Source organism: Nothobranchius furzeri, chromosome 15 (genome assembly GCF_043380555.1).
Source record: "Nothobranchius furzeri strain GRZ-AD chromosome 15, NfurGRZ-RIMD1, whole genome shotgun sequence".
NCBI lineage: Eukaryota > Metazoa > Chordata > Actinopteri > Cyprinodontiformes > Nothobranchiidae > Nothobranchius > Nothobranchius furzeri.
Window position 1 is genome coordinate 36,649,920 of NC_091755.1, and position 143,649 is coordinate 36,793,568.

A 143,649-nucleotide genomic window follows, 5' to 3' on the forward strand; every position below is an offset into this window, starting at 1 on the left:
CAGACTATCCATCCATCCATCCATCCATCCATCCATCCATCCGTCCATCCATCCATCCAAAATCGGGTCGCTGGGACAACAGCCTAAATCGAGAGGTCCAGACTTCCCTCTCCCCAGCTACTTGTGCCAGCACTTCTGAGGGGATCCGGAGGTGTTCACTGGCCAGCGGAGTGACATAGTCCCTCCAGTGTGTCCTGGGTCTTCCTTCAGGTCTTCTACCAGTTGGACGTGCCCAGAAAACCACCAGGGTGGCATCCTAATCAGATGCCCAAGCCACCTCAACTGTCTCCTCTCGAGCTGGACCATATATTAATAAACATAGCCTGCCAGGCTAGGAAAATCATGTAATACAAAATTAATATTAGAGTACGGGTTTATGAACTATTGTGCACTTGCATGGTCACACAGAAAGTAGCACTGTTCTCTTGGAGAGATCCCCCACCACCATCACCACCGTCTCACACACACACACACACACACACACACACACACACACAACCATCACCACCATCACACACACACACACACACACACACACACACACACACACACAACCATCACCACCATCACACACACACACACACAACCATCACCACCGTCACAAACACACACACACACACACACACACAACCATCACCACCATCACACACACACACCAACATCACCACCGTCACACACACACACACACACAACCATCACCGCCGTCTCACACACACACACACACACACACACACACACACACAAAACCATCACCACCGTCTCACACACACACAAAACCATCACCACCGTCTCACACACACACACACACACACACACACACACCCATCGCCACCATCTCACTCACACACACACACACACACACACACACACACACACACACACACAACCATCACCACCATCACAAACACACACACACACACACACACACACACACACACACACAACCATCACCACCATCACACACACACACACACAACCATCACCGCCGTCTCACACACACACACACACACACACACACACAACCATCACCGCCGTCTCACACACACACACACACACACACACACACACACACACACACACACACACACACACACACACACACACAAAACCATCACCACCGTCTCACACACACACACACACACACAACCATCACCGCCGTCTCACACACACACACACACACACACACACACACACACACACACACACACACAAAACCATCACCACCGTCTCACACACACACACACACACACACACACACACACAAACACACCCATAGCCACCGTCTCACTCACACACACACACACACACACACACACACACACACACACACACACACACACACACACACACACACACACACACACACAGCCATCACCACCGTCACAAACACACACACACACACACACACACACACACACACACACACCAACATCACCACTGTCACACACACACACACACACAACCATCACCGCCGTCTCACACACACACACACACACACACACAAAACCATCACCACCGTCTCACACACACACAAAACCATCACCACCATCTCACACACACACACACACACACACACACACACACACACACACACACACACACACACACACACACACACACACACACAAAACCATCACCACCGTCTCACACACACACACACACAAACACACCCATAGCCACCGTCTCACTCACACACACACACACACACACACACACACACACCCATCGCCACCGTCTCACTCACACACACACACACACACACACACACGCGCGCGCACTCACACACACACACACACACACACACACACACACACACCCATCGCCACCGTCTCACTCACACACACACACACACACACACACCCATCGCCACCGTCTCACTCACACACACACACACACACACACACACACACACGCGCACTCACACACACACACACACACACACACACACCCATCGCCACCGTCTCACTCACACACACACACACACACACACACACCCATCGCCACCGTCTCACTCACACACACACACACACACACACACACACACACACACACACACACACACACACACACACACACACACACACACACACACACACACACACACAAACACACACACCAAAAATATGCATGTTAGGCTGACTGAAGATTGTGAGCGAGTGAGTGTGTGACAGCTGTTTGTCTAAATGTGGACCTTTGATGGACTGGCAGTCTGTCCAGGGTGTCCCCTGCATCGTAGCCGGTGAGTGCTGGAGTTAGGCACCAGCTCCCTGAGACCTTAGTGAGGTAAATTGCTGTTTAGAAGATTTCAGACAATAAAAATGTTTGCTAGTTCAGTCAGAGCTTTACTCCATTTCTCCAAACTTAGGTTGCAGCTTTCACTGTGGCTGTAGATCCCATGTGGTAAGAGATCGTGACATACAAGTGCTTGTAATGAATATCTGGGTGCTGAAAGTCATAATTATCTCAATGAAAACAAAGAAAGGGTTGAAATATCTCGCTTTGCATGGAATTAATCGATCTCCAGTAGTTTCACCTTTTAAGATGATTTACTGAAATTCTTAAATTTTTGCACAATATTTTAAATTAACCAGTTTCACCAGTATGTCCACTATTTTCCATAGGTTGCTAAGCCTGTAAATCCAACATTTTGCATGATTTTGCAGCAGACTGAGAGTACTAACCTTTTCGTTAATACATTTTGCAAAATAAAAGCAAATCGACCCATGAATGAAACTGCTTTGAACAATGTTTATTTGGAGAAACATTCAAATTTATCTTTGTCCAAATTCAAGTACAAATGTTCAAATGACCTCTAAAATAGTACAAAAACAGTGTAGGAATATAGGGTGCTGATTATGAAACCCTAAATAATACCAATTAGTTAAGTGTTGTTTAAAAAGTATAAAATCCATCCCAGGTCTGTTGCCTTCTACCAAAACAGGTTCAGCTCTGTTATATTATTATAATCTTTAGGGGCTGTGCACGTTTGGGGGCTCACAGCAGCCTGTCCTGCAGCAGAGGGCAGTCATCGAGGGCTCTTTTTTTATTCTGGGACTTCCAGAACTTTGGGGCTCCAGAGCAGCTGAGAACACCACTAAGCTGAGGGCCTTCAGATGCTGTGGTGTCCTCCTTCAAGGGCTGGTAGGACTTAAAGCGTCTGTTTAAATAAAAAACAAACACAAATGTAGACGTCTTTTAAAAAGGCTTGGTACGTCATAACTTTTGTTGCATGAAAAAAATATATAAGTGGCGAAATGTAAAGTAGCAGCACTTGTTGGAGGACCCATAACCTGTGACTGAAACCAAGTTGAGTGAATAAACTCGTAGGATGGAACCAATTAGCAAAACATCAACACGTTACATGGATGCTAGAAGGCTGGAGAGGTGAGTTTTGCAGACAAAGCTCTGATTCTGGAGCAAAAATGTGAGATTTTTTAGCTTGTAAAAATTAATAAGACTACAAATCAGATGTTGCATGTGGCTATGACATCACTGAGGGATCTCTTCTCCCCCAGTGTAGATGCTACTTACAACATGGCCAGATTTATAGTGGTTTTCTCCACATTTAATAATCCTCCTTTCATCCTGGAAGAAGGATACGATGCTCACTAAACTCACAGCCATTTTCTTCTCCTCTTCTCTGTTTCTTGTTTGATGATGTCAATTCGATGAGACGAGCATTTGTAGTCCACTACGTCTTTTCACCCAAAACCCATAATAACTTTTGCCTTCAACCTAAGTTAACCTTTGTGTCTATAAAATTAATTCACATCGTGTGACATCAGTGGCAGATATCAAACAAGTTAAAAATATATATATTTATTGGCCCAGAGACTCCCATTATTTTTTTTGGCAATGGGGGATCCATAGTCTGGAAGTAGATGGACATGTCCTAGGCTCTCTAATCCAAAAATCACCTGAGCACATTTTTATGGGTGTGATTTATGAAGGAAGAATTGTATACAGCTATGGTACACAGTGTTTTATAAACATTTCTTTTTTTGCTTAGCTTTAGTAGTATCCTGCTCATCTTTGAATAGATTAAGTGATTTTTTATAGCACCTCTCAAGATAAAAATCACAAGGTGAATATGAAGCCCTAGCTCTTTACCCTCTCAAGGAAATCCATGGTTGCATTGGAGCACCCTACCAGTTTCAGAGGGTTTTGTCGACTTAAAGTGAGTAGAGACCTAAATCGTTGCAAGCAAGTTTGTGTTATTGGAGTAAGACCTTACCAACGGATACCCTTTAGGGTCAAAAAGCCCTGGGGACTGCAAACTTTAGCAAAATAGTGAGCACACCAGACTCCCTTTTATCACTTGCAACAAGTGAAGAGGTAAATGTGTAGAACAACAACATTTAAGAATGACAAAAATTTTACAACCGTTTGTTAAAAATAAATAAATGCATTTTGTTTTCATGAGCCCCTGTAGAAGGAAACATGGGGTCTAATATGGTGTCGCCCAGAGATTTAGGGTGTTTCTCAATGCCAAGGAACCTCGCCTTGATGTCTTGGTCCCGCCCCGGTTGCCTAGGAGATACACCATCAGGAGCTGCCAAGGCATGCTCCAATGTTCATGTTCTACCGAGGTGTGTATGGGGTGCCATTTGTAAAGTCAAACAGTCATAATCTAACAGCAATATTTTTGGTTATTTAGCATATCATAAGAGAAAAAATTGGGAGTTCACTTTTTCGAAATCATATTTTCATCATGTTATTCATACTTTTATAAATGTTAAAGTTTCCAAATAAATATTTAGTTAGCAAGCTAAATATTTAATTTGTAGTTAAATATTTATTTTGCAAACTAAATATGTAGGTCTGATCTAAATATTTAGTTTGTAAAATAAATATTTAATTCACTAACCAAATATTTAATTTACTAATTACATATTTATTTTGGAACTAAATATTTAATTTGTAAATTAAATATTTATTTTCCCAAATAAATATTTAGATCCCAGCTAAATATTTATTTTGGAGCTAAACATTTAGTTTGCAAAATCAGTATTTTGGAAATAAATATTTAAGTCTGAATCAAAAAAATGTAAAATATAGTGTGGAGCTAAATAACGTCGTGGAAAATATATATTTAGCTGGTACTTAAACATTTAGCTAATATGCAAATTCGCTTGCCAATAAGCGGAAGTTGGTTACCAAAATAAAAGCTGGATCTCGCTAACTTCTTTATAAACTCTTGCTCTGAACCAGAACTTGTTTTATCTCCAGTTCAATTCTTCTGAACATGTCCGACAAATTGGCTGAAGAAGAATAGAACCGGAGATAAAACAAGTTCTGGTTCGGAGCAAGAGTTTATAAAGAGGTTAGCGAGATCCAGCTTTTATTTTGGTAACCAACTTCCGCTTATTGGCAAGCGAATTTGCATATTAGCTAAATGTTTAAGTACCAGCTAAATATTTATTTTCCACGATGTTATTTAGCTCCACACTATATTTTATATTTTTGGGTCAGACTTCAATATTTATTTCCCAAATACTGATTTTGCAAACTAAATGTTTAGCTAGGATATAAATATTTTTTTCGGAAAATAAATATTTAATTTACAAATTAAATATTTAGTTCCAAAATAAATATTTAATTAGTAAATTAAATATTTAGTTAGTGATTTAAATATTTATTTTACAAACTAAATATTTAGATCAGGACTAAATATTTAGTTTGCAAAATAAATATTTAACTAAAAATTAAATATTTAGCTTGCTAACTAAATATTTATTTGGAAACTTTAACATTTATAAATGTATGAATAACATGGTGAAAATATGACTTCGAAAAAGTGAACTCCCAATTTTTTCTCTTATGATATGCTAAATAACCAAAAATATTGCTATTAGATTATGACTGTTTGACTTTACAAATGGCACCCCATAGATGTGTGTTCTCCATTTTTTAGCCATTTAGCTAGCTGAGCAAGGATACACGGGAGGTGTCTTGTAGCCTAGCCTTCGTCAAAAATTTCCCAGAATACACAGAAGATTGTGTCCCACCTCTTTTAACAAAACACGGCCAACCTTATTACCGTGTTGGTACTGGTCAGCCTCGGAGCTTTTAAGACAGTTTATTGCCTCACTGTTGGATGCGACTGAGTTCAGAAAGTAGCTGCTACTGTACGTTAGCTTTGGCCAGACTTTAAGATCGCTCCCCCACGTCTCTGCTTCAGTAGGAAGAAGGAGTGTAACGGTGTCCTGTTTGAGCTGTAACAGCTGGTGTTCATGCATGTTTTAGTCTAAAAGCCATAAAAAGGGGATTTGTGCAAAGGAATCACATTGTCTCAATGTAAACAAACACGGGACCGGAGGTCGCTTGTATCTTTCGTGCAAAGCATGATGGGACACAGGAATAAGGTGGATAGCCATGACTGCTGGGGTACTTTGTGATCCTCCTACTTGTTCATTCAAGCTCTCCACATAATGAGTCTGAATTTGCTTCACTTACTTAGTTAGATTCATTTCCACTGAGCCAGAACTGTTCAATGTCACTGATTCTTTTCATACCTCAGATTGCATCACTGCTTTTTGCAGATTTTAGTTCAGCTGGCCTAGTTGAGGTCAGTTCTTCCTCACCAAATTCACTCGTCCATGTCTCTCCTGGAACACCTGAATTTGGTAGTTTGGCAACAAATTGTTTGAAATAAAAGTGAAGTGTTTAATCTTACTTGTAAGAATACGCAACTATTCCTACTGCCAGAGCAAGCACCAGAACACCCAGCAACATGACAACAGGGCCAGAAGATGGCAGACCAGAACCTAGAAGAAAAATCTCAACATCAGTAAGGAAGTTGATGTAGACTGGTTTTCTGCGTGTTGTGCAGTTACGTAGCATTGTACCCATGTTAACGTTGACTTTGGCACTGGTGGCAGCCAAACTGACATCATTGGCCATAGAAACATTGATGCAGTAGACACCGGAGTTGTTGAAGAAGTGACGGAGCACCATCTGGCACTCCTTGGAAGGCTCCACCATGTTGCATGAGGTGTGAAGTGGCTTCAGACATTCTGCATCCAGAATCACGCTGCAAACTTCTTTTGGAAAACTGTGAGAAGAATCATCCCCATAGAGATTACAACATGTCAGTGACACTTCCATTGCAACTGCCAAATCCTCAGTGCTTATCCTGCTCGACTTATCGGCTGCATTTGACACTGTCAACTATGACTTTCTTTTGTCCACACTCTCTAGCACGGGCATCACAGAGAAAGCACACACCTGGTTTGAATCGTACCTCACAGGACGATCATTCAGTGTATCTTGGCTTGGACAGTCCTCTACCGTGCACCATCTTGCCACAGGAGTCCCCCAAGACTCTGTACTAGGACCTCTTCTCTTTGCCATATACACCACTTCACTGGGTGAGATCATTCAATCACATGGCTTCTCCTACCACTGCTATGCAGACGATACCCAGCTCTATCTGTCATTTCCACCGGACGACCACACTGTCTCTGTACGAATATCAAACTGTCTCTCTGACATATCAAAATGGATGAAATCCCACCATCTCCAACTCAACCTCTCTAAAACTGAACTACTTGTCATCCCAGCAAAATCATCCATACAGCACAATATCTCAATCCAAAATGACTTCCTATCTCTGGCTCCTTCAAAGGCAGTTTGAAATCTGGGTGTTGTGATTGATGAACACTTGAGCTTTAAAGATCATGTTGCCTCTGTTGCTCGTTCATGCCGCTTTGCGCTGTATAACATACGAAAGATCCGACCATACCTAACACAACATGCCATCCAGCTCCTGGTGCAATCTACTGTCATCTCCCGCCTCGACTACTGCAATGCTCTTCTAACTGGTCTTCCAGTCTGTACTGTGAGACCTCTTCAAATGGTCCAGAACGCAGCGGCGCGTCTGGTCTTCAATCTGCCTAAAAGAGCACACGTCACCCCTCTGTTCATTGAGCTCCACTGGCTACCGCTAGCAGCACACATCAAATTCAAATTGCTAACACTAGCATACAAAGTCCGAGATGGTACGGCTCCCATCTACCTGAATCCTCTTGCAAAGGCTTACGTCTCGGCCCGGCCGCTCCGGTCATCACAGGATCGTCAGCTAGCAGTGCCTACACCACGCTCAGGACAATCCAGACTCTTCTCATGCATCGTTCCACAGATGTGGAATGACCTTCTAAGCACTACCAGAATAGGGGCTTCCTTTTCAATTTTCAAGAAACTCCTGAAGACCCTGCTCTTCAGAGAGCATCTTCTAAACTAGCACCTTCCCTGCACCTGTCCCCTCTCTCTACTGTCCACTCCTTTGTTCCCTACTCTCCATGATTGATGTCAAGTTGTTGTTGTTATTGTTGTTGTTAGCCTCAAGGGCAACATGCCGATTATCACTTGTAAGTCGCTTTGGACAAAAGCGTCTGCTAAATACATAAACATAAACATAAACATAACTTCCTTTGTTCTTTTGCTGATTTCAACACCTCACCTTCCTTGGCAAGTAACGGTGATGTCCAAAACATTTGAACTTGTTCCAGATGTCATCATTACATTGTTGTCCAATTGTAAAATTTCGACTTTCTCAATGCCCTCTGAAAAAAAATTTAATTAGAAAATTTGATTTTCACATGTTTGTATGAATAAATTAGTAATGGAACGTAAGTCACCAAAAACTTCGATGCCCGTGCAGAAGGAGCCATATCTGTATATGACACAGTCATCATCATCAGGCTGCTTGTCGCTGACGTCTCTCCTAGCAACAGCAACGGCTGCAGCGTGGCCCGTCAGCACCAAGGCTCTCTCTGGTGAGTACAAACCAGGATTTCAGATAAACTCATATCTTAGTAGTATTTCTAATTACCTGAGACCTTTACATCTTTTATAGAATGCTCCATAATAACCAGCAGTCTGCCCTCTGGTGGAGGATCTAAGTGTTGCTGTTGGCTAGTGCCAGTGTTCAAACCAATTTACTTTTGTTGTAGAAGAAGAAGAAAATATCATTTCTATAGCGCCTCTCAAGATTAAAATTACGAGGCACTTCACAAAAAAAATGTAAACATATAAAAAATCATTTAGAAAATGTTTAAAAATATATTTAATATCTGGCAGACGCTATAGATCACTGTACACAAAAACCACCAGACACAAGAACAGTTTCTTTCCTTCAGCCATTTCTCTCCTGAATCTGTAGATTATTTTACCATCCTTTTACTATAGTTTTAATACTTAATCAGTATGCTTATGGATATGTGTGTGTGTGTGTGTGTGTGTGTGTGTGTGTGTGTGTGTGTGTGTGTGTGTGTGTGCGCGTGCGTGCGTGCGTGTGTGTGTGGGTATGTATATATGTATATAGGTGTGTGCGTAAATGAACATGTGTATGGGTATACATGTTCTTATGTGTTTTTAGGTATTTTTATTCTCATTTATTATGGTTGTTGTATGTTTTAGAGAGCGAACATCTACCGAAGACAAATTCCTTGTAAATGTAATTTTACTTGGCCAATAAATCTGAAATCTGAAATCTGAAATCTTAAAATGAGCAAAAATGGGCAATTGGGATTTAAAAGAAAAATGTTAAGAAAGAGAGAGAGTGAATATGAACGAGGGAAATCAGTGGATCCTGAGGAAGGTGGAATAGGTGGGGAGAGCAGAATAAAGAGAGAGAGGTGAAGAAGGTCATACAAAAGCCAGCTTGAACAAGTGAGTCTTCAGCTGCTTTTTAAAGGAGACCACTGAGTCCACTGATCTCAGGCTCAGGGGGAGAGAGGTCCAGAGTCTGGGGGCCGCAGCAGCAAATAATCTGTCACCTTTGACCTTTAGCCTGGTGCTGCACAACCAGTAGGCTTTGATCACTGGACCTCAGGGACCTGCTGGGGGTGTAGGGACTAAGAAGATCACCAATGTAAGATGGTGCTTGTCCATGTAGGGCCCTATAGACCAGAACCAGGATCTTGAAATGAACCCTGAAGTTGACTGGCAGCCAGTGAAGCTGGAGGAGAAGCGGGGTGATGTGGGTGTGTTTGGAGGACTTGGTCACAAGCCGAGCACAGGCGTTCTGAACCACCTGCAGACGGTTCAGGTCCTGTAATGTTATGGATCAAAATAACAAAACAACACAGATAACTATGTAACTTTTGAACAACAGCTGAGAAATTCACGTATCACGCTGAATCAAAGAGAGGGGAATATTGCTCAGTAGCCTCCAGTCATCATGCAAATGCAGGTCTCAGTGAGAAAGTAGACAATGGTTCATGTTCGGCCTGGTTTTACATCATCTGTGACCAGAAGATTTGCATCTTTTTTACATTTTAGGAGATAGGTTGATTTCTATTTCTCATTCTCCCACCATACTTGTGAGCTGAGCATTTGACACTTCATCCAGAAACATCGCTGTTGCACTTTGTTACCTTTAGTGAAATTGAGTGAATGATTACTTACTTGCTGCCTGCTTGTTTGCTGCTTTACTTGCAGCAGGCAGCTGGTTGACAGGGTACAGAGTCTCTGAGACTGAAGCAGAGGAGGCCTCACCCTCGCTGTTGTCTTCTTCTGTGTCTGAGGGAACCACGTTGACGTTCAGATCAGCTGGTTTGGAGGAAACCAGTATGGTAGCAGCAGACACCAAAACAGGAGCTTTCGCTTTATAGAGAGATCACTGAATTAGTTTTGTTTTTAAATAAACTCTGAATCACTTTAACTGGTTCTGGTCTGTCTTAGCCAATCCTGTAATCAGCGTTTATTACACATCAAGTCCATTTCAATATATTAGTTTTCATGGTCTGCCAGAAATAGCAAATGACATATGTTCTTTACCTGTGGTGGCCTGGTCAACTGGTGCACCAGGAACAGTTGTTGGGTTATCAGATGAAGGGTCGCAGGCCTTATCTGAGATGACTGCCTGGATCACTACCTGGGGTTTGTAGGAGCCCGAGTCGATGTAGGTGTGAGTAACGGTCAGCTCTCTGGATATCAGGGCTCCGCTCTCATCACCGAAATCCCAGTTGAAGGTGATGTCTGCATCACTTAGGTACTCGCTGGGGTCATGGAGGGTGACCGTGAAGGCAATTGCCCTGTTCTGCACAAAGCGCATGTCTCCAGCCACAATGTCATTCACTTGGTCCAGGGAGACTGCAAAGGGGATCTGATCTGAGGAGAACCCAAATGAAATAATTACTTTGATGATGTTGCCCCTGTTGAGTGTGTGTGTGTGTGTGTGTGTGTGTGTGTGTGTGTGTGTGTGTGTGTGTGTGTGTGTGTGTGTGTGTGTGTGTTGCTTTAACCTCACCAGTGATAGAGAACTGTGTTGAGGCGTATCCCAAAGGAATGAACTTCTCCTTGCTTCGGTAGTGATAGATGACGATGTCCATGGTGTAGGAGCCCAGGGGGATGTCATGTGTATCAATGGTCAGGGATGAGGAAGGCCCATCTGCCACCTGCCAGTACTGACCTGCCAGAGACAACACGCTTCTAATCTTAGGTTGGAACTAGGAGAGTCACTTCTCTAAATGTTTTTCAATCACAGCCAGAGACCCCGCAGGAATCCCACACAGTTCCACTCACCCCACGTCTTCCAGACAAAGACATACGCTGGCTTCCTGTCCTTCTTCACGGGTGTTCCATCAGGAAATACAGCCTCCCAGTCCATGTCCTTTATCCGGTAAACTGGTTCAGACTTAAGAAACTTTGTTCCTGGACCCAAAGAGAGTGGCAGCAGAAAACCTCAAGCTCATTTCTGCTGATAGAACGGCCTTGAGATATGTTCTCACTAACGTATGGAATAACTTTTGGAACATTACCTTTTACAAAATAGGCCTTTTTAAACAGTAATGCGTCTGCTTGCATGTTTGTGTGTGTGTGTGTGTGCGTGTGTGTGTGTGTGTGTGTGTGTGTGTGTGTGTGTGTGTGTGTGTGTGTGTGTGTGTGTGTGTGTGTGTGTGTGTGTGTGTGTGTTACCATTGATAATGCAGTCTTCAGCCCAGACCACGTCCCCATCAGGCTGAACCTTTTGGGTGTGAGGGAACTCCAGGTCAATGGTGAAGGTGACTCTAGCTCCCGTCAGAGTCGGTGAATCATTCCCAACATTGAAGCTTACTCTTCCACCTGAAACCAAAATAAACAAAGACGCAGATGTTTTTACACGTGTGTCATCAGTTCAGTTACCAAATGCTGTGTCTCACACAACATCACACGAACCTTTCCAGGCATCTTTGTACCGCGAGTCGCCATCTTTCCAGACCGGGTACATCTTAGCATTCCATGACGGATAACGGGTAAAACGGGTTTTGTGTTCTGAAAATTTGTGAGAAAAATCATTTTCCTGTTTAATTTAGTGTACTCCTACTGACGTGCGCTCTTGTTTACCCTCACTTACTCAGTGCCACATCCCTCCCTGGTTTCTTTGTCAGATACCTCTTCACTCACTGTCGTGGCCACATGCTCAGCTCTGTTATACTCTTATAATCAGCTGCTTTGCCAGCTTTTTATTTGCATTATAAAATATTTTGTTTTCAGCTAGTTCTCATCTGCTTTTGCAGCCTTTATGAAGTCCTTATGAAACCCATCCATCTGAGGCGGACCTCCACTGTACAAACAAAGCTCTGGTACCGATCTCTCTCATGTGACGCTAAGCTGACGGAAGAGGACGGGATTACTACTCTGCAGGGTTACAGAGCACAATTTGGAACAAGCACATTAAAGGACGCTCGCTAAGTCACACACCTGAACAAGATTAGGAATTTAGCCTGAACTACTTTCTTTCTACCAGAAACCCTCCAGTTTCAGTCGGCACGTAAAGTTGATGCTTGATCTTCAGTTGGTGTTTCTGATCATGGACGTAATTTTGGGGGGGGACAGGGGGGACATGTCCCCCCCACTTTTTCCAAAGTCAAGTTTTGACCCCTGCACTTTTTACCATCCAAAAACAAAATTACGCTATATTAAAGTGACACTGGTTGAGCTCTAGAACCATGCGGAAAACAACCGTTTGTGTTGAAGCCTGTTTCCCATTAGAACATACTGTAAAGGTAATCCCCCCCCCCCCCCATCCCCCATCCCCCCACTTCTAAAGTAAAAATTACTTCCATGTGTCTGATCATATTTCAGGGGACCAAAGGTGCACATATAGTTTCAAGAACTATACGACCTAACATGCTATAAGAGCGTAAAAACCCTTAAACTGTTGTTCTTCTCGTGCATTTGGATTTTCTTTTCTTTTTGAAGACACATGTCAGAGAGGTCGTCGCAGAGACCCGTGCATGGCTTCCAGAAATGTCTCCATCAACAACGTAGAACATTGGTAAAACAGGTGAGCTAGCTCCACTTGAAGCTCTAAAACTCAGGTAAATGTCACATTTATTTGTTTATTTATTTGTTTGTTTGTTTGTTTGCTAACCCTAACCCTAAATCTGCAGGTGACTTGATCCAGTCCCTGGGAGTTTTGACATATGAGGCACATTTTCCTGCTTCCTCTTTTACACCGAGGGACCACAAAGGGGAGCTGGATAGTTATCCGAGTATTATACAAAGAAATTATGAGTACTAACAATGTTCTCATTGGAGGGTTCTGATGGAACAGCACAGAACCAAACCACATATATATTACACATGACCTTAACCCATCAGCACATGCAAAGTAGACTTCTGGTAATTATCTCTGCATAGTCTTAAATCGGTAACAAAAGCTGAGTTACAATGCGCCTTCTTTACTGTGAAGTGGTGTTTTTGTAGCTTGGCTTAGTTTGTTTTTTACACAAAAGGTTTAACTGATGATAGATGATGTCACTCTATTTCCCGTCAGAAGCTAGTTTCTAGTTTTCATCCAGCATCTGTTTGTCTAAGGTTCCCATTTAGTTCCTGTCTGCCTCTGTCCTATAGTCAGGGCATGAGAGGTACTGGTGTGGTCACCATGGAGATCTTAATGAGCCACTAGCAACAGCATTAACATTTCTGCCGTAGAGTTTAAACATCAAAATGTGAACACTTTGTCTTAACTTAGAATGCTATCAAGCTAATTGCAGCACCGGAATCCTCCAGAAACGTTAGCTAAGCGTAAAAATAAAAACTACTGATTAATTTAAAGGTGCTAAAAGTCTGAGCGTGTCTCAAGCAACTTCATGTAAAAGTGCAGTAAATCATCGATATGTTATGAACAAAAGGGATTTACTACTCACTTGCCACAGTTTGTGAAGCTGCAGCCAGCAGCAGAAGCAGCACTGCAGACGTCCACATCGTCACCTTTTCCTTGCGAAATGTCCCTTTAGCACGGAGCAGGCAGCAGAGGAGTGGCTTTATAAACTCTCTGGGGTTTAATCTCCAGATCCACCTCCCCCCTACTGCAGAAACTCCCCCATCTCCCCCGTGAGGTTTAAGGGCACTCAGACGGATTGTTTCACCTTGTTACAATACAAGCATGCCTTTGTTAAACTGTTGCTATGCGACAATTAGAAATCCTCAAAGCTGATCACGAGGTACGCTGTGAATAAAATCTAAAGTGTTTTTTAAATCTCAACGAGCAGGTTTACTTTAGACATCCTCTCAGAACTCGTGAACAAGACCCGGAGAAACCGGACCTCTCCCCTGACTCCTAGGTGGTAATTTACCTTTTTCTGGTCAAGACCCATGGCCACGGTGCTGATCCCCATCCCAGACACTTTACATTAGTCTGCAGACCTCTTCAGCAAAAGCTGAATGTCAAAGGTTGATGGAACCGAAAGGATGACATCATTCACAGGACAAGATCCTCCCGCCGCCAAACTAGACGCCCTGCACCCCACAGCTGCTCCAAGAAATTCTGTCCATAAAGTTAATGAGCAGAACTGGTGAGAAAGGACACCCCTGATGGAGTCCAAACCTCACCGGGAACAGGTCCGACTTATGACCAGTACAGAAGTTGGTACATGGACCAATGGCCATGAATAAAGTGCCATCCATACTCAGACATGGTCATACGTTTTGTTCAGATTCACAAAACACACGTGGACTGGATGGGTAGAGCCCCATGCCCCCTCCAGCAACCTAGCAAGGGTAAATATCTAATTCGTGGTTCCATGGCCAGGACAAAAACACACTCTCCTCCCTTATTCCAAGATTCAACCATAGACTGGACCCCCTCTCCATTACCTTGGACTAGACCTTTCCAGGGAGGCTGAGGACCTCTGGTACTCTTTCTTGAAAACGTGAACCACCACCCTACTACTCCACAGCCACCATCCCTAGTGGCTTCCTGTACATTATTGTGTACATTTCAAGATCCTGGTTCTGACTTGAGGAGTCCTGTGTGGACAAATTCCACGACATGTCAATGCATCTGTTTAAAGTCTGCTCGTGTTTGGTGTATTGTGCTTTTGCATCTGTGAAAAGCTTTGTGAATTCTATCTTAAAAGGTGCTGAACATCCGAAAATCTTCTCTGAACCACAACATCTGCTCCAGGCAGCCTTCAGCAGCAGAAGACCACACCAGGTGTGTCTTCTGAAAGGTAATAACAGGAAGCTGAGGCTACAATTCACACCGGATCACCAGAACTGGACCAGAAGAGACTGGAAACCCATTCCTGGTCTGATGAGTCTGGATTTCAGCTGCAGCTTTCAGATGGTTGGGTCAGAACTTGGGAGTCATCAACATGAAAGCACGGATCCAGCCTGCCTTGTACTGGCTGCTGCTGCTTGTGTAATGGTGGTGGTGGTCCTCTTGTCCCACTCAGCACCACCTGAGCCTGGTTTGAACACCACAACCAACCCGAATACTGTAGCTGACAATGTATGACCACATGGACCCATCTTCTGATGGCTACTTCCATCAGGATCATGCACCGTGTAGCAAAGCTCAGATCATCTCTAACTGGTTTCCAGAACATGGTCATGAGTTCAGTGGACTCCAGTGACCTCCACAGTCCAGTCCAGAACCTTTGGGCTGTGGTGGAACAAGAATATCTCATCGTGGATGGAGCTGACGGTCGTGTGTCCATATGGACCAGAATGTTTCCAACATCTTGTTGAATCTACAAGATGAAGAGCTACGGTGGTTCTGAAGGGAAAAAGTGGTCCAACCTGGGTTTAAACAGGTGTGCCTAATAAAGCTGCCAGAATGTCTGTTTTTCCACCTCTTGTCATAATTTTGCTCGTTTGAAAGCTCCAATTTTTTTTCACGTCACTGTTAAAGAGTAAGTGTGTGTGTGTGTGTGTGTGTGTGTGTGTGTGTGTGTGTGTTGGGGGCTGGGGTGGGGGGTACTTATTGCATGATCTCCAGCACAAAACAGAATCTTTCCTCAATGTCTACTGAAGTCAGCTGATCTACTATCAAAGCACAAAGATGACTCAAATGCAGAGCTCACACAGTTTTAATAAGCAGGAGGGATTCCTGGAGTACAACACAACTGAAAAGTCCAAATCTGACTGAATACACTTTTACCAAGTGTTTCTGAGAGCAGGTTCACATCACACAACAGGAGAAGACAAACTGGCAAAGGAAACTGTTGCAAAGACACTTAAATGGAGAAGCCAGGACCCAGGTGCAAGACATGAGGCAGATTAGTGAGGAGCTTCATGTTGTGAACCTGCCTGTAATGAGACAGGAAGTGAATGCACAAAATAAAACAGGAAGTACCAGAAATACAATAAAACCAGAAACAAGACTGCAAAGCACTCAATCTGCAGAATCACCCATGACATCTACTTTGTTACTCTGAGTTGTGCGAATACTTTTGTGAAGCTGCATCAACTCAAAGTCCAGTCAGCTGTGCTTCAGTGTACACCACTCTAATATTTGTTATACACATAAAGTCTGAAACGTTCAGGCACATGGACGGAGACTCGTTCGATTTTTGTCGTTAGAACAATAAGTCGCACACGCCCAGAGGGGGAAAGGGAAAGAATGCAAAGTTAACGAGGATTATTAAACAACTTGTGACATTCATCCGGCTTTGTCCCACAACTTTAAAGTCACACTATCAAGAGGGTTTTGTCTCCATATCATTGGTCCCACTGCTGCCCTGTTTAAACCTCTTTTTGAACAAAGTCAGCATTCACAGTAAATCCTGATTAGATGTCTTTCATCTGTCAGCATGCAGACCGTGAACCCTGTAAGTCCCTGGAATAAAATCCTGGGACCCTTAGCTTCATGTTTCATTCCTTAATCTTCTGAGTGATTTCTGTAACGCTCAGTGAGACTTCTCACCTGTCCACAGGTCTTCTGAGCAGCTCCTCGTGAGCCAGCTGCTCCAGCTGTCTCTGGATAATTTTGTCTAATATTGAAATTTGACAGTGATGACACTTTCATCTGCCTCCTGCATCGGGCCTTCTCACACCTGGGGAGCACCACATTCTTTTGCCTCTCCAGTAACTTTAAAACAGTCCAGTCCTGGGTATTGAGGGGAAACATGAAGGGACCATGAGGGAACCATCATTTGTCCGTGTAGATCATTGACTACCTAACCAGGAGACCCCAGTGTGTGAGGTTACTGGACTTTGTGTATGAGGTGGTAGCCTGCAACACGCAAGCTCTAGAAGGATCTAAACATTGGCGGTTTTAAACAGGGGCCCACAGGGGCCTGGGCCCCTATAGAACCGGCCCTGGACCCTGTTATGGCCCCTGTGCTGAAGAGATCGGATTTTTTCCCCCCGCGCTGCCTCGGAGACGGGAACTAATGCGCTGCAGTGTTTCACACGGAGCCTTTAGAGCGCAGCACACTCTGTGGACAGAACTGTTTACCTGGTGGATTTTTGAATAAAAGATTAAAAATAGTTTAAATGGGACCCGAAGAAATTCTTGAGGACGACTAACGGAAAAGACGCTAAGAGACGAAGGCAAGCAATACAGTTTATTTTCCTGACATCAATGAATTTCCTTTGGCAAAATTGTGCACAAGCTCAAAATTAGTAATATGGCGATGACAAAAAAGAATTTTGATATTGCCCTAATTTTTCCCTTTTTTTCTTGCGCCCCCATGAAAAAATACTGGCCCCACTGTGGCCCCCCTGGAAAATTTGGCCTGGAACCGCCCCTGGATCTAAACTCACCTTGTCCCTCTTTACCCTACACTGCAGACTTTGGTTAAAACACAGACACTCACAATCTCCAGAAGTTCATGGACAACACTGCCACTGTTGGTCATGTGTCAGAGAGGAGAAAACTGGAATACAGGGGGTCATCAACGGCTTTGTCAGATGGCTAGAGAAGACCCGCCACTGAGTTGGTAAGAGGTTACCCCCATGTTACACAAGCGAGCGTCCAGGGCGTGGACACTGAACGGTGAAGTGTAAATATCTGGGTGGCTGTTCACCTCAACAACAAACCAAACTGGTCCACATGTACGGATGCGCTCTAAGACAAGGGTCTAAGTCCTCACCTACAAAGACAGCTGAGATTTTTGGGGTTAACAGGACTCTTGCAAAAAACTTCTGGTAGCACATGCTGTGATCGGACAGTGATCTCCAGCTTTCGCTGGAGCGGTTCGCAGCCGAGTGTGAAGCGGCTGCAATGAGAATCAGCTCCTCTAAATCCGAGACCATGGTCTTAAACCGGAAAAGGGTAGAATGCCTTCTCCGGGTCAGGGGTGAGGTCCTGCCTCAAGTGGAGGAGTTTAAGTATCTCTGGGTCTTGTTCAAAAGTGAGGGAAAACTGGAGCGTGATAGGCGGTTTGGTGCTGCATCTGCAGCGATGCGGGCGTTGTACCGCTCTGTCGTGGTGTAGAGAGAGCTGAGTTGGAAGGCAAAGCTCTCGATTTACCCGTCGATCTACGTTCCTACCCTCACCTACGGTCACGAGGTTTGGGTAATGACCGAAAGATACAAACAAAGCAAAATTAGTTTTCTCCGCAGAGTGGCTGATAGGGTGAGAAGCTCGGTCATCCGGGATGGGCTCGGAGTAGACCTGCTGCTCCTCCACATTGAAAGGAACCAGTTGAGGTGGCTCAGGCATCTGGTGAGAAAGGCTCCTGGACGCCTCCCTGGTGAGGTTTTCCAGGCATGTCTAATTGGGAGGAGACCCAGGACACACTGGAGGGACTATGTCTCTCGGCTGTCCAGGGAATGTCTTAGGATTCACCCGGAAGAGCTGGCTCAAGTTGCTGGGGGGAGGGACGTCTGGGCTTAGGCTGCTGCCCCCGTTAGAAGAACAAGTACATGCAGATAGGCAGTAAGCTAGTATTGTAACCTTCAACCACTAAAATCCAAGAATAAAAAATGGAAAACTTGGGCTCCAGAATTACGCAGCATTCTATAAATGTAAATCTGGTGTTCCACAAGTATTGAACACTTGCTGAGTGTTGCATTGATGTTAATGTGAATTGTGAGGAGGTGCAAAGGTAAACTTAGCAGACTGGTCAGGAGGGCCAGTTCTGTCCTGGGCTTCCCGCTGAGGTCCATCAAGCAGGTTGGGGAGGAGAGGATGTTGTCCAAGCTGACATCCATCATGGACAACCCAACTGGCTGCATAATACAAGAGCACTGAGCAGCACATTCAGCAGTAGACTTTTATATCCCCTATGTAAAGAAGCATGACTGCAGGTCACACGTGTCAGGTTCTTCAGTACAGTTAAACATTATGAAGCGATTTAGCATATTTTTGACTGGCACACTGGCATCTGCTTGTGTGGCTTATGTGTAAATGGACATCTGTGTAAATAGAAAGGTGATTTGTTCTATATTCCTCGCTGTCATGAGAGCTCTGTAACACCAATGATTCTCATTCCTGTGATAAAAAAGCTTTAATCGTGTCAACTTGTTCTCTGACATAAATCATTTAAATGAGTCAAAGTGTTGTTGACCAAAGGGAAAGTGTACTCAAATACGTTTAAATAACAGTAAATGAAATGGCCTTAAACGTCACTTGTTTTAAAATCCCAGTAAATGTCCATCTTTCTCTCTTTGTCTCTTGTGAGCCATCAGAGGAACAAGAAAACGGTGTTGCCTAGCAACAAGAACATCTCTGTCTCCCGCTGTCAGCAGTGGTCCAGTAAGACAAAGGGAAAGATAATTTATTAATTTCATGCATGAATCATGATAACCAGTCAGTCTGGGCTTTACCTAAATCAACCTTCATCTAAGAAACACTTTGAACTTTAATTTTTTATAATGTTTTGTTCATTTTGTGTATTTCATCCAAAGAACTTACTTGGGTATTTTCTCCGAGGAAGATGGTAAATGGCCTGTAATTGATATAGCACATTCTAGAGTCCTGGAACCCCCCAAGGAGCTTTACAACACAATCAGTCACCCAATCACAGACACATTCACACTAACAACACTACAGTGTTTGTCAAAATGTCATCAACAAGGTAAAAACAACTGTTGCTGTGTTAAAAAAAAGAACCAAGTAATGTACATGAATCAACAACACTGAGCTGTATTTTTATTTTTTAGGAAAACAATGTTTACATTCTTATCTACAGAAATAACGTTCTATAGTCCATTGTCATGGCATAAGTCCAGCTACAACTTTAAATTCACTGTTCATCCCCTGTGTAAACGTATAAAGCTCGAAGAATTTTACCTGCAAAAGGTCAGTGTCCAGCAGGGGGCAGTGTGAGAAGACAGCGCGCAAGTGGTGGAGCTCAGAATGAGAGGAGCTAGTCTTTTGATTGGAGGAAGACTTACGTCAACAAAGAAAGATGGCGGAAGTGGTGGAACTGCATAAACTGAAGGTTGGTAGCGACCTAAAATTACGATTTTAGTTTGATTTCACACCTTTATAAGTGACGGATGGGTGTTGATTTCTGTTTATTACAGAATGACGTAGTGGGTTCAGGGTAAATGGGATTAGAGGTTAAATCGTCTCGTCTGTGTGTGAAGGCTGAAAGCCGGCGTCGTGTGTCCGAGGAGCTACCGCTGCTAGCGCGCCGAAACATGTAGCTTTGCAACATGGGACGGTCCAACATATGATTTTATCAAGATATGACTAGATTAACGAAAAATAAAATAAATGATGGCATGATTAAATCAACCAGTGTTCAGTAGGGTCAGGTAACTATCAAATATTTCTCACGCTGTTAGATTTTACAGATCATCTGGTGGAGCAAATTATCTAATAAAAACAAAAATCTTGATTTGGAAAAATAAAATCCAGTACTTTTATAGAATAAAATAGTCACTGAAATGATACATTTTAAAGCATTTCTGTTCTCATCATCCAGTAAAACCGCAAACCCTTCTGGCATATAAACAGGGTTAGCAGATCCAGAAGCTGCTCTGTTTTAAACCAGGTTCATCATTTGTTTTGTACAGCGTCCATTTCTACGCACACAAAACAAGCCTGTTTACAAACGGCTGCAACTCAAATGTTGACATTTGCCAATGATCCTAAAGAGGCTGCTGACTAGACTACTTTACTTACATTTTAAATGATTTAACATGTTTTCCTTCCCCTTCTTCTCATGACGCAGCTTGCTGAACTGAGGCAGGAGTGTGATGCTCGAGGTCTGGAGACCAAAGGGAACAAAGGAGAGCTCATCGCCCGACTCCAAGCATACCTAGATGAGCACGGTGAAGGTACTTTCAGTTCACTTCTCTTTATTCACACACACACACACACACACACACACACACACACACACACACACACACACACACACACACACACACACATCTTCCATTCATTTCTGTGACTGTATAACCATTACCAATGCTGATCTATTCCTAACCCTAACTAAAACTTAATTCACACCATACCTCTAAAACCAACTGGTAAGCTTCTAAAAAAAATTAGGACCAGAAAAATGTCCTCACTTTGTAGGGAAAATGGTACAAATGGTCCTCAGTAGGTGGTGTGTACAAGAGCACACACTCACACACACACTCACTCACACTCACTTACTCACACACACTCACTCACTCAGTCATTCACTCTCGCACACACACACACACATTTGCATTGCTACTCATGTGGAGATCTGACATTGACTACCATTCATTTTAGTGACTGCATTATTATGCTTGTCCCTAAAAGATGACATTAACAGTCTCTTGTTTTATTGACATTGTTGTGTGTATTTTAAGCAGGGTGGTTTTGTAAAGTCTGTAATAATTAGAAGCACATCTGCTTTAATTAGAAACACGTCTGTAATAATTAGAAACACGTCTGTAATAATTAGAAACACATCTGTAATAATTAGAAACACGTCTGTAATAATTAGAAACACGTCTGTAATAATTAGAAACACATCTGTAATAATTAGAAACACATCTGTAATAATTAGAAACACATCTGTAATAATTAGAAACACATCTGTAATAATTAGAAACACATCTGTTATAATTAGAAACACGTCTGTAATAATTAGAAACTCGTCTGTAATAATTAGAAACTCGTCTGTAATAATTAGAAACACATCTGTAATAATTAGAAACACATCTGTAATAATTAGAAACACGTCTGTAATAATTAGAAACACATCTGTAATAATTAGAAATACGTCTGTTATAATTAGAAACACGTCTGTAATAATTAGAAACACGTCTGTAATAATTAGAAACACGTCTGTAATAATTAGAAACACGTCTGTAATAATTAGAAACACGTCTGTAATAATTAGAAACACGTCTGTAATAATTAGAAACACGTCTGTAATAATTAGAAACACGTCTGTAATAATTAGAAACACATCTGTAATAATTAGAAACACGTCTGTAATAATTAGAAATACGTCTGTTATAATTAGAAACACGTCTGTTATAATTAGAAACACGTCTGTAATAATTAGAAACACATCTGTAATAATTAGAAATACGTCTGTTATAATTAGAAACACATCTGTAATAATTAGAAACACGTCTGTAATAATTAGAAATACGTCTGTTATAATTAGAAACACGTCTGTTATAATTAGAAATACGTCTGTTATAATTAGAAACACGTCTGTTATAATTAGAAACACGTCTGTAATAATTAGAAACACATCTGTAATAATTAGAAACACATCTGTAATAATTAGAAACACGTCTGTAATAATTAGAAATACGTCTGTTATAATTAGAAACACGTCTGTTATAATTAGAAACACGTCTGTAATAATTAGAAACACATCTGTAATAATTAGAAATACGTCTGTTATAATTAGAAACACATCTGTAATAATTAGAAACACGTCTGTAATAATTAGAAATACGTCTGTTATAATTAGAAACACGTCTGTTATAATTAGAAATACGTCTGTTATAATTAGAAACACGTCTGTTATAATTAGAAACACGTCTGTAATAATTAGAAACACGTCTGTAATAATTAGAAACACATCTGTAATAATTAGAAACACGTCTGTAATAATTAGAAATACGTCTGTTATAATTAGAAACACGTCTGTTATAATTAGAAACACGTCTGTAATAATTAGAAACACATCTGTAATAATTAGAAATACGTCTGTTATAATTAGAAACACGTCTGTAATAATTAGAAACACATCTGTAATAATTAAAAACACATCTGTAATAATTAGAAACACGTCTGTAATAATTAGAAACACATCAGTTGTCTGTATTATGTTCTTTACTATTGGAGTGAACACTGTGTTTGAGTCTTTTGGCTATTCCTGTGTTTGAAAGACTCCTGAACTTCTGGCTCCTTTGGTCTTTTTTTTACAGATTTGTGTCCCATTTACTTTCTGTCTTCGTCATTTACACAGAGCATAGTCTCAGCGTGGTGTCCCACAATAAAAACTATCCCTGTGAAACAAGTAACTACTCAGCCTTAGACTTCCCCTTGGTTTAAAAGCGCTGAGTCTAATACTTTAGTAATTTAATGAATTGTTTCAGCCCAATAAACCAGCAGCATGTCGTCCTCAGACTGAACTAGATCAGTCACAAACTGGACTTTTCCCACAGATGGATCATTTTAAAAACCCTAAAATCATCCAACTGAGTCATTTCTAAGTTCCATTCAGGCTAAACTCCAGTTGTGTTCAGTTACACAAATGTAGGTTGTTTTCTTATCTTGCTGGTTTCTTTGGGTTCGCGTCCAAATGTCCTTGTCTTGTGTTTTTATTTGCAGAGGAAGATGTGGACTTAGACGATGTGCTGGCAGAGGACACGGCGGTAAAATGATTGATTATATTCTGACTATATTCTGTAGTCTGTTCTCTTGTTGTCAAAGATGTAGATTTATATTTGCAAAGGAAGACTTAAAGTTTCTATTTTCCTTTTAGGACTTCACTAAAGTTGAGAGTTCCAACACGGTGAAAGTGGACGAAGACACTGAAACGACTGCGAGTGAGATGTAAGTCCTTTAAATTTCATTTATCAATTTAACAAAGACGACCGGCGGGTTTTAGAGGTCCTCATCTGTGCCCCAGACAAGCTGGTTCCCAAAGTCAGAGACTCTCTTGGTCAGCTTGCTTCTCACACCAAACCCTTTGTCAGGAATCTTGATGTGACCTTTGACCCACCCTCTCACCCTGGATTCTCATGTCAGTTTTTTGTACACCCTTCAATTAGGGCTGAACAATTAATTGCATGTGCAATTAAATCACGATGTGACAAAATTAGATTTTCTAATCGCAAAGGCGATTTGACTGGCAGTGAGTGTTTAGCACAATGCTAATAAACATGGAAAAACCCATAGGGATGCTAATGCTAATATTGCTGATTACATTCTTACAAATTACAAATTAGGAACATGCCAAATGATTACATTTGAAGTCTAATAAAAAGTAAAAACTGCCATCAATCAAATAAGTACAGACAGATATTTTAGGAAAGCTAGAAAACTGTAAGAGACTTTAACTCCACTGAGCTTTGGCTAGCAGCTATGGACTTAGCTGAACTATGGAAGCTCTGCATGGACAAAACGCCAAAAATTCTAAACACAAAAGACTTCAGTAAACGGGACACACTTCTTTCCTGCAAATACATTCTCACAGGTGTTGCTAATACCTATGCTCCTTCAGGGGATGTGCTCCTCGCTGCAAAGCATCGCAGCTTCAAATACAACATTTTGTCTTTACTTGTGCTTATGTAAACTTGTTTTTATTCATTACAAGTCACATAGATTTATTTTGCGTCCGTTGGTTGAAAAATATGAGAAAAGCCCCTTGAGAAAATAATCATGAATTAAATTGCAATATTGAAGAAAAAAATCGCAATTAGATTATTTTCCAGAATCGTTCAGCCCTGTTCTCCACACCTTCATCTCCTCACGCTTAGACTACAGCAACTCTCTTTTCACGTGTCTGAGCAGAACCTCCCTGAACCGTCTGCAGGTGGTTCAGGACGCCTGTGCTCGGCTTCTGACTAAAGCTGCTTTCACACTGCATGCAGAACACATGCGGTCTGGTTTCCGCACGGCTTCTGCGTGGACCAGAACTGCTCGAGTCCAATCAGAGCATTCAAACGTGCTGCAGTGTAGTGCAGATTTGGATGCGGAGCACCGGAAAATTTCCGTATGAAGTCTATTCTTTCAGCTAGCTGAAAGAGTAGATAGTGCTTGTTCATTGGTTCTTCCATGTGTCGACTCACAAGTCTCAGGGGTCAGATTTGTTGAGGTATCTGCTCACAGCTGCATCTCCTGATTTAGTTACACCCATTTCATAATATTTCCTCCTTTCAGACCTGCTGAGAAGAAGGTGGTGAAAATCGCTCCTCCATCATCTGCCAGCGACGTATGTATGGCATGTTCTCACACGGGGAAGCCTTTAATCCAATTTTAATCCAACTTTAGCATCAACAGGATTATTATGTCTGTTCTGAAGTAAAGTTTCTGCACAACAGTTACGAATATTCTCCATCTGAACAGCCTCTGTGTGGAGAAATGGTGTTTCTAATGGGAGTGATGACCTAACAGCTAGTCTGAGTGCAGCTAAGACCAAAGTGTTTTAAAGCGACAACGTGTAGTTGTTACCATTAATCTCAGCTGTTCTTACTTAATAAATCAACTTTTATTATCGTTAAGTTTAAACTAAATAATTATTTGGGCAGAAATATAAAGGAAGGACGCACCTGAAGTGCTGCTGTTGGTGATTTTTAGACTTGTGAATGACCACACACCCAGCTGAAAAACCGGAATGTAAAATCAATGTTTTATGACATAAATTCATGATTTGCTGCGATGTTTAGAAGATTAGAGATGGTTTTAGATAACGGTGGTTTGTTTAAACTAGCCCTTAGCCTATCAGTCCTGAGGGAGGAAAATGCCATTTCTCTGTATAGAGGCTGTTCAGGAAGCAAAAGCAGTTTTAAGTAACTTTTACACAGAATCACACGAGGTTACTTTAAGGTCTATGGCAAACTGCAGAGGGGTTGGTTTTATTTTTTAGGTATCGCTGGTCTAACTGTCCAGCTGCCAGCAGGTGTTTGTCTGTTTGTTTGTTTGTTTGTCAGCATCATCTGCTCTGATTTTAAACAACTGGATTTAAATCTAAAGTACTGAATTGTTTTCCACCAGCAGAGACTACAGAAGAGAGCTGAGCGCTTCAACATGCCAGCCTCAGCTGAGAGCAAGAAGGCCATCCGTGCTGCGAGGTGAGGCTGAACACACACACACACACCACACACACACACCCCACAGGAGGATGTGTGGGTTTAGATCTGTGGAGCGTCCATTTGCATCTATATTTATTTTCTGTTGTTTTTATCTACTTTTAACTAGCCTGATTCAATAGTAGATTTGGGCTGTTTTTCATTAGAAATATTAAAAGATGCTGAGTAAGGAAGACATAATGCATTCCTTGAATGAATGCAAAGCCTCTAATTTAAATATTATCCCTGATGTGACTGGGAACACTGAAGGATTTGTTCCCACACTTCCACTGCAGCGGGCATGTGTCATAACTCTTTATTAAATGTTATATTTATATTAATATGGATCTGATCTGCCTTGTGTGTGCAGGTTTGGTTTACCTACTGATGCTACCAGTCCCTCTCCAGGTACTGACCCGGCTGTGTTCATAAATGCTAGAAGCAGAGTTAATAACCAGTAAAAGAATAACGTGATCCTGCTGTAGGTGATGAGGTTTGCTGATGTTTTCTCTCCCTGCACTCCTACAGGGGCTGTTGCCAACAGTAAAGCTGCAGTAAGTCCTGACGAGCAGATGGATCTTTAGATCCCCGGCTGGTGGAGTCCTGATGGGTTTAACGATTAATTTATGTCCTCTTTAGGTGAACCTCGATCAGCTGAAGAAGAGAGCAGAAAGATTCGGCATGAACGTTTCATCTGTTTCACAAAAGGTTGGTGAGCCGCGCTGCTTTAGTGTTGCTCTACACCTGAGCTGGATCTCCATCGGTCTGGGGTTTGGTTTGTTGTCTGGTCTCTTCAGAAACACGTCAGCTGTTTGTCTTTTGATCTTGAGGTAGATCAAACGAATGTAGTTGCTTGGCCACCTTAAATGCCTGGTTCACTGAGAAAACGTGAAGTGTTTGTTTTTAAATACGGTCACTCACTTCACATGCAGGCTGAATAGAAAAAATGTTCTTCAGCCCGCATCGCCTGCATTAGCCGCAGACGGGGAAACAATCGGGTCAGAAAAGGACGTTCTCTTCTAGGTCACTGGGAAAATTAGCATTCATGGCCCCGCCTACCTTGGCTTGGAACCAGGGAGGGATTCTTATTTTTATGTGATTATTTTGCAGCCAGGAGAGAGAGCAGAGCACTTTTTGACTAAAGCTAACCATTAGCATTCGTAACTCTACAACATGGCAGAACACGTTCAGGCTTTTGTTATTTGTAAAGATAAAACATAAACGTTGCATTTTTTACCCAAGAAAGAAGAGCAAACAAATGCATCAGAAGGGTTGTGTTGCTCATGCAGGGGACTGTTCTGTTCTGGTCCTGCTGGACCTGACTGCAGCCTTTGACACTGTTGACCATCACCGGCTACTGGAGAGGCTGAGAGACTGGGGAGGCCTATCAGGATCTGCTCTGGAGTGGTTCTCCTCTTATCTCTCTGAGCGCTCCTTCTCTGTGGCCGTCTCCCAAGTTTAGGTCCTCCACCACCTCTCTTACTCATGGTGTCCCACAAGGTTTTGTGCTGGGGCCTTTACTCTTCCTCCTCTATCTACTTCCTCTTCAGCACATCCTGAGCTCCTTCAAAGGAATCTCCTACCATCTTTATGCAGATGGCATCCAACTGTACATCTCCTTTAAGCCCCGTGAGATGTCTAAGCTGCAGCTGTTACACACCTGCTTAGACTCTATCAAAGCCTGGATGGCTGGGAGCTTTCTTCAGCTGAATGAAGATAAGACTGAGATCCTCATCTGTGCCCCAGACAAGCTGGATCCCAAAGTCAGAGACTCTCTTGGTCAGCTTGCTTCCCACACCAAACCTTCTGTCAGGAATCTTGGCGTGACCTTTGACCCAGCTCTCACCCTGGATTCTCATGTCAGTTCTCTTGTTCGCTCTTCCTTCTTCCATCTCAGGAACGTTGCTAAGCTGAGTCCCATTCTGTCCCGCTCTGAACTTGAGACAGTTCTCCACACCTTCATCTCCTCACGCTTAGACTACTGTAACTCTCTTTTCACGTGTCTGAGCAGAACCTCCCTGAACCGTCTACAGGTGGTTCAGAACGCCTGTGCTCGGCTTCTGACCAAGTCCTCCAAACACACCCACATGACGAGCCGGCTCCCGTCGTTCACTTCTTAGAGCCGGTTCATTGGCGACCGACACATCACTAAAGCTGATAAATCTCAAAGTACGTGACAGGCGTGGTCGAAACACACATCGTTAGTTTTCATTTAAATTGCAGGACAACGTGTGATCCAGGGCTTAAGGCAAAGCGGATTAGAAAATAACGTTTTTAGCTCCTTTGACTTGCGTTCATTTTTTCGTTCTTTCGGGGACCCGTGAGCCGACCAGAACTTAGACTCCCTATCATGAATTCAACGAGTAAGACTTCAAATCCTGACAGAACCCTGGAACAGCTCATCTGGAAGGTACTGAAAGTGTCCAGAATAAAGCTGCTGAGAGGGTTTAGGTGCTTCCTGGACATGCCTTGTACGGACCGTAGACCTGCTAGACATCTTCCTTTTAACATCATGTTATATAAAATAAATTCAGATTACCACTTTTGTTGGAAAATAATCAAATTCATCTGCATTCAGGACAGAAACGACAGATTTACTGTAACAAACGTTTCTGCCTCTGATTTATTTGTGTGATAATTAACATTTGGGGCGTTGCAGCTACTTGATTCTCTTTCACTGTTGTAGATCTGCTGCTGATTTATGACCCAGTCAGCTGTCGGCTATGGTTGTAAAAAAGATCTGTGATTGGTAAAGAAAAAAAAACAACTTAAACACAAAGTTTGAAGATATCTGTTCCATTAGCTGTAATAGTTGCTGCACCAGAGTACTGGAGGGTCTGTTTAATGATGGGGTGGAAGCTGTTTTTGTTCTCTTCCTGTTAAATGTGAACCATTTTAATAAATAATGTTTTGACACGTTATGATGGATAAGAACGCTATAATGGAACGTTATAATAAGTTTGTTTTTCAGGTTGTAGAGGATGAAAAGCTGATGAAGAGGAAGGAGAGATTTGGGATCCTAACGGGAATGTCGGCTGTTGGAGCAGGAGATGTGGAGGTGATGTTTATTGTTTGATTAGTAGTCAAAACAAGAGTAAATATATAAAAGTGCTGATTAAAATCTCTCATTCTGTCTTTTTTTTTCTCTCTGCAGGCAAAAAAAATGAAGCGTGCTGAAAGATTTGGAAAAGTGTAAACGGTGTTTTGTTTTTTGAAGTTGTGTTCCAGGCTGTGCAGCGTAGATTTCTGAGGAATAAATGATTTGTTGGGTTGTTTCAAACCAAAAGTACACTTAAATACAAAGTTCGATGCGACGGACACTCCCAGCGTCTCAGTCGTGTCCTACGTCTCTGGATCTATGAACGAAAGCAGGTTCTCTGTCTGGTTGCTCATTTGTTTTTATCTTAATTGAAATTTGAGGAGCAGCGTTTGATTTGGATTAAAAGAAAATCTGTTTTAGTTTTATTTAGGTATTTCCAATATTAAAGCCATAGTGAGTTAACTGCAGAATAACCGATCTCTTGCTAACCCACCTGTGACTGTTCGGTACTTAGCTGTACTTTTGGTTCACCGGCTGCTTGTACTTCAGCTTATCTGTTCCATTTTCTAACACTTTGTGATTTAAAATAAATTTTCAATTTTTTGACAAATCTGTTTAGTTTTGCACAAGATTTACGCTCTCACACACCGCTGCAACACACTTCCCCCCAAATTCCACTACCTCCGCTCCGCCACGAACTCTGCAGCAAAATCGGTCCCGTTGTAGTCAATCAGAGCAATTCCACTACTGCGGCCGTGCTCCGGCAGTGCGCCGCCCTCTGTTCCGGCAAAAATAGAATCGATCCTATTTTTGCCGGACGCCGGAACACAACGGACAGGAATCACAACGGCCCAACAGGAAAAGGAGCAAGCACAACTTCCGTTTTTCACAATAAATCGATAAACAAAAGGCGTTTTTTGTTTCATATGCACGGGTTTAACAACTTTTAACAACTATCAATGGCGGCTGAACTTTAAATGCACAAAAGTAAGCCATAAATACAGTTTCCACTATCAAAGTAGTCACACTTTGTTGATCCAAACACTGCTAATCTCTCAACACAAGTGATGGGCAGATTAAACAGTTCATTTCGATGCTTCTCCCACACGACGGGTGTTTGGATCTAACTTCCGCGTTTATTGCTCGGACTGTATCGCAAGATCTCGAAAATCCCGCGCATGCCTGTTTGCGCACCTCAGGTCTCCGCACCGAAGGGGAGCCGTTGTAGAGCGGGTACCAGTTTAAATCATAGACTGTAATTTTTAAATTCAGTTCGGAAGCGAGCGGCTGCGGAAGGCGGGGGCGGGGCGGAGGTAGTGGAATTTGGGGGTTCATCTGCAGTGCATGTTTCTGTGGACCATTATGGCGTGTACAGTACACTTACTGTGGGTTCAAATCAGCTTCGACTCCAGATACACCAATTCACTCACCAAGTTCAGTGCTGGTTTCGCTGCACTCTGTGGTTCATGTAGCCATTTAATAGGGGTTGACCTCTGACCTTGAAACAGGTTACTTAGTTTGTTTTGACCACCTTCTCTAATCTTTGTAGAATTGTCATTTGTTTGTCCAGCCATCGACTCGGAGCTCCCACTCACAAACACTCCCACTAGCAGCTTCTGTGGGGTTTGATTCGGTGGTCAGATTGATGACGACAAACTAAACACAGATCAGAGAACAAACGAAAGCGTGATATAAAACCTAAGCTGATATTTATTACCGCTGAGCTCAGGATGAAGTACATTCCGACACTCGGAGCATCGTAGAAATGAAGTTATTTATCACAGTTCATAATCACAACTTTATCCTAATGCACAAAACACATGCGCACACCCCCCCCCCCCTCTTTTTCTAATTAGAGGAAGCTGCTGATCTTCTAGTCCTAACATGTTGACACAAACATAAATGAAGTGGTCAGGGCTGCATGCGGATGGCTCCGTCTAGTCTGATGACCTCCCCATTGATCATTGGGTTCTCCACCAGACATGTCACCAGGTGGGCGTACTCGGCAGGGTCTCCCAGGCGTGAAGGAAAGGGCACCTGGCGAGCGAGAAAGGAACGCACCTTCTCTGGAAGGCTGGTCAGGAGAGGAGTGGAGAACAGGCCTGCAGGAGGAGGAAAGACGGAACATCGCCAGAATGAGCAAGGAAGAGTGTAAAAGTAGACTTCAAGTTTTCTATTAGGTCGTTTAATCTAGAGTCTGCTTTTCTACTCTGATCTGACAGTAACCTACCGACTCAACACCTGAATCGTTCTGGTAGCACGAGTGTCCGCACTAACCTGGAGCTATGGTAACCACTCTGATGCCTATGGGTGCCAGGTCTCGAGCTATAGGGAGGGTCATTCCAACGATACCACCTTTAGAAGCAGAATAGGCCGCTTGTCCAACCTTGAGAATAAAAATAAACAAAGCTGTGAGCAGACTGAGCAGCGTTGTCTTACCTCGTCTTTCTAAAGTACCTGTCCATCGAACGCTGCCACGCTAGCGGTGTTGATAATGCAGCCTCTGTGTCCGTCTGCATCGGGCTCATTCTTCCTCATCTCCCCCACGGCAAGGCGGATCACATTAAAGGTTCCTGCAATATTCACCTGCAGGACAAGAAGACTCCAGAGTCAGCAGGGAAGCTCTCATTAGATGACTCGTTCTCTCTTCCGCTTACGTTGATAACGCGCTGGAAATCCTCCAGGCTGTGGGGGAGGTCCTTCTTAACGTTGTACGTTTTAGCAGCTACAGCAATGCCAGCACAGTTAACAGCTATGTCCAACTTCCCAAACTTCTCCCTGGCCAGAGACACAGCTGACCGAACATCTGCCTCTGATGTCACCTGGAAAAACGAGAAACATTTCACGTTGGTTTGAATACATCCATGGACGTAATTTTTTGGGGGGACAGGGGGGACATGTCCCCCCCACCACCCCACCACCTTTTCCAAAGTCAAGTTTTGACCCCTGCACTTTTTACCATTCAAAAACAATATTACGCTATATTAAACTGACACTGGTTGAGCTCTAGGACCAAGCGGAAAACAACCATTTGTGTTGAAGTCTGTTTCTCATTAGAACATACTGTAAAGATACCCCCCCCCCCCCCCTTCCCCAGTGTCCCCTCCACTTCTTAAGTGAAAATTACGTCCTTGAATACATCTGGCATAAAGAGTCAGAAAACAGGATAAGTCAGGGTGAGTCAAATATGTGACAGAAATTCATGTGAAGATGAGATTGAGAACAGCGCCACCTGCTGTCCTGAAGAGACAGTTACACCTCTCCTCTCAGGACTCAAAAATAATACTGACCAAAAAAATACAGTTTTTTTTGACAAGATATTCAGGAATCCTTAATCAGCACATCACAGAAATGTTTGTCTTCCCTTGAAAAGCCTCGTCAGAAAGATTCTGAATGAGAAACAGCCGGATTCATCAAATAAAGGAGCAAGAAAAGAAAAGAAGAAGGTATAAATCTAGCCCTTAGGTGTGTACTCACACACAAAGGTGTGTTGTTTAGCTTGATTCTGAATAAATTAAATAAACAAAGCTGAATTTGAGAGCTCTTCGTGTTTGATTTCTAACTTTGGACAAATTAAAATCAAACGTCATCGCCAATCTGACAAATCTTCCCTGGGGGCTCAAGATCCAGAATGTCTCTACGACATAAATGTCTAGAAAGAGAATAACTTCTTGAAATTGATGAGCCTTTTAAGTAAAAAATGGTGGCATTTCCCTCGACATTAGGAAATGAGTTACTCTGCTGACTACATTAGTCCTGTTGGACTCACATCTGCAGGAGCAAAGGAACAGCGGTCCCCAAGACTGGATGCCAGGGCCTGTCCATCAGAGGACGGCAGGTCCAAGATGATGGCTGATGCTCCCATCTGCACCAGACGCTCCACTGTGGCCCTACCCAAACCTGAAGCTCCACCCGTCACCAGGCCGACCATGCCCTGCCGCACACACACACACACACAGATATAAACATTTCATATATTAATTACATAAAATATTTTAGGATATTAAGCGTTTGAATTGACTTTTATGACACATTGGTTGATATTGTCACAAATGCCTCCAACTGGTCCCATTATTTATGTAACAGCGGATACTTAATGTTAATTTGTTCATAACGTCATAAAGGATTACCTTGAACATTGTTCTCAAACTAAAATCAAATGTAAGTACTTGCTGATTATTTGCACTTTGCTGTCTGGGCGGCACTGGCCCACTCTCGCCCACCCCTAGAACCGCTCCTGTGACCGTGATGGGTTACTATGTGATGTGTCTGAGCTTTTTACTGCTAAAACCATCGACATATAGCCTGGCAAAATGTAAATAATACATTTATTTAGTCTGGCCATGCTCCATTGACGGCTCTCAGTTGTGGGGCGGGTTCTACCGTTGTCTTTCAAATGATCTCTGCATTCCACTGGACAATGAATGTGACATACTCTTGTTTCACTCTGTTGCATCATCCCACCCACCAGGCATATAGAGTGCCCTGATTGGCCCACAAAGCAGATAAAGCTCTGTGATTTGTTCACTAAGCAGATAGAGCACTATGATTGGCCCACCATTATGGACCAATCACAGCTCTTTATGTGTTTGAAACCTCTCTAGAGAGCTGTGATTGGCTAGCCAGAGTCCTGGTAGGAGCTGCTGAGGTTCCAATGGAGCATGCCTAGACCATTCTTTGCAAAGCAAGAATTTGGTCTAGTTCACTAGGCTAATCGACATATATACTAAGGCTAAAACTGAGGCTATACTGAGGCTAAAACTCATTCATAACTAAAGTCTGACTAGTTAATGAGAACTTGAACTATGACCCCCCAATATGGCTGAACTAAGCCCACGGTGATAGCCTAACAATCAAACTACACGGAATGCAAACGGACCGCCATAAACAAATATCTATTGTAAACACGAGCGCTCAGATAAAACTTATATTTACTCATAATCACAAACTCAAGTCACGCAGCGCGACAAAGAGGCTGTTTTAACTATTTTCTCACCTTCACACATCGAATGTTCGCCATGTTTGCCCTAAACCGGAGATTGCGTCATACCAAAGATCGTGTATTTACAAGATGAATCACTGACGCGAAAAAAGACAAGCGAACCATTTCTGATGCTTAAAAAGTTGTGGACGTAATTAAGAAATTCTTGTTTTGTTAATAATATTTTTAGCTAAATTCCGATGTCATCAAAAAAAAAAATTCAAAACGACCCTTGAATCTTATGTTTAGGACAATCGGACATTCAAACTTTAAGATAATTAAATTGTTAAAATTTGCAACACCGCGCATATGCTTGCTCACATGATGTAACGTGTTTATTTCCTCTCCTCACTACGAAGTCAACCTTGAATGTAAACCTTTAATTTATTTATCAACCAGTGTGCCGGTTCATTTTTCTAGCTCTTCTCTTGTTCTGCATGTGCAGATCAAACACACACACAACTACTACCAATAATAAGTCTTAGAACATTGTCTCCTTTTAGAACAGTGTATTAAATTTACCTCTAAAGAGGAAAAAGCCTCAATATTTCAACACTGCATGAATCTGTATTGAAATAAATGCCTTATTGTAATAATTCAAGCATATTGCTTAAATACTTTTGAAAAACCTGTTTGTTTTTTTTATTAATTTGCTCGTAAATTATTCTACTCGGGTCCATCTTTGAGTCATGATTCAACCAATCAGAAGACGTGTTGGGGAACACCTCTACAGATCCAATCGGAACACCTGAAGGAGGTCAGCTCAGGAGAGAGAACACCTGCGACCTCCTGAGACTTCCGACCAGGTCAGACCAGCTCACCTTTATCCATGTTTGCATCATGAATCCAGACAATAGTGAAAGGTTGTCAAAAATGTTTTATTTTACTGACAAACGTACAACCAGAGGCATTAGTGTGATCAACATACTTCTTACATGTCCCAGTAAAATAAAAATAAATGTTTAAGGATTTCAAGCACCTGTTAGAAACCTCATTTATGAACATGAAATGTCACGAGTATTTTATTTTCATCATTTACTAAAAAAAATTTAAATCACCTCTTAAATGCTGAAATCCATGAAAATAAATAGAAATGAATCATTTCCAACAGTCACCAATTCTTGTCATGTGTCTATGTGTGTATGTATGTCTGATCTCAGAATTGTGTGTACTGAAACTCTAATTTCCCTCTGGGATTAAAGTATTTTTGAATTGAATTTCACAGAATTAAACCTAGAATTGCTCGCAAACTCCTTTTAAGTTTGAATGCCAGATTCACCATAACAAAATATCAAAATTAACAAAATCAAAGCAGAGTCTAGGCAGTAAAAGTGGAACGAAGTGCACTGTGCTGCCACATTGTGGAAGGCAGTCAGCTGTATAGTTGCATCTCCAAAGCAGGGGCAGTACTATCTCCAACCCCACAACAACACAACTAACTACCTCACCACAGCACAGCAATCCTCCACAGCCCCCAACCTGCTTCTTGTTTGTTCCACAAGTTCCTGGGTTGTCTTCAGCCTATTATTGAAACAGATGTGTCAGGTTTGCTTGGAGCAGCAAGATTCTCCTTCCATTACCAGAGAGTAGATTTTGATTTTCTGCCAGCCAGAAAAATATAAAACATCTCACATAAAAAAACAAGATAAGGACCAGTGTAGGAGAATGAAAGTTCTGGTCACCATGACAACAGAAGATGTAAACCAGCCAGATGTGGCCTGATGATGTTTGGCGTGGTTTGGTGGCTGTGAGAAAGACAGTAGGCTGTATAGTTATCTCCCAGATCTGGTATGATCCTAAAACTATACAAACTACTACCTCATCCCACAGCTCCCTCTCATCAGTCCAGAGTTCTTCTGTCTCCTGAGTCCTGATCAGACGGAAAACCAATGCGGGTGTCCAGGACCAGCGCTGAAAAACAAAAGTATATTAAAACAGACTTGCGACACCGCGGTCTGACTTCACCCTGAACGTCATCAGTCTCTGAAAGCCCGCTAACTCTTCAGCTCAGGTTTATTTTGGAACTGGATAATGTTTTAAGGTTGTTAACATCGTCTGGTATTTGTGAATAAAACAATAAAAATATAAAAATATGTAGCTGTCGGAGCAACCCTGGTTTTTACCGACTGTTCCCGAGAGGCAGGAAGCCAGCAGCGTTAGCTAACAGTTAGCTGGATTTGGCGGTACCCTCTGCCTCTTCACTCCCAACTCTCGCCTCCATAGGGTCACACACACGTCGCTGCTATCGCCGCGGTGCTGCGTGGTTGTGAGCTTGGCGTTTCTCCCTAGCAGTCGGCATTAATTCGGCTCTAGCAGAGGCGGTGTACCTTAAGCCTCGGTGTAGCCCAGGTGGCTGCCAACGTCTCCGCCATTTTTCCGAGCAGAGCAGCATAGAATCAAGCCTCTGACGTCCAAATATCGCGATACTTAAGTTGGGGCTCTTTAAGTGCGCCTGATTAAAAAAAATCTTTAGTGTAAAAACAAATCAAATCATTACAATAAAATGTGTCTGAACCACACATAGGTTCTGTCTGATTAAACAGCTTCTGTTGGGCTTTAGGCTACAAAAAATGTCTAAATCTTGAAAACACAATTTTACGTCTGGGTTTGCTAAACGTGATGTATAAAATAAATGTCAGCAACATTAAGGATTAACTTATCTTTTAGCCAGTGTTAATCTTTTCTCTATTATTCAGACTTCCTTGTTTCATTTTTACCTTTACCTTTTACTTTTTTTCTCTTTTTAATGTGATCATCTTCAGAGGAGCTATGTAAAAAACATGTTTTCATTATGTAGGACAAAAACAAAACAAAGTGTCATAAGTATAGCAAACACAAATGTCTACAGCACACTCATGTTTACAGATTTGACTAAAGTGCCTCAACTCCCATCATTTCTCAACTTAATTTTGGTTCAACACTGGCAGCAGCAGTCATAGGACTTTAGTGTTGTTTTGCCTCTCCAGAGAATGTAAGCATTGGAGTAAACCTTCACTATGGTTGTGGTGCAGACGTATCTTTGATCAGAGCTTTTACACACCATGTCTTTATGAGACTGTAGTAGTCCAGCTTAACCCCAAACAACCAAATCAAGACAGGACACAAAAATAACTTTTTTTTTTACTAAAAGAATAAATTTTATTTCAGCACTGTAAGTCATTTCCCAACCAGTACAAACATGACTGCCATCATTGTCTCTTCCTGAACCTTTTCTCCCCTCCCTCTGTGAGATCAGACCACCAACAGCCAGACAAATTAAAAACAAAACAAAACTTTCCTTTCTCACCTTTCTAAAGACTGTCTGGTGCTTCCATAATGCTAACGATGACAAATTATACCAACCATAATTATAACAGCAATAATGATGATAATATTTCTATAACAATTATATTATGGATACATCTGAACCCTTTTTTTTTTTTTTTTTTTTTTTTGCTGCACGGGTAGTTTTGGGTGTTAATTCATTAGGACACACGCTGCTGAAAACTGACCAAAGTGAGAGATTGGTCCACAATGATCATCGTGAATGGGACTCAAGTCACTGGGAGGAGGTACGGAGATGTTATTGGGGAGCTGGGACTGGGACTGAAAGGGGGCGGAGGGAGTTGACAGGAGGGTAGGAGGCAGCAGTATAGAGAGACAGACAGAAATGAGGGACCTTTAATCAAACCAGACAAGATGCAGAGAGAATCAACTGATCCGAACACCTGGGATGGTTCCGTCCTACAGGCAGTTAGACGCGCGATAATACTGCTTCACTTCTACAATACTACATAAACACTTGAGTCTCTGGGACCTGTTCCCCTCCTGCAGTGGAGCTTTCTCCCTATCCTGGAGGCAGGTCAGTTCTAACCAGACTGGTGCTGCTGATCAGTCACGCAGGGGCAATTTCCTCTCAACACCTGAGCTCTCGTGTTGCATCTTCCACCGATCAAATCACACGTCTGCTTTTAAAGGACAGAGAAGTAAACATAAATACTCTATAGTTTGCACTTACAGACCCAATTCATGATTCTGCATAAAATTCTAATGATCTTCCTTTAACATTTTACTATGTTCCTGGATGTGTTGAACAGAATCTCCAGGAAGGCTTCTCAGATTTGTGATTTAAGGAAATTTCACCCTTGGTGTCTGATAAGTGTGCGCGCCTCAGTCCAGGGAGAGAACGGGAAGATGAAAGAAAACTAATACAAAGACTCCAAAACCCTAGTGCGAACGAAGCGTGTGGACTTGTGATCGCACAACTTTATATTCAGTCGGCAAGCTGGAATGGTGAGTGGAGCTGTGGATTTACCCTAACGTCTCTCTCTTGGTTGGATTTACCCAATCCTGCCTTGCTCACTAATGGCCTCTGTCCGTCTGTGTCTCTGTGACTGCCGCCATCACCTCACAAACTCGTCAAATGAATCACACGTGCTGCAAGGTCTTATCTACTCATAAAAACATCAGTTAACCCATCACTTAGAGAAGGAGAGAGGGCACAGACTGCTGATGTTGGGTCGGTCACGGGGAGAGGGAATATTAGGGATTCGTAGGGAAAAGGGATACAAGGTGTACTTTGGTTCTCAGATGTTCACAAGAGATGTTTCGCTGCTTTGTGCAAGGGAGCAGAGGTCAGCCTAGACTGATCAGGAGATACATCGTTATCAGGGACATTATGAGAATCACACATAGTGCAGACGACAGTTTTCAATTAGAAGAAATGGGCGATATTTACTCATACAGAAAAACGGTGACGTGGTCTAAAGATGCCATTTAACATACAGGTAAGGAGAATGGCAATCATTACAGTTCAAATCTCTAGGTTGGCTAAGCATATTTCAGTACTAACTGAAGCGATGGTAGAAGGTTAAGATTAGAAGATGTAATAACATTAAAAATAGTAAGAAAACACATTTGCACAATTGAATAAAACTGTTTAGATTTTTTTGATTTTTTTATCACTCTGGCTAGATACATACAGAAACTGATTATCGACGTTTATATAACCTTTACTGTTAGTTGGGCTGATTAAGGGGCGGGGCAGCCCAGAGAAAAGGGAGAGAGAGAGAGAGAGAGAGAGAGAGAGAGAGAGAGAGAAAACGGCCAATGAAACGGTCCTAAAGGGCTAACGGAGAGGCAGAAAGAGAGAGAAGTACGAGGAGGGGGTCATCTTAGTGAGTTTGTGTGTGGCTGCTTTTAATGAGTGTGTGTGTGTGTGTGTTAATGTGTATGCACTCTATAAGGGACAAAAGAGAGGGTGAAGAAAACAAGAGTACGAACAGGGATGCAAGATGAGCATCAGAACAGGGAACTGTTAGAACAAGAAAATCACTGATCAATACCTAATGAACTAAAATAGATGAAAAAGGGTCACAACACTGAGTGTTGTGTTGAATATTTTTACTCCAAACTAGCTACTGTGTAACTGGACTCAACATCAATGTATCAGCATGTCTGTATTGGTGTGTGTGTGTGTGTGTTGGTGTTTGTGTGTGTGTGTGTGTGTGTGTGTTGTTCAATCTGACACCAAAAGAGTGACATGTTTGTTGTTTTTTAAACCGTCTGTGCAGACTAGTCGGTGTGGGATCTCACAGGTCAGTAGAAAGTGTTACCAAGTGATCTCTGACGAACCGACGGCCACTCGACTAAACTTAAAACTGCACAAAAAATATCACCTCAGCACAAAAGCAGAGAAAATGCTGCTGGTAACAAATGCAACTGATGTTCTGGATGTGGTGTTTTGCTCGAGTGTGTGTTTGTATGTGTGTGTGTGTTTTAACCGCCATCTGGCGAGCGAATCGAGAGAGGGCGTCGGATACCGGATCACGCTCTGGATCGCCGCTGAAAAAGCCATCTTTGTTTATTTTCTCACAATGTACTGTTGAAATACACGTTATTTGTAATAATGTCAAAATTGAAACAGCTGAGTGTATGAGTACTAGTTATCCTAGACTTAGTATTTCGGCCAGTAGAGCTATAATCTCTAGTCTAGTCTCGGTGTTTTACGGTCCTGTGTCAAGCCCCGACGCGGTTGCTCTTAACCTATAAACACCACTAGTCCCAACGTCACCGGCTAACAAGCCTGAACCTTTGATTTCATCTGGTGTTGGTGTAAGAGACGGCGATGCAACGCGGCGCCGCGGCGACGAGCGTAGGCCTACGCTCGCGGTAGGGGTTAACGTGTCACTGTAATGGCCGAGTTGGTAACAGAGGGAGATATCTGAAGTGACTACATTAACGCATACGGAGTCAGGGTTGTCGTCAATCCTTCAAAATGGCATTTCGGAGGAGCTTTGTTCGGTCAATTTTGTGGCACATGAATGAGCACAAGTCATCAACGTAGTAAGAAAATAAGGTGCTTCGAGCTGACTTGCCTTTTTTCATGTAAGCAGCTGACTGCAGTCTTTCTTAGTAAGTTTAGAGAGATCAAGATCATGGACAGCATCTCTCAGGCATCATCTGTCGCTTTACCGCTTTTAGACTCGCAGCTGAACCAGTTATTGGTAAGTAAATTTCTCTCGTCTGATAAGACCTACTGTGGAAAGGGCACAATTCATCGTCTACAAACACAAGTGCTCTAAAACATTTCAATATATTAGACGTCTCGGGTATTGAGCAGCACTTCCTGTGGAGCCTCTCGTGTCTGAAGGAAGTAGTTCAGGGCAGGTGAAAGGCTTCCTGCTGATCTAAAGAGACACCCAGAGTTCTGGGTATTGTGAGATCAGTTGTTTGATCACCACCGGAAGATGGTGGGACCTGTGGGGCTCCGCTGCCACACCCATTACCGGCAGTTTTTCTGACATATACTTTGGAAAGAACTTTTCTTAAACTCTGAAATGATTCCAAGGAGTCTCTGATCTAACCAGGACCCCTTTCAGCTTCTCTGTAAAGTTCATGACTGAATGCACGAGGCGTGTCGCCCGGCAGCAGTTGCTTGAAACTCTCAAAATCCACCTCCCTCTACTACTGGGCAGCGTCATTCTCATGTTTTTTTGGCCTCGAGTTAAAAAGGTGCCTCAGTTTATTTCTTTTCTTCCTTTTTTTACCTGGTAGAGGACTATCCAGTGTGGTTGATTTGTTTCTCTTTTTCAACAAAGTGCTTCTTTGTCAGAAACCACTCTGTTCACATTCTGACGTCTCTCAAATAGATCTCTACCTTTTAAACGTAATTCTACGTGTTATAAAGATTTACTCAGGAGCAGGGGGCGTCCCTGGCAGAATGTCGATTCAACCATATAGGGGCTTTTTCAAATTCATTATTTAAATACAACAATAAGTGCTTCTGCTGGGTAATACAATCAAAGCTTTAGGACAAAAGGACAAGGGGGAAAGGACGATCTTGCATACTTCAGGGCTTAAGGTGCATCAATTTACGGGGCTTCTTAGCACATCTAAGCACTAGGCTATGCTACATAGGTCAAAGTAAGATAGCACACTATAACCACGATGGTGCAGAAGTGCTCCAGTGATAAAAATCCAATCAATCCATAAAGTGGGGGGGTTTCCGCTAGCACACACGCTAACACTGTGTGTGTGTTGGGCTTGGGGGGCACAGAAGAATGGTACACCACTGTGTTGAAAACACTCCTACGTATCAAGAGTTAAACTCTCAATTTGTCTTAAACTTCTCACAGGATGGCTATGGCATCGAGCCGCATCATTCTACAGCTACTGACCACAGCGACCAGGCATGGCGACCGTAACCATGGAAACCACCTCCAATCAGTCACTGCTTTCCAAACATCAGTGTGCACATTCAGACAATGGGACCATTAAAAAAAAACTTAAAAACTTGAGCTGTACAGAAGCCCCTACAGCAGGGACTGGGGGCTCATATAGGTGGCGGGCCATGATGGGCGGGGGGGGGGGGGACTTCAAGCTTATTTCGCTCTGAGTGCAAGAAAGTGACATTTAGGATATTTTTTCTTTGAGAAGTAGTGGGGCGCTTACAGATTCATGGAGAAGACCTTTCTTCATAAAACGATGTAAAACCACATGAGTAAAATAAAGGGGAGCAACAGCTAACCGCTTCAGTCGATCAAATGGAGCGGGAAGAGAATCGAGGAGCGGCCCAGTTTCACTTCCTGCTCCATTCGATTTAGAGTGCAGCTAGCAGACAGGGCTACAAAAACAGGGAAAGGCAGTCGAACACAGATTACTCTCTGAGAGCAGTGCATCCTGGGTAGGATGCCATCACTCCTCCTTCTGTAGCGCTCCGTCTGACGGGCAGTCGTCAAGGCAACAGGGGGCCTCCACTTCCACCCCTTCTGATTGGTTGTCTCTGCTGGCTAAGGCACACGGGATTGGCTGGGCCAGGGGGGCCAGCTCCAGGGGCTGACCGATGGCGGAGGCTGCTGAGCTGCCATTCAGCTGCTGACTTGAGACCTCTGGCATGGAGCCGGCCTCCTCTGAGGGCTTTGTGGGACTGCTGGGTGGGGGAGGTGATGTCTGAGGGAGGACAGTAACGCCAACACGCGTTAGAATAACATACGAACCAAATAAACAGCTAGTATTCACTGTTTCGGCGCTGTACCTGTGTTCTGTTGACAGGTGCCTTTTTCCCTCCCTTTATTTTTGCTGGAATCTCTTTTCCCCTCCTAAAACACAAAATACATTAGAGTTCTTCACCAACTCACTCTCACTTCAGTATCATTACTAGACTCAAGAGCTGCTGCAGCCTAATATTGATCAGGGGTCTAAAGACATGTAAATGCTCCAAACGACCACCGTACAGACCCAAGGAACAGTGCTGAAAACATTAGTCCCACATTTTTATTCTCATTAGCCTCGTTTCCAGAACCGGGACTTCAGGGAGAGACGATGTCCCAGTCCGCTCAGCTGTTGTGTCTCCATTCAAATGTAGCTCTTTCAGGACATCACAGACTGTAACTATGTACATCCCTACCAGGTGGCATGGTTCTCTGGCAACTAGTTTAAAGGTCAACAGTTCAGCAGCAACAAGGTCAAACAAGAACACCAGAGTCCCCCTTCCTCTGAGCGTGTTAGCCAAGACCAGGTTTAAACTTCTCTAGCCAACTCTGCTCCACTGCTGCGGAGACTGAGGGACATATCCTTCAAAGGTCACATCTGAATGAATTAAACGGTCTTCCCCATTACATTAAAGGTCGCTTAATCAATGCATCTGCAGCGGTCTCTAGTAGGAATGAATGCCTTGTAGGTTGTGAGCTGATGCAGGAGTAGCGATGGGTACAGAATTCGGTACTTTTTAAGGTACCGACCGAATTCCATAGTACCGACCGAGCACCGATTCACGTCATTTGAAACGGAGCCTCGTTTCAGTACCCGCCCTTCATAACGAGAACTTGCCTAGACAGCTGCGTATGCGCAAGAGCGTTATGTCGTCGGTCGCTGCGAGCCAGTTGTAAACAGAGCAGCATGGTAGAAAGAACGCACGCTAAAGCTTGGGGCCACTTCACTAAATGTGATGGGTAACTGGGTGATGATGAAACCAGCGACAACGATCTAAGTGAGACATCCTCATCTTAATCTGCTCCGGTAGGTAAATAAAATGTTAAAGATAACATTAGCTTGATATATTAGCTCCCGTTACGCTAATGGTGCGTTCGCTTTCTCCTCGGAACTCCGAATTTCCGACTAGAAGAACATGAACGCGCTCTAAAGTTTGGCTTCTCTTTACTAAATGCGACGGGTGATTGGGTGAAGATGAAACCAGCGACAACGATCTAAGTGTGAGGCATCATCGTTTTAATCTGCTCCAGCAGCTAAATAAACTGTTTAAGATAACGTTAGCTTGATATGTTAGCTTCCGTTGCCACCGTTGTTATCAGCTAATGGTGCGTTCGCTTTCTCCTCGGAAATTCTAACTTCCCAGTGGGAAAAATCAAATGAAAAAGGACGGCAAAAGGAATGAAGATACACAGTAAATTTAGTTCACAGTAAAGATGTTTGCTTCAGTTTAATTATCAGCTTATAAAACTACAAGGACGATGTTAAAATACAAACAGTTGTATGTTATTTATCGTATTTATCAAATATTGTTATATATTGAGAAAAATATATATTTAATTATAAAAGAGAATAAAAATAATAAACACTCAAAAGTATCGAAAATTGGTACCGTTAAGTACCGGTATCGATTCCTAGGTACCCATCCCTATGCAGGAGATAGGTGTTGAGACTGTTTTCATGTTCAGCCTGCATAAAAACTCAAGAGTGACCATCAATAATGAGAAATAATCATTTTAAATGTTTTTTAAGCAGCACCGAGTAGCGAGGTGACACTCCTGCTCATCAACCAACGCACTGGCAATACTGGAGGTGTTCATTCAAACTCCTCTAAGAATACCAATGACTGTGATGGTATAAATGTTGAAACTCACCCTTTTCCTGATCCCACCGACACCACCTGCATGTTGAAGCCACCTCTGCCACGGACCGGTTTGTTTCCAGCCCACTGGCCGACTACCATCCCAGCGATCTCCAATTTTCCTCCTTGAGGAGGGATGGACTGAATGCCTGAAGAGGAAAAGACTTTACACACCTCTCTAGAGTATTTTTACCTAACTTGGTATTACTGACAGATGTTAAACATCTGTCAGCATCAAACAGTCTGAAGAATCTAAATGTTTCCATGAACCTGCAGACATGTTTAGTAAAATGGAAGCTAGTGTATACCTGGGAAGGCTCTGGGTCTGTGCTGGGCGGGGTGATGTGGATGGTGTGGGTGATGGTGTGTGGGCATGCCACCCATCGGGCGGGGTGGGTAGAGGGGCATTGGATAGAAGGGGGGCACCATGGCAGGGGGGAGGAAGGCTGGAGGTGGAAGAGGAGGGGGAGGAGGGGGAGGGCGGGAGAGATTAATGCCCTCCAGAATGGCCTGACGCATCTTCTCAACCTTTGACACCAACTCCTCCTGAGAAAATGAAACATTATTAAGGACCGTAAATAAATCAAATGCGTTGACAGTTAATTCCTTTATCTCCGTTTCCACTGACAACATCAGGATGGGAGGGGACACTTGCTTCATACCTGTCCCTCACACATGTCCAACAGGGCAGCGCGGTCTCGAGCGGCCCGTGCCAGTTTGCTCTGGAACAGCTTGCCATCAAAGAAGCCCCAGGGGCAGCAGTGTTCCCATGGCAACGGCTGGCCACAGACATCATTGATGAACAATGCCGTGTCAACGCCAGCCATGAAGAGAGCAGCTAGCTGCACGCCGCGGGCGTCCACCTTCTCCACCTGACAACGACACACAGAAACCGGCAGCATGGATGAGTAAAGACGTTGCAGAGATTTGGTAAATCCACTCACAGTGGAACCTGTTCAAAACCAAAAGCAGAGTTTCTGCAAAGTTCAATGAGATCGGAACTTCAGAAAAGGGAATTGCTGAGTCGACCACCTGATCTGAACGGCATTAAATTATTCTCTGAGAACAAGGTAAGGAACCTTGGTGTTATCTTTGACCAGGACATGCCATTCAAATCCCACGTTGAAGAAGTTTGTAGGACTTCCTTCTTCCACCTTTAGAATATTAATAAGATTAGAAGCATCTTTCCCAGGAGTGATGCTCTCTCCTGCTTCACTACATTGGCTGCCTGTTAAATTTAGAATAGATTAAGATTCTAACTCTATTTTTACTCCGTGTTTTTATCTTCAGAAGAAGCTACTATGGTGTTCTGCTGAGCTGATAACATTTCACCTTCTTTGACATGGAATGTGCTACTGCTAGTTCACCTGCTGAATAAATTATAGACTCACTAAGATAAAGACAATAAAATGTATCTCTTACTAAATAGAATACTTACTAAGAAATCACAATGTAAGTGTAACGTGTGTGTGTGTGTGTGTGTGTGTGTGTGTGTGTGTGTGTGTGTGTGTGTGTGTGTGTGTGTGTCTGCTCTGTCTTCTCCATCCCCAGTGAGTCGTGGAGGATGGCTGCTTATTCTGAGCCAGGATCCTCTGGAGGTTTCTTCCTGTTAAAAGGGAGTTTTCCTCTCCACTCTCGCTGCATGCTTGCTTAATATGAGGATTGCTGTAAAGACTGACACTAGTCAGTGACTCGATTTAATCTGCTCGGTTCCTTAAAATAGGAAACTTTTTACTGATTGGCTTAATGAACTGACCTGTATTCGAATGTTTTACTATGCAAAGTGCTTTGAGACGACTCTTGTCGTGATTTAGCGCTTTATAAATAAACTGAATTAAGACAAAAATGACTCAAATTTAGAAGCAAATCCCCCTTTTTCCTAAATGAATCAGGTAACTTAAAAATGTAAATGAGAGGCTATAACACAAACACACATACTGATGCAACGGATCATCATTGATCCGTGATCCAAATGCATCTCTCTCTACGATTCGGCACGCATGCGGTTCGCAGATCGGTCACGTGGAGGAGGGAGGCGCTAGCTGTTAAGTCCAAAGGAGGAACACAGCGGTGGTCATGGCGGAAGAGCTTGAAAAACCACTTGCATCGATTAGGTCACATGTATGACACAACGATGATACAAACACTGAAAATGTACACGCGCCTCCACTCTGATCGCTGTGGAAGAAGGGAGGGGGTGGTGCGTGAAACTTGCCTTGGGCAACAACATAAACATGACGGGACCTGTCTGTTGTTGGGGACAAATCTGTTAGAGGACAAAAAATAAATAAACCACGCATCAGAAAGGTGAGGAGACGAGTGAAAGCTGGACACGGATTGAGAGCGTGTCTTTATAGGGCAAGTCGTTCTAATATTTAATCAGCAACCAGACCTCTCTGTAACTCCTGCTTTTATAACAAGTTGCAAATTGAGCAAAAAATGTTGCAAAAAGTCTCTCGTCTTCCTCCGCTTATCCGGGTCCGGGTCGCGGGGGCAGCATCCCAACTAGGGAGCTCCAGGCCGTCCTCTCCCCGGCCTTGTCCACCAGCTCCTCCGGCAGGACCCCAAGGCGTTCCCGGACCAGATTGGAGATGTAACTTCTCCAACGTGTCCTGGGTCGACCCGGGGGCCTTCTGCCGGCAGGACATGCCCGAAACACCTCCCCAGGGAGGCGTCCAGGAGGCATCCTGACCAGATGCCCAAACCACCTCAACTGGCTCCTTTCGATCCGGAGGAGCAGCGGTTCTACTCCGAGTCCCTCCCGAATGTCCGAGCTCCTCACCCTATCTCTAAGGCTGAGCCCGGCCACCCTACGGAGGAAACTCATTTCGGCCGCTTGTATCCGCGATCTTGTTCTTTCGGTCATTACCCAAAGCTCATGACCATAGGTGAGGATTGGGACGTAGATCGACCGGTAAATCGAGAGCCTGGCTTTCTGGCTCAGCTCCCTCTTCCCCACGACAGATCGGCTCAGCGTCCGCATCACTGCAGACGCCGAACCAATCCGCCTGTCGATCTCCCGATCCCTCCTACCCTCACTCGTGAACAAGACCCCGAGATACTTAAACTCCTCCACTTGAGGTAGGACCTCTCCCCCGACCCGGAGGTGGCAAGCCACCCTTTTCCGGTCGAGAACCATGGTCTCAGATTTGGAGGTGCTGATCCTCATCCCAGCCGCTTCACATTCGGCCGCGAACCTACCCAGCAAGAGCTGAAGGTCAGAGCTGGATGAAGCTAGGAGGACCACATCATCCGCAAAAAGCAGAGACGAGATTCTCCTGCCACCAAACTCGACACACTCCACACCACGGCTGCGTCTAGAAATTCTGTCCATAAATGTGATGAACAGAACCGGTGACAAAGGGCAGCCCTGGCGGAGTCCAACCCTCACTGGGAACAGGTCCGACTTACTACCGGCTATGCGGACCAAACTCACGCTCCTCTGGTAAAGGGACTGAATGGCCCTTAACAGAAAGCCACCCACCCCATACTCCTGGAGCGTCCCCCACAGGGTGCCCCTGGGGACACGGTCATAAGCCTTCTCCAAATCCACAAAGCACATGTGGATTGGTTGGGCAAACTCCCATGCCCCCTCCATCACCCTTGCAAGGGTATAGAGCTGGTCCACAGTTCCACGGCCAGGACGAAAACCACATTGCTCCTCCTCTATTTGAGATTCAACTATCGATCGGACCCTCCTCTCCAGTACCTTGGAGTAGACCTTTCCAGGGAGGCTGAGGAGTGTGATCCCCCTATAGTTGGAACACACCCTCAGGTCACCCTTCTTAAAGATGGGGACCACCACCCCGGTCTGCCACTCCCTAGGAACTGCCCCCGATGACCACGCAATGTTGTAGAGACGTGTCAACCATGACAGCCCTACAACATCCATAGCCTTGAGATACCCAGGACGAACCTCATCCGCCCCCGGGGCTCCGCCGCTGTGTAGTTGTTTGACTACCTCAGCAACTTCTGCCCCCGAGATCGGACAGTCCATCCCCAGGCCTCCCAGCTCTGGTTCCTCCTCGGAATGCGCATTGGTGGGATTGAGGAGCTCCTCAAAGTATTCCTTCCACCGTCCGACTATAGCCTCAGTTGACGTCAGCAGCTCCCCATCCCCACTGTAAACAGTGTGAGCGAGTTGCTGCCTTCCTCTCCTGAGGCGCCGGACAGTTTGCCAGAACCTCTTTGGAGCCGATCGATAGTCTTTCTCCATGGCCTCACCAAACTCCTCCCACGCCCGAGATTTTGCCTCGGCAACTGCCACTGCTGCACCCCGCTTGGCTATCCGGTACCTGTCTGCTGCCTCCGGAGACCCACAGACCAGCCACGCCCTGTAGGCCTCCTTCTTCAGCCTGACGGCTCCCCGAACCTCTGGTGTCCACCAGCGGGTACGGGGGTTGCCACCATGACTGGCACCGGCCACCTTACGACCACAGCTAGCAACAGCCGCCTCGACAATCGCAGAGTGGAACAAGGCCCACTCGGACTCAATGTCCCCCACTGCTCTCGGGACGTGGTCAAAGCTCTGCCGGAGGTGGGAGTTGAAGACCGTCTTGACAGGTTCTTCTGCCAGGCGTTCCCAGCAGACCCTCACTATGCGTTTGGGTCTGCCAGGTCTACGCGGCATGTTCCCTTGCCATCTGATCCAACTCACCACCAGGTGGTGATCAGTTGACAGCTCCGCCCCTCTCTTCACTCGGGTGTCCAAAACATACGGTCGCAGGTCAGATGATACGACTACAAAATCTATCATCGACCTGTGACCTAGGCTGCCCTGGTACCAAGTGTACCGGTGGGCATCCTTATGTTCGAACATGGTGTTCGTTATGGCCAAACTGCGGCTTGCACAGAAGTCCAATAACAAAACACCGCTCGAGTTCTGATCAGGTGGGCCGTTCCTCCCAATCACACCCCTCCAGGTCAAGCTGTCATTGCCCACGTGAGCATTGAAGTCCCCCAGCAGGACAATGGAGTCCCCTGATGGAGCACTATCTAGCACTCGTCCCAGGGACTCCAAAAAGGGTGGGTACTTTGAACTGATATTTGGCCCATACGCACAAACAACAGTCAGGACCCGTTCCCCGACCCGAAGGCGCAAGGAAGCTACCCTCTTGTCCCCCGGGGTAAACCCCAACACACAGGCAGAGAGTCTCGGGGCTAACAAAAAGCCAACCCCAGCCCTCCGCCTCTCACCCGGAGCAACTCCAGCAAAGTAGAGTGTCCAACCCCTCTCCAGGTCTCGGGTTCCAGAGCCAATGCAATGTGTCGAGGTGAGTCCGACTATATCTAGCCGGTACCGCTCAACCTCTGCCACAAGCTCCGGCTCCTTCCCCGCCAGCGAGGTGACGTTCCATGTCCCAAAAACTAGTTTCCTTGTCCGGGGATTGGACCGCCAAGGCTCCCGCCTTGGTCTGCCACCCGATTCACATTGCACCGGACCCTTCATGTTCCTCCTGCGGGTGGTGGGTCCACAGTTGGACGAGCCCATGTATCCGGTTCGGGCTGGGCCCGGCCGGGCCCCATGGGCGAAAGCCCGGCCACCAGGCGCTCGCTCACGGGCCCCAACCCCAGGCCTGGCTCCAGGGTGGGACCCCGGTAACCCTCCGGGCCGGGTACTCCGACTCTTCATTTTCACCGCCATGAAAGATCCTTCGAACCGTTCTTTGTCTCACCCTTCACCTAAGACCAATTTGTCATGGGAGACCCTACCAGGGGCACTAAGTGCCCCAGGCAACATAGCTCCTAGGATCATTAGGGCACTCAAACTCCTCCACCACGATAAGGTGACGGTTCAAGGAGGATAAACCACGCATCAGAAAGGTGAGGAGACGAGTGAAAGCTGGACACGGATTGAGAGCGTGTCTTTATAGGGCAAGTCGTTCTAATATTTAATCAGCAACCAGACCTCTCTGTAACTCCTGCTTTTATAACAAGTTGCAAATTGAGCAAAAAATGTTGCAAAAAGTGTTCTACAAAATAAAGGGAGAGAGCAAAAGTATTTTTTCCTTTTTGCTGATGAACGTGACTGAAAATCGTGATATGATCCGAACCGTGAGATTTTTGAACCACCAATAGTATCTTAATGTAATTTTAAGACTTCATATGGAAAGTCTGGAGGTATTTAATATGGCTTCAGAGATTATTCAAACCTCTTGTGACTCTTTAAATAACTGCAAGCACCCTGAGAAAGACGCATTAATCTGTTCATGGATCAGCAAACCCAGATAACAGAACATTAAGCAAAAAAAAAACAGCATAGAAACTAATTAGAGAGAATATTTTCATCCGTTAGATCAGCAGAGTTCCAGCAAGCGGGCTGAAAGTCCTCAATGGCCACAAAAATGTTTTCAGTGCCAATAAAACAACTCACCAATGTTCTTATTATGATATTAAGCTGCTGACTAAAGGATATTTTAATGTACAGAACAATACTTGTTTTTGTAAAAAGCATCTTTAGAGTCGGACGTTTTCTGCTTCCCTGATCTTGAAATAATCTTATTCTATTATCAGCAAACAAAAGCCTGATTAGAGACAAATACATTGTACTCTACCTAACCTTTTCATTTAAAAACATAACTGATCTCATTTTTGTAAGACCTCAATGTTAAAAGAGTCCCGCTGGAGGGATCTGGTTCTATCGTCCTTAGCCTGAAACCCCCTGAATCCCTGGTGGCAGTAGACTGGACACCCCCGGAGCACTAAACAGATAAATGATGTTATTTAAACAGGGTATCTGCAGGTTTAAGGGAGCCAAATTTAAGACTTTTTAAGACCTTTTTTAAGGCCACTTTGACCAAATTTAAGCTATTTTTAAAATTTAATTTAAGCTATAATTTCCAGCTTTTGCCAGGAACCGGTGCTAACCACGTTACGAACGTGGGATTAATCATCCAGTTACCATTAAACTTGCACTTCCCCATGGCGCAAGCTCTCACTAGCTTAACCAGCTAATGTGCTCATCTAAAAATAGCCCCCTTTCACAACCAACTGAATGTGTACGGTTCCGCTTACGCCAACATCGTACACAAAAAAATGCTGAACACTAACTAGAAATTCATGAAAATTTTATAGAAATAAAAGAATCTTGTTTAGTGGGCCTTTGGTAATTTAAGACCTTTGGAAACTGTATTTAAGGATTATTTGTCATTTTTAAGGATTTTTAAGGCCTTAAATTTGGAAAAGCCAATTTAAGACTTTTTAAGGACACGCGGATACCCTGTTAAATGATTGTGATGAGTTCTCAGTTGTGTCATTCTGAAATGTTAAGATAACTCCTGCACGCGTTCCTGCTTCATTCATGAACATGATGACCTGACAAGTTTTCTATTTTAAAGCATCAAAAGTCTTGATACCATGACAGACCGGGCTGAAGTTGTAGCCCCATGACCTAACATCAGCGTCGGTCCCACAGGAACGAGCAAAGCCTTACCTTGAGCTCCTGCAGCTGGTCGGGCTCATAGAGCTGGCTGGAAACAGCTTGGGCTAGGAAGGCATCGAGCTCGTGTCTCTGGAGGATCCGTGCACCAGGCCACTGCATCATATACCTGAGAGTGACGGAGAACAGAGTCTCACTTAACACACACACACAGATGCTCATAGGGCACCAGGGGAACGTGGGAGTGATGCTACCTGAGCACACAGCACATGAGCAGGAGATGCTGTGGGACTTGTGCTGGGTTTAGGAGAGCTGGGCAGTCAGAACGGAGGCAGGCCAGGAAGGCTCTGGTTCTCCTGGAGCGGTCCTCACTGGCACGACCCAACCACAGGCGTCGCAGGTTGGGACAGGTCCACTCTCGGAAACACAGGGCCGGCACCAGCTCTGGAGTCAGGGCCGACTTGGCTTTACCACAGCTCCACTCTTTGACAATCACTGGAGGAACTGGAGCACAAGAACAAAGATTATCTGCTGAGCATTTAAAAAAGTTAGTGTCGGTCCCTAGCGTGTGTCTGGGTCTGAAGGCCTGATGCTGCTGAATGAGGAAGGGGTTTAGGGTGTCATTGGCCTCCAGTAAGAAGAATCAGTTAATCGATGTCCATGATTAATAGGCTCCAGGATCATTCAGAACTACTGTTATGGTGAATCTGAAAGGTCAGCGATGGTAAAGGTGATTTAGAGAAAAGAACCAAGAGCTGAAGGTTATTTAGGCAGTCGGCTCACCGGTCCTCACACATGAAATATTTACCAAGACAATCAAGAAAAAATCATGTTCCAAACAAACTGCAGCAAGGAAATCTGCTGGACATGTGTGTGTGTGTGTGTGTGTGTGTGTGTGTGTGTGTGTGTGTGTGTGTGTGTGTGTGTGTGTGTGTGTGTGTGTGTGTGTGTGTGCGTGCACATATTTTACCCATTTTATCCATGAACAGATGACTCTAAACATAACAAACTGAGCGTTTTAACAGAAATTGGACAAAATATTAAAGTTTTTCCATAATGAAAAGCTTCTTACTTAATTCCAGGATTTTTATAGGACTTGTGATTTTGTGTTGAGTTGTTTTAGTTAAAGGTGAGTTTATAACGAGACATTAACCTGCTACTGTTTTCTATCATCTTAATGTTTATTATTTTCATTAGGGATGCTCCGATCTGATCACCTGATTGGAAATCGGGTCAGATGGTGTGATTTTTCAGGAAATCGTAATTAATCATTTAAAACAACAAACATTACTATTTTAATTCGTTCTGGGAAAGATCTTTTCTAACAGAAAACAGTGGTTTAGTTTTAAATCCAACAAGTTCCTCCTCTACATCAGTATTCTTTGTTTCACAAACAATGCTGTAAGCTCCACAATTTAAGGTAGACCAGGAATTCACACACCATAAAATTAACACAAAGCATAGTTGTCACCTCAAGAGAGAAAATGTCTGTAATTTGGATGCATTTTTAAATGAACAGCAAAGGGAGTGTAATGAACACGTGTAATGTGTACAAACTGGGAATTTAACAAGCTAGAAAATGTAGAGCTGACGTGCCACCTTAAAATAAACTGACCCTGCTCAGTCCGCTGCAGCAAGTCAACACCAAAAGATACATCTAAGAAACCAAAAAATAGTCACGGACAGCAAAAATGCCAAGATAGCAGCGTATTTACCACACCGGATGAGCGTCTTCGAGGTTCTGCTCTCCATGAATCGCAGTATGATCTCATTTCTCTTCCTAGCTTTACAGACACGGCAGCTCTACGGGTGTTTTGTAGAAAAAAGTTACGCTGCTGCTGAGCTGACCGTCATGTGGCGTGCCATCCCTGTCGCTGAAGACAGCCGCACACTGACTAAAAGATCTGAGGTATGAGCAACAAGGCTACTTTTACATTTATTTTTAATATCGACATTTCTTATAGAAAGAAACATATTAATAATTAAAAATAACTTAACCCTCCCACTGTCCTCATGGGTGACCCCGTCAGGAAAGTTGACCATTGAGCAGGGTTGATGGTTTATCCCTTGTGTCCACGTGGCAGGGGTGAGGAGTGAGCACCACCTCACCCCTGCCACGTGGACCTCAAGGGATAAACCATCAACCCTGCTCAATGGTCAACTTTCCTGACGGGGTCACCCATGAGGACAGTGGGAGGGTTAAAGGACAACTCTAGTGGGTTCTCCTTTTTTCTTAATGCATTTCTAAAGTATCGGATCGGGACTCGATATCGGCAGATTCTTAAAATCAAATGACTCGGAATCGCATCGTGAGCAAAAAAAACCGTGATCAGAACATCCGTAATTTTCATCCATAAACATTCAAGACATCAAAAACCAGACATGTGTCCAGATGTTTGCTTTGTACCAATATTAAAACCTCCCAAATCAGAAAATAACTGCGTTTCCAGAAAACCCTTCAGCAGTTTGAAGCCAGCTTAACATGTTATGGCTGTGTGAATGCCACGTTTGTCAAACACAATCGTACTAACCACCAGCTCAGATGAGCCACGTGTGGTTGGTCGGGCGTCTGATCACAATGAACCCACCTTCCAGAGGAGTCCTCTTGCGGAGAGCGAGCCTCTCCAGGCGGCGTTGTGTTTCAGCCAGACTGAAGAGGACGCCGTACGCGTACTGCCTAGCAGCACGGAACAGCAGAGAGGCGGGTGGCAGCTCTGAGTTACACTCGTCCTCTATACACACTGGCATCTTCATCTCCCCCTGTGGGGCAGGGCGGACAAAGGATGAGTAACAGAAGAGACTGATGTCGGTCACTGACACACACAAAAACCCAAACTTTGTCACTGAGGAAACGATCAGCATGAAAACAGATGGTCTAAGGTTGTTTTGGTTTTGGAGACCATCTATCTCCAGATTTCTGCTGGAAGTGTTAGCAGCGCACAACATAATGTCGCGTTTAATCCGTGAGATCAGACACCGCAGATCACGTGTGATTTCGGCAGTTCGCACTGTAACTAGCAAGAAAAAATGATGGCAGCATATGTCCAAAAAGGTCTATTTTCTGTCCTGTTTACTTGGGTACGGAGGCGTCGACATCCCTAGTATTCATAGGTGGTGACAGCTACAGCTTATAAGCTTAACCCTCTCATATTCCAGCCAAAATTGACAAAGCTCCACGAATGAGAAGGAAAACGTCTTTAAAGAACAAAAGAAGTCCAGCTGCTTTCATTCTAACCCCTTTTGATTTTGTAGAGTTAAAAGAAAAAACAAAAAAATTATGAAGTGCTTCTTTCATTTGTCTACAAACGTCCACCAGAAACTCGTTTTGGACTGAAAGCAACGATTCGACCATCCGGTTGTTGGCACTGCCAAACCGCTGCACTTCCCTGAGTCCTCCACGCGTATTTTGCAACTAAATGGTGACTGGTGTTTAGCACCATCTTGTTTCCTCTGGTTTCAGGTTCAAGCAGCATACCCGAGAGGAGGGGTGAGTGTTCTGTGACCTTGTTTGCATTCAAACCTTGCTTTTTCTGTAGATTCGCTAAAGCAGCCTTAAGTATTACTGCTGATGACTCGGGTGTCACATTTACAGAAAAGGCTCTTGTACTGATCCAGGTTTTGGACCAGCATGGTGAAACACAAATGTATAACCACTAGGGCTGGGGGTAAACGATTATTTTTAAAACGATTATTCTGACGATTATTTTATCGAATAGTCGACTATTCTAATGACTATTTAGAAAACTAATCTAATGATTATTTATCTATTGCACAATTAACAAAAACCAGAAAATCTCAAATAAATTCCTCAAAAAAATTGATAAATTCTTACTGTAAGAGAATAAACACTACAGGCCTTCCATTTTGTATAACACTGCTTTTATTGTGTTGCGGTTGGTTATGTTCTGATGACGTGTAGAACTTGGGAGTGCAGGCTGCTGCCTGAGAGGTGGTAGAAGATGGAGTGTCTCCATGCTGCTTTGTTTTGGTCACTTATGTGCGTGAGGCGAGTGGTGTTACGGGTTAAACCAAACTCAGGTGATATTTTACACTAAACCGAAAACCCACAACACTCTAAATGTAATAAAAGGGAGATCTACACCACAAAAAAGATGAACTCTAAACCAAAACGTAACAGCTTATCCCAACGCAAGAAGCTGTTAGCGAAGATGCTAACAGTAGCTTTACCAACGTTAAGTTCAAGTTACCAAGTTTAAATAAACCAAAAACACCCAGCAGCAAACAGACCAGCACGGAGGAGAGACTGCTACCACCAAAACAGCTCTCCTCATGTCTGAAAGAAGCTCCTTAATGAAGGGAGAAACACTCCCGGTGATTTTCTACATCTGCGATAGACACGAAGCAGCGCATCTGACCCCGGAAGTTGTTGTCCGTTGCCGGGAGACAAAGGCGGGCAAAACAGGAAAGGAATCTAGTAGTGGACGGACATTGTTCCGGGTCTTCGGTATTTGGCGGAGATGTTAGTGAAGGCGGAGAAGAGGGCGAACTAGAGGAAAAACGGGCAGATTCCTCCTCTATTTACAAACTCCTGGGGATGCAACAAGTGGGCGCGGTGCGTCGACTTCCGGATCTGACGTCGACAAATTTTTAGAATCGAGCCGTCGACTTCGTCGAGGCTTCGCTACAGCCCTAATAACCACAACTAATAAAAAGTCTTTACCTTGGTCAAAATGTGGTAAATCTGGGGGTACATCAGTCCTCTCCTATGTCTGTGTTCAGCTACACGAAGAACCTCGGCACTGACCTGGAGGAAAACAAGCAGACTTACTTAGGTTTAATTAACCTGTAAACAAATGTATAGTTTAAACCAAATGGCCACAGTGAACATGATGTAACACAGACTGATCATCTCAATCCACCTCAGCCATTTCCAGCAACAAAGTGTTGGTTTATGTCTGGAGTTCACAGAAGCCAACTGGACTAAACCTCCCCTGGTCAGGTGACACCACTCGAATGTCACACGTATTTCTCTAAACTTGGGGGGGGGGGGGGGACACCCCATCTCCTCAATCTCACCTGAGGCAGTGGGGGTGTGGTTATGTCCATGTGACTCCGTGTCGCCATTGATAACAGTGACGGAATGTTTGACCCGCTCCCGTTGCCTTGGGAACCATCTCCAGAGGTTGGACCCCCTCTTCCATTAGGATCCTCCCACCGAGAGGATTTGTCTGTCAAATGGCTGTGAGGGAATAGTCGGGGTGTTAGTGTTACTGTAGCAGAAGGGAGTCCAGATGAGCCACTAAATAAACCAAATCTGCTTCAAACGTGTTGAAATTCAAGGTAAAACGTGTTCTTTAAAGCTGTAGGCGAGTCAGCAGTGGTGGCCAGGTCACTGCCCTTCAGCCCCAGGCCTGGGCCCCACCTCCCTGGGCTCACGTGTGTCAGAACAAGCTAGTTTTATTTAAACAGCAACAAAACTCAATTTATGATTCGTTAAAAAGCTTTTTTCATTGACAACTTGATCTAACAGAAGGCATTTATTTTAAAAACTCTAAAATCTTAAAATCAGGCCCTACAACTTGATAAACAGAGGAAATGTGTAACTGCTACTTTACTTTGCGTTGCTGTCATTTGGTTCATCTCCATCTGATGATGAAGAGGGAGATGGAGAGGGACCAGACTGAGTGCTGGGGTGATGATTGGGTAATCGACTCCCCCCTTGTGTCGAGTCGTACGGAGCTGACCAATCAGAGAAGCCCATCTTGGCCACCAGAGAGTCGTTGCAGTCCTGTGGTGGTTGCTGTGGGGTGTGGAACAGCGGGGTGGGGCCAGGTCCAAATGGAGCATTTTGAAAAGGTGGCTTTAACCCTGGACCCTGGGGGAGAGGAAACTGGAATTGGACAGGGAGGACAAGGGAGACTTTAAAAACGCTTCGTTGCATTAGCACACAAACGGATTTCAAAAAGCATTCCGTCCATTGCTCACGGCTACATCTGGTCTCACTGGAGCTGAAAACCACAAGGTAAAGGTAAAGATCTACCTGATTCTTTCCGATTGGAATCGGTCCCATGTGGCCAGGTGGTCCCACAAAAGGAGTGGGCCCAATCCCAGGTACTGAGCACAAAATAACATAAGTAAATAAAAACAAGAAACCATGTTTCTGCTCAGCTGGTTTTGTAAAACCATAACTAGCATGCGTAAAAATAAGGATTACGTAATAGATCTGCGAGTTCATTACTCACAGATGAAAGAGGACGGCCCCATGTTAGGTGAGCGTGGTTTGGAGGCAGCGGAGAAGTACTCCACAGCTTTCTTGAATCGCTCCACCTTATCCTCCATACGTGACTGCAAAGCAAGCAGAGCATGGTGCTGAGATCATTACAGTGGAGGTGCCCGGTGAGGAGTTTCTGGGAAAATCTCAGGATGAAGTCGGCTTCCAGCCTGGCCTTCTTCTCAAACTTTGAGTTTGTCGTTTTGTTTTTCTGTTGCAAACAGATCCTAAGAAAGGGTTTACCCACCTCCATCAGGGAGGTACTTACAGATGTGCTGCAACTACTACGTAGATGTGGGTGATCCTGAAGGATCTGAATGTTTAGATAAGCTGCTAAAGCTAAAGATGCAGGGCACATTCTAACATTGCTAACACTAGCATACAAAGTACGAGACGGTACGGCTCCCATCTACCTGAATCCTCTTGCAAAGGCTTACGTCTCGGCCCGGCCACTCCAGTCATCACAGGATGGTCGGCTAGCAGTGCCTACACCACACTCAGGACAATCCAGACTCTTCTCATGCATCGTTCCACAAATGTGGAATCACCTTCCAAGCACTACCAGAACAGGAGCTTCCTTTTCAATTTTCAAGAAACTCCTGAAGACCCTGCTCTTCAGAGAGCATCTTCTAAACTAGCACCCTCCCTGCACCTGTCCCACCTCTCTACCGTCCACTCCTTGTTCCCTCCTCTCCATGATTGATGTCAAGTTGTTGTTGTTATTGTTGTTGTTAGTCTCAAGGGCAACGTGCCGATTATCACTCGTAAGTCGCTTTGGACAAAAGCGTCTGCTAAATACATAAACATTCTGTTAGAAGGACTGAGTACAGGATGTTAAAGGTTTGTTTCTGCAGGGCCTAACTGAGATGCGACGCATACTACCAGCCTGATCCATGCTGACAGTCCACAATGAAAGTCAGTTAGGCTAAAGATGTGTTTACTTGACTGCTTTGTTTAAACCACATTTATGTTAATGGCTGGCTGTGGGGATACGTAGACATTATAAGCACATGCTAGCACACGGTAGCTAACAGTGCCTTGTATACGTTACAGTTGTAACGGTTCAATCACTTGCATCTTTTATCAGACGTGTCCCAGAGTGCTTTGACAAACAACTACACTACCATAATGGAGTAGTACCACCACTATGAATAATTCTGCATTGACTTTATGTTGTGCTGCTAATAATTACATTAATTATTATTTCTGATCCTGTTAAGTTTCTCTGTTGGGTGAGTTCTGTTAATGAATTACGTTAGATTAAACTATGGCCTTCTCAGCCAGTGTTTCCATCTGCCAACCGCATAACGATCAAATTCTTTTTTTTTTCTTTTCATTTTCTAGATCACGACAGATGTCTATATATCTGGTCCTTTTATTAAATCAACTAAAAAGCTCAATGTTTAAATCTTATTTACACAACCGTGACCATTCCTGTCTTTGCACGGCAGGTTCACGATTATTCTCTACCTGAAAGTGCACACAAACAGATGCAGGCTCTATGCGTTCAGGTGAAAACACCCCCACCAGTGTAAAGTTCGTGTCTGCAAATACTTTGTATTATCCAACTGAAAAGCAAAAATATCAGTTTTTTGATCCTAGGATGAAGAAGATGCTCCTCATCGGCAGAGATAGAAGTGAGCTACGTCATAGCTGAGCTTCAGGCGGATTTGGAGTCTTAATTACTGATATTTGGACATCTTGCCTCAGATTTGATAACCGCAACACGACTCTACCACTGACTTCCAACATGGATGTTTCATCTCCACAAATAACAAGCTTGAAGGTCTGCTGTATGGTGAAGTTGTTAATGCTAACAGTTAGCTTCTACTAGGGTTGTCACGGTAACCGGTATAGCGGTAAACCCCGGTAAAAAAGTTGACAATAAAAATAACCGTCCAGTTTTTAAAAAACTATATTATCTCTGTGGGTTTACCGTGGCCGCGGTTTCGGCGCGATGACCCTTACCAGCCACCGTCGCTTCAGCTGAAGTTCCCGCGGCGCGCACACGCACTTTTTAATTTGCAACGGCACCAAAACTTTGAAGCTGAAATAATGGCCGAAGGAGGCGACGGCAGCGCCCAGGACATCCATCAGCCCTCAAAGAAGACTAAATCGGAAGTATGGGCATATTTGGGATTTCTGAAAAATGCTGAGGGACAGTTAATAGAAGACGGCTATCCCGTTTGCAGAACGTGCAGGAAACAAGTGTCTGCAGAAGGCAGCAACACTTCAAATCTCATGGCACATCTGCGTGACGATCACCCACGTCTCTACAGCCAGTGCAAGGTAAGATAACATTAGCATTTTAGCTGAAATGCATGACGTGAGGACTTTTGGCTGAGGGAGAATGCAACGAGTCTATATACTGCAGCCGCAGCGTCCTCTGCCAGCATTTAAACCGTGTCACGGACACCCTGTTGCTGGATGAAGCATCTTATTTGTTGATGATGAAGAGAAATATACAATTAGTTCCTTGTCATGGATTTGTTTACTTATTCAATGCCATTTATACTTGAACATTTGGATTTGATTACATAGTGTAGTAGTTATTTTAGTAATTTGTTTAAAGTGGCTATTTATTTTCAATACATATTTTTTAAGGTTGACTTGTACAGTGCTCAAGTCAAGTGTGGACTGGAGTTTTAGATTTTCATTTTGATAATGAAGAAAACAAGTATATGAGAAAACAAGTGGTGTTTCTTTGATTTGTTTACATATTGTTTATGTTTTGAATGTTTGGATTTGTATAATTTAAACCTGCACTGACTACTGTAACATGTTCCAGAAAAATAAGCTATTTGTTCCTTTACTTGTGAAAAGTTGCACTTTTGCTAAGGCTTTGTGTTATTTTAGGTTTAATAAACACTGTTAAACCTTTTCAGAACTATTTCAGTTTGTGTAGAACAGGACTATCAATGCTTTCTGAACATATGCAACACCGTTTAAAAAAATACCGCGATAATACCGAAAACCGTGATAATTTTGGTCACAATAACCGTGAGGTTAAATTTTCATACCGTGACAACCCTAGCTTCTACTAGTCCAGATGTTCTTTACTATTTCCTGGACGCTAAACGAACAACAGCCGTCCCCGTCACGAGTCTAGATGGGCGAGCCCATGACTGTGAAGCGACAGTATGATGAAGATCTGTCAGGATTTTCAAGTCCTACAACTATTTTCTATCAGAAGCTAATGCGGGAGGTAGGTGTAGGAGACTATTTTCATGTGCCTGCATGAAAAACTCAGAAATAATTAATGGCAGGGTTGCCCCCAGCGCTTTATAAGCCTGGCCAGGCTTTGTTTGGCCACCCGCAAGGCCAAGCGTCATGCCCCGCCCCCTCCCCGACCCTACCCTGTCCGCTGACATGAACGGCGCAACGAAACTAGAGCCCTCCATCAGCTGATACTGGGGAGGAACAGCAGCAGAACGTGTGCAGTAGGCGAGCGGTATTCTCTGGTGGGAACCGGGAGCAATCCTACAACCCTCCGATTACTGGTCAACACACCCTCCCTCCTGAGCTACTGCTGCCCACACTCAATCATGAGATTTTACACAGAAACTCACAGCTACGCTCTGGCGCTGGAATGTGAAGGAGCACAAACGCTGGCTCGGACCTTCTATCACAGTCTGTGAGCATCAGCAAAACCAATCAGACATCAGCTCTGCTTGGAGAATTCCTTCCATGCAGGAAGTTTAACTGAACTTGGTCGTAAGTTTTAATGAAGAGGTTCAGCAGCCAACCTGTGATTGTTTGAAGACGTCTCTGGCGATGGCGTCGAGGTTCCCCAGGTCTTTGATGGAGGAGACGTACTCCGAGACAGCTTTGATCACCACCTCACAGGGCGGCAGCACCAGCTGATGGGCTCGCACCTGAACAAGCAGAATGAACAGGTCCCTCTCATCCATAAAGGGTATTACTCGCACAATAACGACATCATGACAAGATATTTAACATACTACCAAATATGTGTGATGTTTTAAATTTAGAGTAAAGGAAATGAAAACAAATAAAAGTAGATTACCGTTTGGGAAACCACTTGACAAAATATTACCTGACAGATGTACAGTTCAGCCTGTAAACTAGAGAGATGTTTGTATGTAGACCCTCTGAACAATGTTAATTAAAGCTACTGCAGCTGAAAGCTTAGTGGAATGAACCAGCAGTTAAACACTGCACCAAAGAGAGCCTGTGCACCAGCGCACCTGCTGCGCTCTCGGGTTTCCTACAACCGACTTGTACCATCGGGAACTAGCCAACAGACGGGCCGATATTTGTTTGATCTGATGAACTGTCAAAAACCCCTTTGGGTTAAATTAAATGCTCCTTAGATGTGGACTATCTCAGCGATCCCAGAGAACCACAATGCAGCCATTTTGGATGGCATCAACAATCGTTGCCATCTTCTTGTTTGCTTCAGTCGCAGTAAAATTACATTTGCAACACCTCTCGGTTGCCATGGTTACCCATGTAATGGGCTCGACACACAGGAGGCGACAAACGACCGCGATCAGCGAAATTTGTCGCTGTCACTTTTATTACCTGACACATGGGAGGCGACCCGCGGCAGCGGCAAAGCCGTCTACGCGTTCTGTTCCATGGCGAAATCGAAACTTCCGTTGTTTTGTTTGGCTGTGTCAGGTTGGAGGTAATTAAGGTTATTTAAGCGGTTCAGAGTTAAAAAAGTGGTAGATATGATGTTTCACAAGGTGCTGCTAGAGTTATGTGAAATCTTACATCTCATTTTACTATATAAAACATAAAAATAATCAACTTCTTCTTCATGTTTGCTCAGAGGTGTACGGAGCATCATATCCGCTCATTGGTCAGTGATTGAAACCTCCGTTGATTGGTCATCGCCCGAGCGACAGCGATGAAAAGATTTCAACTTTCTGGGATCGCGTGCTGGGTCGCCTGTGCACGATACGTGCACGAGCGCAAAATTTCACACGCACGTTTTTCGCATTTCGCTTAGTAGGAGACCCGCGATTATCGCTTTGTCGCGCATGTCTCATTGAAAATGAATGGAGGAGAGGCGATGTCGCCTCCCGTGTGTCGAGCCCATTATACAACTGATCAACCGGCTAGCTTATATGCAGAGTATTCATAAGGTGGTTTGCATTGACGGTTTATGGCAGAAGGTTGGTGCTCAGGAGGCGGGATTTAACCAGAGCACGTTTCTAGGAAGAGCGTGATTCATAAAGCAGGAATTCCTGTGTGTAAGCCCGTTTCACAGGTCCAGAATGACTGTGTGAGGAGATTCTTTTTGCTGAGCTTGAGTGTTAATGAGTATTCTATACAAACTTTATAAACGAGGGCCCTGAACATAAAGTTCCCAGACGGTCATTTATTTTCAGAACTTCAGCAAATGTTGTCAAACGCCAAGTCTGTTTCAGAAGCAGCGTAAGCTGCAGGACGCATCAGGATCTCCATGAAGAAGCCTTAAATACCTTGAGAGAAGCAAGAGGGTGTTCTGGTCCCAGCAGACTCCAGTGGAAGGCAGCCAGGTCCTCATCAGGCAGAATATGATTTCCTGAAAGGAACAAACTCCTTCAAATGGCTGCCATGCCAGTGACCATGAAGAGCAGCAAGAGCGTAGAGGTTACAGCAATAAGGGACACGTGTCTGTCTGCGGTCTGAGACAGTGGTTCCCCAAGTCAGGACCACATTCTGGGTCAGGGCCCAAAGGGAGTCAAATGTTAGAGAAGAGTTTCAGAAATCAAACAAAACAGGAAAATTATTTCTAATGGAATTTTTTCACTTGGACATAAAAGCCAAATATATTTAGTTTACATAAACGGATACACTTCGTGATTTTAGGGATCGGAGGCCGAAGAGTTGGGGAACCACAGGTGTAAGCTGGTGTGTGTGTGTGTGTGTGCGTGTGTGACTCCTCACCCAGCAGAGCAGCGAAAAGTGGCAGGTGCTGTGTTTTGAGCCCGAGCTGCCTGGCAGCCTCAGACAGCAAATACTGATGTGTGGTCAGGTTCTTGCCGTTCCAGCTCAGTTTGAGCGCGTGCGAAGAAAAGTAGGCGGGCACATTGCAGAGGGCGAACTCGGAGTCCTGAGCAATTAGACCAGAGAATCCAAAGTCCCTGTAGAGAGACAGCACTTCCTGGTGGTGGTCCTCCAACGTCTGTACTACCTGCACACAGAATCAACAAACCAGAGGGCTAACGCGTCTGGTCTCGCTGTCCTAAATTTGACCCAAAAGTAAAAATCTTGACAATTTGAACAGTGATTTAAATGGAGATGAAGAATTACATTCCAACATATAAAAACATTGAAAATATTGCTTGACCTTTGTGTTAATGTTCATTATTTTACTGCTTCAGGTACACTGGCCACCTTCAATGCTTTTAATCCCTTTTTTAAACATTTAACTTTTAATGAAGGAATCACAGCTGCAGAAATTCACTCCAGATTACAGATAATGCAGATTTCTGATACGTGGCATCACGTTCTTCTTGCACTATCAGAAAAACCTGCGATGCACAAAGTGCATGTTTGGTGTTATGTTGCATATCATCATCAAAAAGTCAATAACATCTGTTTTCACTGTAAAAGCATAACCATTACACTGAGTGGTTTATTTAAAACTATAGTCAAGTTAAAAGTTAAATGTCCACCTTAAATAAAAGCAGAAACGGCAAAGATGATTATGAGAGACTAGATGACTTGATGACTCGCCATGGACATAGGTGAGTTATAATAAGGCTGCAGCACACAATACAGTTTGCATAATGTGATTTTCTTATATAAAGTGTCCTTTCTTGATTAACTGGCTTGTGCTGTTGTTGAACTGCAAAACAAAAACATGAAAACAGATGAAATGGAAAACGGGACAGCAGCTTTCTACAAAAAAGGATTTTTCATCATTTTAAAGTGGTTTCACAGAATACGACGCTTCACAATCTTATTCTGCACAAGCGTCTCTTTCATTTTATATTGTCACCTCATTAAAGGTGTACCTAAATGTATCTTCAACAGCAGAATAGTAATACTGGCTAATTTATACATAAATATTAATAGTTTAACCAGGTGAACTCCAAAAATAAGTCTAATAGGTCTTCCCAAACAGAAGCTGCTGACAATGTATGCAAAAGTTCAGCGAGTTCATGTTGCATAATCTATAGTTGCAATGAAATCACACCTCCAGCAGGAAAACAAACAAGTAAACTGTATTTACATTTAACATTTACTGTTAGGTGCTGGACTCGTTTCAGTAGTAACTGTACTTGGACACAAACAGGAAAGGGTTAAAGGCTGATGTAAGCTGCTAGTAGCAGTAGAGACACGAGGACAAGCTGAACAAAGACTTTTTTTTATATAAAAGTTTAAATTGCCAGGATAAGTTTTCTCACCCGCACACGGAAGCGGAACATGGCGAGGCGGACGCAGTGGCTGAGGCAAGCCGGGGGCAGGAACCATGCCCGGGGAGGCGGGGTGGCCTTGCTGCCGACGTGGTTGACTATCAGCTGCGCCGTCTGTCGCTGGCCCTGAGCTCGCCGCGCCCACTCGGGCCAGCGCTCCTTCCCCAGAGTGCCGTTGAAAACCACGACGAGCTCCAGGCCACCCTGGTACAGACAGGCCTGTGACAGAGCAGCCAGGTAGCCCAGCATGGCGTTCCACTCTCCTCCGCACACCCAGTCCGTCTGGTAGCCACCATACAGCCGCTGGAGGCTGGAGTCAGCGTCGATTAGGATCCTGGCAGGCGGGGGCGGGGGAGGCATGGGCCCGGGGTGATGTGGGTGGTGGTGTGGGTGATGATGGTGTGGGGGCTGGCGGGCCGCGGTACGAGCAAGCTTTAGGAGGTCCACGGGGACCGCGGCCCCGGGACAGCGCTTCTCCAGATATTCTTGAAAACCTTGCACTCCCATGACGGTGTTGCTGAGCCTGTGTGTTTGGCCGGGAGCGGCTTCTGAGTACGTTCTGTACGCCGTGTTTGTAACGTGTTGTGGGGTGAGACCAGGCGAGCTATCTGGTCTCCTATGTAGTGATAAACTGTAGTTGTTTACACTGTAAGACAAGCGACTGGTGAATGTGTCACTGTGCACTAAAGTACATGCGCGCCCGGCAATGGTGATAAAACCCGAGTTCTCCCAATGATAATGTCTCAGTGTTGATGGTGGCTACTCACTTTACTGTCCATCCCTGTGGATTTTTGGTGTGATGCCAGCGAGGCCAGTGGTGCTACCTACAGCCAGAAAAAGTTCAACACACTTCCTACACCCATAATTTTGCTTTGACACCAAACATCTTACGAAATTTAGTTGACAGCGAGTAACGGACATGCAGCGTGGTGGTAGATGCTGGTAAGAAATGTACATGAAATAACTATCCTGTTGGGTAGTGCACATGAACAGATGCAGTACTGCGCATTAGTTAGCAACCTTCAGGCTGGACGAGCAGTTTGCGAACATAATGTTAAAACCTTAAAAATCGCTGTAAATTAGATGACAGCAGACTTCTACGTCACATTTATCCTGCTCTATGTTCATGAACCTGTAGCACGTGGGTAGCAGTTGTTTGCTGATTAACCGGTGGCAGAATACCGAATAAAACAAAAATATAAGGCAGAGTGCCTGGCTGACTGGCTAACTGTTCTTCTATTCGCTAACAGTTGCTAGCTGTTAGCTACTGGCAGGGTCCCCGGCGTGATTTGACGCGTCAACTCCCAAAGACAAGTCCAGGGCGGACACGACGCGGAATGAAATGGATGTTTGACCAAATAAAATAAAAACAACGAAAATAAAATAAAAATAAAAGCCCGATGGTGCCTCCCTCGCTTTCTTCCACACTCACGGCTTCATGTTGCAGAGGGGAACATTACTTTCAAGCGACATCAGCCATCTTGCGACTTCCTCGCGGCCCAGCGGAGCGGGAGGGAGGTGAGGCGGGAGGTGGCCCTGCCGCATGGCAAGCTGGGAAATATAGTCCACGAGGACAAAACGTCGATGAATCATTGCTGTGGTAGCGTCAAACCAAAAACTACAACTACCAGAATAACGATTAAGCACGGGATGAAGATAAAAGCTGAAGAGCAGAACCAAAGTGTTTCACGGTTACATGAAGCGAGTGCCTTTCAAACTATGTATTTTTGTACATTACTCCCTTTTAAAATAGTTTCGCTTCTATATTTTATCTTTATGGTATTAAAGTCGTTGCTAAATTAAATTTTATCTAAAAAAGATAAATTAAAGCAAAAAGTAGGAATAAATCTTAATAATCGTGACTTTATTGATCCGTGTAACAGGTTGGATGACACGGTTCTGTTGAATCTCCCTGAGTATGTCGCCCCCACGTGGTTATACCATGTAGATGCCTGAAAATAAAATGTGTTGCGTAAAAAAATTAACTAGGCCAATTCGGGACTCCAGGGCTCTCTACCGAGTTTCTGAGAAAAACTGCAAAATATTAAAGTTTAGATTTCTCCACTAGATTGTCTCAGTATAAACCATGATCTTGCATTAATTTTTTTTTTTGTCGATGAGGAAAATTGTTTGGCCTATAGATCCATGAAGTGGCTAGGGGGAGCTGCAGACCTCAACACCTGTTTATAGACACGTTGCTTCAAATAACTTCCTCCGATCAACCCATAACTTTCTTCCAAAGTAACCCAAGTAACAGACTCCCTCTCTGTCATTGTTTAATGTAATTTTAAATTACATTTATTTTCTTTAGCTTTTGAGTGTTCTCCCTTTTTCTTGTTGTTTTTCTTGTTTTTAGTGTTGTTTTGAAGCATTGTTCATCACTTTGGTCAATCCTTGGTTGTTTTAAAATGGGTTATACAAATAAGATAGACAGACAGACAGACTGACTGATTGATTGATTGATTGATTGATTGATTGATTGATTGATTGATTGATGATTGAATTAAACAAATAACTGGATGTGTTTAGGCATGTCCTTCCGGGATGACATGCTGGAGGGAAATCTAGGCTGGTTTTGAATCACCTTGGTGAAATGGCTGGGAGGACAGACTTCCTGTAGCTGCCCACATGAACAGGACCTGAGTGGAGGACAAAAACAATGTAGGAGCCAATATTGTTTTGGTTTAGATTATATTATGGTCTAAGCTTATTTTAATAATGTTTTATGTATATTTCAGTTTATTGCGCTATGGTTTGTATTTCTTTTAACCACTGGTGGCACTGCGGAGCCTGTAAAGGTGTTGATGTGCAGTGCACTGGCGTTTTTTTGGGTGACGGGAGGCCTAAGATGTTGTAGTGGCACAACATGTCCCATGAGAGATGTGGAGTCCACGATCCGACCTGACAGATAAACAGTCCCACACATAAACAATCACACACTGTCTGCATGCTCCAATGTGGTCTTGATATGTGTTGTGCATTTAGCAAAAGTGCACACATCCCAAAACCTCAATGCTTACATGCAGCTCAAAACTGGAAGTGGGCACCAGAGGTGAGGCTGAGTGACCTAATCCCTCCCTTCATGTGCTATTGAGTGTGCTCATTGGTGAGTGTTTCTAATGATGCTGGCTGTGCTGACCCTTGTAAGATCAGAGGTCATGTGCATGCAGCAGTATTTTGCCATTTCCTGTTTTTCCTTCTTAGATTGGTCAAGCACAATTCCCACATCCAAATCCTGACCTCTAAACTGGCTGCAGCATGAGGTCTGGGCTACAGGGTAGATTATGTTAACTTCAACACCGGTTAGTTACATGTGGCAAATGCTGGAGACACAGTGGGAAGTGTTGGGTCGTACCTCACCTCAGCAGGAGCGTTCTCTGGGGCAAATACGTGCACGTCCCTGCAGTAGAAGTGCACTGAGGTAGAGAATTTCTCCAGAAAGCCAGTTCCTGAGGTGGAAATGCAGCATAACCCCTGTTTTCTCTCTTTTTTTTTTTTTTGCTCTGCTGGTCACACTGAAACAAGGAGCTTAGCTTCAATTAATCTTACAGAGTGAAGTTACACAGAAGGCATCAAACCTAACACATTTGAAAAGGGATAACAACATCAAACATGTGAAATGTGTCCGTTTTTTAGAGTTTTTGAGTACCTGTAAGTCATTACCAGGACCAAGTCATTACTGACTACACACTACACTCCACACTACTAAAGCTACTCAGGGGAAGGGATGCAGATGTCTGCTGTACTCAGAGCCAATGTCAGGAAGCTAAAAAGCCCAAACTCCCTTTGGGTTGTAACTATTTTATCATTTTATTTTTCTCTTCCCCTTAAACTTCTTTTACTACACGTTTCTCTTTTTGTTCTAGTTTGCAGCTGGATGTGACGGTCTGATGGTGGACCTGACACGAACATTTTTGACCTTATGACGGGGTAGCTGTTTAAAGAGCAAGTCACCCCCAAATAAACATTTTTTTGCTGATAAACTAAACAAACGAGTGTCTAATCGTGCTGCAGACATGTGTCGTCTATAATTTGGCACTTCAGTGCATCTTACTTAAAATTTAAATATTCTGCCTAAAACTGGCAGTGTTGTGCCGTTGTCAGGTAAAAACTCTGCACTGTATTTTAATTTAAATCTGCCACCGCTATTGGCTAAGAGGTATGCTATGATGTAAACTGGTACATTATGATGTCACAATGCTGTCGTGAGCCTGTGTGTGTGTATTTGTTAGCGGCTCCACCCTCTCGGTCTGCCAGGCAACAGCATTTGTTGCATTTTTCAAACATGAAGTGGGAGTGGAGTTAGACTCTGGTAGGGGTTGACTTGCTCTTTAACTTCCACACCAAAAAAAAAAAGCAAAAAAACATTGCATTTTTTGCAATTTTTGACTTAATTTTGGGCAACAATGTTTTAAATAATATTTTAACTCAATCGTGTAACATTGTTGCCCCAGAAAGCATGGCTGGTTTAAGACCCACCTGTACCTTTATCCCATGCATGTGTGGGTTTCCTCCCACAGACCAGAAACACTCACAAGCGGAGACTCTTACTAATTATGTCTGGAGAAGTCCCTCACAATTAATTATGTCTGTAGGTGTGTGTATGTATGTGTGTGTGTGTCTGTTTTCTTGTCTCGGTGTCCCCGTGGTGAACCAGAGACCAGTCCAGGGTGTCCCTCGCTTCTTGCCCAGTGACTGCTGGTAAATGAATCCACTATGCTGACTTTTTCGTGCAAATGCATTGTCGTTTTATGAGTATTCCAGCTAGGAAACAAAGTAAACTGACGACACAAATTCCTTGTTTGAGGTCACGAAGCAGTAGCAGCACTTTAAATAAAAACATCACCTGCACTTTTTTCTTCTGATCACCCTTGAGATGGTCCTACACCTTCATTGGAGTCTAGCTGTGTTTGATTATACTGATTGGACTTGATTAGGAAAGTCACACACCTGTCTATATAAGACCTTGCAGCTCACAGTGCACGTCAGAATCACACTACGTGGTGAAAGAGGTAACGAAGAACCCAAACATCATTGTGGCTGAGCTCCAGAGATGCAGCCAGGAGATGAGAGAATGTTGTAGAATGTCAACCGTCACTGCAGCCTTCCACCAGTCAGGGCTGTATGGCAGAGTGGCCCGATGGAAGCCTCTCCTCATGCCTGCATGGAGTTTTCTAAAAGACGCCCGATGGACCCCAAGATAGTGAGAAATAAGATTCTCTGGTCTGATGAGACCAAGATAGAACTTTTAGCCTTAATTCTAAGCTGTATGAGTGGAGAAAACCAGGCACTGCGCATCACTTGTCCAATGCAATCCTTACAGTGAAGCATGGCGGTGGCAGTATCATGCTGTGTTTTTTTTTTCAGCTACAGGGACATTACGACTGGTTGACAATGAGGGAATGATGAATGCGAACAAGTAGAGAGATATCCTGGACAAGAACCTTCTCCAGAGTGCCAGGACCTCAGACTGAGCTGAAGGTTTCCCTTCCAATGATAAGCACAGCTAAAATAATGGAGTGGCTTCACGGCAACTCAGTGATTGTTTTTGATGGATGGATGCATTGATGATGGGTGGATGGGTGGTCACTCAGGTCATCTGATCAGTTGCTCCTGGACGTTCCAAGGACACAGCGTAAGCTCAGAGGGGACAGGGCCTTCGCTGTTGCTGCTGCCAGACTACGAAACTCGTTGCCGGCACATATTAGAAAGGCGTCCTCACTGGAAACGTTTAAATCATCTTTAAAGACCCACCTTTTTAGCTTGGCTTTCGACACCGCATAAAGTTTTGGATTTCTATTTGATTTTAGTGTGCTTTGAACTTTATACTGTATTCTATTTTATTCTGTTTTATGCTTTTGTGTTTTTATTTTCAGCACTTTGGTCAGGGAGGGCTGTTTTTAAAGTGCTTTATAAATAAAGTTGGCTTGGCTTGGCTGTGTGGATGGATGAATGAGTGGATGGGTGGTTGCATGGATGAATGGATGCATTGATGATGGGTGGGTGGATGGATGGATAACTTCTAAATAAACATTATTTACAAAATGTAATGTTGACATCAATGATGTTCGCAATAAAAACCCATCATTGTCCTTTTGGTTTACTCAAGAGAACACGCACTAACCTCTAGATGAAGCTGGTCTCGCTCACCACCACACAGATGTGTTCTACATCTGTTCTGTTGTAGCAGAACACAGGAACATCATCTGAGCCTCTGAGTGTAAGGTCAGCTCTCGGCGGGCTCCTCGGTAATGAGGGGCTTCTCCAAGTGAAGAGGAAAACAAACAGATTAGCGCCCTGTTGGAGAGTTCAGGCAGGGGGAGAGCTGGAATGCAGGGGACGAGTGAAGACGGAGGGGGGGGGGGGTGTAAAAATAACTCCTTTTGTTGCTCCTTGCTCCTTTCCCTCCTCAAACCATCTAACCCAGATGTCCCAACATCTGTCCTGATCATGATCAGCGGCTGATGCAAAGCGGCACGTAGACCCACTCGTGTACTGAGCAGCAGCTCTTTGATGGCTCAGAGGGACAGAAACGTCATTTGATCTGCTGCTGCTCTGCATCCAAGGAGATCAAAGTGGCTCCAATGGCATTGTGTGTTTTATCTAAACAATCAGAAGGAAATTGTATCAATTGTCTGACACTGAAGGGCCACCATGTCCTTTCATCACTCCAGCATCCCTCTCTCCCACTCGGAGTTGGAGGCAACAGCAGAGAGGAGATGCTGAGAGGAGGGTCGAGGGATGGGACAGGGACAGGAGCTGGCAGAGGTCACCGTCTGAGTAATAAGATGTACACGCGTGCATGCACACACATAGCAGGCGCAACTAGTGCATGCAACAGAAGATCAGGTTGTCCTGATTCCTGCAGATGATTCATGGGACGCTGAGGACGAGCCCGGTAAGTACCGTTTAATTGTTGTTGTTTTTTTTTTACTGAAAATGAGTACTTCTGTACTTCTGTAATACTTTTAACTAGGCTGAAGGTGTTTAGGAAAGAAATCAATCCTTTAAGATTCAGTGATTGATTTTTTTTTTATTTTGGTTTATTAAACGAACAACAGACCTGTAGTTGGGTTATTTGAGTTGATGGATGCTCTGGATGCTGTTTTGTGTTCTCTGTGACTGAGTGAAACTGAGATTTAAACTAAATGAAGGTTTTTCCACAGCTGGACTGAATGTTTCAGTTACAGTTTTACAATTTCACTCACAGACAGCAGCCTAATAATTAGATCAGAGGGCAAACAGCCTTATCAGGTATTTTATGTTGATGTCCTATTATACATACATACATATATATATATATATATATATATATATATATATATATATATATATATATGTATGTATGTATGTATGTATGTATGTATGTATGTATGTATCTATAAACAGGCTTTATTCCATCATCAGTGTGACTCATTTCATCTCATGTTTCTAATTAACAATGTTATGGAAGAAAAGATAGATTTTTATGCCAACTGCCTTCCAGTTTGTGTGTAATTTCAATGGAATTGAGAATAAATTCACTTAATAGAAAATAGTCACACAAAAATAGATCCAGAATCAAACTAACACATAGAATTAATTTACAACCCTTAAAGAAATGTATCGTTTTATTGGAACGGTGTGTCTGCGGAAACTTTTCTGACATAGAACAACCTCTGTTCAGAGAAATTGAGATTTCACCCTTCAGGATTGATAAGCTAATAGCTTGAGGCCAAAACTCCAATCTCTCAAGTTTCCACAGCAGCCTGTCTGTTTTTTTTAATAAATGTTTACACTGCCGTCAATTTCCCATTGAGATGATCTACCTGGATTCTGTGTTGATTTACAAACAGTAATATCATCATCAGGTAAAAGTAGCACAGCAGGTGCATCTGATGCATCTCCACCTGCTTCCCTTATTCAAAAGTGATGCTACAATATCAAGTTTCAGGTGTTGCCACACCAGTTTCAAAATCAAATTTTGACTAAACGTGTTATTTTTTTCCAACATGCAACAACAACACGAGAACTATGCAAATCAACATGCGTCAACACCTGGCAGCGTCCCATTCCGTGGTTTAAGGCAATAGTGTTTCTATTTAGGTTCAACTTCTGTTTTCATTCTTGTATTGAGTTGTTATTTGCACCGATGGTCCTGTAGGACATAAACTCTATTTCTCTGAACAGAGGCTATTCCAGAGGCATGTAGGGACTATTTTGAACTTGGTACAGAAACTCTTCATTACAGCTGAAATGTCCCTTTAAGTTAAGCGCTGTGTGCGGCTTGATTGCGTGATGTTTTCCCAATTAGTAACTCTCATCAGTCCTCTGTGGTCATTGACCCCGCTGCCAGGAATGATCACATGATCAATTATGACTCCAGAGCCCCTCTGACCCAGGAGAGGGTTATGAAACAGCCACAGCACAGCGGCTTCACAGTTTGGGGATAATCACTGTGTGTGTGTGTGTGCATGCATGCGTGCGTGCGTGTGTGTGTGTGTGTGTGTGTGTGTGTGTGTGTGTGTTTATACTGTGTGCCTGTATGTTTGATGTAAACTTGGCACCTTGTCCACTCTGGCTGTTAATATCCCACAAACACACACACTCTGATGGTCAGGCTTCTTTGAGCACAGTAATTATCAAACAAAAAGATGGGAGGCAAGCAGTTTTTTATTTGCAGACATCATTTCAGTGGAAGACAAAGCTGGACCAAATCTATTTTCATAGTACGCGCTCCAGTACACCGATTCTGACAATTCATTATGCAATCAGTAACGTGTGTGTGTGAGTTTCTGCAGAACCAATACCTGTGTGCCCCTCTTTGGTCCATCAGCTGTTATAACAGTCTCCATGGTAACGGAGACATACCTGTCCATGGATCAATCTGAGGTTTCTGAGATCCCGGCGGGTACAAATATCACAGAGTGGGAGCGGGACGCCCTGCTGGCGGTGGCGGAGGTGGTGGTGTTGGCTGTCATTCTACTGCTGGCGTTACTGGGAAACGGCTTGGTGTTGGTGGTGTTGTTAAAGCGGAGGCAGCACCAAAACCCGCTGCACCAGTTCATGCTCAACCTCTGTGTGGCTGACCTGGTGGTGGCGCTGTTCCAGGTAACACACAAACACACCCTAACCCCAACCAGTACAGCTAAATGTCCACACCTGACCAAAAGCCAAGTCAGCAGATCTTCTCTCATTTAAAGTGGCTTCCTGTGGAACGGCCATGAACACAGCCGGCTGGATACGAAAATGTTTAAGTAGAAGCTTCCTTCCAAAACGACTGAAACATTAGACTCTTTTGGGATTTTCTCGCTGTAAAATTCTCACTATATTCTTACATACTGCACCTTTAAATGACCGACTAAATGACCGAGTATTGCTGCAATACTGGATGAGTGGAACACACACACAAGACTCGTGAATCCATGAGCTCATGACTTGACGCCCCCTTGTCTGTTTAAAGAGTATGTCGTTTGCTACCCATAACTCTGCACAGTCCCGACATCCTGCCAGTTTCTCGTCAGACACAGCAGCTGATCCTGATGATCATTAGACTTTCCATCAGACACCAAGGTGGCTTAAGGTTGCACTGTGAATGTCGCCTACAAATCCGTTTCCTCCACTTTATTCTGGGCCCTTGATGGACCTGTCTGCAGGAGTTCAGTTATTACTAAAGACTACTTTTAGAGGCGCTACAGCACACCGATTTTTGTTAGCAAGTCACAGATGGAACGTCCTTTGTCATCCATTTGACGGTGTTCCTTTCCTCTTTTGAGCTTTTAAAGACTGAGAAACAGAACATGTCCTCCAGCCTCATGCTCACTGCTGAGCTTCATGTTCTTGACCATGGACGTAATTTTCACTTTAGAAGTGTGTGTGTGTGTGGGGGGGGGGGGGGGGGGGACACGGGTGTGTGTGTGTGTGTGTGGGGGGGGGGGGTATCTTTACAGTATGCTCTAATGGGAAACAGGCTGTTGTTTTCCGCTTGGTCCTAGAGCTCAACCAGTGTCAATTTAATATAAAGTAATATTGTTTTGGGATGGTAAAAAGTGCAGGGGTCAAAACTTGACTTTGGAAAAAGTGGGGGGGACATGTCCCCCCTGACCCCCACCCCCCCACCCCCCCACCCCAATTACGTCCATGTTCTTGACAGGTTTCAGCCCGTGCCACCTCTCTAAACTATTTAATCACATGACTCCAACATCAAGTATCTCAGATACTATTCCATCATCCCATCTCGTATTATTCTTCCCATTTAACCGTTAGCGGCTTCGGGTCAGGTCCCTTCATCACAGGAAAATGCAGTAATCTACCCCCTGTGGATCGCCCAGTGCTGCTTTAGATGAGATAACTGTTGATCACCTTTCCAGAAACCATTTTTATTTAATTAAATAAATAAATAAAACACACACTTGCAGGACAACTTGTACACACAAATGCAATCAGTCAGTCAAATGTCACAAGTCTGAAGCAGAATCTGAGCCCGTTAGGGTTCAAACACTGGTTTGATCCTGGTCTTGTGTACACCCTCCTTCTTCTCCTGTCGTTCTTCTCTGAGGTGTTACCACAGCTGGTCTGGGACGCCAAGGGTCGTTTTCCTGGTCCAGACTTCTTGTGTCGTCTGGTCAAATACCTGCAAGTGCTGGGCATGTTCGCCTCCTCCTACATGATCGTAGCCATGACGATGGATCGACACTACGCCATCTGCTGCCCCCTGCAGGCGCATGGCAGTGGGGCCGCCAAACGCTGGAACACCTTCATTATGCTGGCGTGGAGCCTGTCTCTGCTGCTGAGCCTTCCACAGGTAGCAGCACACAGTCAGAGCCCCCCACCGGGATGTTTGCGTATCTTTTAGTGCGTAAAGAACAAGGCTCAGTCCTGATCTATTCCCTGTGAAGCTCTTTGAAGTCCTCTGACTCTGAAAGACGCTATACAAGTGCAGGTCATGTGTCATTTATCATGACTGCATGGCTGTAGCGCTGACCAACATGATTCTTACTGAACCTCCTGCTCTGATTTAAAATCAGACTGGGTCCATCACGTCTGTGTACCTGCAGGTTTTCATCTTCTCCCGATCAGAAGTGGCTCCTGGGATCTATGAATGCTGGGGAACCTTTGCAGAGACCTGGGGCCTCAAAGCCTATGTTACGTGGATGACCCTGGCCATCTTCATCATCCCCCTCATCATTATCACGTTCTGCCAGGTACTCAGCTGAATAGATGCCAAACGTTTGGTGCTGTAATCTCCGAGCCTCTGACAACTCTCCTCCTTCAGGTTCGCATCTTCGTGGAAATTCATCACAATCTGTACCAGAGCTCAGAGCGCCACCTGTCCCCCACCCCCCGCCATCCGCCAAGAGGTGACAGCCAGAGCCGAGGAGGAAGAGGACAGTCCACTCCGCCTGGCTACATCTCACCCCTCACAGACAACCACGGCAGTTCAAAAAGCTTTCATCCTGGATCGACCTACCAGCACCTGCCAGTGGGCTCACTCTGCTCCAGCAGCATTGTTTCTCAGAGGGAAATTCACACCCACAGTTCTGGTGAGACCTTCACAAACATGTTGTTTTGTGCTGTGATGCTTTTCTCCAGTAGAGGTACATGAGAGTTACCTGGGCACCACCGTGACTTCCTTGGTCTTGCTGGTGTTCAGGACACTGAGCACCTCCATAGTTGCCGGATCTCTTGTCTGTGATGTGTTTTGTCACCATCTGAGAACTACCACTGTGGTATGTAATGGAATGAAATGACTGTTTTCCACCTAAAAGTCATCCCCCCCCCCCTCCTCAGCAGGAACTAATCTGCATGAGATATTGTTCAAGGTCATGCATTTGCTTCTAAACTGCTTCCTTTCCAGCTCAAGAGAAGAATGAAGACAAAGGACTCTTTCTTTTTGATAAATCAAAGAACTCTATTTCTAATAAAACTAATCTAACAAAGTGATAGATAAGATGTTGACCAATCTGTGAAATGACAATGTTATGATTAGTAAGTTTAATGAGTAATATGACTTTAATCTAGCTGCACTATACATCCTGATTACACGTAATGTAAACACATGACACATTGCTTTTACTCATCCAATCAGAGCCTTCCTTTCTGAAGCGTGGCATAGTCTCTGTGGTGTTTATAAATCTGCCCAACTTTGATTCGACCGTAAATCAAAACATCCAGATTAATAAAACCAGTCCCCACGCCATCTTAGTTCAGTTCACCGCATTCTAAGAGAAGTATCGGACCGTCCACCCGGACTTCCTTTTTAAGCAAAGAACCAACAAGCTGGATAAAATCTGTTGCATTTTACCAACAAGCAGCGGTTCCTTTCAGAATAAAAGTTGAACTCACTGTCCTTCCGGGTCCATCTGACGCTATCAACCAACTGTCGCTTTTTACTTGGAGACAATCCAAAGACTAGTCTGTCGTACTGCTGACGCTGTTTCATCGGCTCCGGTACCGAAGGGGGGTCCGAGGACCTGGCATTCTGGATCTGTACGGAGGTCTCATCCTGAAGGGTATGTGTAGAGCGACAAGATGGTGTCTCATGTGTTTATGAAACTCCGGTCATAGCTTAAGAGCAAAACCTCACTTCATCACTCAGACTTGCTTCTCCGGATACGAGAGTTCTGATGACAACATCACTCACACACACACCATCCATCTCACGCCTCATTCACACCAAGATCCATTCATCACTTAGAATTTAGAGTTAGTCTTGTTTAAAATTGTTTAGAAATAAATCTTCTTAAACGTTTTAAAGGTGACTCTCTCCTCTGTTGTCTCTCAGTTAATACGAAGTGTTACATAATCCCTGCAATAAAAAGTTCCAGTCTTCTGGTTAAAAGTACCCAAAGATCCATAAGATTGATTTCATATTCACTATGGAATCTCATGTCTTATGGTTCATTAAATAGATGTAAATTAAACCCTTACAGGTATTATCTGCAAACGTCATGACTGTGTTAGTAGAGTAAATAGCAGTTGTGGGTAAACGGGGTGAATGAATCTGGGCTGAGCTAACAACCCATGCTCAGTACCAGAGTGTAGGATGGATCCAGTTGTCTCCTAGGGCGTCAGAACCTGTTAACAGGTTTACGGGTCACTTAGTTTTCCAAACAGAGCCAAGTTGCTTTGGATAACTTTAATAAAGAAAATCTTAATTTGAAAACCATGTCTTGAATTTACTCGGGTTCTCTTTGCATGTTTTGGACATTTGATAGGAACTTTTAAGAGAAAGGAAAAACACAAGTAATCTGTGAGTAATCCTATTTATCTCTGTCAGCAGTGCTGCAGGCTGACCCTATAGCACCCCCTGCTGTGTGCTTCCCTCACCCACCTAAAGCCCCCCCAGCCCGGGGTGGAGAGGTGACAGCAGCCATGTCAAAGACGGCCAGGATGACGCTGGTCATCGTGCTCGTCTACTCCATCTGCTGGGCCCCGTTCTTCAGTGTGCAGCTGTGGGCAGCCTGGGACCCCAACCCACCCCAGAGAGGTCTATTAACAAACAAACAAACACACACACACACACACACACACACACACACACACACACACACACACACACACACACACACACACACACACACACACACACACACACACACACACACACACTGTCCTTTCTCTCTTCGTGCAGAATATGTTTTTTCTTTGAGGATGTGTCTTTCACATGCTGAAGCTGTGTGGCGTCCTTGGAGGACTTGATGAAATTCTGTAGACACGTAGATGGAAAACTATGCAGAATCCTGACATTCCTAAGCTTCAGTGACAACCTGCAGATGTTTTCCTCCCAGTGTTTCATGCGCAGTACCACACACCTGTGTGTGTGTGTGTGTTTCCAGGTGCAGCCTTTACCCTGCTGATGCTGCTGGCCAGTCTGAACTCCTGCACCAACCCTTGGATCTACTCCTTCTTCTCCAGCAGCGTGTCTCCAGAGCTTCGCCTGCTGCTGCTCTGTGGAGCCCACCATCAGCACCGGGACTCCTTCCCCAATAACTCCTCTGCCACACACACCTCCAATTCCTGAAGGCCCCCAGCAGCCCAGTCTCCTGATGAAGGACTAGTCTGATCCTGGGAGTTACATCCACCTGCAGCAGATCGGAGGATGTGTTTGGAGCTGTGAGATCAGAAAAAACATGAAGTTGACAGAAATTTGGTCCATCCTCTGAGACGCACGCACCCATCAACACGTCTGATAAACTCCTATGAGAGGATTCAGAGTGCTAATAGCTTCAGCACATTTTAGCATGTCCAATTTAAAAGGGAGAACAGGAAAAGTTCAGCTTGATTAGACAAGAACCATCCGATCTCATGGACACCTTCTTTCAGGAAGGTTTTCTACCATCTAAAAAAGTCTGCTCCCAAGGTCAAACATTCACAATGATTTTTCAAAAAGTAAAAAATAAAGTTATTGGCTCAGATGAGCAAGATGTCACATAGCATGTTTGACCTCACTGGAAACATCAACATTTATTATAAGATGAGGAAAGGAAATGTGATCAGTGGCGATAGGGGCAGTGCATACCTAAATCATTGCAAGCAAGCGGTATTTTTTGGGTATGATAAAGACCCATCCAACGGATAGCCATCAGGGTCAAAAAGCCCTGGGAGTGCAACCTCCATCAAAGTGACAAGCACATCAGACTCCCTTTCATCCCTGGCGATGAGCAAAGAGGCAAATGTGTAAAACATTTATGAATGGCGACATTTTTGCAACTGCTTGTTACAAATCAGAAAATGTGTTTTGTCCTCACGGGCTCCTGTAGAAGGAAACTTTATGTACAATTTGGCGTCACCCAGAGACCTAGACCTGCTCCCATACATTCTATACCAGATTATTATGGTTAAATCCTATGAAGCTGCCAATATTTAACAACTGGGCATAATTTAACATTTTGATGGATATTTGTAGAGATTAATGGTAAAAACTACACATAGTAACTTTAATAGTTCAAATGTTATAGAGGAGTCTTCTAAAAACAAACTAGATGGATTCTCTAAACTTTTGGTTGTTTTATAAAGTTTTCAGCTTCAGTTTCATTAGCCGTCTCCATGGTTACTTGTGTAAAAAATAACTGCCAACAGTTTATTTAAGGAGTTAATGTTTCCGGTGTTGGTCCACCTTCTAGAGGTCATTCAGCTTCTGGTCCAGATCCTCCTGTGGAACTGAGGTCTGGGGAGTAACCAGGACCTGGACCTGGCCTGTTTTGTTCCTGATTCACCAAGTTCAGATGTTCTCACTCAGGTCCAGTGATCCATCATGCTGGAAAAAGTCACTGTTTATCACCAAACTGTTGTTGCTTGGAGGAGTTCCTCTGGGAGGATGTTTAGGAACCATTCACAGCTGTTCTGAGGATAAACAGAAAGTCTCTTTTGCTGTAAAGGTCCTGAAGTCTTCACAAATCCACAGGAAATGTAACTGCTGAGATTAACCCTTTGATGCATGAATTATGAAATCTTCAACCATGATTTTTGTAACATTTTATTCATCTTTAGGTGTGAATGAAACAAATTTCGAATATTTTTAGTACATTTTTAAACTTTACAAATAATTTATTACATGTCCACCTCAGTGGACAGCGTGCATTCTGAACATGAAATATGTTGGCTTGACTTACTGAAGTCGAAATGGAGGGGCTCAAATGCAATAAAGTCTTTAACAGCTGTGCTTAATAGCAAAAATAAATACTAATTTTGAATACCTGTCCACTGTAGTGACCGTTATGCATCAAAGGGTTAAGTTTCATCAAACAAATGTTAATTCATTGGGATTTCTCCTGAGTACCACCTGTAGTGTAAGCCAACTCCATCCTGAGGATTCTTGTTTTTCTAATAAAAACTCCACTCAAAAGGTTTTGTTTTAAAAGCCATTTATTCATCAGCAGAAGTCAGAAACTCACATTAAAATAACCACTGCAAAAAAAATAAAAAAAGTAACACTTGTTCTGAAACACAAAGGTGCCAAAACTGCCTAAAGTACCGCTTAAAAACACATACTAACAAATACGAACAATAAAAACCGGTTAAGTGGGTCTGATGATCCGGTGTGCAATCTTTATGAGAGAAATGTGAAATAAACGTCTCAAAACGTGCCGTCACTAGCGGGTTTGGATCAGGGGAACGTGGACACCAAAACCAGACCCATCTGAAGATCCGGACCCTAAAGTACAGGTCTGCCTGTGTGTTTCTAATTCAAGTGTGTGTACAAGTGGATAATTCAGAGTAAAGTTCCCAGCAATACCAAAAGTGACTTAGCTTTCATTTCTAAACATGTACACTGCTTGGTTCAACATTTGGTCATGAAGAACACTTCAGAGAACGCCCACAACACCCCTGGACTTGTTTCATCTCTTTCTTTAGATAATAAAAGGATGGTGTGATCGTATCGTTGAGGAAAAAGTTCTTTGTGGCATAAAGACACCATCTGACATCTCATCAGTTCCCCGACGAGCAGCTAAACCATCTGCAGCGTTTGAGCCTCAGTGAGCAGTTGTTACCGTTCTGAGCTTCGATACGAGTTTCCGTATCAAAACAAACCAGCGAGGAACTTTACTGCACAGCAGTGGCCGACTTACAGCGAATGAAGTGATGAAATCTGGCTTCAGGTTCACTTTAAAAACATTAAAAGTCACAAAGTTTGTTAAAATAAATGCTAGAATCTAATCCTTTTATATTATATACAATAGTAACCAATACAAGGTTGAACTCTGACCCAGAAATACGAAGAGGATGAGGAGAATGACTCGGTCACACACTGGTGTGTCATTTAACACTCGGAGAAGGCTGATCCTGCGGACAGACGGTTTACGTTACAGGATGAGCTGTGAAACCAGACTGTTTAAACGTTCTCATCCGCCTTTGTTCTCACACAGGGAGGTTGGTCAGTGTGTTAACTCCTAGATTCGTATACAAAAAGATCCCCGTGCGTTTTTCTACTTTTCCCTTACTAGTTTTAATTTTGTGTTCCTCGGCATGAATTAGCTTAAACTGTACACGTCTGACTTCACACTCAAAGCTAACAGATATACGTCCCTATGATAATACAGAACACGTGGGGGAACGGTTTAGTATCTGCACCAACATTAACAAAACGCTAGTGTTCCATCTTCACTGGGTTTGGGTGATTTGCTGCAGCAGAGCAAAACCCGGAGAGAAAGTCCTCGTTGGTTAGCTGGTTTGTTAGCTTGAGCGGCGTGGTTGCGTGTCTACCTGGCGTTTCTACGTGGTGCCTGTGCTCCTAGAACACGAGCTTCCTAAAGGCACGAAAAGTACAAAACCTCTGAGGTCTGAATCTGCGTCACAGCAGCAGCAGCTCTCAGATTTCACCGACATCTGTTTCTATGGCTTTAGGGAGGTGGTAAGGGTGTGTGATTGTAACTGCTGGTGTGTGTCTGTGTGTGTGTGTGTGGTGTGTGTGTGTCCCTCGAGTCCTTTTCAGCCATGTGTTTTACACCGTGTCCTCATCCATCTTGGCAACATCGTCCAGCGTGACGGCAGCAGACTCATCGTTATCCGCCGCGGCGCCGGACTTGGACTTTGAGGGAGCTTCCAACATGGCGGTGCACTCCTCCTTCGGCTCTTCCCGCTCCTTCCTCTCCTCCTCTTTCTTCTCCTTGTCCAACAGGCGGTAGTTGATGCCCATACCCACGAACAGGAAGATGCTCGAAATGATGAGGATGACGCCACAGGTTATGTAGGTGTAGTCGTAGTGATGGTAGTAGTTATAGAAACTACCTGAAGGAGGGGAAAAAAAACACTTAGTTTTATGGACTACATCTAGTTTAAACCTGATGAGCTTTGGATTTAACCCAGTCCTAACCCTGAGACCCACTGCATGCTGGGAGTCTTACTTGTTAGCGGGGGGCTCAACAGCACAGGTGCACACTCCACGATAGTGACGAGACCCACAGCAGAAGAAAACCTCTGGGCTCCCACCAGGTCCATCAAAGTCTCGAACAGCACAGCGCTGAGCCATCCAAAGGCGAAGCCAAAGAAGATGGCGTACACCACAAAGCCGGTGTAGTCCACCGACAGCGGAGCCAGAACGTGACACACGCCGTTGTAGAGGACAGAGGCGGCGAAGTAGTACTGCACTCTTGGACGGACCCACTTTGTGTTAGCCAGAAGTCCCATGGAAGGCCGGGCAAACATGTCAACCAAGGCCAGCACTGACAGAAGGAAGGCAGCTTTTTCTTTGCTGATGTCCTTACTCTTGGCATAGTTGGAGAGGAAGATGAGAGGAGAGAACAGGCCGAAGAACATGATAACATTTCCCAGCAGGTAGAGCAGGAAGCCTCTGTGTTTGAAGAGAGACAGGTCAATGAAGGAGTTGACCCTCTGTAGAAACGTCTTCTTCGGCTGAGGCTGAGCTGGAGCCGCTTTGCCTTCGCCGGCCTCTGTGTCGGGTTTAGCCGGCTGAGGTTTGGGTCCAATGGGACGCATCAGAGAGCCGGCCACGCAGCAGTTAAACAAGAGTCCCCCCAGAATGAGGAAGCTGCCCCTCCAGCCAAACTGGTCGTACATCCAGGTGTTGATGGGAGACAGAGTTGACAGGAACACGGGGCTGCCCGCCATGGCGATACCGTTGGCGATGGGACGACGGACGTAGAAGTATTTACCGATCATGGTGAGCGCAGGATTCAAGTTGAACGCTAGGCCCAAACCTGGAGGGGTTAACAGAGGGGAGAAGGATTTATACCAGAACAGGTCACAGAGGTACTGGCCTATTCCAGGTTGGCTGTGGGACTGGATCATAAACCGAAACCACCTCACCTCCCACCACTCCAATGAAGAAGTAAAGCTGCTCCACGGTGTTGCAGAAGGAGGCTGCAACCAGACCCGAACCTGCCAGACAGCCACCCAGGATGATGATTGGTCGACTGCCATATTTATTCACCAGGATGCTGCTGATTGGACCTAAACAAAGATAGATACGTTGGAAGCAGAGGTTAAGATCCTGAAACGGTGTGTAGAAGCGTGAAACTGGCTTTTTTATGGAGGAACGGGCCTCCATGTTTCTATTTTTACTGACCTAGAGTGAAAATGGACTGAAAGAGAAACTTCCAACCAAAAGTTATGTTCAGAAACATTTACAGTTGAATAATTCACAATAAAACTCCGGTTTATGAAACATTTTATAATGTTGAACCTAAACACCTGAAAAGGTGACAGTCCTCAGTGGTTTCATGCAGAAATCCACCTCCAGATGGCGCTATGAAAGTGGTTGTGTAACAGCACCAGCCGCTTTGTGCCGAAGTGAAAAAAGCAGAGATCAGGGGAGGAGGAAGAGGAAGGAAGGAAGGAGAGGGAGGCAGGGAGAAGAGGAGAGCGCGTGTGTGTTTGTGTGTGTGTGTTCTTGTACATACTACATACTGAGGACCATTTTGACCATTTTCCCTACAAAGTGGGGGCATTTTTTTGTCCTCACTTTTTGTTTTTAGAAGCATACCAGAAGCTTACTATACCAGTCAGAGGTATGGTGTGAATAAACTTTTAGTTAAGGTTAAGGTTAGGTTAAGGTAAGGTTATAGATCAGCGTTGGTTATGGCAGGGTTGGGGTATGAGTTAGGCATGGTGAAATCACAAAAATGAATGGAAGTCAATGGAGGGTCCTCGCTGTGACAGAAAGACAGACGTGTGTGTGTGTGACAGAAATGTGAAGATTTCACACGTTATAACAGATTTTAGCAGCTTGATGACAGCTTATAAACAGTTTATTCCTATTAAATTGTTTACACCATTAATGTAACCTTCCACCAGGTTAAGAGACCATCAGCAGGTATACATTAAACATAAAGCGAACTGTAATGACCTTAAGCTGGGCGGACACTGAGCGACCTTTTCACTCGTAGCACTCAGCTTCAGCTCAAACTGTACGACTTCCTCGCAGAGCAGATCTCACGAGTCGTGTGCTCACACTGCACGTCTGGTAGCAACACGTCGGACCTAAAAAAATATGCTAAAAATAGCAGTTTTTACACAACACGTCAGACTTCGTCTTGTTTTGCCTGTTGTCCTTCAGAAGTGCGGCAGGAGGACACAGGGATTTATGGTGGTTGGATGAGAAAAACGAAATAAAGTAAATCTGTGTTATGTGACCAGTTTAATTTGACAAGAACACGACAAACACGCTTTCTTGACAACCCTTGTCACTGTGTGTTAAAAAAAACGTTTACAAATAAAAAACGAACAGCGTGTGTTATTAGGTAAATAGCGGGCGAGCGGTGTTGATGCAGGATTGCACATGCACCGTGAGCGGTTCTGACACTTTTTGGGTCGCAGCCGCTCGCAGCGCCGCTTCAACAGTGCGATACCCTCACGAGGGACGAGCAAAATATCAAACACTCCAGAAGTCTGTGCAAGCTCACGATTGCTTATCGGTAGCTGGTCACGTGGTGTTAATCGCCTCTCGTAACCCCCTGTACACTACACGACGCTCAGCGCAAAACTCGCCCCGATCTCGTGGATTCTCGCACGAGTGGAAAATCGGCTCAAAACAGTGAAAAAGTCGCACAGTGTACGCCCGGGCCGGCTGTAGTGTGGCTTTAACAAGAGCCAAGATTGGTTCTTACATGAGCCAGTTAACGCCACACAAGGAAATACTTTAAACAACAAATAGATTTTGGGTTGATAAAGGCCTCTCATGCATTCTGTAAGATTTGAGCCTTTATTTATTGCCAGAATAAACTTCAAACAAAACGTCATGACTGATCAATGCAACGCTTTAAAACTAAAAAGTATTCATTTAAAAATTCAGAGGAATGTTTGAACTCTGCTCAGTTTTTTTTAAACCGTTCATTCCCAGACTAGTAAACAGACCAATAAAAAGCCTCGGCATGTAGGTAAAGATCAAATACTCCCGACGTTGTTTCCCCCTCAGCTGACCAGGACCTTTCAACATGGCGGCTTTCCCCTCGACTCCTGGCAGGAGAACAGATGTCTGGGGACCCTCTGGACACACACGCACAAACAATCCATGCTGTTGTGTCTGAAGCTAGCAGCACTCACACACGAAGGTCACCGTCAGGCTGGTAGGTTTTCATGTTAGTCTAACCACAAAGACCAGAGCACCTCCTGAGTCTGCAGCTCCACAGTCACAAATCTGCTCCCAGATTCTCGTTACGCGTCTGATCAAACGGCAGGAGGGTAGGGGGTACCCAGAGTACTTGGATATTACATCAAACAGTAAAAGCACCCCGTTTTACAGTAATAAACACACAAAAGCACTCCTGACTAGTTTCAGCTGCAACACTTCTGAGTGAAGCTTCAGCTATAATCTATGCAGCAAAGCACCTCCATGTGTTCAGTCCGTCTGACTACAGAGCAAAGTGTTCTGATTTATTGGCCATCTGACGTTGGGGGCTCACAGGAGGCGCAGAAGTAGCTGACTGGATAAGTCTACCAGGCACAGCAATGAATGAAAATCGGTGCAAGCCTGCAGATTTGTTAAGCGTGGACTTGTTTTAAAGGGGGGGGGGGGGGTGATTTTTAAAGACATCCATCAGGTCCAGCACGTTTTAGTAGTTTCTCTAGTCCAACAAGCGGCAGCTCATCAGGCTCTGCAGAAGCCCGTTAATCACCTGCTGATAGAAATCAGGTGTGTTGAAGCAGAATTAAAACCAAAACGTGCTGGATACCGGCCTTCGGGGCCCAGAATTTAATAGTCCTGCTTCAAATGAATAAAAATCATAAAATAAGGAACACAAACAGGTTTCCTGAGGCCCTGTGCAGAGCATCTCTACAGCAGCACCGTGGATCCCCAGGAGAACCCTGCGCAGGTAACCCCAGGTGATCAGACCTGCAAACATAAGCCTCTAGAGCAGCTGGAGGTTTTCAGACTGGACTCAATGATGCAACGAATGTTTGATTAGCCCATTGATCCTGCTCACTGCTAGGTGTGTGACTAAACCATTCTGTAGTCTGGGTTCAAGTCCAGAGAGACTAATGTTCTACTGGAACCCATAACCACTTATAATCTGGAAACCAGGGCCTTGATTTATCAAACGTTCATAAAAACGGTCCTTATTCCTTCCTATAAATTAAATTTAGAATGTTCTTACGAACGGCCAAAATCCAGATGAATGAAAGGCGCAGTGGCCACTCGTATGCATGTTCCTCCAGCATCAAGTGATGGTGAATCCCACCTGTCCATTCACCGTCATTTACATACCAGATTTGGTCGCACCACATCCTAGGTCATAAGCGGAATTCCTGAAATCCTCACCCCAAAAATTAAACAATTGACCGTGAGATCGAGGAACTGGCTGCAGAAGTAGGAGAGAATCAGTTATGTTGCAGAGGTTGGAAACGTGGTCTGGACAGAGGGGAGGTCTCTGCAGGAATAAGGAGAATAAGGAGTAACGGGTTGTCATGAACAAATCGCTCCAGATAGATCTTCAGGGATCAGATCAGTGCGCTCACAGAGGACGCGCTCCCTCTGGAGTGCACGATCTACCAAATCCTCCAATGACACCAGCTCAGCCATGGTACAATGTCAGATCAGTCACAGGTGTGTTTTTATAGGTTCAACACCAGTTATGCAATAAAGCCGTTTTTCCCACAGACATTTATTTACTGTGTAAAAGTATTTTCTGGATGAGTAATGGGCTCGACACACGGGAGGCGACATCGCCTCTCCTCCATTCATTTTCAATGAGACATGCGCGACAAAGCGATAATCGCGGGTCTCCCTCCTACCAAACGAAACGCAAAAAACGTGCGTGTGAAAGTTTGCACTCGTGCACGTGTCGTGCACGTGCGACCCAGCGACGCGATCCCAGAAAGTTGAAACATTTTCAACTTTTCATCGCTGTCGCTCGGGCGAGGACCAATCAACGGAGGTTTCATTCACTGACCAATGAGCGGACAGGATGCTCCGCACATCTCCGAGCAAATATGGAGGAGAAGTTGATTATTATTGTTTTATATAGTAAAATCAGAAGTAAGATTTCACATAACTCTAGCAGCACCTTGTGAAACATCATATCTACTGCTTTATTAACTCTGAACCGCTTAAATAACCTTAATTCCCTCCAACCTGACACAGCCAAACAGAACGGAAGTTTCGATTTCGCCATGGAACAGAACGCGTAGACGGCTTTGCCGCTGGCCGCTGCCGCGGATCGCCTCCCATGTGACAGGTAATAAAAGCGACAGCGACAAATTTCGCTGATCGGTCATTTGTCGCCTCCCGTGTGTCGAGCCCATAACACGAGTGGATGACAGTACTGCGGTTCCCCCGTTCTACCACTAGATGTTCATACACATGGTCGAAGCTGTTCTTATAGTAGGAACATTTCTACACAAGTACAGGTGCTGGCCAGTAAATTAGAATATCATCAAAAGGTTGAAAATATTTCAGTAATTCCATTCAAAACGTGAAACTTGTACATTATATTCATGCAATGGCAATGCACACAGACCAATGTATTTCCGATGTTTATTACGTTTAATTTTGATATTTATAGGTGACAACCAATGAAAACATCAAATCTGGTATCTCAGAAAATTAGAATATTCTAAAGGCCAATGAAAAAATGTTTGTTTCTCTAATGTTGGCCAACTGAAAAGAATGAACATGAAAAGAATGTGCATGTATAGCACTCAATACTTAGTCGGGGCTCCTTTTGCCTCAATAACTGCAGTAATGCGGCGTGGCATGGACTCGATCAGTCTGTGGCACTGCTCAGGTGTTATGAGAGCCCAGGTTGCTCTGATAGTCGTCTTCAGCTCCTCTGCATTGTTGGGTCTAGCGTATTGCATCCTCCGCTTCACAATACCCCATAGATTTTCTATGGGGTTAAGGTCAGGCGAGTTTGCTGGCCAATCAAGGACAGGGATACCATGGTCCTTGAACCAGGTGCTGGTGGTTTTGGCACTGTGTGCAGGTGCCAAGTCCTGTTGAAAGGTGAAGTCTGCATCCCCATAAAGTTGGTCAGCAGCAGGAAGCATGAAGTGCTCTAAAACTTCCTGGTAGACGGCTGCATTGACCCTGGACCTCAGGAAACAGAGTGGGCCAACACCGGCAGATGACATGGCACCCCACACCATCACTGACGGTGGAAACTTTACACTGGACCTCATGCAACGTGGATTCTGTGCTTCTCCGCTCTTCCTCCAGACTCTGGGTCCTTGATTTCCAAAGGAAATGCAGAACTTGCTTTCATCAGAAAACATAACTTTGGACCACTCAGCATCAGTCCAGTCCTTTTTGTCCTTGGCCCAGGCGAGACGCTTCTTGCGCTGTTTCATGTTCAAGAGTGGCTTGACACACGGAATGCGACACCTGAATCCCATGTCTTTCATGAGTCTCCTCGTGGTGGTTCTTGAAGCGCTGACTCCAGCTGCAGTCCACTCTTTGTGGATCTCCCCCACATTTTTGAATGGGTTTGTCGTCACAATTCTCTGCAGGGTGTGGTTATCCCTAGAGCTTGTACACTTTTTTCTACCACATTTTTTCCGTCCCTTCGCCTGTCTGTTAATGTGCTTGGACACAGAGCTCTGCGAACAGCCAGCTTCTTTAGCAATCACCTTTTGTGTCTTGCCCTCCTTGTGCAAGGTGTCAATGATTGTCTTTTGGACAGCTGTTAAGTCAGAAGTCTTCCCCATGATTGTGGTGCCTTCAAAACAAGACTGAGGGACCTTTTAAAGGCCTTTGCAGGTGTTTTGAGTAAATCAGCTGATTAGAGTGGCAGCAGGTGTCTTCTATATTCAGCCTTTTCAGAATATTCCAATTTTTTGAGATACCAAATTTGGAGTTTTCATTAGTTGTCACTTATGAATATCAAATTTAAATGTAATGAACATTGGAAATACATTGGTCTGTGTGCATTGCATGAATATAATGTACAAGTTTCACGTTTTGAATGGAATTACTGAAATATTTTCAACCTTTTGATGATATTCTAATTTACTGGCCAGCACCTGTACAAGATGGGAAATATCACAATGCACAAAAACATTCCAACACATGAAACACACAGATCTGCCTACAGGTACGGTAGATCAATGAGGGCCCTGGATTACTCTAGAAACACATTTAACCTGAGCTGTGATCCCTCTCTAGTTTGTTTAAGGTCTAACCTCATCCACGTGTCCACCACAACACTGCTCATTTCTCTCCCACGGATCACATGAGAAGTCAGCACTCCCACTCGGTGGACCAGACGAGTGACAAAGGCCCCCCTTTTCCCTACAAATGACTGAAGCTACAGAAATGGTACTGGAGCATGTTTGATCACAGCCCAGGAACCATGGAGATGAACCAAACCTGGATTAACTGTTCATTTTTAATTATTTTACTTTATTTCTCCTGCCGTTATCGGAACTTCCTTCCAACATTTTATTCCAAAGTTACCCATTAAAAGGGGTCAAGAAAACAATCGTTTAGACGAATGGTGCAAAAGTCTCCTGGCTCTTCACAAACACTAGCCTGTGCTGCCTCTGGGATGCGAGTGTTAACCAGGTGGGTTTCTACAAAAATCAGCGGTACAAGAACGGTGAACCGTTCTCCTGAGATGACACGGGGAAAGTGAGAATTCAAAAGGCATTTACTCCGTTCCCACAGAAGAGATGTGTTACTGCATTATTAACGCCTAACGTGTGGTTTTGTAAGACCTCGCCAACTCAACGGGTGTGTTTAATGTCTCGCAACGGTGTGAGGAAATCCTCTAATTCACGTTAGGCCACACTCTTCTCTACCAACAAACGAAACATCCCGTTTCCACTGACTCAGCTGTTTGTGACGTTTCTCCCCGTAACGATGAGTAAGGGTTTTTCCTTTTACAATTGTGGAAGTCGTGTGTGTGTGTACGTGCGTTTCCGCATGTGTAACCCGTCTGATTCAAAGAGCTGTGACGACTCAGGCTTCCAGTTCCAGCTGCCTCTTGTGTACATTAGAAAGTGCAAAAGAAGTCATTTTAAAGTCTGGGACCTGATTGAAGGGTGGAACTTGAGGAAAAAAAAGTTATTCAACATCTGGTTCCTGTTTTGAAACTTTACTCCTCTCCTGCCTTTGGCTGTTCCGTCTCATCGAACCAAAAGGTTCATATAAAACCCGCCAGTCAGAGACGAGACTCAGGAGGAAGAGTGCTGTGTAAACAGAAAGAGTGAGAATAAGGAAAGAGCCGCTTTGTGTCCGAGATGGGAGGGAAATCCAGATCATTCTGAAACCTGAAGCCTTTCAGGTCACACGGAGCTAAAGGACAGGTAGATGTTTCACAACAGCTAAAAACTGCTACTAAACAGAAGAAATCAATTTCAAATGAATGCACAGAAAGTGTGGGTTCTAAAGGAACATGGGAAAAGAGGGTTTTGTAGACATTTGTATTGAAACAAGTTCTCCTTCGCACTAATAGTCTGCAATGCAAACATTAGCTGACTTTAGCTCCGCCCACCTTTCAGAATTAAAGTGGATCAGAACGTCTTACTAGCCACGCTCCATTGTAGCCTCTGCAGGGCTACCATTGGCTCGGCTAAGTGTAGGCAGGGCCAATCACCGTGCTCCGTTAAGCCTGGGTTATACTTCTCAGTGAGCTCTGCAGCGGAGAGACACACGGAGTGTTGGAAAGGTTTTCACATTCGAACTTCTGTTCGGCAGCGGAGTGTTGCAAAGTAATTCCCCGCCAGAACAACAGAGGGCGTAGCACTTACTGTAGTAGCTCGCCACCATAACGGTCATGTACCTGGTCCATGACTGTATTTACTACTGTGGTTATACACTCATCTAAAGGATTATTAGGAACACCACACCAATACGACGTTTGACCCCTTTCGCCTTCAGAACTGCCTTAACTCTAGGCTGTGCGTGTTGTGGCTTCACAAATGCTTTGCTGCGTTCCTCGGTTGTAACGAGTGGTTATTCCAGTCAAAGTTGCTCTTCTATCAGCTTCAATCAGTCGGCCCATTCTCCTCTGACCTCGAGCATCAACAAGGCATTTTCGCCCACAGGACTGCTGCATACTGGATGTTTTCCCCTTTTCACACCATTCTTTGTAAATCCTAGAAATGGTTGTGGGTGAAAATCCCAGTAAGACAGGTCCGTCTGGCACCAACAACCATGCCACGCTCAAAATAGCTTAAATCACCTCTCTTTCCCATTCCAACCTTTAGTTTGGAGTTCAGGAGATTGTCTTGACCAGGACCACACCCTTAAATGCACTGAAGCAACTGCCTTGTGATTGGTTGATTATTTAACTGCATTAAGGAGAAGTTGAACAGGTGCTTCTAATGATCCTTTAGGTGAGTTTATATTTCAGAGACTTTATAACAAGGACAAAATTTGTCCTTAATTCTCATCCACCTCTTCCTGCGGTCGCCACCTCTAAACCCACATTTACAGTCGTTTCCGTCCACGTTTCCTCTGTTTTGTACTTCAGTCACGGGTGAATAAACGTTAATATTTTCTGACTTTTTCGGCGATGCATTCTTCAATCCGTTCTGGGACTGCCACTAAATGTTCGTTTACTTTAACGGAGCTACAAGATTCTTTAATTGTTGTAGAAATTTTTATTTCAGGAAGTTGAATTTTGGTCTGATTTCAAATCTGAAACAAACAAAAAACCAACAAGGTTCTGATATTTGTAGCCGTGATTCCTCAACATTGATGTCCTCTACATAAAACCTCACATAGTCGGCCTTTAGTAGATGCCCACCTTTCCCACATTCTTTGTGTTCTGCACATGTCCTTCAAGTGTCAAGTCTCCCGTCAGCTCCTCCCAACGGGACTAAGGAACGGGTCTGTCCCAATTTTAAAACCAGGTTTTTGATCCACAAGGTTCAAAGCATAGCAAGAATAGCTCCTGCAGTTCAAGGTAGTCAGGAGGCCTGTTTTGATGACACTGAACATGGGATCTTTCAGCAGCACCAGGTAACTTCATCAACATCACCAATTTCAAATTCTTAACATTTTTAGATCAAACTGAATCTTCTGATCCTGGTGGGAACGTCGACGTTGACGTCCTCCCAGGCCTCCAGACTGAGACTGCTGTCAAACCAAGACGAACATTTTTAAATGACTGCTGCTGGAGGACACACTGACCACTTTTCCACACACTACTACTTTCTTCTACAATCTGTATTATTTCCTGCTATTTCAGCTGTTAACTTTATTTTCTCTCTAAGTGTTTTTCTCCCCAGAAGAAGCTACAATGATGTTCTGCTGAGCTGTGGTGGCCTCATGGAGGGGGCCATCGTCTAGCACACTGCTGCTAACCACTTAACATTCTCCCTCTCCTGATAACAACATTTTGCTTTCTTGGACATTGAATGTGCTACTACTAGTTTACCCGTCTAATTATAGATCCACCAGGATAAATACAATAAAGTTCATCTCTCACCAAATAGAATATTTACTAAGAAATCACAATGTAACCATAGAAACACTACTGTGTGTGTGTGTGTGTGTGGTGTGTGGTGTGTGGTGTGTGTGTGTGTGTGTTCTTCTCGATCCCCAGTGAGTCATGGAGAATGGCTGCTTATACTGAGCCAGGATTCTCTGAAGGTTTCTTCCTGTTAAAAGGGAGTTTTCCTCTCCACTGTCGCTTTATGCTTGCTTAGTATGAGGATTGCATCAAGTCACTGACACTAGTCAGTGACTTGATGCAATTTGCTGGGTTCCTAATATAGGAAACATTATTTCTGATTGGCTTAATGAATTGACCTGGATTGGAATGTTTATTATGTGAAGTGCCTTGAGACGACTCTTGTCGTGATTTGGCGCTATATAAATAAACTTGAATTGAATTAATGAATAACTTGTCAGTTACACATTTTGCAACAGCAAACATTTGGAAATGTAAAGACTGCCTTAGTCTAATCTTTGATTACGCCTGCAGTATTTTCCTGACTCTGCTGAAGCCAACCCAGATGAGATAAGTCAGTCAGTAACTGCGTGTGCTTTTTCCAGCAGCTTTAGCGGGATTACAGTAGAATATATGCCCGTGTTGTAATGCGGCTCACAAACAAAACCAGGTATCCATTTCTACACGGTCTCTTGAGTGACTTCAGACCAAAGTAACTCGAGCAGCAGAGTGAGTCCAAAGCAAAGATCAAACCTGTTTATCTTTCACTTTTAAATGAGACAAACAAGCAGCGCACCTCAAAACGCACGACTCCGCCCGTAAATAATCCGTGTTGTAGCAAACACTAGAAATCATATCTGTGAAACACAAGCATGTAATTCTGCCTCTGATAAACAAGACTTCAACTCATCCTCCCAGGATCGTTGGATCAGAGGCAAGCTGTGGTCGCGCTTCAGACCAGCACAGTTGGGAAGAAAAGAATTCCTTAAACATTCCGAATCTTTGTGGTGCTGACAGAAAAATCATGGTGCACCTTTATCTCATACTGGGAGCAAATTTGAAGGTAGTTTGATTAACAGGAATTTCAGCTATTCAAGTTATTTAGTTGGAAATTTTTTATTTGAATTTCCTGCGAGACTTTAAATAATCTCAGCTGCATTAACTAGGTTCAGGGTGGGGTTTTCTGAACAGAAGCCATGTAAAGACTCTGAAAGAGAACAGTGGGCTTTGAGGTAAACATCAATATTATAAAATAAATTCCAACGTAACATTTGAGCCATCAACTCTGGACAGCCACAGCTGTTAAACAAGCTCCGTGAGGTGAGACGGATCCTCGGTCCCTAATATTTTCCTGTGTATTTATACCAGAATCAGGACTGATTAACTGTGTGTGTGTGTGTGTGTCTGGTGTGTGTGGTGTGGTGTGTGTGATGGAGTCAGAATGCATTTGACTCCATTTCCTGTTTAATCTCATGTCAAATGGAAGAACATGATTAGTTTAAGATTTTACTGCTTTGTTATTATTTCACACTCCAATATGGTAAAATAAATAAAAAGGACCTAAAGTGGTTGATTAGATTTTCATAGATAAGATTGTTTATTCGGCGGTTTGTTCGGCGTCTGCAGTGATGCGGACGCTGAGCCGATCTGTCGTGGTGAAGAGGGAGCTGAGCCAGAAAGCCAGGCTCTCGATTTACCGGTCGATCTACGTCCCAATCCTCACCTATGGTCATGAGCTTTGGGTAATGACCGAAAGAACGAGATCGCGGATACAAGCGGCCGAAATGAGTTTCCTCCGTAGGGTGGGATAGGGTGAGGGACTCGGAGTAGAACCGCTCCTCCTCCGGATCGAAAGGAGTCAGTTGAGGTGGTTTGGGCATCTGGTCAGGATGCCTCCTGGACGCCTCCCCGGGGAGGTGTTTCGGGCATGTCCTGCCGGCTGGAGACCCCCGGGTCGACCCAGGACACGTTGGAGAGGTTACATCTCCAGTCTGGTCCGGGAACGCCTTGGGGTCCTGCCGGAGGAGCTGGTGGACAAGGCCGGGGAGAGGACGGCCTGGAGCTCCCTAGTTGGGATGCTGCCCCCGCGACCCGGACCCGGATAAGCGGAGGAAGACGACGAAGAAGATTGTTTATTATTAATTGAGAATATCCATTTTAAATATCATTCGTGGCAGCGCTAGTTTACACCCCAGATGCTGCTTGACATCATGAAAACATGCGTCTCCATCAATCCAACAGTACTGTGTCTCGTTGGCCAAAGACACCTTTGTCCCAAACCCAGACCAGTTACAGGAAACAACCTGGAATCAGGGCAAACATGACCAGACATCTTACCTCCTCCGTACATGACAGCCAGCATGATGGAGGAAATCCAAGAAACCTGGCTCGGCGTGGCATTAAAGATGACCTCGATCTCCTTGAAGAAGACAGTGATGGATTTGGGGAAGGCATAGGAGAAGCCGATGCAGATGAAGGCACCTGCCACTACAGCCCAGCCCCAGCCACCCTCAGGAGGGGTGTATCCCACGGGCCCACCAACCGCTGCAGGCATGTCTGCTCAGGAACCTAGTGGTGATGTTCGAGATGCTGGGCCTCTGAGCTGCACAGGGACAGAGGAGGAGATCCAAAACAGCACCTGAGGAGGACCAGAAAGGAAACTTTGTAAATAAAAAAAAACAAACAGTTATGGTTAAACATCACAGTGTTTAATCTGGGTCAGCAGGAACTGAAATGTGTAAGAGTAGAGGGATGAGGAGTCCTTCCCCCAGTGTGACTCCACACGCAGTCTAGTGTTTAAGACATGCGACTACAGTTTGATCAAAACAAACAAACACACACACACACCTGTTGTGAAGCTACAAGTGATTTGATGACGTATTGTTTTGTTTTGATCAATGTGAAGCACTTTGTGATTCTATGCCTGTGATGAGTGCTATGGAAATAAAATCTACTTAACGCAGGTTTGCGGCAGAACAGCACCAGGTTCAAAATCCTTTAGAACTCAAATTTGATCCAAATTAGCAAAAAGACAAAACAATGACTTCTAAAATGAATACATCTGGATTGTTGATATGCATTTATTTTCTTTACATTGGAGGCTGAGGACCAGAAGCTCTGTCCTCAGTGACCGTGGACAAACCTGTCCTGTATCCGGAACTCTACAGAGTCTTTCCTGTTTACACCACATGTAACAGAGCCATTTATGATCCCAGAGTAACTCTGCTTCTGTTTGGACCAGCTACCTTACATGGTGTCCATCAGACAGCAGCTTCACACAGAAGATGGAGAAATATGAGGCACAGTTGACAAACAGGAACTTGCGTAAATCATAACCTACAAGGTGGAACCAAATCTGAGTCCAATGGACGACAGCAGCACGCTGTAGAACTGGTCAATTAGTCTAATTTAATCACAATTACAATCTGGATTTTGAATGATCCTAAAAACTAGGGCTGCACGATATTAGGAAAACCTGCGATATTCGATAACAGTGCTTAATACTGCGATATCGATATTACTTGCGATAAATGAACAAATACTAAAGTATGCAGTGTTGATGTCGTCTGGCGTGTGACGTCTGCTCTGGGTTCAAAGCAAACAAAAACTAATGCATGAATTCCATTACAACATAACATTTTTATTGAAAAAATTATACAGCTGCACCTGCTACTGTATTAGCAGCTGCACCTGCTACTGTATTAGCAGCTGCACCTGCTACTGTATTAGCAGCTGCACCCGCTACTGTATTAGCAGCTGCACCCGCTACTGTATTAGCAGCTGCACCTGCTACTGTATTAGCAGCTGCACCTGCTACTGTATTAGCAGCTGCACCTGCTACTGTATTAGCAGCTGCACCTGCTACTGTATTAGCAGCAAAACAACAAACTGCATGCATGCAGTTTCTCAGTGACTTTAAAACATCACCTCCACCATAAAACTTTTTCTGATGCTCCAAATACAGAAAAACATCCCTTACCAGGGTTTCTGAATAAATAAAAGAAGAAAATCAGAAAATAAGTTTACATGTTAAATAATAGTTAACGTCACTTAAATGCAACAGCAAATTCTCTCATTGCTACTGAGCATTTTCTCCACTTATGTGGTTATGATAGAAGACTGTTGCTGTAATTGGGAAGTGATCTGTGGTGGGCCAAACTAGGAGAATATTAAGATTTTCTGAGGGAAAGTGAAAAACAATTGTCTACCTTTCAGAAGAGGAACTGGCAAAAAACTACATGGAAAATATGGGAAAACGTTTGTTTTTAACCCCAAATTTAACAAGTTTACCTAGATCTTAAAAAGCAGCTCAGATAATGAAACTGCAACTATGATTCTGGTAACAAGCTAACAAATTGAACTAAGATAATCGGCTACTCCAAGGTACTGGAGAGGAGGGTCCGATCGATAGTTGAATCTCAGATAGAGGAGGAGCAATGTGGTTTTCGTCCTGGCCGTGGAACTGTGGACCAGCTCTATACCCTTGCAAGGGTGATGGAGGGGGCATGGGAGTTTGCCTAACCAATCCACATGTGCTTTGTGGATTTGGAGAAGGCTTATGACCGTGTCCCCAGGGGCACCCTGTGGGGGACGCTCCAGGAGTATGGGGTGGGTGGCTTTCTGTTAAGGGCCATTCAGTCCCTTTACCAGAGGAGCGTGAGTTTGGTCCGCATAGCCGGTAGTAAGTCGGACCTGTTCCCAGTGAGGGTTGGACTCCGCCAGGGCTGCCCTTTGTCACCGGTTCTGTTCATCACTTTTATGGACAGAATTTCTAGACGCAGCCGTGGTGTGGAGTGTGTCGAGTTTGGTGGCAGTATAATCTCGTCTCTGCTTTTTGCGGATGATGTGGTCCTCCTAGCTTCATCCAGCTCTGACCTTCAGCTCTTGCTGGGTAGGTTCGCGGCCGAATGTGAAGCGGCTGGGATGAGGATCAGCACCTCCAAATCTGAGACCATGGTTCTCGACTGGAAAAGGGTGGCTTGCCACCTCAGGGTCGGGGGAGAGGTCCTACCTCAAGTGGAGGAGTTTAAGTATCTCGGGGTCTTGTTCACGAGTGAGGGTAGGAGGGATCGGGAGATCGACAGGCGGATTGGTTCGGCGTCTGCAGTGATGCGGACGCTGAGCCGATCTGTCGTGGGGAAGAGGGAGCTGAGCCAGAAAGCCAGGCTCTCGATTTAACGGTCGATCTACGTCCCAATCCTCACCCATGGTCATGAGCTTTGGGTAATGACCGAAAGAACGAGATCGCGGATACAAGCGGCCGAAATGAGTTTCCTCCGTAGGGTGGCCGGGCTCAGCCTTAGAGATAGGGTGAGGAGCTCGGACATTCGGGAGGGACTCGGAGTAGAACCGCTGCTCCTCCGGATCGAAAGGAGCCAGTTGAGGTGGTTTGGGCATCTGGTCAGGATGCCTCCTGGACGCCTCCCCGGGGAGGTGTTTCGGGCATGTCCTGCCGGCAGAAGGCCCCCGGGTCGACCCAGGACACGTTGGAGAGGTTACATCTCCAATCTGGTCCGGGAACGCCTTGGGGTCCTGCCGGAGGAGCTGGTGGACAAGGCCGGGGAGAGGACGGCCTGGAACTCCCTGGTTGGGATGCTGCCCCCGCGACCCGGACCCGGATAAGCGGAGGAAGACGACAACCTCGACGATAATCAGCTAGCAGAGCTTCTGACTGACAGTTTATGTGCAGCAGCAAATCAACTATCCTGATTAACAAGGTTATAAAAGCTCATAAAGGAAAAATCACTTTGATGTGTGGGGGAACTTTTCCAGGCCCTCTTTAGTAGGGTGGGACTGGGAGGAGAGTGCTGTAGCCTTTTAGCTGGAAGCTAACCGGAGCCTGGGGCCAACACTAGCGACAGAAGGTGGGATGGTTCACCGGCATGTGTCGAAGTCAGCCCGGTAAAAATGATTAACGACACCGAGCGACACCTGTTATCGCGATGACAATAAGTTTGATATATTGTGCAGCCCTACTAAAAACAAAAAAGGACCAGATTATTTGCTCCTCCATCACTCACTCTACTTTCACGTTGCTCAGTGTCAAATCAAGCGCACGTCCCTCACAGAGTTACCAACTTAGCTTGGTTACCTTTGTAAACAACTTTTCAGACTTTCGGGACTCGTCACAAAATTGCCTGACGACCAACCAGTTAATGAACCTCAGCAACTTTCTGTAAAGCTTTGTCAAAATCCCCGCAGATTAGCAAAAACCCAACGTGCATTCTAGACCGTCTATCTCAGTGGATCTCGCTCACAAAATCAGCTGACTTGCAAGCAAAATACAAGTGCTGGCCAGTAAATTAGAATATCATCAAAAGGTTGAAAATATTTCAGTAATTCCATTCAAAACGTGAAACTTGTACATTATATTCATGCAATGCACACAGACCAATGTATTTCCAATGTTCATTACATTTAAATCTGATATTCATAAGTGACAACTAATGAAAACTCCAAATTTGGTATCTCAAAAAATTAGAATATTCTGAAAAGGCTGAATATAGAAGACACCTGCTGCCACTCTAATCAGCTGATTTACTCAAAACACCTGCAAAGGCCTTTAAAAGGTCCCTCAGTCTTGTTTTGAAGGCACCACAATCATGGGGAAGACTTCTGACTTAACAGCTGTCCAAAAGACAATCATTGACACCTTGCACAAGGAGGGCAAGACACAAAAGGTGATTGCTAAAGAAGCTGGCTGTTCGCAGAGCTCTGTGTCCAAGCACATTAACAGACAGGCGAAGGGACGGAAAAAATGTGGTAGAAAAAAGTGTACAAGCTCTAGGGATAACCGCACCCTGCAGAGAATTGTGACGACAAACCCATTCAAAAATGTGGGGGAGATCCACAAAGAGTGGACTGCAGCTGGAGTCAGCGCTTCAAGAACCACCACGAGGAGACTCATGAAAGACATGGGATTCAGGTGTCGCATTCCGTGTGTCAAGCCACTCTTGAACATGAAACAGCGCAAGAAGCGTCTCGCCTGGGCCAAGGACAAAAAGGACTGGACTGATGCTGAGTGGTCCAAAGTTATGTTTTCTGATGAAAGCAAGTTCTGCATTTCCTTTGGAAATCAAGGACCCAGAGTCTGGAGGAAGAGCGGAGAAGCACAGAATCCACGTTGCATGAGGTCCAGTGTAAAGTTTCCACCGTCAGTGATGGTGTGGGGTGCCATGTCATCTGCCGGTGTTGGCCCACTCTGTTTCCTGAGGTCCAGGGTCAATGCAGCCGTCTACCAGGAAGTTTTAGAGCACTTCATGCTTCCTGCTGCTGACCAACTTTATGGGGATGCAGACTTCACCTTTCAACAGGACTTGGCACCTGCACACAGTGCCAAAACCACCAGCACCTGGTTCAAGGACCATGGTATCCCTGTCCTTGATTGGCCAGCAAACTCGCCTGACCTTAACCCCATAGAAAATCTATGGGGTATTGTGAAGCGGAGGATGCAATACGCTAGACCCAACAATGCAGAGGAGCTGAAGACGACTATCAGAGCAACCTGGGCTCTCATAACACCTGAGCAGTGCCACAGACTGATAGAGTCCATGCCACGCCGCATTACTGCAGTTATTGAGGCAAAAGGAGCCCCGACTAAGTATTGAGTGCTATACATGCACATTCTTTTCATGTTCATTCTTTTCAGTTGGCCAACATTAGAGAAACAAACATTTTTTCATTGGCCTTTAGAATATTCTAATTTTCTGAGATACCAGATTTGATGTTTTCATTGGTTGTCACCTATAAATATCAAAATTAAACGTAATAAACATCAGAAATACATTGGTCTGTGTGCATTGCATGAATATAATGTACAAGTTTCACGTTTTGAATGGAATTACTGAAATATTTTCAACCTTTTGATGATATTCTAATTGACCTGTTACTAGGGGCTTCGTCCGGATAAATTCCGGAACACGTTATCCGGATGTTTGTATTCAGACAGAAAGGTCTTACGGACAGATTCCGGAACATTTCCGTTTTTCATGGCCTGTCTGAAGGGGGCTTTAGATACGGTTCCACGGCCTTCACCGGTCACAGTCCCACCCAGGCTGGGATAGGGAGAAAGTGTTTCCATAGCGACGTCAGCATTCCACATTTCTTCTGAGGGGGGAGTAATCACTTCAGCCTCACAGGCTCCAAGGGTACCAGATTCAGATAAGAATTGTTTTGGGGACAGACAGAGATAATTTCCTCTCTGCCTTACTGTTCTGTTGGTCTTCAACCCCTCTATATCCAACAATGGCGTAATTAATTTATCCCAATCCGTGCTGATCCGTCAACTCGCTCCTTGATGGAATCCACCTTCTGTGCCAGAGCCTGAATCTCAGCCAAAGTTCCAAGCTTACGACTCATCTCGACAATTATATGGGTTTGTGTGTTCACAGCGCGATGCATGCCATCCCTGAGCTCCGAGATTGAGCCAACATTCCTCGAAAGCTCGTTAATTTTCCAGTAAGCCAGGTAACCGCTCAGGCCAAACAGCAGGAATCCCGACACCAAAACGACAAATATCCAAACATCTTCAGAATCCTCTACACAGTTGAGAGAGACAGATCAGGTTCCACTGTTTCCAGGAGTCCATGATATATCCAGCTGGCTCTGTCCCAGCGGGACATCCAGGAGTCCCTTCTCCCGTTCTCATTGTTGAAAAAGATTTCGTCAATCGCGTTGAGACCCACTGACCAGATCCATTTTTAATAATTTCCAGTTTCCAGAAAAAAATACAGAAAGCGCTGTGCACACAAGATAGGCCAAATAGCCTTGGGAAGAGGAGGGAGGGAAAGAGAAAAAAAGCGTCTGTACTCTTCAAGAGCCGGAAGAATAATATGCAACATATTTAACATGAAACCATAGAGGGATTTACATTTCAGTTATGGAAACAAAACCCATTGCACACTGCTGCCAACTAGCAGTCAGCTGTAAATTCTTCCAGAAATTCGATACATGGCTTTATCTATTGTAGGATAAAATATTGCGATATATTGCCATATCTATATTTTCTTACATCCTTAGTAATTTCACTTCTAACCTAGCATACTAGGCGCTGGGCAATAAATCGAAAATCTATTGTTAACGAAATTTATGACTTACCGAGAATTTTTCCCATGTCAATAAATTTAATAAAAATTAAAAAATTTGAAGGTTGGCAACTTTCATGGCCCTTTAGGAAGCTGCAACTTTGAGTCACGTAAAAATGTGACTCAACGTAATACACGTGACAGCCCCATATAGTGGACAACTTTTGTTTTTGTGCATACCTGTAGTTATCGTCCATTTATCGTCATCTGGGTGAAATCCTCAATATATCGTGATATTGATTTTAGGCCATATCGCCCAGCCCTAAAACATACTAACCCAAGAATGTAGGTTGGATCAGTCTGTGGTGTAAACTCACATCACCAGTGGTCTCCCAGCAACCAGCACCACCACAAATGAAGCCTGAACTCACCCCTAATGGTCTGCTCTTTACAGGATGCCAACACGTGCCACATTTGTCCTTGTGTTTGGCAGCTGAGTTAAATTACTACACGCACACACACACACACACACGCACGCAGAAACTGGATCTGTAACTAGCACATGACATAATTCTAAAATGGAAGAGTCACATTCAAACCATCTCTGTTCAGTTTTAACATAAAAATAATTTGACCTTACGACATACACAGCTCAAGCTGAACTATAACACTCAGCGGGGGCCAAGACACACATGAAACCTCCTGCTGGCTCAAATACTCCTAAAGGTTACCACTGTGCAAATGTCTGGTCCTGAAACTGATGGACTCACTGAATCACAGGCTCTGTGTCCCAATTATAAAATCTCATGATCCACTGGATGGATTTAATGAAACTTAAGCCGACAATGTTATCTCTGGAAATATCCATGGTAAAGTTGAAAATTCATAAAAATGATGTCCAGTTGTTAAATATTGGCAGCTTCGCAACATAACCATAACAATCGGGTCTAAAGTACATAGGGTGCGGGTCTAGTCTTTGAGGGACGCCATATTTGGCACCTTGTTCATGAATTTAATAACAAAACTGCTAAACTCTTTCTTAAACCTATGTGAAGGAACAGAATCGAAAAAGAGCTGCAATATATTTTGGCCAAGTGGCATTGCCCTAGTATGACGACACCATCAGCAGGTGTAGGACCACAAGCAGATCTGTAAACTACAGCGCCACCAAACTACAATCAACATGGCATTCTCTTGATGGAAAAAAACTGAAGGACCATCCAAGTCTGAGGAGTCACACCGAGGTTGCATGCCTTCTGGTCCACAGGTAACATTTAGCATGTTTCTTAAACTAGCGACAGGACAATAGGAATTAAAACTACCTTGATGCTATCATCTCATTTCTCAATTGAAAACTTAATTTAAAGTGTAATCACCCATCTGACTGAATTAAAGGTTCCTCTTAAAGCAAAATATATTTTACTTCCAAGACTTTAATCAGATGGTATGATCCCACATTCTGACCAAAAACAGAACTGTACACACATTCAGCTCCACTGCCTCATCACTGATAACTGCACCAATAAAAAGGATCCAACACAAACCTTAGTTGGATCCCTAAGTGATAAATCAGATGTACTTTGAGACTGTTTGCTGTTGAAGCAGGATGGCTAGATGCCACTCTGTAAAATGAGAACACAGATTCTTCAAACCACAGATATCTGTGTATTTACTCTGCAGGGAACACTCAAAGAGGTCACGCCAGTCACTCTGCGCCGAGTTCAGGACAAAAACTTTGTCCTTCAACAGAACAACTAAGCCCTCTTAAATTAAGAGGGTGAGTTTATTAAATCCCACTAAATGTCATCCAAGTTTGGATACGACAGCACTGGCCTCTAATGTATTTTGACCTTAGTGAGGCGTAAATTACCAAAAAGTCACTAAGAGGGTGCAGATCAAAGATGGCGACGACTAGCTGCCGAGTTAGTGGCCACATCCAGCTTCAGTGACCTCAAACGCACAAACACTCTGATTCATCCAAACAGTTTGGGTCACATCTAAAAGAAACCAAAACCAGCAGCCAGCTCAGCACTGACCACTGTTCCAGGACAGCCTTCCTGTACGGTGGAGGAAAGTGACGACTGCAGTAGGCACCGATCCCTCTTCACTTCTATTTTACACAAAATGAACAAAACCACAGAACAAAGGGAAAAAAATACTACCTGCAAGTTTATTGATCTGATTTTCCTTTTTCGCCGTCAGAAGACAAATCAAACACAGCAGTGCATTTACTGGTACACAACTGTCTTGATGTTCCATGAGGAAGACAGTAAATACAAAATTTTCTCTTTACTTGAGTGTTTATGTATGTGTAGTAGGGCTGCAACAACGAATCGATAAATTCGATGAAAATCGATTACTAAAAGCTTTGGCAACGAATTGCGTCATCGATTCGTTGTGTCGCACAACTCTTCCAAAAGCGCCCCCCCTCCCCCCCCCCTTTCCTGCCCGCCGTTGCGCGCAGACCAGAGCAAGTCAGATCAGCGCGAGGGAGAGCCGCAGATCAGCGTGAGGGAGAGCCGGTACCGGCAGATCAGCGCGAGGGAGAGCCGGTACCGGCAGATCAGCGCGAGGGAGAGCCGGCAGACTTGCGCTGCTGCGAACCGGTTCCGCATTGTCGCGCAGCGATCCAGGCAGCTGCTTCCAGCGCACGGTCCATTCTCAAAGTGGCGCAACCAAAAAACTATAATTAGCACACGATCGTTCATGTCCGCACATATTCTCTATTTTATGTCTTATTTGTGCCTGAAGCTCGCTACTGCGGAGCTCATCACCTGTGCTGTGGTGATGTCACCTCACGCAGCATCGAAAACGCGCTCTGCGCTTTTCGGTCAGGAGATCCCTTTGATCTGCTCAAAAGTAACTGATGAGGTGAAAAGGTAAGAATCCAGGCAACAGATTTTCTGGAGAATTATGAGGAGATGCAGGAAGATGAGAGACAGACAGGACAGGAAAATAGTTAAATAAAAACAAGAAAACAAAACAAAGTGTTGAAAAGTCAAATGTAGGTAGATTTATCTCCACGACACGTTTTTACCAGTAAAAAACAATAAGTTATACACATGTCATATTTATACATCCGATACAATTCAGATCACCTTCAAAACTCAGTCACACACCCAGGGCCGTTTCAAGACATTTTGGGGGCCAAGGCAAAATGCCCCCCCCCCCCCCCCCCATAACTGGGCTCCCCAGAAGCCTCTGTGTAATTCATGCCCTCTCCAGTAGTGTTAGTTATATGGTGTTTATAAAAGCCCCTCAGACATTACTGACATGTTCTAATATTATCAGATGAAAAACTAAATTATCAGACATGCTGTCTCATCTGCTGCTTTTCTAAACCTGCTAAAAGTAACAAAACCATTTGAAAGCTGACATGAGTCTTTTGAGGGCAATGCGTTTTCAGATGTACATGTAAACGCACCGAGTAGTTCAAGCTGAGGGTAAGGAAAGTGAGATGAAAGTCTGATATCCCCACCGATCAGCAGAGCCAACCTGTTAGGTATGTGGTGCCAACTCCTCCTGGGATTCCTAATATACTGTGTGTGTGTGTGTGTGTGTGTGTGTGCGTGTGCGTGTGCGTGTGCGTGTGTGTGTGTGTGTGTGTGTGTGTGTGTAGGACTGCTCCAGGAGGAGTTCTGAATGAGGCCATTCAGCCGTTACAAACATCCCCTTCAGACTGTAAAAGAACAGTCGTCACCTGAAGTTTCACCAAAACCAAGCAACGGTAGAATGTGTGCCACCGTTTAAATGGTTTAGACTGTCCGACATCAGGAAATGGTGCTTCTTAGTTCTGGTAAAGCTTCAACTAAAAACTAGAGACAACCCCAGAAGGAAGACAACAACAAAATCCAGGATTAAAGAGAGCACTTTATAGCATCATGAATTTGTTAAGGTTTCCTGAACCCAAGCTCTACACAAAAAGACCATGAGTGAAATGTAACTAGTTCTGGATTTCATAAGCTTGTATACATAAAAACACCTAGTCATCCATGTAAAGAGTTAAATGTGCCACAAAGCCGCGTGAATCCTGGTGTGGCTCATCCTAAAAACAAACAGGACTACAGCTCCACTTTCAAAAGCCGCTCCCTTGGTGGCCTGCCTTTTTTCAGGGTGCAACAAGACTGTTTTACGGCCCTCTTTCTGAGGTTGTCTGCTTCAGGCTGACCAGGGCCAACACACCGACTGCTGACAGCAAATTCACACCTTCCATTAGAGCAAGCCTCTGATTGGTGGGTCCTATCAGCCCACATGGGCTTAAGGCATACTCAATTCATTATCATTCATTATCATGCTGATTACCTAGAAGCTGAAAATGTCTCTGACTGCATTCCTTGCATACCTAAGCAAGGATGTGTGGAAACAACCGGGCCAGGCTGGGGCCGACTGGAGCTATCCGGGCAGGGCCGACCAGGTACAGATGGGAATGGCCCATTAGAGCCATTAACTCTTCTAAAATCAGTGGTGGGTCTCAATAATGATAAAGATACAATAAAACAATTGCACAATGAAGAGCTGCAGAACACTTCCTTTCTTACAAAATGGGTCCTGAATGGGAAAACCCAACGAGCTCAGGGCCAGAGACCAAATGAGCCAATTCCATAACAGTTTAAAGCTAGCTTGTTTGTGTTGGAATAAAGCAGGTACAGCTCCTGGTAAACGACGCATTCCATCAAATCAGACTTCAGTTTCTGGCGTTTTGAGGATTAGAACTAAAATAACTGAAGGAACTAGGATTCCATCTGCAAAGAGGAAAAAGCACCATAAACATCTGCCTGCGAACAGCACGTGCATAACAGTCTGTTATTTCAAACAATCGTTAGAGCTAATGCAATGAAAGAAAGAAATGCCTCATAAGCAGTTAGGCAGAAGTCAGAATGTTTACAGACGCACTGGACACAAAAATACTCCAGTGACTCAAAACCATTTAGAGGGAAACCCAACGCTGACCTTCACAAAGGCTAAAGGTCAGAGGACAACGCTACAGCCCAAAGGGAAGCATGCAGCATGTGCTTTACATGGAACATGACACAGCAGCCATTCGCCTTCTGCAACACTATTAGACAATATCTCCTGGTTACACACCTATTAATAAACAAGGGGCTTGGGCCGTGAGGACAATGGATTCTGTGCAGGCCCAGTGCATGTGGCCGTCATGCGATCTTTCCATTGAGGTTTGACCTCCCAGAGCTGGCAAGTGCAAGTCACGCAGCTCTGCAGAATAGATAACGCATTAGCCCACAGTGGGAAGTGGACTTCTGCACTTAAGTGGAAATCAGAGTCAAGACAGTGTGTTTGAAAATCTGAGGTTTTGGCTCAGCATCAACTCCTCTGAGTGTAACCAAGACTCCTGAAGCACTTTAAGAGCATGCAGCTATAAGGTTGATTAAAGGGTAAGGAGCCCTGAAGAATAATGAGAATTCTATGGTGGGAACAGGAGCAAAGTAAGGAGAACAAGAACATTAAATAACGTGGGGGGAAAAAGTACCAAACTTATGTGGAAATCGGTCACAAAAGGCTAAAAACTTGATAATGGAGAGGAGGACCACACATGTGCTGAACTAAAAACAGTTGTTCCAGCTTTAAAGCTGATGATAAAAACAATCTGAGACATGTAGGAACCTCTGAGGCCTCGGACTTCAGGGGTTCCTACACGTTTTAGATTCACTCCTACAAAATAAAAGCCCCAGAGACTTGTGACCTTCATTCAATAGCCAGTAGGAAGGTTTTTTATTGCTCTAGTTTTATCATTAAATAACAAAGCATGACTAAATATGACACAAATCATTTTAGAGTAAATTTGGAATCCAAAACTCACCCTTTTATTTTTAGACCCACAACTTGTGGAAGCAATTAAGGGCTCAGCTGTTTCCACTAACTAACGAGACTAAAGAGCATGGACGGTGCCTTCTGCTGCCGCTTCAGGCCCGTTTGAGGCTCACCGGTGTCGGAGAGGTTCGGTGCCCTTCACAAGAACCATAACTGCGCTTTGTTGAACAGAACCGGACACGAACGCCTCGCGGGCTTCACACGTGGATGTAAAAATAGCACCGGGCAGCATCACACCACGCCACCCTGAATGAAACTACGTCGTGTAGCAACGTCGTGTCATCGTGTGTGCCATGTCGTAGTGAAGGCATTTCTAATAACAGCGGAAGCGTGTAGCGGCGTGACGCTACTTTACAGAGCTAGCTAATGTAACGCCCTATCTCAGTAAAATCAAGCTACAGATGTGAGCAGAGAGAAAACCCTGCTGCAACTTGATATTACTGTCCACGCTCCATGCTAGTCCACGTTGACTCACCGTCCTCCGGGGCTCGTTAGTCGGCGTGCTGTGCCCGGTCAGCCTGACTGAGCGTCCGTCCTCCTAGACACGGGGCGGCGGTGGTCTGGTTGTAAAACAAACGCTTTACGATGCTGGTGATGGCATTACAAACCTTGGCGCATGCGCTTGGCGGTCCTTTAAGCAGCGATGGGGTGGGTGGGGGGAATCTGACAGGGCGCACGTGCGTGTTTGGGGCGGAGCACAGCCTGAGCGGCACGTAGCTGATGGTAGAGGCTTTAAGGTTTAATGGTTTAATCAGATTACACCCACTCTTACCTGTCCATACCTTTTATTCATCTGTACAGCTTCCGCCCTGCCGTCGGTGGGTCACACAAACATACGAAAACATGTTACTCCTCTTGACATTTACTGTGAACAAATACAAATCTAAGAAAATTAAAATCAGGAGAATTATTTGCTACCTCTTAATCAAATTTCCCTTTTTTGTGTGTCTTGCAAGAACTCATCTCTCTGGGTATTCACAAATGTACTTCACATACTAAAAACTACAGTATTGAGTTCTGTGTAAAAAATAAAAATAAAAAATGCACTTATCCAAACATTTAATTCAAGATGAAGTCGAGTTGTTGGAAACAGAATTATGAAGTAACAATACATTGGCTACATCGTCTTCTATATAGCATGGTGCCCACAGATGGCTTTTATGTCATGCTTGATTGTTTCAAAATATTCTATAAAAACACAAAAATGATCACAGTAAAAATATGCTTTTCAAATGATGTCTATTTATTAGGGAGCAATGCAAGAGTCAATGTGCACAACTATTAAGTGAAAAAAGGTTAGATGGCAAGGCAGCTTTATTTTTATAGCACATTTCATACAGAAACAATTCAATGGGTGTCCGGTTCTGACAAATCTCAAAACATTAGGCAGCATGAAGCCAAAAGTGTCAGTTCCACCCTCATTAAATAAATACAAGACACCACAGAGAGGAAAGGAAGAGGTGGGAGGGGGCACAAAAATAAACCATAAAGGATGTGCAAGAATTTGTCTAGACCTGCAAAAAGAGGGAGGGGGAAAAGGGCGCACACACAAAAATACAACACAACCAAAATATCACTGCGCCAACAACATGAGAATGTATTGTTTTTTTTTTAAAGCACACGATAATAATTCATAGTGCATTTAGTGCCACCCACAGCCTTTAGGTTAGGGTTCGTTAAGCTTTGGGCAGTGACACAAAAGCAAAAACAGCTGGGTAGATGTAATTATTGAACGAGCTCTTCAAAGAGCCATTACGCTTATTTATTTCTTTTTAAATGCTTTCTGAAACACAGAAAAGGTGTTTATTATTTCAACATCCTCAACATTGACACCTAAACAGTGTGTAAGTTCTACCTTCCACCCTCTTGACCCCTTGACCCTCACAGCATGATCAATGGAGGTCAGAAAAGACTTTACTGGGTGTGTTTCACAAGCAAGAGATTTAGAGCCCCCCCCCCCCACACACACACACACTGTTTCTTATTAATCAGCCATTAGCAGATAGGACACACATCCTACCTTAATATCATGCACCCTGCCCTGTTTTTCTCTCAATAATGTCTGTTATTGTAGTCACACGGATGATTGACTCATCTGACCTTTGAAAACTATGACATATTTATGCATCCCCTATGTAGCCGGTGTATCAGAGAAACTCAGGAGGGTTTTCTCCAAACACAACATACCAGTGTACTTCAGGCCCAGCAACACACTCAGACAGAAACTGGTTCACCCGAAAGACAAAACTCCTAAACACAGACTGAACAATGTGGTGTGTGCTGTACAGTGCAGCGAGGAATGCCCAGACCTCTACATCGGAGAAACCAAACAGCCACTTCACAAGCGCATGGCACAACATAGAAGAGCCACCTCCACGGGACAGGACTCAGCAGTTCATTTGCATCTAAAGGACAAAGGTCACTCTTTCGAGGATGCCAACGTTCACATTTTGGACAGAGAGGGCAGATGGTTTGAAAGAGGAGTAAAGGAAGCAATTCATGTCCACTGTGAGCAACCATCTTTGAACAGAGGCGGTGGTTTACGACACCAACTGTCTGCCATCTATAATCCAGTTTTGAGATCCCTTCCCAGATGCCTCAACGCCCACACATATCCTGGGCCATCTGACCTCAGGAATTGACAAGATAGGGTGGGGCCAGGCTTCACAATGAGCTCACCCGAAACTCTGGCTGAATAGGACCCACACCCACCCTCACACCTTGGCTCATGTGTTTATGTAGAAGATCATCAGGGGGTCTTTTGTTCCCTCTTCGGGGGGAAACTCCCACTGGGTTCGAATCTGGGACTCTCCACCATTTGACCTTAGAACTGAAGAAGCCTCTCGGATGAGAGGTGAAACGCCTTCAAGCAACTCAAAGAAGTCCAGACGCTTTACTTTCAAAGCTCCTTAGACTATGCATTATGGGATGCAAATGATCACAAAGTTTCAGTTATTCATTATAGTATTTGCATTTAGGTTCTTATGTTTGCATGGTACTGCATGAGATTTGCATGTGTGAAAACTACATTTGAAGAGCATCTGCGGTTGCACAATAACAAATCAATATAAAACTGACAAAAGTCCTAAATCTGCAAAATTTCTGTTCACATTCTACTTCATCTGCTTCAACGGGGAAATAAACAAGAGATACATGTAATAAAATACTGTGCAAATGTTTTAGGCATGTGTGAAAAATGTTGTAACCCAAGTACGCTCTTAGAAATGTAATTATTGTTTATTTTATCAATAAACAAGATGCAACGTGAGTGACCCCAAACATACACCTGTATGTCTTGAGAAATGCAACTTAGTGATGACTGAAGTCAGCCCTACAAAGTAATAAAAATAATTTTTCTTAAATAGTTTATTTATGTATTTTTATATTATATTAGTTCTGTATTTATTTAGCAAAAAAATCTGTTTTACTTATTTATGCCTAAAATTTTCATCTTTGTTGTCTTAACATTAATAATGAAACAATAAAAGTCTGCAGATTCGGTCGAGCTTTTAAACAACGAAAAACAAAAAATCATTTTGAACATTGTTTTGGTGACATGTTATGACTTTAGTGTTCTTCTGTGTTTTTGCATAGCGCGATATAAATAAAGTTATTTTTACTTAGTGGCTGGCTGTATGTAAATTAACAGACCTTGAATAAAAATAAAAAATACACCTGAATTTTATGTTTATATTTCATCTTTTCTGCAGCTGATTGGATTAAAAATGTGAAATTTCAAATAGTGGTCATTTGTTCTGATTGAGCTCTTTTCTTTAGGAGCAAAAACGAAGATCAAACATTCAATCTGATATTCTACATGCAGTTTCTCCGCTCTGTGCGAGTGGATCAGGTTCCTGAGGGGAAGTGAATTTGTAGACTCACTGGAGAAGCAGGGCGAAGGTGGAATAACTCTGTAAGATAGGTAGTTAATAATTCTAACGACAAAACAGACTATCAGCGTTTATGTGACCTGAAGGAGAGACAGAAACGGGATTCAGAGTAACGTCGGAGAGAGACTAAACTCAGAGGAATTTTGCATGATTTGTAGAATTCTGTCAGGGTGATAGTCTCACCCTGTGCTGTGAAATCTACCGCCGTAGACATTTCCTACACTGTTTGGGGCTTTCTGATGTGTGCCAGAGCTTGAAACACCTTTGATCTTTCCTTCTTACTAAAACGAAGATAGGTCACCATGTACTCTCCAGGCTCACAGCTAGAAGGTTCCTGTGCAACAGTTACATCACAGGCCCTCGTTCATTCGTTCATTATCCATGGTTGCTTTACTTTGTAGGGTCACGGCGGACCAGAGAGTCTTTAATTGGATCATTCGGAATATTTGATCTGTTTCCACTGCTGAACAAGGGGCCTACAGTTCGTCAGTGAGACCACATTCAGATCAAAAGGAACTGTTTCTGCAAGATGTTTGAAATGTTAAAAGAATCCTTTCGTTTTATGCGCGTGCAGCCTTTTCACCAAAGACCGATACTCCAGCTTTTTTGTTCACGTAAGTTCCAACGCAGAAAGAAAAGAGAAGAACAGCCACAGAGAGGCCTCACAAACAAGAAGCCTTCCTGCTGGGGGGGAGGTGGGGTGGAGGCTACTGTACAGGAACCTGGGGCCAGCTCCCTGGGACGTGCTTGTGAGGAATGTGTGTTGAAAGTGAAAGTTCCGTCCTCGTATGAGAGAATCAGTCGTGTAAACACCAGAGAGCTGGACATGTGGTCTGAGGGCTGCAGACCACCAACGCTTTTAGAGTCCACAATACAGATCTGAAGACACGGCCTCTCAGGTCATCTCAGGTCTGGTCTAGTCGGTGCAGAGTATTTACTGAGCTGCATGCCTGCAGACATTTTCAGCTCTGAGCTAATGAGCTGTTTTTATTCCCGTATGCTGAAACGGACCTCTACCCCTACACCTGTCTTACTGTACACTGAACGCAAACGTTGGCTGAAACTTGACCTTTCACCTTTTTTATTTCCACTTCAGAACATTATTCTATTTGCAGCTCTTGTCAGGTTACAAGTTTAAAGATAAACAGCAAAATATTAAAGAAAGTTGCTGACAAATTCATCAGCTCATCATCAAAATGCATTTTAGAGAATGAGTCAAGAAAATGTCTAAATGGTGATTTTTGTTGTTTTTAAGTGTGTTTGTGTGTTAAAGTTATAAATAACTGCCATTTTATCCATTTAGCCTTTTCTCTTCAGAGAAATAGAGTTCATTTTCACCAGGACTGATGAGCTAACAGCTAGTCTGAGTGCAGGTAAGACTAAAGCCTGATTTATGCTTCTCCATCTGCGTCAGTGCGGAGACACGCAACGCCATTATCCGTCCTTGCGTAGGGCTCCGGCAGGCACGCAAGTACGTACGGAGTCGAGCCCACTTTTTTAAACATCCGTCGAACGAGACGGATTACGCAAGCTTGTGATTGGTCAGGACGCCGCTGTTGTTTACAGCGCCGCCATTGCAAAGAGAGCTGAGGATAACTAGCGGCAGACACGGGGAAGCTTGAAGAATACCTCGCGAAAAAACTCTAAAAATATGAACGTTTCATCCTCCCGTGACTGGAGGAGTGAAAAGATGTGCAGCAAGCGTTTTATTTGAGGACGGAAATGACAGGAAATGTGGGTTTAGAGGTGGGGAGCGCATGAAGAGGTGGGAGAATGAGAGACAAATATGTCCGTGTTAAAAGTCTCTTATATACACAAAAAACACAATATAAACACACGATCTTGGACCGATACATGACAGGATACCACAGAACAGCGCTACGCCCTCTGTTGTCCTGCCGGGCAATTGCTTTGCAACACTCTCCAGGAGACGGAGAAGTATGAAAGCAAAACGCTTCCGTCAATCCGTGCGTGTCTGTCCCTTGCGGAGCTGACGGAGAAGCATAAACCAGGCTTAAAGTGTGTGTTTCTGCAAATGCAGACGGTAATTTATGAACCTATGCAACCGCCACATGATTATTTCTGCAGAATCAACAGGTTCCTGCTGTGTTTGACCCATGGATGCAACAGAAGAACCCTATTTAGCTGTTCCCAGGGATATTTATGTTTGTAAATCAGGGTATTCCAGTTTCCACACATTAAAGGGGTGTTCTTTACAGATTGAGTGAGGAACTTGGACATCATTCAAGTCGTCTACTGTACTACTCATCCACATGGAGATGAGCAGCTGAAGTGGTTTGGATGCTCCTCAGGAGGTGTTTTAGGCCATGTCCTGCCAGCAGGAAACCCTGGCTGACTGAGGACACGCTGGAGAGATTATATCTCCTGGCTGGCCCGGGAAACGCGTTGGTGTGCTGGTGGAGGTGTCCAGATAGAGGGCAGACATGGCTTCTGTGCTGGGGCTGCTGCCCCTGTGACCCAGACACGGATGAGCAGAAGACGTGTGTTTGGACCCAGTGTCTCCTGTGATCCCGAGTCTCTGTGATACCAGAATCCCAACAGGCAGCGGTGTGGTGAGACACTCAACCTGACGGTCCAGTTGCTGGTTTTGGATCGAGCCGTGTTATTGGCTGGAACAAATAGCTATAATATGTTAGAGCTCCGTTAAGAGAAGGTTAAAGTTTCAAAGGACTAATTGTTGAATAATAAGTTTTTCATTTCTGTTTATGAAGTTACGCAAACAGGTGGGATAAAAATGCACAAGCAGAGTGATTTATGGATTTTTGATTAAATGATACATAACAGCTTCAGGTTTCAGGTAGTTTTTTTTTTTTTTTTTTTACAAATTTTAAAAGAACTTATTGACTAAAAAACAAGACGTGCTGTTGTTGTCGGAGGAATCGGCTCCTCTGTACAACCTGTGGTGCACAACAGAGAGGCTGTAGAGTGTTTTAGGTCACATGACTTTCTGTATCGATCTGTTTATTTCACCCACTCTGTTGTTGAACTTTTTGACTCCTTTCATCCCTGACCTACAGTTAAACAGTGCCAGATGGTTTTTGAGTCCGTACCTTTATCCCAGTTACTTTTGGTCCAGTTTGGGTTTCGCAGCATAAAGTTTCGCATGTTTCACAGACCAAGGAGGTACTAGTAAAGATGTTTAATCATCAGCTAGTTGGACTCTAGTACTTTTGAGTATAGGTTTTTTTAGGCAAATTGATTTAATGATGCTGTGTTTAATGCTCTGAGGTTTGTCACATGTCACCAGCTTCATGCCTCTATACTCAAACCGGGTGTTCACACACGTTTGTTCAAACATGATGATGTTCGGTGCTGACATCACAGAGAAAACACTTTTAAAATACTCAAAATTAACTTTATGTGTGCAAAACTAAGGGATCAACTCTGCTGGCTAGCATGAGATGATCTTTGTTAATTAATCTGACATTTAGTTTTGTGATATTTGAACAAGAGATTTCTTTTTATTTAACTGCAGATAAGAATTTGTCAGATAAACAGGAGGGCAGGAGATAGGAGAGGAGAACGCTAAATGTTATGAATGGGGAGGTGTGTCAGAGGGTGTCCTGGTTCTGATGCTAAAGGCCGTTTGAAACATGAGTAAAATGGCATTTATCTGGAATGGTGTTGCTTCCTTAGACAGTCAGAGAGGTGGTGCAGTAATTTATGATGGTTGTGAAATGTTAGATCTTTAGCTCAGTGTGATGAACCCGTTGGTGTGAAGGTCACACACTGGTGCGAAGATGATGGTGCTGAGAAAACATTTGTTTCGGCTCAACAAGCTGAGTGCTGGCTCACTTCTGGTGGTCGGACTTGTTGGGCTAGACTTGGGTCAGGTCTGACTTTTTCTTTAAACTGGGTCACTTACAGGGTGTTGAAATGATTGTTTTGCGTCATGATTTGTAGTTTTCTTCTTCAAATCAACAAAAGTTAATGTTTTTGTTGTTGCGTGGCGGCAAACAAATGCTTTCTGTGTTTTAAGGCAACCTTCAGCAGCAGAAGTCATTTTAAAAGTCACACATTAGCAGTTTTGCATTGAAACAAACAGTGAACGTGATGGGAAAATAAAGTAGGCATGCTAACTTTACTATCTGTTAATGATAAAAAACAAACAGAACAAATGGATTGAGAAAGTGGGTTAGCTCTGGGTAATTTACCTTTGAGAGGAGGAAAACTCCTGCCTAAATGCCCAAAAGAGACGTGGGTAACTTTCAAATCCAGCAAAGGATTTCGCATCTTTGTAATTGCATGAAGATTGATGTCAGATAAGGATTACTAGTGTCTGACGTTTCCTGTTTGCATATTAAAGTTGAAAATCAATCAGAAATCTTACTTTCATCGTAGCTGTGACTTTGTTCTTCATTCTTTAAGACCTGCTGATCACTTTCCCTTCTTTTCTTTTCTTTTCCTTTCCTTTCTTTTCTTTTCTTTTCATTTTTTTTTCTTTTTTTCTTTTCTTTTCTTTTCTTTTCTTTTCTCTTCTCTTTTTCTCTTATTTCTTTTCTTTTTCTTTTCTTTTCCTTTCTTTTCTTTTCTTTTCATTTCTTTTCTTTTTTCTTTTCTTTTCTTTTCTCTTCTCTTCTCTTTTTCTCTTTTTTCTTTTCTTTTTCTTTTCTTTTCATTTCTTTTCTTTTTTCTTTTCTTTTCTCTTCTTTTCATTTCTTTTCTTTTCTTTTCTCTTTTTTCTTTTCTTTTCTCTTTTTCCTCTTTTTTCTTTTCTTTTCTTTTCTTGCAGCTTTTGTCCTTGTTTCATTTTCAGTTTGTTCAGCATCATTAGACACTTCCATCATTAGACACTTCCCAAGTGCTAATTGTTCTAATGTGCTAGAGTGAGGTGTGTTTGCTTCAACATACATTTATGTGCTGTTTATCTGACAAGGAGAAAAAGCAGATTAAAGGTGGAAGTTTGCACTTGCACTGAACAATGATAGTGAATTAAACTGAACTGAATCCTCTCACTGGCTGATTGATTTGAGAGATCCTAAGTTTTTACCAATCCACTTCCCTCAAACCTAGACAAACCATGGTGGTAGCAGAAAGATTTCACTCTGCAGGTCAGTCCAGCCACAACCCATTGTAGCCTTAGCAGGTCTACCATTGGCCGTAAAATTTTAGGCCTGGCCAATCACAGCACTCTACATTTGTAGAGAGACGCTGGGTGGGCGTAGCACTAGAGCTGTGATTGAGAAAAAAACACAAAAACATTTATGCCTTTCTCAAACTAACTGTACATGGTACATGTAACGGGCTGTGTGTTACATGCAGTATTGGGAGTAACGCAGTACAAAAGTAATTAATTACTGTAATGCATTGCTTTTTGCTGTAATGTGGTAATGTAAGGCATTACAGGGAAAGAAAATGGTAATATTTACTCGGTACAATTGTCAGTAATGCGGTAATTACAATACATTTTTAAACCCAGAATCAAGATGTGGGTTTCCTAAAAATTCAAATTGCGGGAAGCCTGAGAAAAGATCCAATATATATGACGTCATTTATGAACTCAGATTTGTGGGCATTCTATGAGCAGAGAGGACGCAGCGGTAATGGCTCAAATACTCCAGCTGCGTCCTGCGCACGGCCGATGTTATATTCACAAAATCGCTCCACCAAAACAAAGTTTCATTTGCGATCGTTCATATCAGCCCATATTCTCTGGTACTTCATGTACTTTTCAGCTGAGTTCATAATCTGTGCCCCGGTGATTTCAACTCATTGCTGCTGGAGCGCAGCACATTTTAAGCTTTTTTTGTGTTCGGTAGATCCCTTTGGCTGATTAGTTAGAAAGTAGAAATCTAGGAAACAGTTTTTCTGGAAGACGGAGAAAACATGCAGCATGCAGGAAGGTTAGAGAGAGAAAGGGCCGGAAATTATTCAAATAAAATCAAGAAAACAAAACAAAGTGCTTCAAAAGAAAAAAGTAGGTAGATTTATCCCCAATACACATTTTTACCAGTGAAAAGCAATAATAAATAAGCATTTAATATTTATACATGTGATAGAATCAGATCACCCCAGAAGTCAGTCCCACATCCAGGGCCGTATCAAGGCATTTGGGGACCAAGGCAAATATAGGCTTGGAGCCCCCACCACGTCACTCCCTGCTCAGTTAATATAAGACGGCAGCGTGTTGAGAGTACAGATTGTTGTTGCTTTTATTTAATAAACAATCATTTTAAAGCACTGTTATTATGTTTTAACAGCAATCCTAGCTCAGACACCACATCACCTTCCACATATATGTCATGAGCTCACTGAGCGTCAGATTACCAGATTCATACTGAAGTTGTTTTGGTGAAAGTAACTTAAAGTAATGCAAAAGTAGTGTAATGCCTTACATTTTAAAATCAGTAATATTGTAATGTAATGAATTACTTTAAAATGAGGGTAACAAGTAATAAATAATGCATTACAGTTTTGAAGTAACTTGCCCAACACTGTTTACATGGTACCAGCAGAGCTGCTGTTTTGATTACACTCAGTCCGAAGGTTGCGCGCGCGCGCGCACACACACACACACACACACACACACACACACACACACATACACACACACACACACACACACACACACACACACACCTTTTCTCTTGATGTTCAGGTATCCAATCCTTTGAGTGGACCTGATGTTGTTTTGAACCCAGCACCAAACCGAGGCAACATTAGGCCCATTTTAATCCATCTGAGTGGACTGTCGTGTTAAATCAGCATTCTGTTGGACTCCATGCTGAGACTTACTCAACAGCCTGGAACTTTCTGAATTATATTTTGATCCGTCGTGTTTAACCGAAGCAGGAGGACAACTCCAGACTGAAGCCATGTGTGGGTTCCTCCCATGCGTTCCCGCCAATCACAGCAGAGGTGGAGCTGCATTGCCCTCAGAACTAGGTCAACAGTCTGAAAATCTTTTTGTAACAAATACGGGTTTGTTGCCCTTGCTCCATGCCGCTGTGTGAACACAACAGACTTCTCTTAAAAGGACGTAAAGCAAAACAGCCTTTGGAAGCACGCTCTCCAGCCTGAGGTGTCCGAGGAACGTTCAGTGAAATGAAGAGAAAAGCTGAAGCTGCGGAGGAGAGACATGTTGAACATGTTGTAGTGACCCTGCAGCGTGGGACTGAATCAAACTGCATTTCACACTGAATCAAAAGTGAAAACCATCGTCTGTCTCTCCAGTTCCCTTCACACTTTCTGCAGCACTGAGATCAGAGGAGACGTTTAAATTTGATGGCTGTTTAAACAGAATCATGTTGCAAACTGAAAATCCAAAATGCATCCAGCCATCATAATGATCTGGAGAGTAGCAGCGTGCAAACATTCTTCTTCTGTACTTGGCTGATGTTTGAGTTGTTTCACATGTGATTGTAAGAGCAGACGAACGAGGGGTTCTTCAGAGGAACACAGAGATGAAGAAGACATCATCTGACTGAATCCAGGCAGCTAGATGAAGCTCCTAAATATTCTCCAAAAAACTGTTTGCAAGAGGATGAAATCATAGTGTTTTGCTCTGGAGTGATGTGAGGACTGTGCAAAAGATGGCTCGACAAACAGGACTTCATCTGGAGTAATGAGGATGCTCTGTAGTCTGATGTGGAGAAGGAGCTGAGATAAAAATCTGGTTCATCTATGGAATAATCCTCACTTATAGCTCCCCAGATCAAGACCAAAGGGACACGATTCCAGATGCAAATCTCTAAAAACGATCTTCTTCTGTAGGGTGTCTTGGATTCAGCTCCTCATCAAAGGCAGTCAGTAGAGGTGAGCGTTTAGGAGACTCTGGGTCAGACCTGGGACTCTTTGACCTTGGATCTCCTTGGAGTCTCTATGAGGAGCAGGAGAGTGTTCCTGAAGAGAAGAATGCCTGAAACCAACCTTTCATTAGCCATGGCAAGTGGATGGATGCTATACTGTATGTAACCTTTGACCTTCTTATCAAAAACATCACTGCTTTCTGCTGGAATCAAGTCTCATCTCAGTTCCTGCATACAAACAGTTAATTTAATAAACCCATAACTTCATGGAGTTCTGTACCACACCATACCCTAACCCTACGATAGCATGGCAGCTAACCAAAGTGCTGTACATTAAACGAGTGAGATGCTAGGACAAAACAAAAGGCATTTACCAACACAAAAAACCCAAGAACACATCCAAAAACACATAAAAGGTAAGCGTGAACGATGCCAGCTAAAGAGGAAATAACATTGAAACCAACTGGCCAATTAAAACCAATAAAACATGCACAAAGGAAGTAGAACATAAAACTGAGACCAGGAAGCTCTGAAGAAAACCACGATAAACAACAACTGGTGCATTGAAAAGCATTTTCGATAAAACTGACGTGGGAATCAATCTGAGAAGAGTGAAGCAAAGCCCGTAGAGGTCACGCAGCTGTTGAAGGTGGCTCACCGACCGAAGGCAGCACTAAAGAACTGTGCAGCAAGAACAGATTTAAACCTGCTAAGGGATGGAGCTTCACACACGTTAGGTGGGAAAGAGTTCCAGAGTTTTAGGGGTGTGATTTACCTTTGAAACGCACAGAAGCAGGGGATCAGCCGACCCTAGGGGTCGTAAGGGGACATAAGGGGTCAGCGGCTCAGCTAGGTTAAGCTTGGTTTATGCTTGACGCATTCACTTTCCACGCGGTGATGCGGCTCGCGGCTGGAACGCGCTTCACAACTCGCAGTGTTTATGGTTCATGCGGCTCGTCTCTGCGGTGAGCCAATATTCTCCCAAACTGAACGGAGCAGCATGGAGCTCTACGGCATGCATCCAACACTACACCATGGTAGAAGTAAAAATGACTGTTTACAACATGGCATTTCAGCATTTTTAACAGCGTCCTTGTCTTTTCCGACAGTGCGAGCTATTTCTCTCCAAGAATTATTAACAACATGTTGATCACGGTGATCTCTGAGAGCTGAATCATACAAATGTCTGTATTTACGAACCTCTGCCATACTAATTCTTGCCGGTCCGCCATTTTTTTCCGCGTCCGTCCGTCCGCGTGGTTAGAAATTTTCCGAGGTGCGTGTTGCGGAAATTCTGGGCCGTGCGGAGGCGCGGTGGAGGGGAGTGGTTGTTAAAATGGCGCAAAATTACGCAACTTTTCCGCGCGGAGCCGTGCGAACCTCGCGGACGCGTCAAGCATAAACCAACCTTAAGAGGGTGCTGGACCATTCGAAGCCTTGTATATGAAAATCAATGCTTCAATTTAAATCCTGTAGGCAACAGGAGGTCAGTGTAGGTCGCCACAGCATTTGGAACTTTCTGGAGTCTAGCTAGGCAGGATGGATTAACCCCAGTCAGAACAGAGTTGGTGAAATCCAGATGGGAGGTAATGAATGCATGAATAACAGACTCAAGACGACCTTTTGAGAATGGATAAAGCCTTGTGATGCGGGCAGTTGAAAGAAACAAGATGGTGGCATCGATCTGAGAGGACAAGTCAGAGTCTAGTTTAACGCCCAGGCTGGTGACATGATTTAAGACTCAGTGAAGAGAGAGAGGAGACACCCGAAACAGTTTATGTTAGTGGCCTTGAAGAGGACAGCATCAGTCCTTCTGTCGTTTAACTGCAGAATGTTTGAGGCGAGCCAGGGTTTAACCTCAGAGATGCATTTGGAGAGCCTGGTTGTTGACTATGGTTGACTCAGTTGCAAATAAATCTGTCAATCATCTACTTAAAGATGGTCATTCACTGTGTGTTTGGCTAAGATCTTCCCAACTGGGAGCATGTAGATCAAGAAAAGGAAAGGATCCAGGATAGAACCCTGAGGAACTCCCCACGGGTGTGGCACATTGGAGGAGGAGCCGTTCTCAATACAAACACTGAAACGTTGATTGGTTAAGTGAGATCTAAACCAGGCGAGGGCGGTTCTATTCACGCCCACCCAAGACTTGAGCCTATTAAGTAAGACTGAATGGTCCACCGTGTCTGCTCTGTGCTGACGTGAATACCTTTATTGTCATGTTTCAGTTTGATTTTAAAGCTTTGTCAAACCAGTTAGCTATTTAAATTATGTTATAGCTGTCCAGTTAAAATACCCCCCCCCCCCCCCCAACACACACACACACACTCATTCACCACCAACCTCAACCTACAGCACTACAAAGTCAGAGTTTAGTTTTCCCTATAGAACGATGAGGTGAATTAATGGGTGGAAACATGGCCTCCTGATCTGAATAAAGCTGGGAAAATGTTTGGCTTCTCTGGAATATTAACGTTAAAGTGTAAGAGTAGACCGGCAGGAGGAAACTTCCTTTGGTTACCTTGTAGAAACACTTCCTGTAGATTCTTTCAAAATAAACCTCCACAACGTTTTTGCAGTAGCAACAGGGTCATTCACTCTAATAGTCTTTTTTGATTTTTATTTAGCTAAAAGACAACTAAAACTGTGCTCATGTACCACTTTTAAACACAACAGTTGTGTGAAGTCAAAGTGCTAAACCCTGCCAGCTACAACATTTCAAAATCAGAGTTTTTTTGACTTGATGGCAAGGTGGCAAGAAGCTCGAACTACACTTTGAATATGGTAAACCAGTGGTTTCAACCTTTCCCCCTAGAGGACCCCCTTGCCTGTGTCCAAGACAAGCCAAGACCCCGACCCCATCACCCACATAAACTCATTAAAAGTGATTAATTACAAACTTTCTACAGACACACAGAGTTATAACCCTTATACAGAGTTTTTATTGCACTATTATGTGTCGTGTTGGGATTTTATACATTTAACTTTTAAAAATATATTCTCACAACCGCAGTACAGACAAAATTATGGGGACCCCTGTAATCTTGTGGGGACATCCTTGGGGGTTCATGGCCCACAGACTGGGCACCACTGTTGTAAACCAATATGAACATTTTAGCATCCTCATCTCAATGAAGCAGGAAAAAAACTTAAATGGTTGCGTGAAGTTAAAGGGGAACAAGGCAGTTTTGGCTCTCTTTTATCACCCCCTAGTGTCCGTTTGTAGAAATGAAAGCAAAACTTATTTTCTCGCTGTAGTGCTTTCGTCTTTTTAACACCTTAATCTAACAGCTGAAATGTCTCGCCAGCCTTCCTTAGTGTCTACAGGAGTGATTCATCACTAAATTAAACAAATCAGCTGTGTACATGATCTAAAACATGCAGGAAACATACTGAATGCAGACTGCAGCACCAGGTATGTCAGCTCAGTCTCACTCCTAACAGAGCAGCCACCAGTCTGAAGTTGCGAGAATATTCTGGCCACAGGGGGCGATAGGGGCTGGGTGGCCTTTCATTAACCCTGTTAAGGGTCGTTTTAGCACATACTGGCTCAAGAAAATAATTAAAAAATATGAAAAAGTTACAGAGTAACCCTTTAAAGTGCTTAACCCAGCCAGCTGCAACACTTCAAGGTCAGAGAGCGATGAGGTGAATTGATGTCATCTGGTGGCCAACACTTGAACTACACTTGGCATGCTCATCTCAGTTAAGCTCGAAAAAGCTTACGTTTTTTTTAGTCCTAATTGGAATATTAATATCAATGAGAAAGGGTAGAATGGCAAGAGAGTTCCATTTTTAAATTATAATAGTTACCTACATCAAAACACATCTCAAACTGTGTTTTATATTCTGCAGTAGTGTGAAGTCAAGGTGCTAAACCCTGCCAGCTAAAACATTTCAAAATCAGAGTTTGATTGACTTTATAGAATGATTCTGTAGAAGAACTAGACAAATCTCAACAATAACATACATTTTCCTACTTCTTCCTTCTTTTCAAAGTGCTGTTGGAAACCAGGGCACGAATTCCCTGATCTGTCAAAGCAACAAAACAGTGTTTGGAATTTTCTACTAAGCAAATTTAAAAATTCAGTTTCTTCTTCTGCTTCTACTCCCCATCCTTTATGTAAATTATCCAAAGAGGACAAAAGTATTTTTACAGCTTCAATAAACATGGCTAAAAGTAACAAAGATGAAGTAACAGCTTTCAGACTCTAGAGGGCAGCAACACCCCGTCTTCACTTCTTTGCTGTTGGAAACATGAGTGTTTAACTATTTTAACTTCATAAGTCCAGTTCCTTCTTCTCCTTCTACTCCTCATTAATATTTTCAAGAGGACAAAATAAAAGCTTTTTGAAGACTTCATTCAGATAAAGAAGCTAAAATATTCTCTTCTAAAATGGCTGCAAATGGCAAAAGTGTAAAGCTTGCACACAAAATTGTGGGGACCCCAGATTGGGAACCACTGTTATTTTATTTTTTGCACTTTGGGGAATATTAATATTGAGGAGCAGGGATAGAAAGGCCAGACAGAGTTTCATTTATAAAGTCTTAATAGTTACTTTGCAGGAACAATTGCTGTAATTTATTTCAAATTAGACTGTATAATTTGGCAGCAGCAACAGGTTAATTCACTCTAAAAATTATTATTTTTTCTATTTTATTTGATCAAAAAGCATGTTTAAATCTGTGTTCATGTAACAGTTTTAAATACTACAATTGTGTGAAATCAAAGTGCAAAACCCAGCCAGCTACAACATTTCAAAACCAGAGTGTCAGGGAAATGGTGGATGTTGCAGGACCCACAAATGCAGTAAATCTAGGAGGCAGCCAGTTGAGGCAGTTAAAAAATAATTTCACGTAAAAGCAGGAGGATGAATAAAAACATAAAAAGAAACCAACAAGGAACAATGAACAGAGCAGGCTTAAAGACACTGAGGTGGAGACAAGGAGCAGATTGCAAAGGGCCTACAGGTGTGACTGGTTGACTTGGGGATGGAAGGTAATACAAAAACACAAGGCTGAACCAGATAATAAGACAATAACTAAACAAGATGCTGAGACCCAAAGTATTCTAACAATAACTAAAAAAGGGGAGATGATAAGAATAATACGAACAGAACAAAAACAAGATAATGGGTTATGGAAGGGACAGGGAGGACATGGACATAGGAGGGAGAAAGCATGGAATGGACTGGGAAGACAAAGGACAAGACATGATGCAGAGTTTGAATTTATAGAACAATAAGGTGAATTGACGTCATCTGGAGGTAGAAGGCTGGAAGTACATGTTGATTTAGGTAAACCAAACAACAAAAAAACATTTTCACGTCCTTATCTCACCTAAGCTGGGGGAAAAAAAGAATTTTGTCCTCTTGGGAATTTCAGTACGAAGGAGTAAGAGCAGAAAGGCAGGAGAAAACTTACTCGATAATTTATAAACAATAGGCTACTTAGTAGTTACACTTCAACATAAAACGTATCTGGGATGCACACTGCCTGTCCTGGGTTTAGCCTGCCCCACGTGTGTGTGTGTGTGGTGATGCTAGGTATACATATGTACATTTGTGCAACTTATCTGAGACCAGAACAGACTCAGGAGTGGCATGTGGTCCATCTCAGTCCACAAATGTTTGCTCATGTGGACATTGTCAGGCTTAAGGCTTCCTTCTCTACCTGTGGACATTTTCGCTCTGTTTGTGTGAGAGATCTTGACATGTTAAGGGTCTCCACTCCTCATCCTTTTGCTGGATCAGCTCATAACCCGATCCACATGATGATGCATCTGCATGCCTTGGTAAAAAGAATGTTATTGACCCTTGTGCACAAGGGAGAACATGCACACAGCAACTGTGATTTTCCTCTGAGTCTGCCAACCCTTGATTGGTGCAGCAGCCTCACCCATGTGTCAGACTACCCCCCATGCCTCTGAGACCCATTCTGCTTTTAACGGGCTCTGAGGCTGGAGCTGGATGCATCCCAAAGGGCATGCCTCTTGAAGCAAACCTGCTGAATATCCTCCATTGATTGCAAAAAAAAAAAAAAAAAGACTCCTCTCTCCAAAAAACCAACTGAAGTGTGTGAAGTTTACATATTTTACCCATCTGCCTTCTTTGGCAACACCGCCACCTTACCTTAACACTTTTAACCCTTATGGCTTCATTCAGCTGATCCCTCCAAGCAAATGATCTTCTGTTGAACTTTGTCCATCAGGAGTAATGGGATCCTCCTGGGAGTTTTGAAAGGGAATCATTGGACACCTGGTTTCAGTTTAATGTCATATTTCACAGTTTAGGGACAGGACGTCTGACACCAACTCACGCATGAATAAGCTTTCTGTGATCTTTTTTTCTGTACATTTCAGCTTTAATCACCACACTTCCTTGCCTAGAAATATAGATAGTCCGACCGTGGCAGAAGCAAGACGATTTTTCTCTGCATAGATGAATAGGATGGCCTGCCTCTTCCTCCTCTGCAGTGGCACAAACACTCCTTGGTAGAGTAGAAGTATGTGCAATCTGCCAGTTAAGTCCTCCACACTTACCGCTGCTATACTATAAAGTAAAGAATATACATTCACGATCCTTTGGGTTTGATAAAATCTCTAAATAAGTCACCCAAGAGTGACGAGCGAAAACCACATCAAGGGGTTTAGATGTGTTCTGTGGCGCTGACGCAGAGCAGCAAAGCGCCGGATGGGACTAAATCACCCGCTGTGACCCGCCGCCATCTTGCTTAGGCACATCCAGCTTGTGTGTGAGTCAGCTCGGGGCGGCGGTGGCTGGGCTAGCCCGTGTGTGTGTGAAAGTGTGTGTGCGCGTGAGTCTGAAGGGTTTCAGTGGAGATGCAGAAAGAAAGGGCTGTTTCGAGGAAGTGACGGACGACGCTCGGAAGGCTGGTCAGAGGAAGTTTGCCCGGTAATGGCTCCGTGCTGCTGAGCGAAACTTTTCCCTCTCGCGAGCAGCGGAAGCATCGTGGATCGGGACAGATCCAGCGGCGGAGGAAGAGGCTTTTGTTTGGTTTCGCCGTTCCGAGGAATAACTTGAGTCTGGGAGAAGGAGCGGGTCGCAGAGGAATTTCACCCCCCATAACCAATCTCCCCCCTTCCCTCCCCCCCTGTATCCCCCCGCGCCTCGGATATTTTCCCTGGGATTAGCAATGGGGAAGGAGCAGGAGCTCCTAGACGCGGCGCGCACCGGGAACCTGGCCGCGGTGGAGAAGCTTTTGTCCGGGAAGCGACAGTCCACCGGCGGCTCGTCTGGGACCGCTGGAAGCGGCACCGGCGGCGGCCACGGCGCCTCCTCTCACCCGCTCTCCAGCCTCCTCAGGTAGGAAGCAGCCAGCCGGCGGCTCTGGTGTGTTCCTGTCAAACACACCATCTAATCTCCAGGAGATGCGTGTTTAGCTCCACCACAGCCCGACCTAGCAGCAGCAGCATGCTCCTTTGTTCAGCCCAGACCCCTGGTGTTCCTCTAATGTCCATAAAAGGCAACTTCAAATGCAACATTCAGCAATTATTCTAAAGCAGAGTTTCCTTTTTAATGGCGAGCTCAATGACCGGAAGTCCTCAGTGGGAGCTCACCTCTGATGTGGTTCTGCCACTTCCATAAAAGCTGCTGGGAAGGTTCCGCTCATCTGTTGATTTTAAGTGTATTTTATTAATATTCTCATCAATAATCCGTAAACCAAGCATGCTGCGTGCAGACAGTCTGACGTGGAGGCCTGATAGACAGAAGAGATGTTGGTACTACTGACTCACTGTTCCATCATCCAGCAGATGCTGGGTTTTTATTAGAGCTGATGAATGGGATGAGTTTCATTTTGTCCTACAGATGTTATCTAAGTTATGAGTTTACAGCTACAGAGGAGATGTATTTTGTCTTTCAGCCCTACACATCTGTATTATCAAAGCAAGAGTATTTTTATATAGTTATTCCAGACAGTAAGCTAAAAAAAACCCATTTGATTGGAGGTGAGAAACACAACCCAGAGCGCCACACAGGTGAACCTTTGCCACACCTTGTCCCAGTGGGAGTCCTGGTGCCTGCCACCTCCATCTGAGGGCTCCATGTGCTGCACTACAGCGTTACTTAGCACACACTGCCAAGTGTGCTCGGTGTAATCACATTAAACCCATCTAATCGAATATCCAATTCAGACACACCGTGCAGTCGATGCTGGCTCACAGTTTCACTCTCAGGTTTGGAGGCAGCCTGACGTGCCCATTGTGTCATCTACTTGAGCAATCAGTGTTTGGCAACGGGAACTCTGGGAAATAATTGGCTAGGCCGTGCAGGAAATGATTATACTGCTGGTAAAAACCTGCTTCCCGTGGACTCCTGATCTCAGTGGGCAGCTGGTGAGACTATCAAGAGTATTGACCACAGGGAGTCAGTGGGGCTTGTTGCTGCTGTGTATGACATTTGATTTAGTGTGCATAATGGAAATGTCAATATGTGTATGGGTGGATTACTAAAGTAGAGCGGACCGAGATTTTGTGTCTTCTGTTTTTTCATTCATTAGAATCTGTGACTGATTCATGGTTGGAAAGTGTCTGCCCCTAATCCGGTCAGAGATTTCTTCTGACCGGAGACTTTCTTTCCTTTTTGGTCAGTTCGAGCTGATGCTAGTTGTAATGTGAGCTGTAATGTTAACTTCCCTTTTCGCATGAATTGTTCTATGAACAGTCATTTGATGAGGCTGTAGCTGCTGGGATGTTTCTAGCTGAGACTGTCGAACATCCTGTTCACCGGCTCGATTCGTCCCCAGGTTTTATGCTACTCTGTCCGTTGGGATTCAGCTGTGCCCTTTGAAGGTGTGCTGTGTTTCCTTTAGATTTTTGGCGTTCCTCCCCAGGAATGGGGTGCGTGTTCGGACTTGCAGTGTTTTCGTAACCAGGCGGTAGTGCAGCTCTGCTCTGTAGGAATTCTGCTTTCCCAGGAGGCCACATCCATCCCACCTGTTGTCGTGGGTTAGTCACCACACCGATGTCGGTCCTTTTTGTTCTGTTAAGCCAGCTAGACTGGCACTCCCGTAGTTGTAAGATCAAAAAGCAGCTCCATGAATGCTGCCCTGTGTTCATTTATCCATTTTTTTTACGTGGCTATCTCGATCACCACTTTTTATTCCAGAGATTTGCAGCTGTGTTCCCTCAGTGATCTTGTCTGGCCCAGATCATCCCAACACAGGCAGCTGCTACAGTCAGACCGGAGGTAAGACCGGCCCCTGACAGGGAGAGTTCCTGCCCACTGAGGGGAGATTAATAGAAGAATGCAGAAAGTCCTGGAGTGGACAGACACTCTGAGAGCTTAGCCAGATGAGGGCTCCTCTCCCAGCTTCACAGCCATCTTCTTTGTCCCCCTGACAAAGCCTAACAGGGTGCTTTTCATATTCATATCAGCCCCCAAACCCCATCCCGACTCTTCTTTATAGGTTTTAGATTTGCTAAGAAATTGAGCATTTTTTTTGGTAGAGCTGGACCACCCACAAAGAGGAGAATACTGATTGAGATTAATGTTTTTTATTGCTTTAGACTAAAACTAAAAGAGCTTTTGCAACGTTTTAAGATGAAGTTAACCTCCAAATATTACCAAAAACCTTTTTTGCAACAGTTTAACTTTATTTTTAAAGTAATAGTTCAACACTGAATGTCGTAGTTAAACAGCGAATGGTAGGGAGTAGGGATGTAAGAAAATATCGCTATGGCAATATATCGTGATATTTTTCCTGGGATTATTACATCGATATTCAAAAGCCGTGTATCTAACTCTTGAAAGAATTTACATGCAAACATTTGTGTATTTTCTTTTCGTTTTGTGCAATTCAATCGCCACCCGCTAGTTGGCAGCAGTGTGCAACGGGTTTTGTTTCCACCGTTGAACTGTAAATCCCTCCATCATGGTTCAGATACTTTATGTTAAAAATGTTACGTATCAGTTTGGACTTTTATTGAACATTCTTACAATAAATTCAGTTAAAAAATTGCTTGCAACGTCTGATTGAATGTATCGCAATATATCGTGATATATCGTATCGTCTCCCCTGTATCGTGATATGTATCGTATTGCCAGAATTTCAAAATACACATCCCTGGTAGGGAGTTTTTTAAACAACCATAGTTTGGAGAAAAAGTGATTACCTTCAGACTGGGTTGAGATGCTAATGACAAGTCTCAAAAGAGCCAAGATCAAGATGAATTACTGCCATATTTAAGGAGACAGTGTGTAGTTTTGACCCTTAATTTCTGGAAATATATATCAAAATGAATGAAATGATGTCCAGTTGTTGAAAAATTTGGTGGCTTCGTAACATATAACCATAAAAATCTGGTCTAAAATACATGGGAGAGGGTCTAAGTCTCTGGGCAACGCCAGATGCTATGTTTCCTTCTAGGGGAACCCATGAGGACAAAATGCATTTACTGATTTTTAAGAAACTTATAAAACTTTTGTCATTCTTAAAGTGACAATGTGTCGTTTTTACCACTAATCTCTGTAAATATTCATCAAAATGTTGTAGTGAATGAATTCAAAGATGCCTTTTGTTGAAAAATATTGGCAGTTTCATAACTTATAACCATAAAATCTGTTCAAAAATACACGGGAGTGGGTCTAAGTCTGTGGGCGACGCCATATTGGATGCCATGTTTCCTTCTATGGAAGTCTGTGAGGACAAAATGCATTTACTGATTTGTAACAAATGGTTACAAAACTTTCACCATTAATAAACATTGTTGTTCTACACATTTACCTCTTCACTCGTTGCCAGTGATGAAAGGGAGTCTGATGTGCTTGTCATTTTGCTAAAGTTTGCACTCCCTGGGGCTTTTTGACCCTAATGGGCATCCCCTTGATGAGGTCTTACTCCAACACAAAAACACTTGATTGCTTGCAATAATTTAGGTATCTACTGCCCTCTATTGCCAGGAAAAATACACACTGTCACTTTAAAGTGCTGTAATCTCACACATTTTACTGTATTTTGTGCAAGGAGTGCCACTTTCTAAGTCTTTATATTTCTGTAAATTTAAATGCACACTTGGCAGTTTTGCTTGCATTTACCACCCCCTAGTGTCCGTTATAAATTTCCTGTGGTCAAGCTAAAAGCAGAACATACCTCCTTGTTGTGCGTTTGTCTTTTTAACACGTTAACAGCTAAAATGTCTTCCCAGTCTTCATTAGTGTCTACAGGAGTGATTAGTCACTAATTGCTTATAAAAGTTGCCTCTATGTAGAAAACAAATGGGTTCTTCTTAACCCTCTTTTTAGAGACCCGGTTGAGAACCAGAGAACTGCTTTGGTGGACAAATCTAAAGGATGTCTAGAATATTTCTGCTTGAATAATTATATAGAAATATACGAGATAGCATTGACACAAACCGCTATGAAGTATTACTGTTGATTTTAGATGGCATCCACATAGTTTATCATTCTGCTGTTGGCTCATCTTTCTGTTTGAAACTGATCTCAGTGTGTCTACATGCGCACTGATCGACATCTAAGTCATTTTAGAATCAGAATCAGAATCAGAAAAGGTTTATTGCCATTGTCAGTGAACAAACAATTCACAAACTAGGAACTTGCTTCGGTACTAACGTGCTACATATAACATGAATAATATAATTAAAAAATAGAATAAAGTAGAATAAAGTAGAATAAAATATAATAAACTAGCATAAAACTTTGCTATAAAAAATGGCAGGTAGAGGTAATTTGGCCGATAACGTGACGTTATGTCAAGTGCCGAAGATGAGCATGGTTGTGGATCTTATCTTATCTTAGGTGGATCTTATGGGAATTAGCTGGGAGTCTTTATTCTGGTTTACATGCACATTAGAAAACTGACCTTTCAAATGAAGTTTGTTCCAGTACAGCAGGCGGCGACATGCGCTCTTTTGTGCCTGCATTCTACCGGTTAGCTTATAGCAACACAAATAGTAAACAAACGTTGGTGGAAGTCAAACAGGGCATTGAAACAGGACATGTGCAATGGCTGAAGGAATGGACAACGTTGCAGCACAGATTATTTGGTACGTGCTGTATTGTTTATTGGTGTTACATGTACTACTTTGTGATGATGATATTATCGGAAGTCCACTTTCGTAAAATGAGCATCCAATTGGTTTGGTTTAGCTGACCCGTTTACATGGATTCCTACCGCATTATCTGGGTGCTTCAACACAAATGGAACCAGTTTGCCTTCAGCAAGAATTGTACGTTTACCCGACGTGACTCTTTTTAGGGCAATGCTTTGGTATTTTTTTGATGCCCATGTAAACACACTGATTGTGTAGGTACTAGTGATGCACAGATATGAACCCTGACCCTAACCAATAACCGATTTTTGCCAATATGATATACTGACATTGTTTTCTAAAATCAGCAGATTTTTGTATAGAATGAAAAGAATTAAAGCTGAATTTACATTATTATGTAACACACATCCCGCACATTTACGCTTCAGAGATGATTACAATCACAGTCACATGACTAAACAAATACACATCACCCGCCCCCACCCCCTACCCCACCCTCTGAAACAGATAAACAAATGGAAACAAGATGGTTGTTAATATCGGCCCGGTTTTATTTATCAGACCGATATGTTAAAAAATACTAACATCTGCCGATATCGATATTGATGCCGAGATGTTGTCCATCCCCAGTAGGTACCTCGGCTCATTTAGGAGTAGTACAGTTCAGTCCGACTTCAGCTTGACCAAGTTGTCTACGTGCATTTTAAAAGTCTGACTTCAGTGGAACTAAAAGGCTGTAATTCCATTTTCTGACGCAGCATGTAACCACGCTGTCTATAAAGACCCATCTTATTGATTATTCCTAAACTTACCATAGAAACCCACTTGAAAAGTTCTGAACAATCCCTTTAAATTCTCAAAGGAGAAGTGTTTCTTTTAGTTGGATGACTTTGTTGACGTTGAAGAGGCTTTGGCCCAGCTCCGGATCCTCCCATCCCATTTCATCCACAGACAGACTCGTGCTGTCAGGCTGCTGTCAGCTGAGAGAATATCGCTGCCTGAGACCTAGAACACAATATGTCCTTATAAACTCCCCAAAAAACTCAAAACATCCCCCTGGCCTCTTTTCTATGAAGACCTGTGTGTACACACGCCCACATGAGTCCAAATGAGTCAGGCTCACAGCAGGCTGCTGCTGCTGACCCCCACGATCCTCTGCTGTGACTCTGAGAAGTTCAAAGTTCACGCAGACTTATGCTAATTGATAACAAGGTAGTATGTTTACTCACAATGGGGTTAAAGCTGAGCAAATGCACGCACCGTGGTGCATCATTTGTTGACCTCTGAACCGCACCCAGGAGGGAACGGTGGTTGCTGTGAAAACTAACACCACCGTGTTGGCATTCCAGAAGCATCTGGGAGTAGGTTGCTCTGTAATGTTTACAGCTCATGTTTGTGTAGTCTGAAGGAGTGCAGACAGGAATGCTCTCGGTGGCCATGTTGAATTCCACATGCACGTTTGCACTTTGTAGTCATCTCCGCATTAAGAGGGTCTAAAAATAGATTTCATCCAAGTGGGTCAGAGTTTTGGTTATTGGTGGGGAGGAGAGCTTCTTTGAAGTATGAAATCTCAAGAACACGCTGCGAAGTAGCCTGGCAAGCCAGACTAAATAAATGTATTATTTAGTCTGGCCACGCTCCATTGACGGCTCTCGGTTGTGGGGCAGGTTCTACCGTTGTCTTTCAAATGATCTCCGCATTCCACTGGACAATGAATGTGACATACTCTTGTTTCACTCTGTTGCATCATCCCACCCACCAGGCATATAGAGTGCCCTGATTGGCCCACAAAGCAGATAAAGCTCTGTGATTTGTTCACTAAGCAGGTAGAGCACTATGATTGGCCCACCATTATGGACCAATCACAGCTCTTTATGTGTTTGAAACCCCTCTAGAGAGCTGTGATTGGCTAGCCAGAATGCTGTTAGGGGCTGCAGAGGTTCCAGTGGAGCGTTGCTAGACCAAACTTTGCAAAGCAAGAATTTGGTCTAGTTCACTAGGCTAGCTGAGAAGTGTTGCAAGAACAGATTTTGAGTTTTATTCTTAGCAGTTAAAGCTGCGCTGTGGAGTTTGGAGAGGGTGCGGCAGAGAGCGCACCATGTGGCTGTTAGAGGAAGTGCAGTGAGCAACATGTGCAATCCTGTGAGGTTCAAACCTATTATCTTTATTTAACTACTTATTTACTCATTTATTAGGGCTGAACGATTAATTGCATATGCAATTAAATCGCGATGTGACAGAGATTTTCTAATCGCAAAGGCGATTTGACTGACAGCGAGTGGTTAGCACAATGCTAATATGCATGGAAAAACCTATTGGGATCCTAATGCTAATATCACATATTACATTCTTACAAATTACGAATTGGGAATGTGCCAAATGATTAAATTTGGAGTCTAATAAACATTCAAATCTGCCATCAATCAAATAAATACAGACAGATATTTTAGTAAAGCCAGAAAACTGTAAGAGACTTTGGGTGTGTCCGAATCCACGGGCAGGATGCTTATGAGTATGGGGCCCTAAAACAAATGACAAGTTTAATTCGCCACACACACACACACACACACACACACACACACACACACACACACACACACACACACACACACACACACACACACACACACACACACACACACACACACACACACACACACACACACACACACACACACACACACAAATAACTGGGACCCACGAAACAAACATGTTCTGGCTGAGTTCTGCCTAAAATGTAATTTAAAAAAACAAATATACAAATGAAAAATGTCTATAAACTGAACCGCTTTAAGCTTTTAAGGTTTCTACGGCTAGTTTTTAACAAACTTACGTCTAAAACTTCGTAGCTCTCCCCATTTTCTCTTTCTGTTGAAAATCCACAGCCGGCACGCAAAGCATGCTGGGATAGCCTTGTTCTGGGAGGATACAACAGACCCGTCCTCGAAATGTGGGCGGAGCGAGGACGCATTTGAGGACGCGAGAATGAGTATTCTTGGAATTCGGACAGTACTTGTCGCCACGCTGTGACGTCATCAACCTCAAAATGCGCTCTTACAAGCATCCTTCCAGTGGAAGAAGAGGCCGATGATGGTTATAGGGGAGTTCATTGCAGAACCAGGGTAATCTTGTGGTCGATCGTGGAAAGTTATGACAAGGACAGTGAGCCAAAATCGGATTGACCTCTGAGGTTTTCCCGTCCCCCTCCCCAGTTCTAAAAAATTCCAAAGACCTGGAGCTTAGCATCATGCATGATGTGCAGCAGTTCAAGCTGTTTGTGTTGCACGACTCTGGGCTCTACCAGGCGGACATGCTGCCCCACAAATCCAGAGATTCAGACTGGAGTTATCAGCATTTAGGGCTGCTTCTGAGGGCCAAAACTCAGCCTGAAACATAAAGAGGAGCGGCTTGGATGGATGCAGAAAAAAGGACAAGAAAGAGCAGCCAGGAGACCCGTTACAATGGAAGTGTATCAAGGCTGTTGCTTATAAAGGTTCAAAGACGCCTGATTACAGCTTGTAACTCCACAGTGAATATTTCACACTACGTCTGTGTTGCAGCAGGAGGTGTGACTGAACTGCATATGCTGTCATAGCAGTCTGTTGGAAACGGGCAGGATCAACAGGATGAGCAGGAAAGATGTTCAGCTTTAAAAGATGGAGCAACACTTAAAATAATGAGTTCATGTTGCTGTGTTAGTTTATGTTGATGAGCCATCTTTGAAATCTGTGTGAAAAAGTTAGCACAGTTGCAATTTTTAAAACCAAACTTGTTTACAAAAATCAACCTTTAACCGAGTCTTTTAAGAAGCTATTTGTACGACTATTAAACCACATGGTGATTTCTGTTCCTTATATTATAAAAGTGACTGCATTTGTGTAAATGTTAAAGAGGAGACATGCAAAATGCAACAATCAACCAACAAGCGGTTGGGGCTGGGGCCTGTCTCCGGCCATGCAGGTGGGGTACACCCTGGACACACAGGACAACCAACCAAGCGCATGCACGCACACGCACGCACGCACGCACGCACACACGCACACACACACACACACACACGTCATGTTTTTGGACTGTGGTGGGAGAGAACCCATGCATGCACATGGAGAACATGCAAACTCCACGCAGAAAGACCCCAGGTCGGGATTTGAACCTAGGACCTTCTTGCTGCAAGGCAAAAGTGCTAACCGCTGCATCACTGTGCAGCCCCAGTATAGCAATGTATTGCAAATTTTTTTTCTGCGATAACATATTGATATTCAAAAGTTGTGTATAAAATGTTTGGAAAAATTTACATGCAAACATTTGTGTATCTTCTTTTCTTTTGGTGCAATTCAAATATCGACCACTAGTTGGCAGCAGTGTGCAATGGGTTTAGTTTCCACCATTGAAATGTAATTCCCTTTGTTATGGTTCAGATACCTCATGTTAACATGTTGTGTATCAGTTTGGACTGTTTATTGAATTTTCCTGCAATAATTTAAGTCTAAACAAATTGCTAATATCGTCTGGCTGAATGTATCCCAATATATCGTTTCGTCTTCCCTGTATCGTGATCCATATCGTATCGCCCAAATTTCACTCTCTAGGTTCTCTAGGTTCACACTGTCCATTTGACCAACCCTTATCCCAGGAGGCAGCTTTAGGTTCCAGGATCTTGCCCAAGGATACTTCAGCATGTGGCCTGCGGAGGCTGCAGTTTGATCCTCTGAACTTTGGATCAGCGGACAACGTTCTACCTTTTCAGCCACAGCTGCCCTGTTTGCTAGTTTTACTGGTGGTGCTCCCATGCCACATGGTGCTGCAGCTGGTCAGGATCGACCCAATCAAGCTGCTGGTGAAGCTGCTGAATATTCCGGGTGACATTCCAAATCTCCTTAGCCTCCTCAGGAAGTACAGCTGCTGTTGAGCCTTCTTCCCCACCTGTGTGGTGTTCATCAAAAAGTACAAGTTCAAAGGAGCAGGAAGGAGACGAAACTTATTTATTATTCAACTAAGACACTATACTCCCAAAACTAACAGCTCTTTAGAGGGATACAAGGTTAATTTGAACCAGCGTATGGTAGGCTGTGCATTTAATCAAGTTTGGTCTTCAGTTTCTACTCTGAATTATCTCAAAAGCTATAAAACCAACTAAAACCGTTTATTAAAATCATTCTGTCCCATTTTGCTTTTAAACCATTCTCTAATGGTGTCATGAACTATGAGTTATGCACCCTCCCCCTTTCAAATGCTAAACTCATGTTTGATTATGTTCTAAAATGTCATTACAAGTAAAGGTTGCAAACAAAAGCAATACACACTGGCCAAACATAGACCTCCATCATTTTCATCTTTAACCTGCACATGCTCTTTGGAGCAGCATCCAGAAATTTTGTTCTTTTTTAAAGGTCATCTTCACTGAAAATACATTTTTTACTTATTATTTCTGATTGTACTCAGTCACTCAGAGTTTAACGTGCAGGCAGATCCACCACACAGCAGAACTCCTTCAGGCTTGTGTTATTTGTGGAGATAAAACGTCTATGTTGCGGAGCAAATGGAGTCAGTAGTAGAGTTGCGTTGTTGTTAGCCAATCAGAGGTGAGATGTCGGTGGGATCAATAAAGTACTATCTCATCTAAAATCTCGTCGTGTTCGGCCACTTTCTCCTCCAGCTAACTTTTCTGTCCTCAAACAGGCTCACTGGAGCTTTTTGCCCCCTGAGTGCGACTTACAAGTAATAGAGACCTATGTAAATGTTTTTAAAATATAGTTAAAGTTGACGTTGAAAGCATCAGTGCTGTGGAAAGAAAACACTTTCTAGGTGCACTAACTCTTTAACTTTATTTCACTTTCTGTGGGGTTTTTGTTGACTTGTGGTCCTTTTCCACTAGCTTCTACTTGGTGCAGCTTGACTTGGTTTAGTCGGGTTCTAAGCCTTTTTCAACAGTAACCAGTCTGTGCCTTCCACCTCTTTTGCAGTCATGGACGTAATTTTCACTTTAGAAGTGGGGGGGACACCGGGGACGGGGGAGTTGGGGGGGGGGGGGGGGTCTTTACAGTATGCTCTAATGGGAAACAGGCTTCAACACAAACGGTTGTTTTCCCTCTTGGTCCTAGAGCTCAACCAGTGTCATTTTAATATAGCGTAATATTGTTTTTGGATGGTAAAAAGTGCAGGGGTCAAAACTTGACTTTGGAAAAAGTGGGGGGGACATGTCCTCCCTGTACCCCCCCAAAATTACGTCCATGTTTGCAGTACTAACATTGATGTGGTTCCAGGTGTTTTAAGCATAGAGTGTATATTTAATATGGGCAGAGCCTCCATAACGTTACTGTAGATTTCTGAAGAGCTGAATTGAAGCCCAGTGGGCCGTTCCAACCACCGCCATCTTGGCCACGTCATGTGTCTTGAGACTTCTAGAAAATAGAGCTGAGAGTAGGGCTGTCAGGGTGGCGGGTGACTCCTATCAAACTCTGATGTAGATACAAGTAGGCTGAAATGAATCATCGAATGATTTGATTCATTAAATTCCTCGATTAATTTTTTTACTGATTCAAAGCTTTGTAAAATGTGCGCACCATAGTCTGAACACATTTTACTGGAGCTCAGTGTTGTAACCTAGGTGCTGTGGAGGAAAACGGGGGACCAGCAAAGACAGAAACCATTGTAAAAGGCAGAAACGGTCCAAAGTTTGGGATCAAGAGTTAATCTACGGGTAGATTGGCTCATGCTAAGCTAGCGCGTAGCACGATCACGAATCACGATCAAGTGGTGTTCAGAAAAAAAACGTGTAAATGATTAAACTCCAGAAGCAGAAGAAAATCCCCACTATCCCATTTATTTGTGATCTCTGCAGCGGTATGGAGCAGAACCGCTGCAGCTACCTGCAGTCTGCTGTTGTTGCTGCTGAGCATTAGCTAGTCTGCTCCACCACACACACCGCAGTAGGTCTATGTACGGCAAGCTGTTGTAGCATGTAATTCACAAACGCTTCTGTATTTGAACAGAATTAAGACTGGATTATGTTTCCAACCCATAGATAGTAAAATAGATATGCCACCATTACATTGTTGCTAGTAGATATTAAATGTTATAATTTCCAGTAGATTACAACTGATCATGTTAATGAAATAATTCAATTCTACTGATCATATGTGAATATATTTAGATATGTTTAGACTAAGATAGTGAAATTTAACCTAAAAATGTATTAAATATAAGCCAAATTTTCTTCCATAAATTATTTATTAATGGGAAACATCAGCTGGGAAAGAGGGAACTGGACAACATCTAATTCCCTTTATCATTTTGTTGTTATATTTTTTATAATTTTAGCAACAGACCACAGTCTCGTTTCACTTGAAACGTCGTCAAATAGAATACTCGATTAATCAATGGACGATTCGATAGAATACTCAAATACTAAAATATTTGATAGCTGCAGCCCTAGCTACAAGCTAACTGAAGCTAATGGAGGCTGGCGTTTGCTTTTAGCCAGAAAACTGGTTAAGCAACTCTGCTGCCCTCTGCCTTCTAGGCTGTAACAACTGTAATTTGAGACTTTACGTTACTTTTGCACTTCGGTGCCCACTTTGCTATGACGGGGCTAACCAACAGAGCTGTTTCTCATTTGTAATGGAAAACTAACCAAACTATGTAGAGTCAAGCCCATTCGAGTTAACCTGGATACGCGCTAATGGAAAAGGGCCACTGTTGATCAAGTTGAAGGTTACGTCAAATAATTTTCTTTCTGCATTTGTTTTGAACTAACATTTGAATGCTAGAATATTTTTTGGAGAAATATTTCATATCAAAACTGCAAAGTAGTACAGATGTTAAAACTGCACAGCCAAAAGGGCAAGAAGGTCACTGGTTCAAATCCTGGCTGCAGCCTTTCTGCCTTGTGTTAGCGTGTTGTTGAGTTAGCATTTTCTTTGAGTACTCCAGTTTCCTTTCAAAGTCCAGGTGTGCCCTGCATCGCTCCCGATGACCACTGGAGATCGCTTACAAGGACCCTAGTGAGGAATAAACAATGCGGATAATGGATTTATGCATCTTTCTTATCTCAAATAGCCCTGCGTGTTTTTGGGGTAACCTCTGTTGAGCTTAGTGTGATTAAACTCATCAGGACATTTAATCATTCTAAAATGTTCCAACTGAACGAAATCAGTGTCCGCAGTCTCTTTAAAAGGTGAACTCTGATCAGTGTTTGCTAACTTGATGAGCAACGGTGTTAAATGACCACATGGTTAGCATTAGCATATGGGCAATTGTATAGCTTTGTGAAAAGCGAGACTATTTTGTCCATCGCCTTGTCCTCAGCAGCCTTGGGGGACTCTGGCAGGTGCTTCTATTTGCTCAGAGATTAAGATGCTGCGATTGACTTCTTGGCAGCCTGGCGTCTGGTTTCAGCACCTGCCAGCAGAATGCATAATTAAGCCATTTTCCCCAGCGGTGGCTGGCATGAGCCAGCCACCGCTGGGCTCAGTGCCCTGGGGTAGGCTGATTCCTGGCAGTGTGGTCACACTGCTAATAGGCTGGAGGAGAAAGCTGTTTATTTGACACTGGATTCATACTCACCTGGGTTCTTATTTGCTTGAAGCCACATCTGGGTTTTCCCCTCATGGTTCCATAATAAACATTTGGCTGTGTTTGCTGCTTCAGGGCAAAGTAGTTGTCTTATGCATTGTGAATTATAGCGGTCACCCCCCAGTGTCTCATTGGGTTTTTTGATGCTTGGATATCAGAAAAAAATGCAGATTTATGTTTCATATGTAGACATCACATCTGCAGAATTGCAACCCCAGAATCTCATCCAAGCTTCATTCCGTTGAGATTCCCTCAGGCAAATTAAGGATTAGCTTACCCTTTCAAACAGGAATTCCTCGTTCAGTTCCCATGAACACCCCCAACCAAATCAGCTCTGCTTTGCCCATTACCCTGCTACGAGTCTAAGCCTCCATCTCTAAGTTATGTTGGTGGTGAGCCGTAGTAAGAGGATGAAGTGGATTCTGGAGCACCAGTCTGACTCATGCCCTCAAGGGCCATGCTGCCCAAAAATCTGACAGGACGAAACACTTGGGCTGCTCTTTGTAGCAAAGCTGAAACACTTTGATGGTAAGAAAATGTGATAAAACTATATGTTGCTCTGCATGTCGGCAATTTACGAGCAACTCGCTATCAGGTACACCTGTTAAGGTGCTTATTAACACAGATGTCTAATCAGCCAATCACATGGTGAATGGTCTGCGTTTGATAAAGTGCCTTCTAGAGTACCCCCAAGAAGCTTTATAACAAAATCAGTCATTCATCCATTCACACACTAGCATTCACTCTCTGTTGATGAGGCAGTGCAATATAGCTACAGCTCCCCTGGGGCACAATGTCAGAAAGAAGCTGGTGCCACTGGCCTCTCCGACCCCACCAGCAGGTAAGGTGGGTTAAGGGTCTTGCCCAAGGACACAACAGCAGCATTCTCTACCGGGAGCCCTGATTACTGGACAACCCTCTCCACCTCCTGAGCTACTGCTGCTCAGTGCATGTAGACATGATGAGCATCAGAACAGAGAAGAAATGAGATTTAATAAGATTGCCTTCTCAGTGGCCTAGTGGTAGAGTGGGCATGGGACTGCGAGATCGAGGTTCAAATCTTGGTCGGGTCATACTAAGGACTTCACAAATGGGACCCAATGGCTCCCTGCTTGACACTCAATTTTACGGTGTTGGATTGGGGGGGTTAAACCACCAAATAGTTCCCGAGCGCAGCCACCGCTGCAACTCACGGCTCCCAATGGGAATGGGTCAAATGCAGAGATGAATTTCTGCAGTTTGGGATGACTAATGGGACTTTTGATTTGGAAAATGGCACAGTAGTTGGTGTTAGATAGCCTGGCAAGCCAGACTAAATAAATACATGATTTAGTTTGGCAACGCTCCATTGACGGCTCTTGGTTGTGGGCTGGGTTCTACTGTTGTCTTTCAAATGATCACTGCATGCTACTGGACAATGATCAACGTGACACTCACCGCAACGGATGTCTATAAACCAGGCAGTCTGCAATTGAAGGTGAAAAGAAATAACTTAAATACATCTGTCTGCTCCTGATTCTAATAACGCACAAGTCCAAATAGTCCAAAATGTATGTAAAAGCCATTTAAAAGGAGCTGCCACCATCTTGTTCCACTATGTTGCATCATCCCGCCCACCAGACAAATAGAGGGCCCTGATTAGCCCACAAACCGGATAAAGTGCTGTGATAGGTCCACAAAGCAGATAGAGTGCTGTGATTGGCCCACCACTGTGGACCAATCATAGCGCGCTATAGGGCCCTGTAGAGAGCTGTGATTGGCCAGCCAGAATGCTGCTAGGGAGGTTCCAATGGAGCGTTCCTAGACCAAACGTTGCAAAGCAAGAATTTGGTCTAGTTAACTAGGCTAGGTGTTAGACACACGTAGAGTGACTTTTACCAACAACCATCTGGGTTAGCAGCCTTGGGTTGGGTGCAATGATGAAATGTCTTGTTGAGGTCAGAGGTCATAGAAGAGTAGGCTGACTGGAAAAAGACATCGGTAGCCCAAATAACCACTGGTTCAAACTGAGGCCTGTAGAACAGCATCTCTGATCCACAACATGTTGAACTTTGAAGCAGATGGACTGCAGTATAAGAAAAGTACAACGGTGGTCCACTCTGAAGGAACAAGAATGTCCATCCCAGGACCAACACCCAATGAAGATGCCAGTGACTAGAATACTCAGGATGACATTTCTGCTGACACAATGACACAATGTTTGTTGCCGGGTTGCCGACGCAGTTGGTAGCTCTGTTGCCTTGCAGCGAGAAGGTCACGAGTTCGAATCACGGCCACAGCCTTTTATGCACAGGTTTTTTTTTTGCTAGATACTCCGGTTTCCTCCCACAGAGCAAAAATGTTCATGCTAGCTTCACTGCTCTGGAATCTCAAACATTGTAATGGGCCATTCCCATCTGTACCGGGTCGGCCCGGGCCGGTTAGCGTAGGTTGTTTACATATCTGGGTGGCCTGGTATTTTTCCGGGCCAACCAAGGCTCATTCTCAGCCCTCTTCTCGAGGGGGTCTGCTTC

The 143,649-nt window shown here is 43.8% G+C and overlaps 7 protein-coding genes across 15 annotated transcripts in view; 3 read left to right on the top strand and 4 right to left on the bottom strand.

Annotated features, from left to right (window-relative positions):
- Positions 1-2,728: 2,728 nt before the first annotated feature.
- On the bottom strand, positions 2,729-14,283 carry pmelb (premelanosome protein b). Its single transcript, XM_015967019.3, has 12 exons — positions 14,139-14,283; positions 12,163-12,258; positions 11,923-12,069; positions 11,530-11,658; positions 11,255-11,416; positions 10,783-11,115; positions 10,411-10,608; positions 8,640-8,774; positions 8,462-8,564; positions 6,849-7,054; positions 6,677-6,767; positions 2,729-3,157 (listed from the first exon to the last, which is right to left on the bottom strand). The coding sequence occupies exons 1-12, from the start codon at positions 14,194-14,196 to the stop codon at positions 2,995-2,997; spliced, it is 1,821 nt and encodes a 606-aa protein (XP_015822505.1). The 5' UTR covers positions 14,197-14,283; the 3' UTR covers positions 2,729-2,994.
- A 6,215-nt stretch (positions 14,284-20,498) lies between these two features.
- On the top strand, positions 20,499-30,059 carry sarnp (SAP domain containing ribonucleoprotein). 2 transcript variants are annotated; one of them, XM_015967022.3, is made up of 11 exons: positions 20,499-20,606; positions 21,345-21,450; positions 23,948-23,991; positions 24,102-24,172; positions 25,502-25,553; positions 26,336-26,412; positions 26,780-26,817; positions 26,938-26,963; positions 27,049-27,117; positions 29,381-29,467; positions 29,564-30,059. In XM_015967022.3, the coding sequence occupies exons 1-11, from the start codon at positions 20,574-20,576 to the stop codon at positions 29,603-29,605; spliced, it is 645 nt and encodes a 214-aa protein (XP_015822508.1). In that variant the 5' UTR covers positions 20,499-20,573; the 3' UTR covers positions 29,606-30,059. The 2 variants fall into 2 exon arrangements, with proteins under 2 accessions (XP_015822508.1, XP_015822509.1); XM_015967023.3 differs by having other exon boundaries at positions 26,339-26,412.
- A 1,082-nt stretch (positions 30,060-31,141) lies between these two features.
- hsd17b10 (hydroxysteroid (17-beta) dehydrogenase 10) lies at positions 31,142-34,539 on the bottom strand. The gene is made up of 6 exons (XM_015967024.3): positions 34,446-34,539; positions 33,219-33,383; positions 32,107-32,271; positions 31,907-32,035; positions 31,727-31,835; positions 31,142-31,551 (listed from the first exon to the last, which is right to left on the bottom strand). Exons 1-6 carry the CDS (start codon positions 34,467-34,469, stop codon positions 31,361-31,363), a joined length of 783 nt encoding a protein of 260 aa, XP_015822510.1. The 5' UTR covers positions 34,470-34,539; the 3' UTR covers positions 31,142-31,360.
- A 7,878-nt stretch (positions 34,540-42,417) lies between these two features.
- fam120c (family with sequence similarity 120 member C) lies at positions 42,418-66,475 on the bottom strand. 2 transcript variants are annotated; one of them, XM_070544780.1, is made up of 17 exons: positions 65,738-66,475; positions 64,272-64,518; positions 63,824-63,906; positions 62,117-62,245; positions 58,342-58,444; positions 58,140-58,213; positions 57,715-57,974; positions 57,176-57,338; positions 56,820-56,903; positions 54,727-54,898; positions 52,393-52,642; positions 52,193-52,307; positions 45,423-45,632; positions 45,069-45,306; positions 44,774-44,909; positions 42,946-43,009; positions 42,418-42,860 (listed from the first exon to the last, which is right to left on the bottom strand). In XM_070544780.1, exons 1-17 carry the CDS (start codon positions 66,251-66,253, stop codon positions 42,606-42,608), a joined length of 3,099 nt encoding a protein of 1,032 aa, XP_070400881.1. In that variant the 5' UTR covers positions 66,254-66,475; the 3' UTR covers positions 42,418-42,605. The 2 variants fall into 2 exon arrangements, with proteins under 2 accessions (XP_070400881.1, XP_015822511.1); XM_015967025.3 differs by having other exon boundaries at positions 57,715-57,989.
- An 8,003-nt stretch (positions 66,476-74,478) lies between these two features.
- On the top strand, positions 74,479-79,877 carry avpr2ab (arginine vasopressin receptor 2a, duplicate b). Its single transcript, XM_015967027.3, has 6 exons — positions 74,479-74,836; positions 76,284-76,529; positions 76,783-76,929; positions 77,001-77,268; positions 79,008-79,214; positions 79,564-79,877. The coding sequence occupies exons 1-6, from the start codon at positions 74,579-74,581 to the stop codon at positions 79,746-79,748; spliced, it is 1,311 nt and encodes a 436-aa protein (XP_015822513.3). The 5' UTR covers positions 74,479-74,578; the 3' UTR covers positions 79,749-79,877.
- A 3,221-nt stretch (positions 79,878-83,098) lies between these two features.
- Positions 83,099-109,484, bottom strand: LOC107390372 (monocarboxylate transporter 1). The gene is made up of 5 exons (XM_015967028.3): positions 109,348-109,484; positions 96,358-96,658; positions 84,494-84,637; positions 83,572-84,384; positions 83,099-83,455 (listed from the first exon to the last, which is right to left on the bottom strand). The coding sequence occupies exons 2-5, from the start codon at positions 96,572-96,574 to the stop codon at positions 83,169-83,171; spliced, it is 1,461 nt and encodes a 486-aa protein (XP_015822514.1). The 5' UTR covers positions 96,575-96,658; positions 109,348-109,484; the 3' UTR covers positions 83,099-83,168.
- An 18,110-nt stretch (positions 109,485-127,594) lies between these two features.
- LOC107390374 (ankyrin repeat and SAM domain-containing protein 1A) overlaps positions 127,595-143,649 on the top strand; it is an 87,210-nt gene continuing 71,155 nt past the window's right edge. For all 7 annotated transcript variants that reach the window (XM_015967032.3, XM_054745728.2, XM_015967030.3 and 4 more), the window contains exon 1: positions 127,595-127,856. In XM_015967032.3, the coding sequence (XP_015822518.3) occupies positions 127,687-127,856 (170 nt within the window). In that variant the 5' untranslated portion in view covers positions 127,595-127,686. The remainder of the gene's footprint in view (positions 127,857-143,649) is intronic.

Coding starts and splice junctions, on each gene's coding strand:
- pmelb (XM_015967019.3), bottom strand. CDS start 14,196: ATGTGGACGTCTGCAGTGCTGCTTCTGCTGCTGGCTGCAGCTTCACAA. Junction 10,609..10,782: donor AGTTGACCAGGCCACCACAG/GTAAAGAACATA, acceptor CTCTCTATAAAG/CGAAAGCTCCTGTTTTGGTG. Junction 7,055..8,461: donor ACCGTTACTTGCCAAGGAAG/GTGAGGTGTTGA, acceptor TTCTTCTCACAG/TTTTCCAAAAGAAGTTTGCA.
- sarnp (XM_015967022.3), top strand. CDS start 20,574: ATGGCGGAAGTGGTGGAACTGCATAAACTGAAG. Junction 24,173..25,501: donor GAAACGACTGCGAGTGAGAT/GTAAGTCCTTTA, acceptor TCCTCCTTTCAG/ACCTGCTGAGAAGAAGGTGG. Junction 26,964..27,048: donor TTGCCAACAGTAAAGCTGCA/GTAAGTCCTGAC, acceptor TGTCCTCTTTAG/GTGAACCTCGATCAGCTGAA.
- hsd17b10 (XM_015967024.3), bottom strand. CDS start 34,469: ATGGCGAACATTCGATGTGTGAAG. Junction 33,384..34,445: donor CGAACATTCGATGTGTGAAG/GTGAGAAAATAG, acceptor TGTGTGCGGCAG/GGCATGGTCGGCCTGGTGAC. Junction 31,552..31,726: donor AGTGGTTACCATAGCTCCAG/GTTAGTGCGGAC, acceptor CTCCTCCTGCAG/GCCTGTTCTCCACTCCTCTC.
- fam120c (XM_015967025.3), bottom strand. CDS start 66,253: ATGGGAGTGCAAGGTTTTCAAGAATATCTGGAGAAGCGCTGTCCCGGG. Junction 64,519..65,737: donor TGTTCCGCTTCCGTGTGCGG/GTGAGAAAACTT, acceptor TTCTGTGTGCAG/GTAGTACAGACGTTGGAGGA. Junction 44,910..45,068: donor CAGACCCAGAGCCTTCCCAG/GTATACACTAGC, acceptor TTTCCTCTTCAG/GCATTCAGTCCATCCCTCCT.
- avpr2ab (XM_015967027.3), top strand. CDS start 74,579: ATGGTAACGGAGACATACCTGTCCATGGATCAATCTGAGGTTTCTGAG. Junction 77,269..79,007: donor AATTCACACCCACAGTTCTG/GTGAGACCTTCA, acceptor CTCTGTCAGCAG/TGCTGCAGGCTGACCCTATA. Junction 79,215..79,563: donor CCCCAACCCACCCCAGAGAG/GTCTATTAACAA, acceptor GTGTGTTTCCAG/GTGCAGCCTTTACCCTGCTG.
- LOC107390372 (XM_015967028.3), bottom strand. CDS start 96,574: ATGCCTGCAGCGGTTGGTGGGCCCGTGGGATACACCCCTCCTGAGGGT. Junction 84,638..96,357: donor GGCTGTCATGTACGGAGGAG/GTAAGATGTCTG, acceptor ATCTTTGTTTAG/GTCCAATCAGCAGCATCCTG. Junction 84,385..84,493: donor CTTCATTGGAGTGGTGGGAG/GTGAGGTGGTTT, acceptor TAACCCCTCCAG/GTTTGGGCCTAGCGTTCAAC.